Genomic DNA, 121,896 nt, shown 5'->3' on the forward strand with positions numbered 1-121,896 from the left:
CCAGGCACATTTAGATCCAGGACCATATTGTGTCGAACAGATGTGATGGCTCACACCTCAAAGTGAGACTAGGATCATTCTTCCCCTCCTGAGACAATGTCATTTCTCTACCAGACACTTTAGCTGCGGGGTCCCGCTGTCTGAGTCGTGCTGTATCACTACCGAATGTCAGAGGAGTATTAGACGTCCGTGTATGTCTCTCTCCTGGACGCGGCCAATGGAAATCCATGTGTCATTGCTCAAGGACATGCACTATTATGCATGGAAATGCAGCAGGGAATCGCTGGTGAGAAACGCTTGGAGCTTGGTCAGTCGTTGTGTGTCAAAGCAGAACCACAGGAAAGTTTTTGAGAAGGGAAATAATACTATAATGAAAAGTTGAAGACACAAGCTGATCTGGGTCACTTTATTTATTAAGGATTTTTGAAGCTCTAGCTTTTCTTGGTTTGATGCGGCCACAATTTATATAGATAGATTCAATAGATGGATATGATACATTAGAACAATACAATATGATATGATAGATCCAATAGCTAGATAAATATGTATATATAGGCCTATATATGCTGATAAACGTACATATACACAATGCAAAAATAACTTTCTGTAATTGTACTGCTGCTACACTACAGTACATGTCCACATTTACCATTATAGCTCAGTTGGTAGCTGTGGCCATACTGTCTGATCTGGAACTGAATGTTGCAGTGGAGGGCTGTAGTTTAACCGGGAAGCTCGAGTGTGAGGAGGAAAACGAACCTGGATTTCGATTACATCTGATGTGTGATACCCAAGCAATTGACAAAGATAGGAAGCAACTTTCTCACCCAGCCCCCAGCGACCCCTGGCACCCAATTGTAGCTGACAGTTGGTAACGGAAGGCAACAAGTAAACACAGCAACACGCACACGTTCACACACCGACACACACACACACACACACACACACACAGGGTTTCTCAGCCAGAACAGCACAGTCAGCAGATGCCAAGCGGTGACTCTCATGCCGGTACAGCGAGCCCCGGGAGCTCCTCTGACCTTCTCTCTTTTATTCCCCCCTCTGAATGACAGAGGAGCGCAGAGGAGACACGGAGCCCGGCTCGTGCACGCTTCACTATTTTAACAGCTTTTAATTAGTGAGGCCTGACGTCTGCTCGCACGTTGCTACATTCCACAGGCCCGTGTGCATTTGTTCAGGCTCAGGCGTCGACACTGCATGTGGACTCGCTCTATAACTCCTGAACCGATGTGATATTTACTGACCGTGTGGCGTTTTGTGCATTTTGTGGTGTGCAGGTTTCAGCCGGAGGGCATGTGCACGGACCTGAGGAAGTTTATCAACGGCCCCAGTAGCTACCTTTCATTACCAGATGAGCTGAAGTCAGCCATAGAAGCCATCACATATATCGCGGAGACTCTACAGGCTGCGAAAGACGACGAGGCTGTAAGTGTCTTTTTTTATTTAAATAATCTTTGATTTTAGTATAACTTTGTTTTCTCACTCTGTCCATATTTTCTTTTGTCCCCTTTCTCATGCTTGTGTCCGTCCATCCTATCGCCATCTCTACCACCTGATGGCCTTGTCCAGCTGAAGGAGGACTGGCAGTACGTGGCCATGGTGGTGGACCGCATGTTCCTCTGGCTCTTTGTCATCATCACCACCGTGGGAACCTTGGCCATCTTCTCCGACGCCAAATTCAACCACACGCCCAGTGACCCTTTTCCAGTCCACCTGAATCACTGAAACCTTTGAGTTTCTTCAGCCATCTTCTCCTTGATGTACCTCCTTTTAAAACAAGGGAAATGAGACATTGTTGTGTTGCCAGTGATTCTCTCTGTGTAGTTCATTATTGGGCCCTTTGCACTTCACATTGCCTATTTAGCAAGGTATCTGCAAAATGACCACACAATGTTTCTCTTATTCATTTGAATGTAGCATAGACAAAACAGATGAAGTACATATTGACTATATACAGTACAACAAAACGAATAGAGGGTAAAAACTTGCCGTGTCTCAAATTGCAAACTTCACTCAGTACATATATGTGTAGTACACGTGTCCACAGTAAACTCACAGTAAACTCACTAACATTGTGCGTACATGTTGTAAGGATGTACGACATGACAGCTCCCTGAGTATAGGTCAAAAATCTTGCCTCCTCCATGTTACTGGATGGGACATGGGTCAAACTATACATATATATAAAAATGAAGTACCTGATAATATTTTTATGAATTACTCCTAAGCAAAAGGCATGTTGTCAATGTGCGAGTAGGTGCAAATGAATGGACCTCTTGAGGTTTCTCGGCTGAATAAGCAACTGTGCAAAAAAACATGAAAATGTGCGTGTTCAACATTGATCATTTAAACCAGCAAAAACTGGCGTGCACGTCCAATAACATCGATTAGCCTGTTGCATGAGATATAACTAGACGGAGCCAACGCTACAAATGCCCGTGATGTAGAAATATTTATCGGATTTACTGGTGACTTTTACAGTGTGTTACTTTCAGTAGGTCTGAAGAGTGTGGATCCTGCGTTGGCCACTCATAAATAGTGTTAACACATAAACACCGAGACCAACCAGATGCTATAATGAGCGAGCTGTGTGCCTTTCATTTCCCCGTGTCAGAATGTGCCGGAGCGTGGCACATGCTCCGTGGATATTTTGGCCACTGAAGTAATCCTCTTTGTATTTTCGGCAGCGGTGTGCATGTGTGTGAGTGCGGAGCGGCACGCTAACTCAATTCACCGGTCGCACCGATGGCCTCTGGAATTCCCATCATGCTCGAGACCTGTGCCACACGTCCCTGTGCTGATTCTCTCACATGACACAAACACACACCTGCCCTTTTAATCTTCTGCTTTCATTTTTGTTTGTGTGTGTTTCTTTTTTTTTAAATAAAGATCTGAGGGGAGGATATTAAAAGCCCCATCTGTTGTCCGAATTTTTGCTGTGAGAGTTGCGACCCTCGCTCCATCACCTGCCCGCTCTTCTATTAATAACCGTCCACACACACAGCACCACTTACTGGACATTGCCGCATGGGCTTCCCTGACATTTCCCTGTGTGTAAGTACACTCATGCATACGTGAGGCGTGAGCTCTGTCAGCCGAGGCATCCGAAGACTGTCTGGAGCTCATTGGGGCAACGGCCCTGCAATGTCACAGACCCGACTGCAGCAGCAGCGCCACAGTGCCGTGGAGAACTACTTTCATTTCTATCCCAGGCTTATTATCTCACTCGCTGACCTTGCTTGAAACTGTAGCATCGAGAAGACGGGCCCGCTCGACAGATGCACGGAAACACCAAGGGGGCCGTTCCGCCTGGTGTATTTATACCAGGAGCGGCGGCATGCAGGAGGGCAAGTCGGAGACATTCTCCTTCTCTCAACCCTCAACGTGGCTCTGATTTATGCTGTGTTTGCGTTTGTGCACCCGGAGACCCTCGCCGGGGTGAGCGAGATCAGATAGTGTGACCTCAGATACAAAAGAACCCAGGTAATTGAAAGTTGATACAGAGATGAAGTGTATATATATAGTTCCTTATTCCGTGTAACAGATAAAACAAAAACTTTCATGACCCCCGGAATACATACCTCGTAAAAAGCGACTTGAAGTTCATTCACAGTCCTTCGCTCCATCGATAAGTCTTTCCAGGAGGTCTCGCCTCACCATTTCTGTGGCGACAACATCCATCTCTTTTTTATATATTTGACATTATTTTTCCTCACTCAAGCTCACTTCAAGTTCAATATCAGCAAGACTGAGATGCTCTTTCTCTGCGTGCACTCTGGATGAGTTAGAGTTCTCCATTGCACTCACGACGTCTCCTCCTGCTGAGCAGCTCGGTCCCACATTTCATTTTAATTCCAACTCATGCATTAGCTTTAATGGTTTGGAGACATATCAAGTCAAACCAGGTTAGCGTTGCTCTGCTGAATGATGCAGTTTCAGTTCTTCCAACTGCTCCTCCCTCTTAGTCTTTATTTTACTTGTCATGACCACGCCAATATCAATGCAATAACACCAGAGCTGCTTAAAGAATGCATCAGTTCGTTGGTGGACTATAAAAAGGTAGTTCCTTACTATTCATATTACCTAAAGCGACACAATGCAAAACTTTGGGCGCCCTCTACAGATGGGATGTGTAATTACCTGTCGTAATTACCTGCTGCTAACACAGCTAGCAGGTAGCCAGAAAGTTTGGCTCAACTTGCTATACCTCTATGGAAATGGGTTTATCTTGCTTCTGTTGATTCATGAGCAAGTCGACAACTTCACTTTCAAAGCCCGACATCAAGCAAGCAGAGGAGACGAGGCAAACAAGCAAAAGTTATGACTTCTGCGTCTCTCCAATGAGTGAAAACTGCTCTGATATTCACTCTAATTCGATTTCTTACTCTTGTCCCCACAGAGAATGGTGCGCTCTGGGTGTGAGTGTGTGATGTTTGACGTAATGTTCCAGCACGGTACACCACTTAGATTAGGGTAGTTCCAGGCATCCAGGGGGCGTTGTTTGTTGCTTTAAAGCCACTATGTTGTTTTTGAGCAGCTTATTTATCAATGACTGAGTGAAAAGTTAAAGAATCCAAGTCAAATCTGGCCTGAACAACATAGACAACCACATCCATGGGATACTGTTTTCATCATTCCCTCACCCCTTCCCACCCCCTCTGTGCATGTGCACTGTAACTTCTCTTACAGCTCTTTAAAGGACCCCCATTCAGATCTGACAGTAAGAGACGATAGAATCAGATATACATGATACAGGAGATATACATGCAAAGCTTGAATTCCAGCATTGCTTTGAACAGGCTGAGGAACCAGTTCAGGGAGTATGACTGAGGTAAAGTGAAATGATTGAGGAGATTTCATCTAACAGAGGAATAAGAACGAGAGGAGAGGGCAATTACAGGATGAGCGAGGCGGTAAAAGCATTAACCACTCCAGCTCCAAGCCCCTTCCATCACCCTCCGTGCACAGAAAATAACAACCTCCGCTCTCGACCCGCCCACTGGTCCCCCTCCCTCCCAAAAATATCTCCATTGTCACAATCCGTAACCCACTGCCACTCCTTTACCCCCGTCCCATCCCCCTCCACTTCCTCTTCTTCAACCTCACATTGGTGAGCACCAACAGGTGCCTGGCCCACAGGCCTCCCAGTACAAAAACATTCCGCCCTCTCGTCACTCCCAGTGCTGCGCGCCCAATCAGGCCGTGGTTTTGCCCATGGAGCCGTGGGCACAAAGCGGAGAAGAGACAGGAGAGAGAGAGAGGGAGAGAGAGAGAGAGAGAGAGAGAGAGAGAGAGAGAGAGAGAGAGAGAGAGAGAGAGAGAGAGAGAGACGTCAGCTGAACAGTGTGTGCATTTGTTTGCCTGAGCCGCATTCGAGTATCTACAATAGGTTCCAGGTGAAGGTGCCGGGGCGGTGGTGTGAAACCTGGAGAGGGGCCTTCGACTGGCACATTAAAGCGGAAGAAGATGTCACAACTGTCATGATGGAAGGATTAAAGATGGAGCTCAACATTAACCTGAGATTTAACACACTTCTCCTCGTATGCAGCAGCCTTTGTCTCACTTTCACTGGTAAGGAAATGTAATTTGCTGTGTTTTTGTGGATGGTTTTGAATTGTCAGGGATGGAAGGACATTGGAAGAAAGAAAAACTAAAGTGTCTGACTGCCTTTGACTTTGACCTTTGACCCCTCCCCACCCCTTCGAGTCAGGGTTTGGAAAACAAACCGTTGCCCTGTGCCCGCTGGCGACCTGTTCTGCATGGTTCCCATTCCTCTGTGTGTCCTAACACTGCTACCTTCGAGCACAACCCTCTCCACCTCCATTTAGCATATACACTTAGGGATTGAGGCTCTCGGGACAGTGACATTATAATCAGATAAGAGACAAGCGTCCCTCTGCATTCTGTCATTTCAGCTAAACTGCTATTGATTCCGCTCCCTCTGTGGTTTTCTTTTTGGATAAAATCATAATTAGAATCGATTTGCGATGACTAGTTCTTATCTGTGCTCGGCTGAAGGGCTTTGACTTTGACCCTAAGTGGGAGCGGAAAGCAAAAAACGGGCTTCCCTGAATTTCCTGCGACCTCCAGAGAGGTTGTGATGGATTGTTCCCGTTCGGGTTGACTCTACATCTGTTTTCCCCAAAGAGAAGGGCACGGCACGCAGAGGACATGGCGACGGAGCAGGAGCCACACAGAAGGGAAATCCCACAGAAAGCAGTCCTGTATTGAATGTCCTGTAGTGGACGTTCAAAAGAAAAGCAAAAGGAGGCTGCTGCGAGAACATATAATGAATCATATTAACAGATCATTGTTTGTTAATCAGAGGCTATTTCCGTCCCCGATGGAGCTGGTATCCCAGACATCCCTTTGATCCCGTTCCCCCTGCTGCATATCAATTTACATTAGCTCAGTCACCTTTGCTTCCCATCGTACACCACCAGCACCTGCCCGGCTTCTTTTGTCCTTCTCTGTCTTTTCCACGTGTTTGTTCAGTCACATATTCGGAAGGGGAGTCAGTCAGTCCACCACCGCAGCTACTGAGGGACACTTTTTGGAAATAAGAGCTTAATTCGGCTAAATGATAATTCGTCAGTTTGTCCACTTCTCCCAATACTGAGTTTTTAGGCACTAAAGAGAAACCAATTTTTTCCCAATAACGGTTTCTCTTGCTCTGCCTCAGCGCAGTTTTTTATATTTATCATGGATTTATTCTCAGATTAAATAATATTGATATCTCCAATATTTGCTCTACACTGTTTGAATATGAATCACAAAACACAAGTATCACTCAGTCCATAACGTGAACAGAGTGTATTTTTAGCATTGGTCATTCCGGAGGGAATTGAACCCCTAACCACTGCAGGCCAGACGCATTGATGCCCTGGCAACAAATATGCTGTGGTTTGTGTGTGTATCTATGTGATGATGATGTGTGCTCATCTAATTTTAACTATGATGGATGGATGGATGGAGATCAGCATGATAAAGGTATTGCCACTGTTCATAGCATTTAACATGTGAAAATGTGGATTTCATCTGTACGTTTATTTTGAATTTGTAAATCTTAATTGGTTTTGAGATTCTGAAAGTTTTGTTGTGAAGTCAGTACTCATATGTTTGGAGCATCATCATAAAGCAGATATACAGCAGCCTATGACTTCTTCCATCCAGGAGCCTCAGAGATCGAGCGGGGGCTCCATCAGAAGATCTTCCAGAACTACAACATGAAAGTCAGGCCTGCTCGGTACTGGGAGGACAAGGTGACAGTCCGCATCGGGATGACCCTCTCTCAACTGGTCAGCTTGGTAAGAACGACTTTGAACCATCTTGATATCAAGTTAGCCTTTATCACGAAAATGCTATCCTCCAGTACACACACGCACACACACACATGCACACTACTGCTGCTGACTGCTGCAGGGTCATCAGCTCTCCCATGCATCACAAGATATGGTGGCATCCCTAATATTTATGTCCCTCTCTCTCTTTCTCTGTGTCTCTCTATCCCGCCACAGAATGAGAAGAACGGTGAGATGACAACCAACGTGTTCATGAATCTGGTAAACATTCGTCTTCATCACCGAGCCTCGCTCCGCCACTCCGACTCCTCTCTCCTGTGGGCTCTGTCGCTCGGCCCTCAAATGGACTTGTCACTTTCTATAACCGCAAATGATTTCTCGCCTCATCCGGACTCCCTCTTTCAATTCTGTCCCTCGCCCCGGCTAATCAGAATACAGAGTGTCCTGAGTGTTTGTGACAGAGTCGGTGTCAGGATGAGTGGGGTTTGAGTGACTTATCAAAGGCAGGGGCCACAAGGATGTAAACGACAGAGACAGCAATGATTTCACTTCTTGTCTGCTGGGCTATTCATGTTCTTGTCCCCCCCGTCTCCCATTACACCGTCCTCTTTCCTTCCTTCCTTCCTTCATTCCTTCCTCTCTCCATCCATTCCAGGCCTGGACAGACTACAGGTTGTCATGGAACCCGGAGGAATATGACAACATTGATGTCCTGAGGATTCCTGCCAACAAGGTGTGGCGCCCCGACATCTACCTCATAAACAAGTGAGTGTCCAGGCAAGACACCAACAGAACTATACAGGGACAGGGACAAGAGCAGTGGACACAGGCCAGTTAATGAAATGGAATGACAAAGCAGAGAGGGAGAGAGAGTTTGTATTTCTATTCTACATAAGAATTATAACATTTATAAAAAAAACATTAATAATAATGATGATTCTCATAATGTGAATGTAGATATATTAAAAAAAGATTATTATAATCATACTATGCGCGGGGCGGCTGTGGTTGAGGGGTAGAGTGGTCATCCTCCAACCTGAAGGTCGGCAGTTCGATCCCCAGTCTGAGCCATCTGCATGCCGAAGTGTCCTTGGGCAAGATGCTGAGCCCCGAATGGCCCCCCCATAGAATAACGAAGGGCTGCGAATAGATGCACTGTATGAATGTGTGTGTGAATGTAAAACTGTACTGTAAAGCACTTTGAGTGGTCATCAAGACTAGAAAAGCGCAATATAAATACAAAACCATTTACCATTTACTATCATAGGCTTTCTAATATTAATAATTACAATAAGTTTACAATGATTATGGCCTTTTCTGTTTCCCCCCCACAGTAATGACGGTCAGTTCGACGTGGCCTTGTACGTCAACGTCCTGGTGTACAGCGACGGGACGGTCAACTGGCTTCCTCCAGCCATCTACCGCAGCTCCTGCTCCATCGAGGTACAGTCAACCTCGTTCTTCTGGTGGGGTCATAGAGGGGACGCGTCATGGCGAATGTTACAGTAAATACGCACAGCCTGCTTACATCCAACAACCCGCAGGTGGCGTACTTCCCGTTTGACTGGCAGAACTGCAGCATGGTTTTCAGCTCTTACACGTATGACGCCTCTGAGGTGGAGCTGCAGTACTTCCTGGACGATGAGGGCAAAGAGATCCACGAGATTGTTATAGATGAGAATGCTTTCACTGGTAAGTAACTTCAGTTCACTTTTATCACATTTTTATCACACTTTTCTCTTATCAAAACGCAATAACTTTTTATCCTTATTAGCTATTATAATTCGAGTGTCCTCAGTAGCTGCCATTGCTAACCGATTCCAAATGGTGCACAGTTTTATCGAGGTTGATAACAATTTATGGAATATAGACGGCCTCTTAACTGGGGGTTTATGGGGTGGCATATCATCCACAAATGTCGGGTGTTTTATTTCCACCGCCTTTGTCTCCTCCCCAAAGAGAGCGGCGAATGGGCCATCTGTCACAAGCCCGCGAGGAAGAACGTGAAGGAGGACCTGTATGAGGACATCACCTTCTATCTCATCATAGAGAGGAAGCCTCTTTTCTACATCATCAACATCATCATGCCCTGCATCCTCACCAGCGTGCTGGCCATATTTGTCTTCTACCTGCCTCCCGGAGCAGGTCTGCACATCTGATATGCTCCGACATTGTGACTACACATCACTGTCAAGGAGAGGGGGGGGGGGGGGTTCTAGGGAGTGAGACTACCCTTTGATTCAGTGTCTAAAGTCATGGCAATAGTCATGTGTCTTATACAGGACTGGAGCAGCCTTTGAGGGATTAGATGTTTTTTTGATTTATTATGGATTGAAGGAAAGTGACCTTGACCAGGAATCCACTTTGTCAATCTTTGGCCTTGTGCGGTCAGATTACAGACTGATGAGTCTCTGACAGGGGGGGCCGGTCGAAAAACGTAGATTGCCTGGAAAGCAAAGAAAGTGCAGAATGTTCGGTGCATGGAGACGTGATTTTTACAACAGCGATCAATGCTTTTGTTCTGCAGTATCTGTCTACTACTGCCACCTATGTCTGTCTGTCTGTATGTGGAACGCATCTCCTGGGAACCATTGATCTTATTAGATTTTATTTTCAATATGCAAAACACAGATATCTACCAACCTGACTCCACCCCCTGTCCAGGGTCACGCACATAAAAAAAAATCATAATATCAAACTGTAATAGAAATAAATATACAAATACACATACATGTAAAAAATGTGTAAGTAATATTAAGAGAAATTAGATATAATAAAATGTAAAAAATCATGTTGGCCCTGATTCACTGTCAACCTATGAACGATGTAACCCCGCCTCTCACCAAACGCCAGCTGTGGTTGGCTGCAGCTCCCCTTACCAACCTCAAAGGATAAGTGATATCGATAATGGATGGATGCAAAAACAAAATTGGTACTGCTACTAATAATAATAATCCAAGTTGTGGCATCATAATAGGACTGTTATCAGTCTCAGTCAGCCGATATATATGCATCGCAGTGACAGATTATTAATTCACAGGAAATCAAAGACCTTTAACATATCTAATTAAATGGCGGCCGTGTTTCATCGAATTTCTGATCAATCCATTCAAAGCAGATTTGGAGCAACGGCTCCACTGAATGAAGCACGGGGGGGTCTGGTCTCTTTCCAATCACACAAAATGAGGGGCTGGGCCAGCAGGGGGGGAAACACGGTTGCAGCGAATTGGACAAGCAATACATTCGATGTTAATAAACTTGGAATAAACAGCCAAGCAGCGCTATGTAGGAGAAGCTAGCAGAGCAATACTTGCTGCTGCGTTGTCAAGATTAATCCTCCGTCTCTGCTCCCTGCAGGAGAGAAGATGACGCTGTCCATCTCCGTCCTCATCGCTCTGACTGTCTTCATGCTGCTGCTGGCGGACAGGGTCCCCGAGACCTCCCTCGCCATCCCGATCATCGTCAACTACGTGATGTTCACCATGATCCTGGTCACCTTCTCTGTCATCCTGAGCGTGGTCGTCCTCAATCTGCACCACCGCACGCCCAGCACGCACATCATGCCAAACTGGGTTCGAAGGGTGAGGTGTGGGCGGAACAGTCCAGATACACTCACCGGTCATGTTTTCAGTGCTTTTTGAGAATCCTGAATTGAATGATTGTGAAATTTCCAGGTTTTCATCCACTTCCTGCCCAAGTACATCGGCATGATGAGGCCAAACCCAGAGGAACCAATGTCAAAGGAGCCTGACGAAGACACGCCGATACAGAGCTTCAACGGACGGCAGACCGGAGGAGAGTACTTCTTTCGCAAGATCAACCCTGATCTCGTCATGCCCTGGAGAGACAGGTAAAGAGACATTAACCAGCAAGGAGTCTACTCGAGGCGTGTTTCATTTTGTCTCATATTATTTAAACTGAGAAGATAAAGAGTGAAACCTCATCTTGCTCTGGGTACCGAGAGCAACACCTGGTTAGCTGAATGAAGATTATGGGTAGGGGTGCAAGGTCATTCAGTGATTTCATTGAAGTAATCAAATTTTAAAATCACTTAAAAAAAAACAGGTAACCAGTGATAAATGGGTGCGACGTGATCAAGTTTTCGATTTCTCTGCAGTGTTCTGACCAATTTGGAGGTGGTGGATTAAATCACAGTTTTTTGGTCCTTAGTCCACTTTTAGAGTGGATTTAAAATCCAGGAGTCAAAGCCTGTGTATGGAGCAGTTATTGCGAGTGCCTCCCATTTTTGTTTGTAGACTGCACAATCTTTCACCTGAAGCGCAGTGAAACACCAGTTCGAAGCTCTTCTGCAGATGAACAGTTGGTGGCAGTAATGTCCAAACAAACATAGAAATTCTCTAATATGGGTAAAGAGGAAGAAGGATGCTCGCAACCAACCTGAGACACAGGCTAATGTGTTTTGATAAGAAACACTAAATCAGTAATACTACTACTGCTACAACTACCACTAAAAGCACTAAAAACAATAAATAATAGGAGGCCAGAAGTGATGAGCACGAGGCCTCGTCCATCCTGATTCAGCCCAATTCCAGGCTAAGATGTGCTGATCCCAATGCTGCACCGGGGGGAAGCTCCTTCTATTAATGTTAATAAAAAGCCAGCGCAGTTATGAATCGTCTTTGTACACTCGGGCCAAAGTGTGAACGTTGGATCTGTTGCCAGAGCAGCTATTCCAGTAAAGGACACAGTGTGCTATCGACTTGGCAGAATTGCAGCCATCGCCACAGCAGCTCAGAGAATGTGTCAGGACAGCAACATGAAGTCATGATACTGGTTTGTTCATTGCATTAACAGTCTTCAAAGAACGACCAAACTCAGTGTACTTCAATGCACGTTCCACACATTTATTATTATTGTTCTCATTATTATCGTGTTTTGTCGTAATCTGATTCTCTCATTTGTAATTGCACGCATAGCATGGCCTCAGGTATATGACTGTTAATACAACTATTTATTGGATCGCCATAAAATTTGCACAGATGTGCATGATCCCCAAAGGGAGAATGTGATGGACTCAAGTTTACTTCTTGTGGTTTTGGGGCGAAATACCTAAACAATCAAATCGTCAAACATTTGTTTCATTTCATTATCTGTACTTGGTGTAATGTTACCAAACATTAGCGGCCTAACAACTGTGTCTTATAAATTATAGACCTTTTATTTAGTCGAGGCTCTCCGTTCGGCCATGATAGTTGTCGCTGCTTAAACTGATCCTCCATCATAAGATGTACCTGATGTGTTCTCTGCTGTTCGCGTCCGTCCGACCACACAGGGCCTCACTCTGGTTAATGTGCCGGTAGGCCTATGCCTCGCCACCCAGCCCTGGCACTATAACCAGTCCTAGGGCTGGGCATCTCACATCCCCTTCCAAAGGCATCACATTCAGCCCCAGCTAAGCCCTGCGCCCCCCTGTCCACAGTCGCCACTCACTAAGCCTCTGTTTAGGTTGGGCATTAGGGGGTAATCCCACAGAGTGGAGGCGGAGGCAGGCGGTGAACAATAGATAGAGAGGAGTTGAGTGAAAGGGAAGACCAGCGCTGAATGATTGGGGGGGATTTTGTCGTTTTCTGATATGGAAGAAATGGCGGTCAGGGCTAACGGGCGCCATCTTCCAACCTATGTACAAGTCTTTCTTTCATCCACCTCTCTTCATCTTGTTATTCTGAGGGTTAGTCAGAGCAGGTGTTGTCTTTGTCGACACATTTGTGTATTTAACTGCTATCACAAGTATTAACTGGTGTGTGAAAATCAGCTTGAATACCCAAGGGTGTGTGTTTGAGTGAGTACAGTGTTATGAAAAGGATATCAGTCAGTATATGTATATTAATATGTGTATGTGCTCTGTTTGTGTGTTAGCGCGCGTGTGTGTGTGTGTGTGTGTGTGTGTGTGTGTGTGTGTGTCACAGTGAGAAGGTGCCCCTTGTCTGTGGTAATGAATACAAGCTCTGGAATGCAGATGGCATGCATGATACGTATTGAACACCACATAGCACACACACACACACACGCACACACAAACAAACACACACACACAAACACACACACACACACACACACACACACAGAGACATGCACACGTTCAAGCACTCTCTCTCACACACACACAGAAGCTTGTGGTCACTCATTTTTATTACCCTGCAACCCATCTGTTGTCACGCCATCTTTCTGTGACACTGGTAACTTCTCCTGCTCCGTCTCTGACACCTCCTGCAGGCTCTGCACATAATAAACAACCACACACACACACGCAATACACACCGCACAACAGTGTACACTACACGTGTGGACTGTATGTAGATATGTAGTGAAGGGGTCAATGTGACAGGTGGACGTGGTGCCGAGCCAGACTTCTTCACAAGGTGACACATACGTATCCTTGAAATCTAAATGTTTCAGAGATGGATATATAGATACAGTATAGGACTAATGATATAATATTGATAAAGGATGAAACCAAAGCTGCTGAAGCTATTCAGGTAGAAGCTTGTGATGCAGTAGAACACATGAGCAAATGATGGGGAGATTATCTCGGTTCACACTAGTATCTCATAACGATATTGATACCTTACATATGACATGCTTATACCTTACTATACCTACTTATCTATATCTATCTATCTATCTATCTATCTATCTATCTATCTATCTGTCAATCTGTCAATCTGACAATCTATCTATCTACCTATCTACCTGGCTGTCAGTCTATCTATCTATCAATCTATCTAACTATCTGTCAATCTATCTATCTGTCTGTCTGTCTGTCTGTCTGTCTGTCTGTCTGTCTGTCTGTCTGTCTGTCTGTCTGTCCATCTATCTAACTATCTGTCAATCTGTCAATCTGTCAATCTGACAATCTATCTATCTATCTGTCTGTCAGTCTATCTATCCATCTATCTAACTATCTGTCAATCTGTCTATCTGTCTATCTGTCTATCTGTCTGTCTGTCTGACTATCTATCTATCTATCTATCTATCTATCTATCTATCTATCTGTCAATAGGCCTCTTGGCTTGGCACTACAAAAATATCGTCATTAAGAGCCTCTAACTCGCTGCTCATCTGCCTCAGGGAACAACTGTGCGGGGGTAAGAGTGACGGGGTCGCAGGTCACGGCGTCGCGCGAGTGTTGACCCATGTGTTGTGTCAATGTCCCCCCTTTGTGGAGGGAGTGTGCCGCTGTCAGTCAGATCTCAGAGCCTTCAAACTGCCCGTCGGTGGCCAGAGGGCACCCAACACGTTATGTATGTGACTAAGAGGCAACACTGACACCTGCATCCATACCGAACGTCCTCCATGGGACAGATAATGTCAGCGCTGGTGTGTGAACGATGCCGTGCTGGTTGCACAACAACAGGCTTAGCATTTGTGGATCATTCGTTTCTTTTAGCGGACAATCTTGACTCGCGGGACTTCCTACAACTAACAATGTGTCCAGTGTAATGTTAGTTTGGATTTCTGCGAAACACAAACTGCATAATTTAGAAATGAGACCGTAGTAAATTCATAATTTCTCCACTGCACCCATGATTAAACTGAAAAGCACTGCAATCTGAGAGAACAAAGTTTTTACACTTTAGAGTGCTTTTATGAAAACATTTTCTGTGCATTGCATCTCCTGCAGAACTGGATAGAAGTTAACCGCCCCCTGCTGGTCTGGATACGTATTAAAATGTTTTCTTAAAACGACTTTTTGTCTCAATATATTGGATTTATTTCCTTCATAATTTTACAATAATTTCAATAAGTTTATCTTATTTTGGTCTAATTTATTGACCCATTTATATATTTCTAATCTTGACTTTTTTACCTTTGAAAAAAAAAGTATTCAATGTTATATTTTGTCATGTGTTATTCCATTTCCATCTTAAAGTAACTGTCACCCCTCACATCCAAGGTTCCAATCAGAATTCACTTGCCCCCACCTCTGGTCCCAACTCTCACTTGAGGTTAAGTTTATCCTTGTTTCTTGAGAATTGAGAGAAAAATCTTCCCAAAAGGTCCTAAATCAATCTTGAGTTATTGCTACTTAGTTATATTGATGTAGTATGTTATGTTAACATAGAGTTTATGGACTAAATAATGTCTCCAGGCTCTTTCTACTCCTTTGCCTGCCGCTCTCCAAGTTCTCTCTTTTATTCTGTCTTTTAGGTGTGAGAGCACGGTGCAGCTCCAGCGGCTCCCGAACACTGACAGCTACTGTCTCATCCTCCCTCCAAACCTGAAGTCGGCCATCTCCGCAGTGACATACATGGCCGAGCAGCTGAAGAGGCAGGACACGGATGACACGGTGAGAAATGTGCACGACATGGCATGAACCGACCCAGGCTGTCAGGCAGCTTGTTATCTATGCCTGTCTTTCTGCAGCCCCTGAGCAGAGTGGTTCAAACAGATCGCAGTGATGTTCACGTGTCATTACTTACATACTGTACAGTGCAATGCTGACTCTGCTTACAGTAAGAGAGAGTGTGTGTGTGTGTGTGTGTGTGTGTGTGTGTGTGTGTGTGTGCTCTCCTGCAGATGACAGGAGACTGGCAGTTCATTGCTCTGGTGGTGGACCGTCTCTTCCTGTGGTTGTTTGTCATCATCACCACCCTGGGAACTCTGGCCATGTTCTTAGATGCCAGCTTCAACTACACTCCTGATGACCCCTTCCCATAGAAGACACTCTCTCTCTCTCTCACACACACACACACACACACACATACACACTCACTCACTCACTCACTCTCTCTCTCTCTCTTACTCTGTCTCCCAGCGGGCCATGGCGCCACAGATCTTTGTGTGTGCCCACTGAGGCTAATATAAACTCTCACACACACACACGTGCTGTAGATCTAGTCTTCATTGTGAGACCCTGGAACCTGTTTCTTGTGCCCGAAATGACCAGTTATTTGAATTTGATGAGACGTAATCAGCAACTTTATTTGACTATGAGTTTTCTGAACAATTTGCTGGCTCTTAAAGGTGAAGATTTATGTTTTTTATGTCCTTGTAAAGTGAGTACATTTGAGATCTGGAGTCTGGGGTTTTTCCGGACAAAACTACACATTTGTATTTGACATGAAAATTAAAAAAATTCTCCGCTTATTCATATTTGCAGTCTTATTGTTGACAGGGGAAAAAATATCAAAACAAAGCAAATCAGAAATATCTGAATAGAAATATGATGAAAAGCTTTTTATAGTAAATTGGGAGCAGAGCTGTAACTCACCCTGTCCATGCTACAGGCTCTAGTTTTCTCTCTGCTGTGCAGTCCCACCACTGATTGCACAATCTACCCATCAGCACCACAATCACAGCAGCCCGGATTCCGTGCCAGTGTGTAACCACTGCCAGTCCGTGCGCACATACTGTCACACGCACGCACACATCTCATGCACACGTGTTCAGGAGGAGAAACACTTTTGTGTGGACCACGTGTGGGAACACATTTGCTTTGCTCTAACTGCATTACACAAACACTATAAGCTACATAACACACACATAAGGAGTGTGAAGTGTCTAAGTGCAGAGAGGGGGAGGGAAACAAATAGAGAGTGAAGGGCTACTTACACCATACAATGAGTGTTAGCTACTGTATGTGCAGAGGCCTCATTTATGTGAATGTACAAGTTGTGTTTGCATCAGTACAGTGCTTGACTTTGTCTCTCTCTGTCAGTGTTGTCTCCCAGTTGGGGGTGCTCTAAGTCCGTGTATGACTCTGTTACGGTGTGAGTAATAAATCAAACTGCAGTCAGAGAGTGTGTAACTCTTCCACAATCATTTACATGATGGGTTAGTTGTTATAGTAGAAATATGAGGGGAAACAATCAGCCAGACCATTTTCTGCATCTGCACCATCCCTTTGCCAAGTTTATTTTTTCAAACCTGTCATTAAAAATAAACCAATATACACAGGTGAAAACATAACTTCTATAATAATAATATAAAATGTTTTAAATAAAGTTTAGTGAGACAGAGACAGAGCAACTTGGGACTTTTTAAGATACACACACACACACACACACACACACACACACTCTCTTTAAAAATGAAGGACCAGTGAACCTTCCACCGATCACAGAGCCACCGGGCCGCTAACAACCACAGAACCGGGTTACTAGACACGCCATTCCCGGCGGACTTTACAACAGAGCCACCGGCAGCAATGACACCGGCCAACGGCTACCAGGCTTGACAGAATACAATTGAAGCCTGTATCTGCGTCAGCCCTTTATTATAATAATTCATAATTTTGAGGAAGTCAGTTTAGTCGTTCATGTAATCCTGTTATTACAAATAAACCAACATACGCAGGATAAAAAAATAACTTGATTTTAAAATCATAACAATAATAGTTGCCACGGTTACCAGGCTTGACAGAATATCAAAGGTTACAGTTGAGACCTTTATCTGCCTCATTGCCTATGATGTTTGAGATTGAAGAAGGCGGTTGAGTTGTCTGTGTTATCCTGTTATAATAAATAGACCAACATACTCAGGATAAAACATTACCGTTATAACATTAACAATAGTGTTTATGGTTACAAGGATTGACAGAATTTGAAAGCGTCACAAACTATATATTTGTCCCGGGATTTCATCTTTTGCTCTCGAACCTACAACACACTTTGTGCATTTTTCTTCATTTTAACGGCATTGATTGAGGCAACATGGCTTCCACACCTTCCCAGGAGAACCAGGTGGATCCAGGAATGCCTCTTACCTCCGGCTCCTCTAACTACGAGGTGCAGTCTCTTCTCGGACAGGGATCATTCGGAAAAGTTGTTAAGTGCATAAGACTGGAGGACAACAAGACTGTGGCCATCAAAATGATAAAACTGCAGCCCTCTAATATAAACTCAGCGAATAAAGAGGTAAGAAACAAATCTGTGCGCTGATCCCAGTTTGAATAATACCATCTGCAATCCATATGTTCACATACTTCCTTGTTTAAGTTTACATCAAGCTGATATACAATGTTCCTGTGGCCTGCCATTTATCTCCAGGTGGCTGCTCTGAAGAAATTGAGATTGTTGGACAAATTCTACTTTGTCCAGTGGTACCAGTCCTTCCTTGACAGAGGACACATTTGCCTGGAGTTTGAGCACCTGGACAAAAGTCTCCTTGATTTCACGAGGGAACGAGGTTCCAGACCTGTCCTCCTGAAAGAGATTAGATCAATTGTGCAGCAGGTGTGTGTCCACCTGTTTTCCTTTGTGCACTGACAAACAGTATGGAAATATATGCAGGTGGAACATTGTTGACATTTTTATGAAATGAACTTTCAGCTTGCCCATGCGCTCAAACACCTGAAGTTTGCAGGGATTGTCCACTCAGACCTCAAGTTGGACAACGTCATGTTGGTCGATCACCTACGGGAGCCCCTCAGGGTGAAATTGATCGACTTCGGACTGGCGTTTGAGGTGTCAGCTGCCAAGTTGGGTTCCCACCTTCAGGCCCTTTCATACCGGTGAGCATCTGGAACCATGACGGATCTTAGTGGCGTATTATTAACTAAAAAAACATTTTAACTGAGAAGAAAACATCCAGTCTTTATCCATTCACACAAATGTAGCAGTAAGAGTTATTAAGGTGTCCTTCAAAACAACCCACATATTTTGCATGGTTTATGTGATCGTGGTTGTTGCTCCTCTGTCAGATCCCCAGAGATCCTGCTGGGGCATCCCTTCACAGAGGCCATAGACATGTGGTCACTGGGCTGCATGGCTGCTAGGATGTACCTCAGGTCCCACCTCTACCCTGGATTGGGTGAATATGAAATGGTACAGATACTACTTCAAAAAGCACTGTCTCTTTATTATTATCTTAATGGGTAAGTTAACTCAGAAATGAAAATTAACCCTAACCCTAACCCAGTCATTATCTACTACCAAAACACTTTAGTAGTCACAGGGGTGAACAGTTCAGAGCAGAATCCAACCCTAACCCCAACCCTTTTAGGGCATGACATGTACATAATATTAGGATAAATAAGTAGTACCTCACCTGGACTGTGAAGGAATTTTAAGTTGTGTTGTATTTTCAGATCACACAAATCATGGAGACTCAGGGTCAGCTACCCAACACCATGCTCAACCATGGATGTAAAACTCCACATTTCTTCACGAGACACGTCGACTCCACCACCTCCGTCTGGAAACTGAAGGTGCCGACCTAAATCCGCTTGTTATATTCAAATATCTCTCTCTCGATCTCATGTCTGCCTTGCTATAACATATTTGGTTCCCTCTTAACGCTTGTGTGAGTCTGATGCACTCTGCTAACCACACCACTTTCTGAACAGACACCAGAGGAGTACTGCAAAGAGACGGGGATAAGGCCAATAGAGAACAGGCGTTGGTGGTTCACCTCCCTGGACGACCTCTTGGAAGTATGTCTTCTTTAAGATCATTCTTAAGAGAGGTGTTTTTTTATTCAGTACTGGAACTAACCGAACGACATGTTTGTGTTTTAGACCCGACCCATCACTAGTCTCAACGCTGCAGATGAAGTTGCAGAGAAAGCCGACGGCCAAATGTTTGTGGACATGCTGAAGGCGATGCTTCAGCTTGATCCCGACAAAAGGATCACACCTAGTCAGGTGCTGGAGCACAGCTTCATCAGCATGCGCCACATCACCAGCATGGAACATAAAAGTCACGAGTAAGTCAACAATATGATTATTCCACTCATACCTTTGTTACTGCGGATACAGTTCATGTACAGGTCCTTACAATACGTCTTGGACATGAAATGATGATCTAATGAAAAGATTCATTTTCTTGCAGTGTCAAGTACTGTCTTCAATTGAGGAAAATATGTCAGAAGAAAATCCCGACTTCTGGCAAGGGCACAGCTAAGTGTGGGCCCCTGAAGCCGCCCCAGCCGCCCCTGAAGCCGCCCCAGCGGCCACCGAAGCAGCCCCAGCCGCCCCTGACGCCGCCCCAGTCGCCACTGAAGCCACCCCAGCCGCCACTGAAGCCGCCCCAGCCGACCCTTAAGCCGCCCCAGTCGACCCTGAAGCCGCCCCAACCGCCCCTGAAGCCGCCCCAGCCGCCCCTGAAGCTGCCAGCTTCACCAACCGAGCATGAGCCGGCCCTGAAGCCGCCCCAGCCGCTACTGAAACCGCCCCAGCCGCCACTGAAGCCGCCCCAGCCGCCCCTGAAGCCGCCACTGAAGCCGCCCCAGCGGCTTCAGTGGCCCTTCAACCCCGTCCAGCAGAATCCTCTATCTCTTGCTGAGGGGAGAAAAAACAACCAAACCCATCGCACCGACCTACATCTCTGCACCACCACCACCTCCACCCAGACCAGAGGAACTGAGGGGTTAAGTAAGATGAAGATTGAGCATGACGATTTGTCGGGACAGAAAAGAAAAGGAGGAGATCATGATGATGTGCCGCCTCACAAGAGAAAACGTCTTCCCTCATGAAACTGCACACATGATCCTTGTCACACTGGACATCATCAGTCGGATCAGAGGACCAGGCCTGCTGATCACCGCCAAAACCACAACCAGGCTCCTTCAGGCAGCAGCCGGAACTGAGGCTAAGGCTCTGTTGGGACTAAAGGGAAAGGCAGGAAGTGATGCGGACTACAATGCCTTTGCTTGTAAGATAGTGACACCTGCCATTTGATCTTGTACATGACGTTTATATAAACAGGAATGATGTTTGACATTCAGAATGAAAGGTGGCTCTTGTAAATAAATGGCACTTGTAAATAAAACGGTTTATTCACTTGAGATGGATTCATTATCTTTTTCCCCAAGAAAGGAAAACCAAACTGCATATTTAACACAGATTGATGCTTCATAATTCATCAATAAACAGTGCTCCAATGTAAACAATTATGATACAACAATCCTAGTTTTAAGTTGGGTTTCAACCATAACTTTTGTCCAAAGTGTGTGTCTCTGGAAATTCAAAAAATGCCTTTAGAACGCATCAAATACGCATTCTCTGATATAGTTACGTTAGTTAAAGAATGGACCTCTGCAACAGTCTCTTGAAAGCATTTTTCAATTTTTCCACTGTTTCTAAAATGTAACAAGCAGCATTACATTACATGTCCCTTGGTGGATGCTTTTGTCTAAAGCCACTTACAATTAGTGTATTCATCGTTATGAGATGATATTCTTCGGAGTGCAGATGGGGAAGACTGAGGATCGACCAGTCGACCGTCTGGTTGGAGGACGACCAAGTTTGGAAAGTTGCAATCACCGTCATTCTTCCAATCAGCTATTTTGAAATCGTACCCTTCATGCATGTCTATAAATTAGATTCAATATTATTTATAATGCACTAATCCACAGCGTACATTATCTCAATGTATATACGTAATCGACATATATCGGATTTCTGTGATGGTTGTTCATGTATCTGATTTTAGGTGATTTCGACCGAATCGTAATTTGTTAAAAAAATTATAACAGTAAACAAGAGAAACTACTTTAGACTACTTAGATTTTGTTTTTCATTTCTATTTACTATAATTTAATATATTTATAATATTAATCATCTTTTTATTTGATTTCTTATCCTCAGGAAGGTAAATAAGTGCGATAAAACACAACATAGGGCACTTGCATAGATGCATGCCTTATTAGTACCACTTTGATCCACTGGGTGGTAGGCTTTTGCAGCATTTGTGCAGCGCTCCTCTCTTCCAAGAAGCAGAAACAACAATTCACAAAAGAGGATTTTAGACAATGTGCAGAAGGAAACTCAGGACATTTTTATTTATTTTAAAGCACCATACAACTGTTTTTGAAAAATAAATCTAAATGTAAAGTTTGAATAAAAGTTTAAAAGTCTGCATCAAACATAGACGAGTTAAACAAATGCATTATTTCTTTTATTTTAGTATATTATGTTTAAAACAAAATATTAGACATAATACGTTGATAGAGCATTCAATGAAAATGAACACCTTTATACTTTACAGCATAGATAAGATGATATAATATGCTTATCAGTTGACTCATCGGGCAGCTTTTGAGGCAATCACTGCAATCAAGCCATTTCTGTAACTCTCAATAAGACTTCTGCACCTGTCAACAGGTATTGTGGCCCACTCCTCGTGAGCAAACTGCTCCAGCTGTCTCAGGTTTGAAGGGTGTCTTCTCCAGACTGTATGTTTCAGCTCCCTCCACATATTTTTAATAGGATTGGGATCAGGGCTCATAGAAGGCCACATCAGAATAGTCCAATGTTTTGCTCTTAGCCATTCTTGGGTGTTTTTAGCTGTGTGTTTTGGGTCATTATCCTGTTGGAGGACCCATTTTTGTCTCATCTGTCCAAAGGACATTCTCCCCGAAGCCTTGTGGCTTAGTTGTCAATATGCATTTTGGCAAATTCCAGTCTCATTTTTTATAATTTGCTTTCAAGAGAGGTGTCCTCCACGGTCGTCTTTTATGAAGTCCACTTTGGCTCAAACAGCGACGGATGGTGCGATCTGACACTGATGGACCTTGACCTTGGAGTTCACCTCTAATCTCTTTGGAAGTTGTTCTGGACTCTTTGGTTACCATTTGTATTATCCGTCTTTTAATTTTGTCATAAATTTTCCTGATGCGCCCACGTCCAGGGAGGTTGGCTACAGTCCCGTGGGCCTTAAACTTCTGAATAATATGTGCAACTGTGGTCACATGGACTTCAAGCTGCTTGAAGATGGCCTTATAGATTTTACCTAAACATGCTTGTCTATAATTTTCTTTCTAATCTCCTGAGACAACTCTCTCCTTAGCTTTCTGTGGTCCATGTTCAGTGTGGTACACACCATGATACCTAACAGCACAGTGACTAATCTTCACCCTTTAAATAGGCAGACTGATTACAAGTTTGAAGACAGCTAATTAGAGGACACACCTTAGTTTAACTTAAAGGAATTGACGGAAGGGCACCACCAGGAGTGGAGCCTGCGGCTTAATTTGACTCAACACGGGAAACCTCACCCGGCCCGGACACGGAAAGGATTGACAGATTGATAGCTCTTTTCTAGGGGTCCTATCATTTTTGTCCAGGCCATTTTCATTAGTTTGTTTTTTTAAATGATACTGTTGAACAACAATTCAAAAGCAATGTCGGATTTGCATTAGTTAATGGTTAATTAGTTTCTGTAAATATTAGTACTTTTTGTTAGTTTCAAGTTATTTCAGTGACCATTGTGGGTTTTTCTTTCTTTAATGGAAGGGTACCAACAATTTTGTCCATGTGTATATAAGAAAAATATACTATATATCAGTCTTCTGGTTTAAAATGGGTTTGAGATGTAAAAGCAATTTAAAACCATTAAAAAGAGTTGAAACTAAACTGAGCCGAAACAACCACAAAATGATATCATGTCAATACAGAGAGGTAAAAGAAACAATAGAAGCAAAAGCGGGTTTTTGAATTTAAATCATTTTAATCCAAACACGTTTTTTCTTATTGGACACACGAGGACCTCTCTCTCAATCTACTCCCCAGTGGATTAGCTTGTTTTACTGTCGAGTACATTCCACAGTTACACTGTTGCTACTTTCCTGCTCGCTGGTGTGCAGCGTGGAGCCACAGGGACACAATCTATCGGTCCCGTCCCACTGCTGCTGCACAAAAGCAAAGTCTTGTTGTATAAGACGGCTGGAGATGGAAAAGACAGGGGACGTGAAGAGAAGGGCGCCATCCCCCTCATTTGTGCACTCAGAGCTTTTCAGGGAAAAGCCGTGGGCCCAGCATGTTTTATTGCTAATGCCTCGGTGACTTCCAAGGGCACTTAAAGGACTTCAATCATCAGATTTGCACTCCACTCGCTTCAGACCCAGAGGAGGCCTCAGGAACGGGAGGGAGAGCACCCCCTGAGAGGAGGTTGTTACAGTGCCCCTCTTTTCGGCTGATTTAGCTGTTTTCCTTTCCACCTCCTATTGAACGTTAAGCAACGGCTTAACCGGCAAGACGAATGTGTGTTTACGCTTTTGAAAAAGGAAAGTAGTTATAAGAGAAAAGAGGAGGGGGGGCGAGGCAATGTTCTTTTTGTATTCTTTGCAACCCAGGACCTGGGTGGAAAAGGCGGCCAAGAGGACATCATACCTATAAATCAGGTTTCCGGTAGCAACAGCACTGGTAGGCCAAAAGACCGGGCCCGATCTTCTTCCTGCTCATCCTCCCACCTTCACATCTTGCTCAATGTTTTCTTACCCACATATTTATACTTCTTCATTGTCTCTTCATCTTTCCCTTCCAACCTTGACCCCCGGCACGGATTCAACCCCCCAAGTAAAATCACAATCAAATAGAAGGAATATGCTGTTTTAACCAGTCATACATCAGTGCTCTGTCCCCTCGCTGTCAGGCCAAGTTAGTACATTCAGCCGGGTGTCACATTTCCATCACTGCCAATCGGAGCCAGAGCTGATAAAAACCTGAAAAAAACTGATAGTATCCATTCTCACTGCAGACAAAACCCAGATGTTTGTTGGTGTCTGTGTTTTTTTTTTAACCAGTGGGGCTCAAGTCGACCTGATTCCTCGAACCATCAGCCCATTCCTCCCCGGCAACAACCCGGCATTTCTGGGCCTCTATACGCAGCCAAAACTCGAGGCCCCTTACTCCAGCTTGGATACAGTAGGAGGGGGTTGGGGGGGGCGGGGTGGGGGGGAGAGTTATAGAGGGGGAACATTGTGGGTGAAGGTGCGGGGAAAGGGCAACAACATGAGAAAATGAAAGAGCAGGAGAGCTGTGGAGGAGGAAAAGAAAGGGGGGGGGGGGGGGACCGACCTGTGAGAGGAATCTGGCAAGGCCTCATTAAGTTCAAATAGGTAACCCAGCCAGTAGGTGAGCACATTCCCATTAACTTGGCAGTGGGGATAATTTCCTCCAGGCTTATGGGTTATTACTTCCTCTCCCATTGCTGTAGCAGTATTGTTTTGCCCCAGTGTGAAGTCATGCACACTGCAGGGATAAGCCTGTTCTCTGATATGGACAATGATGGCTATTGTCTCTTGTCCCCCCCCCCCCCCCCCCTTCCACTTGCTACAGGAACAGAGCACAACAACATGTTTTCAGGGGCACTGATGCCATCCATTCTCTGAATAGAGATTTTGATGATCAGCCATAATATTTTAGGGGTGGACTCGCCACAAGGAACAAGACTGTCAAATGATGTGACTTGCTCATGCAGAAGCCACAAGTCTGTATGATACCAACTTTTATTTGCAGTGTAACATACCACATCACCCATGTCCCCATGTGAAGTCCCCGATTGGTAGAGCTCACTGTTACCATGGAAATGTTTACACCAATCACAAATATCATGTCGGCTATGGCGATTGGATGGTTGGTGTTAGATAATGTGTACCACAATGATTTCTCACAATGGGGAGGGGTGAGCACAAGAGTCCAACAGAGGGAAAATCACTACAATAAAGTTGGAAAGGGAGGATTTCCATTGGTTTAATGAATGCCTACTTCCTTTACCCTTAAAATAATGATGTTCCTTTAACTTTTCTCCAATATACTGTCTGTAAATCTAATTTGTTTTGGTCACAATTCCTATCACAGCTGGTCGAACTGGTTCCAGGTTAATATTCTTTTTATAGTTATTTCTGAAACCTCAAGACAGTAAGTTACTTTCGGAACCAGAGCTGCTCTTGAAGGACGCTCACAGTTCCGCTCCATATCCAAGCTACTGGACCTAATGGAGGAGATATATCGTCAAACGTCATTGAATAAACACCAAGTACGCAATAGTCACATCCGATTCATTCAAGTAACGTTGAAAGTCAATGATGACAATCAGTGCTTAATTTGTAAATCCCAAGGTGCCGGAACGCAAAGTACATATGACAGCGCAGGGATGACGAGACGGGCACAGGTCCCGGAACGCATAAAGAAAACGGTGCTGAAAAAAACATGCAAATGCCCACTGACAATGCTGTGGGACTTACAAGCCTTAATTTCAAATAATATCCATGGTATAAATTTTATGACAATAATTTACAATTATTTTAGGCTATACTGCACAGCACAGGCAAATGCCCACATCAACACAGGTGGGACTTACAGTCAGCAATTCATTTCTCAACATAGATCTAACTTGTAAAACATAAAAAATAAAAGTTCAAAGCTTACAATAAATCACATAAATCTTCCATTATTATTATTTAAAGATTGGCACGGAGGCCTATTAATAGACAGTAAGCTCACCATATTTAGTTGTCCAAAACACCCCACATCACGACCATGTCCGGATTCTCCTCCTCCTCCCTGTTTCGGGTTTTACTGCGTGTCTGTGACTGCTGGCGCTGTAGCTAGCTCCCGCTCCGGCTGGCGGGCAACCTGACCTGCTGCTGCCGCGGTACCGGCCTCCTGCCCTGGCTTGGCTAGCTGTCGGTGAAGCTAGCTAGCGGTTGCGGCGCTAGTCTCCTGCTACAGCTGGTTTTGCTCGTCAACATGACCGCTGCAACTGCCCTTGTCGCCGCTTGTCGAGGCTTTTCTGACTCGTTTCGAAGCGTCATGCAACTGACATGTTTGCATTGAACAAGTAACTCTTTGTTCCTCTCTGCTGCTTGCTCCCCAGAGATGCGGCAAATTTCAAAAGTTTTTGTCTGCGAAGCGGGGTGCATCAACAACAGATCTCCGAGTCTTTCAAATGACGTCGTTTTATCTTAATGAACAACATGAAATTCATGGGATTTGTTCTGTAAATTATTATATGAATATTATTGTTTTATTTTATACATTTTTTTAAATTTTTATTAATATTAACAGAGCTGCCAACTTTTCAAAAAACCTTGGAGTGAGATTTTGTCGGGGGTGACCAAAATATAGCCGCGCAAGCAGAAACACAAGTTGCAAACACAAAAATCAAATGAGATATTTATTACAAAACGTCACATCAGCGGCGGTGTGTCTTTAGCCGCCGCCGCCACCCCCGCCCTGGAGGATGTAGCGAACTTCGTCAGCGACGGACCTCTTGTCGGGGGGGGCGTGGCGGCGCCTGCCCACACTGCCTTCGCGATCGACGTATTGGCCACTTGTAAGAAATCACTTTTTTTTATGGCGTGAGAAATTGGATGTGTGTCACACGCCGAAAGCGTGAGAGTTGGCAGCTCTGTATTAATATTTTTTTCTATACGAGAGGTACCGGATCAGCCCAAATAAGTCCCGGAACACGGGCAGGCCAAAACCAAGAGGTGCCGGATCCTGTTCCGGCAGGATCCGGCACAAATTAACCCCTGATGACAATGCATCTAGCGAGGGGCATGCATCTACGGCGGCTCAAAGGCTTGTGTTCGGTGTGTTTTGACGACTTTAATGATGCACTGGTCGAGACTTTTACAAATAAAACTGAAATGTTAAAGGCAGCAAGGAATTTGCTGGGTTTACGTTTCCTTTAAATATCCTATGTTTCCTTTATTCAAGAGTAGCAGTAAGCTGAGCAATTTCAAGTTTTCTCGTTTTTACAGATATCTTACTTCAATGTAATTTCCTATTTATAGGCGACATTCCCGTGACTAGATGCGTTTTCTACATTAAAATCTCCGTGTTCTCCTCCGGCAGTTTACAGCACCTCATTATCACCTCACTGGAAACAGAGGTCGTGAATCTGCTCAGAGTTTGTCAGCAGCGTGTGATTGATGATCAGTTATAGGAGTTCAGGACTTTGTGCAGAGACGTGGAGCTGAGTTACAGCTCAGGCCTGGCTCAGGGATGACTGTATACTGTGTGTGTCTACTGTATTCTCACGCACAAACAGACACACACACAGACACACACACACACACACACACACACAAACACACACACTCACTTGTATTTTCACTTTCTTGAACATCGCAAGTGCTGTTTTTGGACAATTTCTCCAATTTCCCCTGAAATAATTCATGGGTCTTAATCAAAACTACCAGAAACATTAAGGAGACTGTTATTTATATGAGTGAGTACAAAGTGGTGCAGTTCTATTCTAGTCACCAAGGAGGTTATGTTTGTATCTGCATTTGTTTGTATGTTACCAGAATAACGCAAAAACTACTCCACCAATTTCCATGGAATTTTGCAGAGGGGTGGGGCATGACCCAAGGAAGATCTTCTTAAATTTAGGTGCAGGTCAACATCAGCAGGCGAATCCAGGGACTTTTTCGTGTTGAGATATGAATTTTTTTTAACATGTGGATTGATTTCTTCGAGAATAATTCACGAATCATTATTCCTTTTTAGGGGACTGCAAACAATAATCCATTTCAATGTATTTTAACAAGGGGTTCTGGGGCTTTGAGGAGGTATGTGCTCCTGTGCTATATAGTAAGATGGTTATGTTTACGTCTGCATGAATTTGTGTGGGGGTGGGGGGCATGACGTGAGGTAGAAGCCATTGAATTTGGATGCAGATCTGCATCCTGAAGTTTTTAACTGTTGTTAATTTCTCAACAAGAGAACCAAATAATATCAGGCATGTTTAGGGGTTGCTATTTTTGAGTGTGCGCACTTTGGTGCAAATAAAAATCTGGACCAGGTGAAGTTAAATGTGTATTTCACAAGGGGACTGTCATATAGCCTTTGTCAATGTGAATATTCAACATAGCAAACGCAAAAATAACTTGTTATATATTTAACAAATTACCCCCAAAATGCATCTTGGCACAAGAAAAGTCTTGTTTAAAAATAAAGAATTTCAAAATAAAGTCTTCTGCATGCGTTTAGAACGGCCATGAACGGTGACTACAACAACAACAACAACCTGTTGCTGTTGCTAGAAACACGTGTGGGGACATTTCCCAGCAGCAACTCCAGGGGCTCGCAGCTCCATGCATCAGCAGGCATGACAATTACACACCCACTTCACACCATCAGCCACATCTTGGAAGCCCATCCCCGACTCAAGACCCCCGGCACACACCTCGGGAGCCACACGGACACCGCATCAGCAGCATCCTTTAACGACCGTTATCAGAACTTGGGAGCGTTGCATCCGTGGAGGTCTCTAACTTGCGGAGGCTGATTCGTGCGCAGCCGCATAATTTAATTTTTTAGAGGGGGGGAAAGTTGATTTTTTTTTTTTACGATGGCCAACTCCGGTATCCAGCTGCTGGGATTCTTCCTGTCTCTCATTGGCGTCGTGGGGCTGATCATCGGGACCGTTCTGCCGCAGTGGAAGATGTCCGCCTACATCGGGGACAACATAATCACGGCTGTGGCCATGTACCAGGGACTGTGGATGTCCTGCGCCTTCCAGAGCACCGGGCAGCTCCAGTGCAAGATCTACGACTCCATCCTGCAGCTGGACAGTGAGTAGGACTCAATCTGACTTCATCTGTGCCTCCATGTGCTTACTTCTTCTTTTGTTTTATTATTTGATTCCATTAAAGTGGCGTCAAAGCGCAGAGTCTCGTCCTCCTCCTCCACCCGTCCTTCATTTAAAAGCCCCCTGTGAACCACACGGTTTTTACTGATCAGCTTCACAGCCTCAGGGTGCAATCTGCTCATCACATCCCATAATTGCCATCAACTGCTATCACCAGCAGATACAGTGTGCACATTGTCTTCTCCTCTATTAGGCGTCCTTTCATAGAGGCAGCTAAACAGGGGGGAGGTGGGAAAAAGAAGTGATGAGGGTTAAAAAGTTGAGGAAAACTCAAGGAAACCTTCCTCCCACCTGTTAAAACACAAACAAGGTGACACATGAACCAAGCAGCATTCTTCTGGATGGGCGCCGAAGAAAAAAAACTATTTTAATTTATTGCCTGTTCTTATTTCTATTTTGTGTTAAACACTCTCCGCTGCTTAAACCAGTGAATTTCCCCAGCGTGGGATCAATTATGCGGATTTTATCTTATCTTCCCAAACAACAAGCTGCAGCTCTGCTTCACCAGAATCTCTGTATTAAATAAAACACCGCGGCAATTGTTGCAAAAGATGTTGCCAAAAATAATCTGTGTCAACACGGTGGCCATGGTAACCAAACCACAGAGCGCGCAGGCATCACAACTATCTGCTGGACACAAACCATCACTATGATTTATTTTTGATTAATGACGGTTATTCAAGGAGACGTGCCCACCGGCCGGGCGGCGATAACTACGTTACACCTAATTTGCTGACTGACAATGATGGAGGTCATCAAAGTCTCTGGAGTAAATTAGAGTTCCATCTATGGACAAATACTATACTTTCTTTGCAAACATCATTTAAAACAAAAACTTTGTCGGCTGATGTATACGATCCGGCTGATGGAATCACAGCATATCTGGTGGATTCTGATTCACTGATTGCCTTATGTTGACTGAATACAGTAGGCTTATTAATGAGCTGGATAACAAACAGGAAATATGATCAAACAGCCTTTGGTGTCTGACCCTTTGTCTGTGTGAGATAATCTGATTCATACAAGGTGAAGGTACAGGGGCCTCATACATGTTCTTATGGTGCAGATTGCTGAATTCAAACAAAGTGGGGGCCCACAGCTCAGTTTTGAAGGGGTTCATTACCCATGATTGGATAAACTCAAGTCATTCAGTTGTCTGCGACTGTGCCCATCCTGCTCAGAATCTGCGTTTGCCATTTAATCCACCCTTTTGTTTCCCGTTCCCTCGGCTTTATAGAGTTCTCCCTCTTCCCTCTCTCGCTCTCTCTTCTACATCCTCTTCCCCTCAGTGTCTCTCTACCCATCCCTCAATCCCTCCCTCGCTGCTGGAGGGTTTTGTTTGTTTGGACAGGGCAGGGATGGCCTAGACTGGCACAGACTGGTTCTAGGTGGACGGAGGGTGGTGGTGGTGGTGGGGGTAGTGGGGCACCCTCGCGGTAGGTTTACAGTGTGAAGCGGGGGAGGGGGAAGGGGGGGGTGCTGACGGATGATGATCCTGGGATCCTCACAGTCATGGCAGAGCCGGCCTCCACCTCTCAAACAGCCACAGATGGGGGGGGGGGGAGACAGTGGAACACAGAGTGTTTGTGTGTGCCAATGTGTGACAGTGTGTATCCCATGGTTTCTCTTCCAGGAAAAGCTCACATTAAAGTGTCCTGAAAGGCTTCTATGAATGTAATTCACAGCCTCGGCACACACTCATAAAGCTTCTTTGATAGGACAGTTTATTAGTCATTCCTCATTGTTTTTCTACATCTCACGTTTGCACTTTGCAAACAGGATTCAATATTGGACTTGATGAGCTCCTTCCCACATTCCACTTCGCGACAGAGCACACATTTACTGTACTCCTCTTATAAAAATGATAACCATTCCCCCCCTCTTTCTCCGTCTCCCCCAGGTTCGCTTCAGGCCACTCGTGCCCTGATGATAGTTGGCATCATCGTGTCAATCGCAGGGTTGGGCGTGGCCTGCATGGGAATGAAGTGCACCACCTGTGGAGGGGCCAACAAACTGCGCAAGTCCCGCATCGCCATGACAGGGGGCATCATCCTCCTCGTGGGCGGTGAGGAGGGGCATGCTCCTTTTATTACATTTTTTACCGATAAGTTTCCACATGTAACACGGCCACTGCAGTGATCTACAGTACGTGTAAGGTTCATTTACTAACCCCTCTCAGCAAAGGGTTAAAGACAACTGGATAAGTTTAAGAGCTCATTTTATTTAATAAATAATAAAACCATGGGACACCACACTAAAATGAGGGCTAAGCATCTGAGCTTGTGGCATATTAAGCAGCAGGAGATTTTTCACAACAACACAGAAATCTCAGGGGCAGTCAGGTGAGGGGTGGAGCAACAGATTCCCACGTTATCCAGAGTTACTCCCAAGGGGCCGGTCGGAGAAACCCCTCAGAAAAGTCTGCAGCCTCTCAATTGGACGGTTGCATTCTGACACCCAGCCCCTTTCTCCAGTTCAGTGCATGTCTGAGAGCGGCTTACTTGGAGAAAAAAAGACTCTCCTTGAAATCCTGTGAACGCCAAGGGTCAGCTGCACCACAGGTCGGTTGCTTCCTCACAGTCCTCACGGTAGATATTCAACATGGCTCTTCAAGGAGCCATGTTGAACTCTGTCTTAAAACTGCGGCACATTCACCCTGGCCTGCAGAAAACATGAGGGGAACGAGGGACCTCTTTACAGATATTCACTTGAATCCTACAAGCATCCTACAGGCACACTGCATAGTTGAGGTGAGAGCCCCTTTAAATATTAATTTAGTCTCACAGTCACAGGCTGTGTCTCATGTTAACAAAATTATTTACACTTTGTATTATACCTTTTAGGAATCAAACTATGCTTGAATTCACATTTGCTCCTCGTCTCTGCTGCGAGCGCAGTGCATGATGGTACATATTGCTTGGTAGTGACCAGAAGTTGTAGAAAATTGTTCATGAGGCATCATGGGAAACAATGAGTGCACCATATAGACAATACAAAATTTCACTTAACATTCAGACACCACTAAAAAATGGTCAGCCCATGGTATAGTGGACTGTATAGTGATAAGTGAGTGATTTCGGACATAGCTAAACACACACACACACACACACACACACACACACAAAACCCCTCCCAAGCAGTGAGCCAACAACTAGTGTGAAAGTGAGCTAGATATCCACCCTGTTGCACACACTTTTTCATGTCAGGTGTGAATGTGAATTCCCCCTAAAGTTAGCAATCAAAGAAAATCATTTTGACTTATTCTCAACTCGGGCTAAGCCTCTTGTTCATACTCATCGGACCTTTCAGTGAAGCCTGTGAAGTAAAGCCTCAGACCTCGTGAACAGCTGAAATACTTGACAGTTTCATGTCTGGTTCCAGTGATGACACGGCCCCAGTTGTAAGATATTTCATCCTGACTCACCTCGCCATCACAGAGTGGCTTTGATCTCCTGGACATCACACAACATGTGGGAGGAAGTTTGATCCCGAGTCCAGACAGCTTTCCTCCCACTCCTCTGCCCCGGCCCCCCAGAGGTCACAAGACTGAATGAGACCACTTCTCTCCGGATTCAAACCAAAGGGTCAAACTGGCTCTGAAGAGACCAGGAACACTGAAAGCTAACTGTGCTGTAGTCCATAGCTACCTGGTGACTACAAAGGGGAATTAAAAGTATGTCTGATCTTTCAGGATTGGACGACGGACTGATTGACGGTTGACTTTCTCTCCTCTCAGGGCTTTGTGCCATCGTAGCGTGCTCCTGGTTTGCTCATAATGTGATCCGGGCTTTCTACAACCCATACACTCCTGTCAACACCAAGTGAGTAACCAGTAACTGTATATACAGAAGATAATTACCACGATCACATCCGTCTGTGAAATATGAAGCTACACACAACTGACGGGTATCTTAGCTTAGTTTAAAGATTACAATAACAATGCGTGTTAAAACTAATTGCTTGACTCATAAAGAAAGTTCCATATATACATATCTATATACTTTACAGATATAGACGTGAGATCCAACATTTTGCAGATAGAAAACAAGTATTATCCAAAATGCTGAACTATTCCTTTAAGTTTGAATGTATTGTACAGACACTATAATGTTGTATGTACTTTACTGCATTTGTTACTATACTTCACATATTGTCATATGATGATAAATTGTTTTTTAACAGATTAATCAGAACAGTCGTTACAATAATAGTTTATAGATAAATTAATCAGGGATCAACACAATATATAATTGATATAATGTAGATAATGATAATGTAAAACACTTGAGGGACCAGATTGAATAAATAGGTTACTCTTCATACTCTTCCTGTATAAGTATAATTTTTTCAACGTAGCATCGCTCTTTCTTTTCTCGCCTCATCTCCGACAGGTTCGAGTTCGGCGCAGCCATCTTCATCGCGTGGGGGGGCTCCCTCCTGGACGTCCTCGGCGGGGCCATGATGGCCGCCTCCTGTCCGAGAAAGAAGCAGGTCTCCAAATATCCGTCCATGGCCAGCTCCCGCTCCGGTGCGCAGAGCGGCACGAAGGAATACGTCTGAGAGCGCCCCCTGTCCTCTTCTCTGCGGTGGGACTCAGACAAAGAAGCCCCCCCACCCCCATCAACACCCCCACCTTGATGCAGCATCGGCGAGGAGTCAAACTGAAGTTGTGAATCACAGATGCAAAGCGTTACAAAAATGGGACATTTATTTTCCTTTCCTTTCAGGCCTTTGATAACAACCCCCCCCCCCCCCCCAATTATCACTCAGCAGTCCAACTTATTCCAACGAACAATGTCTCACACCCCGTGCACACATTCCACAATTGTTTACAAGTGGGCCTCGCAAACACATTATAATTGGATCCCCTGACTTAATAGACAACCCTCAGGGTGGAAACTCCTGTAGCCTAAAGCGTGGATTGCGGCCAACCATTGCACGTCCGTGTCAGACCCAGCGTGTATTAGCGGTTGCCATGTAATTGAAAGTAATCAATTCCAGTTTGGTGTTTGGGCTGTGAATCAGGAGAGGGGGGTGGGGGGGTCTGTACAACAGAGGTGCAGGCTGACAATGCAGTGTTTTATATTAACCGGTGGTGGTTCTAAAATAGCTTTTTGCGCTGAGCAGGGTGCGACTTCACACACGGGGCTCACTCTGTTGGGTGAGCGTAGCACACAGGCCTTTTTTTACGACAACACTCACTACACTACACTACACTACACTACAGGCCCCACACCTCTTCATACCGGTATGTTACAAACCCGGCTCAGCGACAAAATATTTCATCGCGCAGTCACAGAATCCATATTTGCCACCATGGGAATAAATTGCCTCTATTTATTTTGTAGGTTTTTTTGGCTCATGTGTAGATTTACATAATCGGTAGTTCACTGTGGCCCTTTTTTGTAGCTGTCATGTGTTTGTTAAGACGTGTTGTGCTCTGAACAGTGTCTGCTGTTTTTTTAATGTCATAGTTTTATACTCTTGGCTCATCCATTAGGTAATGGTGTCATGCAAAAAAAGGAATGAAAGAACATTTTTAACATGTACAACAGAACTTATATAATAAAGACATTGCAACATTGGTACTCGAGTTGTGGTCAAACTGTGATTCACTAGAATGACACTCAGTAGAGAAATACCTCTGCTAAAACCCGAAAATCCCCTTGTGAAAAGATAAATTAATTTCTCTATATCTGGATTTGTGTTTTGGACTTCACCAAATTGCACACCCTATTAATAAAGTTCTTTTAAGCTTTTTTAAATAAAGATCCATGAATTATTCTCAGAGATATTGCCCTGTTTCGCAATGTTAAAGAAAGTTATTCAGATCCAAACAAATGGCATCTTCCTTGGGTCATAACCCACATCTCCCCTAATTTCATAATATTCAGCAAAGTAGTCTTTGTGTAAACCTGATCATAAACAGACACATGCAGACAAAAGATTATCTCCTTGGGGGAAGTATCACAAATTTCCTTCTGGTAGAATTAAGAGAATGATTTCAAAATCACCTTGCATTAAATTATTTGGCTTGCTGCAAATTGCCTTGGCTGAAGGCGGTAAGTTCTTTTTTTCATTTACTTTCATTTCACAGAAATTCACCCTATTATTTTTGTTTTTAATTCAGTGTCAATGCTACAGAATGCAGTAAATTAAAAATTTTTAAAGTATGAATCAAAAAATTAAAGTTGGAATATGTAAATTAATATAAAGGGAAATGGTAGATTTTTACTGGATAATTAAATTGGTTAATGGTCTTGAAAACATTTGATTCTATGATAAGGTAGCAGATGTGATAGTTGTGTGATAGTAAAAAGAATCATAACACAAAAATTACAAGTCAGGTAGATGCATTTTTAAGTATCAATCACTGCATTTCGCTGTTTCAGAACACAACGGACAAAAGTGCATCAGAACAACAGAGAGAAAAAAAACTTGCAAATCAGCCATGTTTAAGTACATTCACTTAACATAACACAAAATTGCAAAGATACCACGAAGATTTGTCTTTATATATTTCGCGAGATCGCTTCACGAGACGTCGGCCGGTTCCATGCAAACGGCGGCCGCGAAAAAATCCTGAACGACGACCTCCGAGTCGGAGAAGAAGCTGAGTGAGTAGAACGCAGCGCTTCCGCCACGCAAAGTGAACTAGTAACAATTCCACAGTCAACCAAGTAACGCGACATCAGCCTGATCCTTTACAGACATTATGTCACTCCGAGGTCCACTGCAATCACCATTTAAAAATATAAATCAAGGTTGAGATTGTCTCAGCAACACGAGCTAATCCTAGGCTGCTTGCTGTCAGGATCCCATACAGCAATTGTAAAGCGACGGTTGACCTAATCTTCAAACAGTCAACCTGAACCTGCAATTCCCTATGACGCCCAGTAGGAGCAGCTCAACAATCATCTGTTGTAAATATATTACATATAATTTGGCATCCGGCTATTTTTTTTCTTCCAAACATTGAGGAATTTCCATGACCTGTTATCACATAGGTGCAGCCGACTACTGGGAAACCCCGGCGTCGGAAACAAAAACACAACCTTGTGTTGTTGTTTGTGATATTTAACCGCTGAGTCTGCAGATCCAGCTCCAGCGACTCAGCGCCATCTAAAAAGAGCCAAAACTGTGGCGTGGTCTGAAACCCTGCCCACACACAGCTAGCCCTTGGCAGCAGGAGAACCGGTCACTGATGCTTTGCACAGACTCCATGCATAGAATTCTGCAACATGTCACTGCACATAACAGGCATTCCCACAAAGTGCACCATTTGGAAAACATAGTAAAATCTCAAGTCGCACGGGAACGGATAAGCAGTATCCGTCCAGAAGCGAGAACGAAGAAGCCATAACAACACGAGAAAGTGTCTCAGTTGGTTTAAATAATTAGCAGTAGTCGTTTTCTTCTTCTTCTTCTTCATCTTTTATAAATAGCGAGCTTTCATCCACTGGAAAAATAGTACAGCGCTTGCATCAGTGTGAGAGTAGAGAAGGATAGTCATTGCACAACCAAAGCTTAATGTTTTACCTGCGTGATACACATTAACAGGCGTGTGTTACCCCCCCCCCCCCCCCCGCCGTACAAATCAGTAACCCCGGCCGGTGAACATTCAGGCGAGACGCCGCTCGTCCTCTCACCGGCCTGCTCAGTGCAACTTTAGAAATGTAGCCCTTTTTCTGAGAAGCTCTGAAAAAAATATACACGCTCTCCTCCACATCCCACTCATAATCCTGATAGTCTATATGTGTGTGTGTTTGTGTGTGTGCGGATGCAATACAATTACTTCACAGTATGACCAAAGTTAAATAAACACTATATACAATCAGAGGCTTCGGCCGGCGCTAAACGAGCCGCTCTTTGTGCCGCGCTGAGCCATCAGACACTTCCAGTAGGACACTTGACGCGATCGAGGCCAAGATCGGCCGACGTGGAGGTTTGGAGTCTCTCCCGCTGAGGTGGGTGGGGGGGGGCTGCTTCACTCTTTTTTTCTTTTTTTTGGCACTTCGCGGTGAAGTTTAGGAGATGGGAGAGAGGGAGACGGGACACTGCCCGTTGTTGTTCATGATGTCGTCCACGTCTTCGTCGTCCAAATCCACTGAGGAGGGAAAAAGGTCGAAAGGTCAGCGAGGGGCGACTCTGCGGGACCAAGAGTCAAACAGGAGCGTAGATACAGTGAATCTATTTGATCCACATTAAGACATCAAGCCTGCTTTAGTTTCACATTAATCAACATATACCTGATATACATTTTCTACTTTAACTCTCAGAGAGAAGAGAAAATGGAGAATGACGCTTCCAAAGAACTATTGCTTGGAAGATTTTACAATTTTCAAATTACAATAAGGGTTTAGAGATGACATTTATGTGATACCTGCACACCCTTGGCTGTATTATTAACATTGCAATATTCTTCTTCATCTTCAAAAAAAGAAGAAATCCAACTTCTATCTTCAATCTTAATCCCTGGGAATAGGCAGCTCGTGGAAGTACGTTTCAAATGTGTTCTCCTCTAAATGGTCTGTTCGTTTCTGCAGCAAACGTTGCATATGCAAAAAATAACTGAATAAAACTGTGTGTATTTGATGTTCTGTGGTTTGATTATAATCTGCGGAGAGCATTAGGAGGGAGGTTCAAGAAAATGGAATAGAATAACAATGCTTATAATACAGATCCTATAACTATATTAATAATCTAACGACTGTGACAATAAATGTATTAGTAAAGTAATGCTCTAATCTTTACAACAATAATCTTACAAATTAAGGGGGGGATTCTGAGAAAAAAACAATGAATAATCAAGAAAATTAAAAATTAAAAAAGAGAAAAGAACGAATGAAAAACAGGTCTATTGATACTTATCGTTGTTATTTATAATAACATTCTATATGTGTGCAGCTGCTGAACTCATCTTGTGTATCTTATATAAAGCTGCAGTCTCCGGCACCTGTCCAACCCAAAGGGACCTCACTCACCTTTCTTGGACCGACCGATCTGGCCCAGTTTGGGCGCCCTCTGTCCGAGTCTCTGCGGGTTGGACCCGCCGCCATGCCCGTTGACCTGGGGGTGTCCCGGGTTGTACTGGCCTGCCGCGCCGGGCTGCCGGGGCGGCCCAGCGGGCGGGATGAGCTCGGGGATACCTGAAGCTCCGTACATCTCCGCCGCACGGCTCCTCTCCTGATCGGCCGCTAGATGTCCTCCCACTCCAGGCGTCGCTGCGTCGTGTCTGTGGAGCCGCTCACTTCCGCAATGGCATCGAACAACGAATGTATGGACAGCACGACAACCCGCTGGGGAGCGAGAGGGAGAAAGTCCTCCGTGCCTGTGAATGGAAGCAAACACGTCCGTCACAAATGGCGCTCCTGCGTCAGGGGGCTCGGTGGCCGCTGCGCACCAACACTTGTTTACATTGAAATAAACGATGTGTGCTTTCCTCGAACAGGTGAAGCCAATGTTTCCCTGACATTCACAGCAGCGCGGCGCCACAGTAACGTGTCCACGGTTAAAAACCCCTTTTCTTCCCCCGCTGACAAAAACAGCTGCACCCGATCGCTTCCTGTCGGGTCCTTAACAAAACGCAGTTAAACGTGATAAACACGACCTCACCTCTTTCTCGCTGAGGCCGCAGTTCAGAGCTGGATCCGCCAAACGCTGCTCGGAGAACTGTGTTGTTGTTTATCGGAGCTCTCTCGCTCTCTCTCTCTCTCTCTCTCTCTCGCTCTGTCTCGCTCGCTCTCTCTCTCTCTCCTGGCACCACACCGAGGAAGCGTCGATTTAAAGGGACCTCTCGTCGTGTTCTCGGCCTCGGGGATTTCCTCGCATTGTGTCCTGACTCACGGCGGCATGTGCACGTCACCGCCGGGGCTGATGATAGCGACAGTGCTGACACCTCGGGTTATTGCAGCGGAGGTGTGCCAAAGTTTTTGGAAGGCGCGCCGCGTAATTACGCACCGGCGGTCATGCGCGAGAGTGACTTCGGCGTCAGCCAATGAGAAGCGTGACTGGATTATCCCCTCCCACCCCCCAAGCATACATAATCCATGTGCGTCTTCATGTAAAATGCCGCTCAAGTTCCCACACTTTAAATAATAACCAGAAACTTATTTTATAAAGCTTTCTTTTTTTTAACAAAGCTAAAGCAGAACCATGACTAGCGACAATCAACGATAATCAGGTCGTAAAACAGAGGGGAATCAAATGAAGTTGTACGTAATATATGTCAAGCATAAATAAAAACATAACTACTTTGAAAGGAGATTTAAAAGACGAAAACGATCTTGCTTCTCTTATCTCAGTAGGAGACACAGAATATAAACCGAAGCATCATCGAACTCAAGGTCATACTGTCAATTTTCCAAACCCACATATTACTGATGATTTAACAAAATATTTAGGTTTCAAAAAGCTGTTTATAGGAGGGCGATGAATTTGGAAAAACTAAATGCAACAATAATTCAGAGAAAGTTACTATATGAATCATCAATCATAAATCATCGTAAACAGTGCATTCATATTGGTATTTGGGATTGTTTTTGTTATTCTTTATAGTCAAAAGTTGTAACATATATAAGGCATTAACTTGGTATTTATACCCCTGACAGTCTGACAAGCATGGATTCCTTTATATTGGGCGCCAAATAGGGGCCACGTTTTGCACAAAGGGGCCAAGTATATGTCCGACGTCCATTCACAATTCCTGGTTTAATAAGGTACATATTTGAGTCACTCCTTGTTTACTGTTAGCTCTATAGCTTTGATTCATAGGCACTCATCATTGAACCCTTTTAAAAAATTGTGACAAACTGTCATATTTATTATAAGTTTTGTCAGTAAGTGACTATTCTTTTTTTCAAGCCTTCTGACAGGACACAGGAAATTTAGGGGCCAAACTTATTTTTAAGTTGGGGCCAGTGCCCCCCTGGTCCCACCCCTGGAATTTAGCCCAGGAGACATTCAAATTTCTTGTAGTTCAGATCACTAACTAGAACATTTTTTAACTATTGCATAAAAATAAATGCAAATGCTTTATATACAAATCAAATTGAGAATGATTTTAGTCTCAGTTTTAAAACATTGATCGATAAAAAGTTAAACCCGCTGAAAGAGCTCCAAATATAAAACATATTATGACTGAAACCCATGCAGAGTTGAGACATTATCAAAACAAAATCCCACTGATCAGCCTGCAGATCAGGCTCTTTCCATATTTTACAACATTTATTTAAGCAGCAGTGTCTGATTTGTAAAATATAAACTTTGACACACCGCTCTGTTAATAATAAGTCAATCTCTGCGGGGGGGTCAGACTGTAAATGGTTGACGGGTAAGTCGTTATTTTTCCACATAGAGGACATCTTGTTATTTTCCGCTGTGTGCAGCTTTATCGGACAGATTTCGTGTAACCAAAAAGCAAAGGTACAGGGGTGAGTCAGATATTTGGGTTAAACATTTTCCACAGTGATGCTATAACCCATGAGAGAGATTGATGACAGGGGCAGACGAGTACAATGCCCATTCTAAACCTGCCTGTTCTGTTCCAAACCGATCCTGGACCTCTCAGGACCAGTGCTTATATAGTGTCATTCATTGAGGACGTTGGAAACAATGGCTGATGCTGATGCAGACGCCTGTGCTGGTGATTCAAATGGCTCAGGACGACCTAGGCAATGAAACTCTGGAGACAAGAAGCCTCTACTGAATATTGCATTTCTGTGATTAGTGTGTGTGCTGCTCCTAGTATCACCTCTCATAGCTACACCACCTAACTTAGCTTTTTATAGCAAGCAAGAAACACATCCGGAAAAGTTGTGAGTTCTTTGTGAATTAGTCGTGGGAACAGGAATATGTGGTGAATACATACACTGATACTTTGTTGTCAAAAAATTTAAGTGAAGACAATGTTGCATCTTTTGAATCTTTGTATTTTCTCCCTTTGTCTTATATCCCTGTATATACATGATGATTATTATTTTACATTGTTAATAACCAGGTCCTGCTGTCACTGATATCGACTTTCTACATACAAAGAATGTCACCTGTGTTGATCTCCTGTGTGATCCCTGGTGTCAGCTTCAGCCCCTATGGAAGGGGCTTTTCTTGATATAGGTCGGATTCCCTCCACCAGGCCGTTCTCTTGTTTTGTTCACACACAAACATTCATCAGATATCCAAGTGGAGGTTATTATTTTATGGTGCTTCAGTGATGAAAACCCTTGCTCAAGGTGCAATTTCTGTTTCTTATACAACGCTTATAAATGTATAAAAGAAAAGGAAGGTAAATAACACTTAAAGAGACACCCATCCATAATATAATATAATATGATATCTGAAGGATCATCAATGTCTCAACCGCTTACAATGGATTAACTTTTTTTGCTGCTGCAGTTAACATTTTCAGGAGGTATCCGACATTTCCTTCTCTTATTTCTGGTATAGTTGACTTTCATGTCAAAGGGGTTTGATTCCCATTAAGCTGTTGCATGATTCTCCAAAATACCCAGGATATACTAAATGAGGTGCATGTCTTATATTTGTATTTCTCATACATCACTATGAACATTATAATAGGATTTATCCTGGTAATAAGCCGAAAGTCCTAATGAACCTAACACAGCTCTTCCATTTGAAATTCAATGATTTTTGGAAGAAAAGGACATTCTGTGATGACTAAGTGGTTTTTTTTTTTGTAGCTTGACAGTTTTGGGTCTCCAGCTGAATAACTCTCAAATCAAAACACTCTTCTTTTCCACTGACCTCTGTAGGTAAGCAAATAGCTTGACTGAAACTCCTGGTGTCAGGGATTCCTTGTTAGTCATCAGCTAATCTCTCACTCTGAGGATCCAAAACATTGTAGGTCAGCAGTCAGGGGAACAGAGCACCTTGTTTTTGCCATCTTATCTAACGGCTCCATATTTACACCCAAAACACTGCAGTCAAGCAAAGAGTGCACATACACACACACACACATGAAAGTCAAACTGAGAAGGCAGTTGGACAGGAAAAAGTGAAACACAGTTGATAACAAAACCGTCCTGTACTTGCTCCTCCAAGGATCTTTGGAAACTAAACTCTTAGACGGGTAAGTCATCTATTCTTTATCTAAACAACCCTGGTTGACTTTTATCCTTATTGAGATTTCACTCTATCTTCAGAGGTGGTGTAAATCATTCTGCTGACTGCAGCAGGTTGGATCAGAGCCATACTGAGAGAGTAAAAGGTCAGTTATCCTTTACTCTGAGTTTGAGCTGACGGGGGGGCGTGGAAGCTTGTTCTTACTAAACAGCTCACTGGAGGGACGCTCTTCTCTTTTCCCAGTTTCCTGTAGATCAGGGGTTTTCAACTGGTTTTGTCCCAGGGACCACAATTCTGACTAGAAAGTAATCCGCAGCCCACTGATGTGCCTACGTGTGAGTGTGTGTGTGCTTGCAAGTGGAGAGAAGGAAGTTTTAACATTTGGCTTTCCATGTTGGTTGTGTGTGTGTGTAGAGCTCTCTTAAGAAATTGTTTCTCAACCAGCGAACGTGGTAAAGTTCACTGTTATTGCAATTAATGGTTTTGGCTATTATGCCAATTTATTTTTCTTATTACAAAGTATTTGTTTTTCGCTCTTTTGTTTTATTTAATATTTTCATTATTAATTCTGCCCTTTTGGGCCTTCTTTTTGGGAAAATAAAAATTTCAATCATACAAACTACATCTCCAAGACCTCCTGAGAGTTTTTCTACCTAGCTCAACCACTCTTTTACATCTACCTTTAACACACATGCACAGGGGGAAACTACTGACAGTTTCTAGCCCCGAGCCGGTTTCAAGGTTCCCCTCATCACCTTTATATTATTTTAGACATATTTTTCTTATTTTAAATATTATTCACGATATTCAAGATTAATCTGGAAATGTGTTGAAATATCAAAGCAAATTTCACGGACCCCATGCAATGCCGTCGCGGACCACCAGGGGGCCGCGTACCCCTGGTTGAAAACCCCTGCAGATGATCAGTCACAGTCATTTTGAGTTCTCTCTAACTGTGGTTGACTGAGGAGCTGTAGCTGTAGATATAGAGACTTCATATCATAGACCTCTCATATAAGGACTATTTACTAGAAGGGCACTGAGTAGAGCACATATCAATATCAATAATAATTATTAACATGATTATTTTATCTTTATTATTAATAATAATAATATTTACTAGCTATATCATTGCTTTATAAATGCAATGCAATATGCCAATGAATGAACTTGCACTTTCTTTTTAGATTTTAGAACTTTAACTTAAAATAATATGTTTTTAATGGTGTAGCTGTTGGATACATCACTCATCACCGCATCACCGTCACTCACCCTAAACCTGTTCTTTAGGTTGTTGAAAGCCAACCACAGAAAACATGATTCATGCTTTAGTCAGCAGGAACAGACGCTGCAGGAAAACAAATTAACGGTGTTGGCAGTAAAGAGTAACCATTACTGATGTGTTGTTGACTGTGTTGGGGCATGTTTGCATGATAAAAAAAAGGTACATAGCAAGCCTCCATTATTCTTTTATCTATTTATTTGTGGCAGTGGATGGACAGTTCAGGTATGTCTCGACGGGCAGTCCAGGTCCAGCCGGAGAGCAGGGTTCATGAGGCAGGTCAGTGGAGCACCGGCCTGTGTGAGTGCCATAAAGACATAGGGGACTGTAAGTACTCAGCATCACACATGTTTGTGGATTCACTCTATATCTGACCATCAGCGCCGAGTAACAGGTGTCAAATTTTTGTGTGTACTTTCAGGCTGCTTTGCCCTGTGCTGCCTCCCAGTATTCACTTGCAAGGTGACCAGTGCGGTGGGGGCGTGTCCCTGCCTGCCTCTGCTGGACTGTATTGGCTGTGTGCCGCCGGCCTCTCTCGCAATGAGGGCTTCTGTCAGGGAACGATATGGTATACAGGTAATGAATAATAATAATAATAACATGATGAGGTACAAGTTAAAAAAAATGCATAATTTTTTGCCTCATGAACTGGATTGTTGGACACTGTTTTTCAGAAGCAATTGGGAAACTAAAATTCCACTTGTCCCCAAGGCCCACCAGTCCCCTTCAATTTAGTCCAGCAGCACCAAACTTCACAGACTCACAGAGAGTCCCCTAATTATTCTGGATTTGTTTTCCATCAAAATCCACTGATCTGGATCTTGAATAGGGGCAAAACTTACAGGGAATAGAAAATGGTCTGGCTGGGCTACTCAAGGAAAAGAGAGCATATTCTCTGATGTAGTGTTTACCAGTAGGCCTACTGGAGAGCCTTTTTCCTGATTTTATCCCCTGAATTGGTTGCTCCGGACTATTTCAGTTTCAATACATTGGTAATTTAATGTTCTATACGCATGGTGATGTAAAACTCCAGGTTGGTTTATACAGCCTGCAGCACTCTATTGATCTGTTTATTGTGAGCATAGAAGACCCATGTTCTCGCCCTGTGGAAAATGTGATCAAAACATGTACTATGCCGTGTGTGCAGTTGTTTTCTGCTGCAGTTATTAATTCGGTTTTCCTTCAACATGTGGTACATCTCAAACATGTGTTTCCCTGGGATGTTTTCCTGTTTCTCGCAGTTCCGTGAGAAACAGGAAAATCCGGGCACCAACTTGAACCACATTGTGTCTGGACCTCAATAACAAAGAGCTGCTGGGGCTTTGAAAAATTGCCACTGTCGCTTTGATAATAACACGTTTCAGTGATGCAAGTGATGACTGGGCATTGCTTTAGTGATGCAAACAGTGATTTGAATCTGTGTGGTGACAACAGATGAAACTAAGACTGAGGATGCAGTGAAACCAGGACATTAAATTAAAATATCTGCCCAAGAACTATAAATAACTTAATGAATATACAGCAAGGTGTTGTGGTAACCTTTAAGAAGCTGCCCAGGCTTCCCGGCCCATGCTTCTGTGTGCATGTGCCACAGACATCAGCTCTCCACCACCAATCACTGCACATCCACATGCAAACAGCACTTATCGAGGCCAAGATGCTAGTTTGACGTCGGACTAACCAGCTTTCGGGGCAGTGGAGATAAGGCAGGAGGTGGGGGCGATCGGAGGCCAGGCAGGCGGCGGCTGGAGCGCTGCCATGTTAGAAGGAGGTGGTTGGTAATGTTGGCTCCTCTGGAGGCGGAGTGGGCCGTGGGCCGCTGTCAATACTGCCAGAGAATGAGCTACAGGAAGATGCCAGATTAGTTCTTATTGAAACAAGTCCCAGCATGTAGGTTGTTTATAAGCCAAGGCAACAATTCTCCAGTATAGCGTGTGTGTATCAGGACACGTGTTAAACGGACCGCAGCTCTTTGGATCTGCGATGAAAGTCCTGGATCTTCTTACTCTGAAAATTCTGTTATCCTTCTGTGTCACCTGAACTCTATAGTGACCTCATGCTGCACTCTGCTTGATCTCTGTTCATCCTTTGTTCTAGGAACTCAGCTGACTGATAAGAAGCCTTATCATACATGACCCTATTTCCTCTCCAACACATTTAGCAGGCAGCCTATAAGTCACACATTTACTGACTATATGTTCCAACCACAGAACAATACATTCACACACTCACACCCCTGCTTTTTTTTTTTGGTCAGGGCGTAACCCACACAGACATCTCACTCACAGCATCCACCTCGCCTGTGTGATCCTTTCTGCAGAAAGCTTTCGCAAATAAACTTACATATGTTAGTTTTGGACTCAGCAGAGATATAAGTAATAATAGGCGAATATCAGCTGATAGTGCTGACTCATGCCTTCTTGCTGAGGCGCTACGACTTCATGGATTCTTCAACCCCTCACCCACCAGCGTTTCCATCTTGACGTCTCTCGCATGATCTGCATCGCGGCTCCTGTTGCCAAGAGCAAAGACTTGGGTGCAAGACACTCTTTACTGTGTCACTGACAAACACACATTCCATAAAATACCTCACTTCTTCATGCACTTTGTTTGTAGCGTATTTACTTAATTCGTCGATCTTTTTATTGTAAAGGAATGTAGTAAATTGATGACACATTTTTAAGAGTAATTGAAACTTAAATGAATACTGTTTAATACTAAGGATGCTCATGAGTGCCGCAGGGAAATGAAACACTCCACTGCATTGTACATCAGCGAAAAAACTGTCTTTCTATGCACCTAAATGCAAATGTTCACCTTTTGTTCGAGCCTCCCACCTGTGTTCAGGCCTCTCTGTGCGTGTCTTACAGGGGAGTGTGTGGAGCGACTGCCTGTACGGATGCTGCTGCTATCCACTATCCTGGCTCCAGATCTCAAGAGAGCTGAAAAGGAGAGCAGCTTCCCACGCCTCCTCCTCCTCCTCCTCATCGGCCAGATACACGGCTCTGACCCCCCTGCAGGGGGCGCACTTGGTCTAGACACATCCACCACTTTTCTGCAGCAGTCCTCTAGAGCCCAGGAGTTGATTTAATCACACTTCCTTCAGTCTGCAGCCGCTCCCTGTTACCTCGGAGAATTCAGCAGGGACACAATGTGTCCCAGAGAGAGGAAAGCTCCGTTTGTCCAAAGATGAAGTAAAAGAACTGTGATGAAAGTCAAGCAGGGGTCATTATGCAAGTTGGCTTGTTTTTTTTCCGATCAGATTATTTTGGTGGTGGAAAGTATTCAAGTACATTTACTAAAGTAGTTAAATACTTTAGTCTTGAATCGTATTTAATGCAATATTTTCACTTTGTTCATATCAATTGTAGGCTAATGTTAGTATCATGACATTTACCACACTGAGCAATAGTTAACTACATTTACAATCAGGATTTTACACACCCATGTGACATTTATATATAAACATACAATTTATTGTTTCAGCTCAATCTTTTGACTTCTTAAAAAATAATCTCAATAATTTTTTGAACATGTTGAAATATGCCTTGCAACATAAAATACAAATTCCTGGATCTGCCCCCTGCTCCAGATCTGCACCACAAATGTAAGGGGGTCCTCTCTGACACTCACCACATCCCTTCACCAAGTTTCATGGAAATCCTTTCTTTTGTTTTTCAGTATTAACAAACAAACTGACAGGGGTGAAAACTGAGGTAAAAACTTTGATGGATTTCAGAGGCCAACCAATTTTTTCCACTCACCAATGACCTTACTTACTCATCTCTTTATGCAACTGGTTTGTGTTTTATGCATACATTCAGTTGTGTGGCTTATATATTATATAATAATATATTTCCTTCGCATTCGCGTATTTGTGACCGAACCCTTAGAATCAACTAAGGGAGATTGGTTGGTTTTTAAATGTGCTACCAATCGCTCCCATCTAACCTCAATGAGGTTTTAAGATGAGGATCTGTGAATTGTCTATGTACAGTAATAAAAACTCAGATCTGGAAACATTTTATTAAGGTTAAACAGACAAGGGTGAAAACAACTTGTAAATAGCAGCAGCAACAACAAGAGAAGGATGGAGAACATTCAAACAAAAGCTCAGAGCCACGTGTCGCATGTGCCAGGGAGGATGAACGGTTTAGGACATTCTCTTTTCTTCTTATCTTTCCTCCATCTGAGAACTGACTTGCACTTTAAATAATGAGGTCATTTTGTGGTACAATGACGTCTGAGCTTTTACCAGATGCGTGACGGACAGATAGGCCCGATGTCTGACTATGAAAAGGCTCTGACGCCCGCCGGACAGGACGGACCAGTCGCTGACTTGCACGCAGCGTTGTCCCTGTCACGATCATCACATCTCGGAGGGTTTATAAGATGCAACAGTCCCCTGCAAATTCGTAAACATTTGGGATTTGTGCCCAAAGTCCCTGCTCGCTCCAATTGGACAGACGGTAAGGTAGGACAATCCGATAACAGAATAATTTTATATTTTATTATTTTATTTTTAGAGTTGGCATTCAAGAAACCCTCAGTGTCAAAATGGTTTGTCAATGGTTTTGCATCAGACTAAGTATGCTGTAACTTGAGGTGAAGAATTGCCATACACAGCTGTCAAGGAAATTCTGCAACCTGTGCATTTATGAAACCCTTTCAAAGAAAACAGAAGTAGACCAAATCTTTACTCATGACGGTTCCCAGGAACCACCAAGTCAGCATTTCTTAGAGACGATGTTCTGCATTTTATTCTATTTCAGAAAAAAAAATTTCATTGGACATTACGATCTGAATCTCACTTTATTTTACCACTAGCTGTTTCTGTTTTAGTTGATTCATCTGTTTTAATAGATTTTTTTTGCTTCAAGTAAAATTGCATATGCTTTTATTTATTCCAACTGCTTTCATATTTTGCATTTGCTTTTTTGCTATTTTGCAAATTGGACTATTTACTCTTTGTGTTTTCTTGGTGTCTTGGAATGTTTAATTTATTTTCTGTATCGGCCATATCATAAATGAGGTCTGTACCTCCATATATTTCTGAGGCAAATAAAAGTTGAGTGAATGAATTAAACAATGGAAGTGAGTCCAGTCTGGTGCCTTTTCTACCTCAAATAACTGGTTTCTGCAGCTAAACCAAGTCTGCTTTTCGGAAACAAAAGACACATTAGTGACCGTACACATTTGAAATAAACCAGTGGGATTGAAGCTCTGGACAAAAAATTCTCAAACTCACAAAAAAACATTTAGAGTACGTCATACTTTTTGCCTTTTTTTAATGGATGTCTTCATGTACAGCTAGTTTTCCATAGACAGTGATCAAACTGCTTTTATAAATTCCACCAACATTAGTATTTAGCCAAAAAAAGCCCTTGTTGGGGCTTCAATCAGATTGTACAGTTATATTCAATGTGACTGTTTTCTTCAGAAGCTAAAACCATGTCTGGGAAGATGGTGGTGACCCAACCCCGGCCCTTCATCACGACCTCTTCATCCAGCCAATGGACCTCCAGCATCTGCGACTGCTTCGAAGACCTGCCCCAGTGTGAGTGCTCTTGTGCAGATGTAATCTGGCGTGGCGGCGCACATCTAGAGAGTGATAAGGAGAGATAGGTGGTGACATTTTTTTGACCTGGTGTGGAGACAAGCACTCGCTTTCTAAGTTATTTGTGCATGAGATTGAAAGCATGCTGATCCTGCAAGCTGATCTGGGTTTGAGAATGCCAACAGATTAGACATCAGTGGGTGTTGCCACGTACAATTCTGTGTTGTATCCTTTTCCTGATGTGACTTGCTTGTTTGTTTTTTCCAGGTTGCTTGGCCTTTTGGTGCTTTCCCTGCTTCACCTGTAAGGTATCGTACGAGGCCGGGGAGTGTGTGTGCTTGCCCCTGCTGGACGCTTTCGGAATCATCCCGCCTATAACCACAGCCATCAGGGTGTCAGTGCGTCAGAGATATGGCATCGAGGTAACCAGATTCACAACCGCTTTGATACTTAGGTTCAAAACCTCACTCTTTATCTGATCTCTGATGACTCTTAACAGATCGTAACAGTCTGTTCCTCAAAACAGTATCCAAATGTCTCGTTAAGACTAGTGCATTGTTTGTAATGGGCTGTTCTCTTGTCCTGTGTTGATGCTCTGGAGTTACATCAGAATTATTCCTTATCATAAGTGAGTCCTCCTCAAACAATTCTACAATATGCAGTAATTATTTATTGTTTGGGTGCTGGACGTTGTGTGCAGAGCTTTTTAAGAACAGTCTATAGTGCATAGAGCTTTGTGTTCATCCTACCTGGTTTATCTGCAAAGGAGATTTTATAGTAATCATTGTTCATAAAATGAAAATGATTTAGATTTATTTGTGTTCACATTGGTGGTTCATATATAAGTACAAACGATTTACTGAACTGCTTCTATTTTTTCATACACCACATGTTTTTCAGAGGTCTGAAAAGCTATTGACACAATTTCCCGACCCCTGTCAAAACTTCTCAAAGTAAAAGTTCTATAATTCAGCCCAATATAAAGATTTACTGCAACAAAACAAACATAATACTTTAACTTCGAAGGCATAACACCCTAAAGGTTCTCTGTATGTTGCTGCCATGACTTAGATCAGCACCTAATGCAGTCGTGAATGTGTGTGTCGGTCCGTTAAGGTTGAATAAAAATAATCCGGCAGCAATTTATAATTGCAGTTTGACCTAATTACCCACCACTTCTGTAGTTTATCCAAAGACATGGTCCACAGACTGAAGTCACAGTGCTACATAGTGCTGGTGGCCTCGTGATTCAGATTTTATTAATCTTTAATGTATTGCAAACTCTACACTGCACCTCCCTGGGTCCTTAACAATATAAATGCCTTGTGCGAAGTACATATACGATGAGCGGTTCTCGAGATCTCCAGATACAGACAGACAGACGTTTGTGGAATTAGTAGGAAGATAGATCAACAATTATTAATGCATGATGGTAACTGTTAGCCTTATAAATATTTGTTGACATTTAACTATCTTGTAGGCATCAGTTTAATGCCACAGCTGCTGTACTTGTGCATGTTTTACACTTCATATCCCATCGCTCCTCTTATCGTGTCTCCATCTTCACAGGGCACGATCTGCAGGGACTGCCTGTTCGCCTGCTGCTGCGGGCCCTGCAGCTGGTGTCAGATAGCGAGAGAAATCAAGATGAGGACAAACCCCATTACATTCGTCAGCATGTCAACCTGAATTTTCTTTTTTTTGATCACTGGTAAAGCAAACATCATCGCCATCATCGGGGACTTCTCTTCATCATCAGGGCCCGTGATGTGATAATGAGAGCGGGCCCTTTGAATCAACTGCGTTCTCATCTGTTTCTTCGTCTGATTCTGTGGAATGTCATTGAGCAGCTGAGTCAGGATCAGCAAGCGATGGTCATAGAGGATTCATCACTTACTGGAATGACAAAGAGAGATAAGCAGGTTTTTGGCCTGTGCGACAATCCACTGACAGATATTGGGGACGAGCCAGGGACAGTGGGATGTGTAGATTTCTTATTATTATCACTGATAGATATGTTTCTTCACCATGTGCATACATTCCTGTATCACTGGTTACACTATACTACAATTACAAATTTTAACGGACTGTTTTTCCCTTCTGTTTTACTCGCTTTGCGTCTTTCTCCATTCATATATTTAGTTTCTTCTATTTAAAACATGGCTGCTGTTATTTTTGTGTGACGTTGCTAACAGCTGAGCCCCCATTTGAGGCCGTTGCATGGTACAAAGGCAATAAACTAGGATTTTTACCCAAAGTACATCCACACGCTGCTTCTAAGCAATCTGGTGTGGTGATTGTCCGCTCAGGGAGATTTTGATTGCTAACGCCCTCCATTTTCATAGCAAAACAACATAACATTAATCACCGTCTCTCCTGAGAGGTCAAGCAGGTCAAGCTGAGAGTTATTGCCCTCTACTGAATCAGGAGGGAAACTACTTTAGACGGTCTGATGTGCTTCTCGACTGTAGATTTTGAATTAAAACAGGTAATAACAAGTTGAAGGAGAACTTTTCCTCCTACGTTTGAATGAATGTTGGAATTTCAAATAAAAGGTGACAGCCCTAATAAGGACCTCATTCTAAAGCAATAAAAACAAAAGGATTCTTAGTTCCAGGGGATTATAAGCTAATAAAATCATTATCATGGATATCATATTCCATTTATCCCTATCGATCCTCCTACATCCTAAACACACCAGCATTAAGCATTAAATACCACATTCGCCTCCATGTGATAAAACCAGTTAGGACAAAAAAGTTTCAACACCAGGTGACTATTAATCTAATTCAACTCTAAACTCTGAACCAGAAAACACTGAAGCATATTTGAACACTGCTGGACTTGATTTTCTAGTGCGCATGTGAAGCTCCCAGACTCAGTTTATATTCCCACAAACTTCAGGTTCGTGTGAGATTACTAGAGGGACGTGTTTTGATGGATAGTAAACAACTGTCACCAAGTGACAGGACAAGGCAGGTATGTGAGTAAATGGTGTGAACGCTGTGATGCGGATTCAAAGGAGCCATATCACGGCAAGGAACAATAGTAGGAAGGAAAAGTTTGGAACCGGCGAGCGTCTCGGGAGCTTTGCTCAGATATTTGGGCTTCGGGTCAACTTTGAAAAAAGGTGCAATGAATGTCGAGCGTGTCCCACGAGAAAAATTATGAAAGGTGTTTACTTTTTCACGACTTCCTTATTGGAGTGATCGCCACGGCAACACATGTGTTCATCAACAACCGGCAGCCTGGTAGTTGTGTTTATATAATTTCATTATATCTCCTGCTTGTTTGCCGTGTTGCCAGAGCATAATAAATGTGATATATTGATACATCACTGACTTCTCCAGTGTTATATCAATATTCACTGGAAAAGTCAGGCTGCCTTAAGTCAACATCTATATTCTTAACATTGATGTAATAAAGGCCAACAACCTTGTTTAGATGCAGCATCAAGTTTTCAGATGCACTTCACCTGAATCCACTGCTGTTGTTTTCCTTCACAACTGGACAAACTTCTTAATTTTTAATGTTTCAAGCACTAATCTGAAATGTTTTAAAAATTGTTCAAGGATATTTTAGACCATCCCCTGATAAATTATTGCAAACCCATCAGAGCCTTTTTCGAGGGGCTGTGGGTTTATAGCTGATTTGTCTGTTTCACCTCCTCTGAGTATTTCTGTCTCCCTCTGGTGGATATACTGGGGATCACCCTCCAGAGATTATGTGTCCCATCAGGCCTTTCACCTGTGTCAATGTGTTGTTTCCATGTGCACAACTGCTACATGATCCAGGCGAGTTAGGATCAGTTTACCTGTTCGGGTCATGGCCCTTAACCTTATGATTTAGTTTGTGCTAAATTATGTTTTCTTGTTTAAAGAGCCAATAAATCAACAGCAGATCTTGTCACTGGTATGGATACTTTAACGTAAAAACAATTCCAAGTCTCAAATATGTCTTTCTTTTTTAATATATTTGATTTCACTCATATTCTTTGTTTCTTCACAACCATTTGACAAACCCCGAAAACTGATTTTGTGACCCCAGTGGGAGCCTGGACCCTTTAGGATCAGTATCATTACATTATTTGGTTAACTTTCTTTGCATTTCATGTGCATCTACGATGGGGAGATAAAAGCGAACTGTTGGCGACTGTTTTCTATGCCCAGCCAGCGAACATCAATACGTTATGAGTTATCAGCTCTCAGCAAATGATCTCAGCTCTTCGTCAGGGGGTCGTGACCTGGAAGGTCATGTGCAGAGCAGCTAACCCGTCAGCACAGAAGTCCAGTTTATAATTAACATGATTGAAAGGTACTGACTGATAGCAGGGTTAATCAGTTCCCTGTCCCCTTGTGTAAGAGTTTAAAGAAAATGTGCATGAATTTTAAGAGAACAATCTGTCTATGTGTGATTGGTGTTTCGTTTGAGACAGGTGAGGACAAACAAAGTCTATTAACTGCATAAGATAGAGAGTCCAAAACTAAACCTCCACCAGCAAACACACATAACACAGGAACTGAACCAGGAGCAAGGGAATTGTGAGCAGGAGCAACACTGGACCCAACGCGACTGAAGTTAACAGACAAAGTGACAAAGACGAGAGAGAAAGACTTAGTCTAAATACTGCAGGGCTGAGGGACACATCCGGCTGCAGGAGCAGGTGATGAGTGGTGGGAATCAACAAAGTACTTTTACCTCATCTTCATTTCTTTTTAGCAGAAAAAGACAATGTGAAATGTGAGAAAAAGACATGGCCAGCTCTGGACCTGACTCAGTATAAAATAAAACTGTGTTACAGGAGGTTTCCTGTTGGTCCCAAGAATGATAAAAACAAATGTAGTTTCACATTTATTTGCAGGCTACATATAAGTTGAATCCCATTATAAGAAGAATGGAAAAAAAATAGAAACAGTGTCAAAACTAAATACGTTTGCCTTTCCAATATGTTTAAGGAATGTTTGAAGGAAGCAAATGAGGTAAATGCTCAATGTGACAGGACATCTCAAGTGCGCTTGATCTTATAATGCATCTTGGGAAACAGATACTTTATAATACACTTTTGCTTCACATATATAGGCAAATATCTTTACTTTTTTTTAAGTGCATAGTGTTAAACACTCACATTGTACAGAAACACAATTTAAATTTTCGTAGCAGGTTTACTAAAAAAAAATTGCGGTTACCTGCTAATTTTGATGCAAAAGTTAAAGTGTGGTGAACAGGCTCGTGTCCTGGTTGAACTCAACAGTCAGGTTTATGTGAGTCCACAGAGGCACGAGGGGAGAGGGGAAGGGTGCAGTCCACTGATATGACTCTACCCCGTGCTGTTATTGTAATCACCACTGCTCACTTCTTTTCCCTCCGCTGCGTGACCTCGCCGCTTCCTCCTTCCCTCGTTCCCCCGCCACTCCCGTCTCACACTCCATGAATGTGACTCAGTTTTGATTTGCACACCCCCACTGGCTCAGGAAGCCCTGTGCACGGGGGGTTGAGGGTGGTGCATGAGAGCACCCCCCCAGGGGAACATGCAAGAAAAATGAAAAACAAAACAAAAAAAGTGAGGGGGTGAACTGAGGGGTAACTTTTCACCATCACACGCACAACAGCAACGTACTGGCTTCCTCCATTGATAAAACCTTTTTCAATATCCGGTACGCACACTAAAGATTATAACCTTTACCAGTGGTACTCTCTGGACCTGTGTGAACTACAGGTAATCCACATACTGGACTTTGGCCTTGCTGCAGGTATATGTGTCAAAGTTAAGCTATGGGCAAACAGACCACAGAATAACCTGGCACCCTCTGGACCTGTTGTCTGAGACAAACTTCTGGATTCGGACACAAAAAGAACCAGGTGAGGCATCTGATCCTTAACATATCATCTAAAGTAGCTTTGAAATACACTTACACCGTGGGATGATACAGGTGTCAAAACATAACTAGTAAATTTCTTTCTTTCTGATTTGCCGTGATCGTGAACTGAATGAGCAGGCATGTTGAGTTACGTGAGTAAAACAGGAGAGAGGTTGGAGAACTCACAGTGACGACCCAGACAAAATCAGACTGTGACGCCGACGCCTGTCATCTCATGCTCATTGCAGTAGGGATGGCACGATGAGACATTTTTAGTGTGTGTGTGTGTCAGCATGTCAGCTGGTCGGAAAACGACAGTAAACAAGGATTTCTCCTCTCGCCGTGAACTCCTCTGATGGAGGATTTTGTCCAGCAGTTTGGTGGAAGTAAACTGTTACGTCAGTTCCCTTTTCTCAACTAACTTTTCATTTAAGTGGCTCACACACACACACAAGTGCACCACACACACACACAATACGAGAGATTTCCCCCACGATCTCCTCTGCTGATGACAGCTTGTAAAGACTCGGTGAATCAGTAAGGAACCTTTTCATACTCAAAGCCCTCCCTTTTTTTGAACATTTCCATATCCCAATTAAGCACTTTGCTTGCATCCCCTCTGTTCTCTGCTCCCATCAAATATGACCTAACCTAAAACTATTGTTGATAGTGTTACACTAAAGTACAGCAGCTTATAAGGTTATTGAGAATAAAATCGAAATTTTACCCCAAAAAAGGTGTAGTATTGCAGAAATAAACTTTACATATATTTTGTGGTAAAAATTCGGATTTCATTCTAGTAATAATATGACCTTATTCTTGTACTTTTGCAGCTTTACTCTCGTAATATTACAACATTATGAACAAAGTGTTTTTTTCCTTCAGTATGCCCATCGTACACAGCAAAGCTTCATAGAGACTACAAAACATTCTAACACTGTGTTTTATCTGTTGTTTCTCAGAGGACATGTCCGGCACGATCCCAATATTCCTGTCATGGCTCTGCCTCCTGCTGCTAAATCCCATCAGCGGCAGCAGGATTCTGGTTTTACCCGTCGATGGCAGCCACTGGATCAACATGGAGGTGATCCTCCAAGAGCTGCACTCCAGAGGCCACGAGCTCACCGTGCTGCGCTCCGCCAAGAGCTGGTTCATTCCCAGTAACTCTTCTATTTATACATCTATTGACGTGATAATGCTAGAGGACGAGTCAGACAAGGACTTCGCAAATAAAATGCTACAAGATGTCATGGAATGCCGCAGGTCGCATGGTTTTATACGGACCTTATACCAGCAGAACATGCTCACTTCTATGTTGGCAAAAGGCCATGAGATCCTTGCCAGAGCAGCTGCTTTAATGTTGGATGACCCTGTTTTCATTAAGAAGCTGCGGGATGCAGAGTTTGACTTGATGTTGACGGACCCTGCTCTGCCTTTAGGAGTTCTTCTGGGGAGTTACCTCAAGCTACCGATGGTTTTGAATGTGCGCTGGATCAATAGCGGGGAGGGTCACCTCACCCTGGCTCCCTCTCCTGTCTCCTACGTGCCCGTGTCAGGAAGTGAACTCCATGATAAGATGGACTTTCAGGAAAGGACCAAGAATATGTTACATTACCTCTATAGTGTTTATGAACAGCACGTCATTATTAACCCTCACTACTCCGATCTGTTCCAACGACACTTCCCTCCTGGGACTGACTTGCTGTCAGTGCAGCGTGCCGCTGATATCTGGCTGTTGAGGGCGGATTTTGTCTTCGAGTTCCCTCGACCCACGATGCCCAATGTGGTCTACATAGGGGGGTTCCAGTGTAAGAAGGCCAAACCCCTCACCGCAGAGCTGGAGACCTTCATGCAGAGTTCTGGAGAGCACGGGGTGGTGGTTATGTCACTAGGCTCCTATGTGTCAGCCCTGCCTCGCGAAGTCACTGAGGCCATAGCTGCGGCTTTTGCTCAACTGCCGCAGAAGGTGGTGTGGAAGTTCGCGGGAGAAAAGCCGTCATCGCTGGGCAGCAACACCCTGCTAATGAAGTGGCTGCCTCAGAAAGATCTCCTGGGACACCCCAAGACTCGGGCCTTTGTGGCCCACGGAGGCACCAACGGTATGTATGAGGCCATCTGCCACGGTGTCCCTGTCGTGGGCCTGCCGCTCCTCTTTGACCAGTTCGACAACCTACTCCGGCTGAGGGTGCGCGGGGCAGCGCGGGTGGTGGAGGTCCATTCACTCACCAAAGAGAACTTCCACGAGGCTCTAAAGGACGTCCTGGAGACCCCCTCGTACCGAGACAGAATCCAGCATCTCTCCGTGCTACACCACGACCGACCACTGTCTCCAATGGACACCGCCATCTTTTGGATTGAGTACGTCATTAGGAACCAAGGAGCGGCCCATCTGCAGCCGGCAGCTTTTAGTCTGCCCTGGTACTCCTACTTCTGCCTGGATGTGGCTGTTTTCATCATGGCCGTCCTCGGAGCCCTCGTCTGGGCTGTAGTCCTGGTCATTAAGGTTCTCTGCTGCAGGAGGTTCAGGAGGAAGATAAAAGCAGAGTGACATGATTCAAATTATTTAACAGCAGCTGACACATTTTAGCTGCTTATTTTAGACTAACATATTTCAGAAAATCAGGATTCTAAATTTTAGATGGTTGTTAAGCGTCAGATTTAAATGCTGAATTCCCCCCTTATAATCGTTTTTTTTCCCAGACATATGACAAGTGTTTTGTGGAGTACGTTCACTTATACCTCATGTAGTCCTTCATACTTTACAAGACACCGTCCTCAAACAGTAAGCAAGCAAAAAAAAGTGCTATGTAAACCATATCATAGATGTTGTATTTCTGATGAAGAAAAACCGAGAACAGAGACAACCTGATCACGGTGTGATTTAGTTTAGTTTCATTGACTTTCTGTTAGATCCAAAGGCAACGTGAGCGGAATGTGTGTAGTCGTAGATGAAACCTAAGTCCTCAAGAAAACAGCACCATCTTTTTTTCTACCATGTTTTATTTCACTCTTTTGGGGGATTTTATTTAAAAAATGCTGATAAATGTATTTATCTTATGTAATTATTAATAAACCAACTCCTGTACATTATTATACAAATGTTCAGCTTTCCTTCTTTATATAATATCAACATAAAATGGACATGTTAAGAGCCTGTATGATACTTCAGGCTAAATGTACCTTAAACATACAGCTGAAACACACAGAAACACACAGTCTTATCGATGAGATCAGAGTTCAGGGCTGTAAACCACAAACAGATGTACGATCATAGCGTGCACAGTAGTCTGCATAGCTGCCAAATTTGGAAAAGGACCTCAGGCCAATCTCTGGGGAGAAAGTAGACGTAGTTTGCAGAAATTTAAACTGGTAGCAGAACTGAAACTAGTTACAAACATTTTCAAGGCATATATTCCACCTTCATATTGGTTTCTCACTTGGCTTCCCAGAGAAGTGAGTCAATGTTAGATGAAAGAGCATTCATTAAAATAATAGTGTGCTGTTGTTGCTTACAGGGACACTTTTAAATTAAACATATTGTATATTATACATATTAGAGTGTTTCCTGCCTTCTTCTGTGTCATCAATGCGACAAACCACCCGGCTGTTGTGTTGTCCTTTTAGGTGGGGTGTGTGATTTGAGACAGTGCTGTTTTTTTCACACTGCAGCTTCCTGTGTGATCTGTCATGTTAGATAACTCTGCAGTAACACACTATAGACTGTGTGGAGGATAGAAGCAGAGTGACATGATTCAAATTATTTAACAGCAGCTGACACATTTTAGCTGCTTATTTTAGACTAACATATTTCAGAAAATCAGGATTCTAAATTTTAAATGGTTGTTAAGCGTCAGATTTAAATGCTGAATTCCCCCCTTATAATCGTTTTTTTTTTCAGACATATGACAAGTGTTTTGTGGAGTACGTTCACTTATACCTCATGTAGTCCTTCATACTATGTTCTATAGATACATTACTGATCTACTTTTCCCTACTCAGCTTTTAAAAGCAGAGTATCTTCGGCTGCTGCTGGTAAAATGTAGTGAAGCTCACATGGCAGTGACTCCATCCCCATCTTTTCTAGGTGTACATAGTACAGTATGTAGAGCTTTTTTATGGTAGTTTGAGACCAGCACCATGGTGGCCCTGAAGTGCAAATAACAACAGCAAATAAGAGATCCCAACAGCAAATAAAAAACATAATAGCAGTTCAGAAAACACAACGATAAATACAGAGCACAACGATAAATCAGAAAACACATCGGGCACAATGATAGATCACAAAAGAACGTGGACAGTGCATCCATCCACTGAGTGACGACCCTTGTAATAGCAGGTACCCAAGTTTTCCTTTTTGTGTTTTGTGATTGGCTGTACCTCCTGCAGTATACATCCAGCCTGCTGCAGGAGCAGTTTATCAGGCTGCCTCTCTGCCCGGGGCCTTATCCTGGGACACTTTCCCCTGCTGCTGATTTGCTGTCTGTGCACACTGCACAGGGGGCGTGCACGGGGTCATGGCGACCTACATGCAGGGCCCTGGAGCAAACAGGGGGGCAGTATAATGTCTCGGGGGACTGATCAGTTTACGAGTGGCTTATTCAGTAACTCAGAGATCGGTGACATTTAAAAGAAACAAAGTGACTGAGTAGACCCTCCTCTCCTGTAAACCATGTGATAAAAATACTTGTACCAACTGCCATTGTCTCAACATACCCATTCTTCAAGAACACAATTTCAATTGTGTTACTGTTTTTCACTCAGTGGTGCCTGAGAAAAATGTATCCTGGTCAATTTAACAAATTCACTGGCATGTTTTGGACAAGAACATTTTTTTTATAAAAATTATTTACATTTACTTTTTTATAGGGTTGTGTATCTGCTCGCTATTTCTGTGCAGGGTTTTCATCTCATCTGACAATCAACTTCTTGAAAAGCACATATGTGCACACACACACACAAACACTCACATACGCATGCACACACAGACACGCACACACACACACACAAACACACACACACATTTAGTAAGACGCACAAAACAGGAAGGAAGACACAAAATTACTTTTTGAGTCCCCATGTGTCTCCATATTTGTCTCCTTGACACAAACACATATTTCACACAGGTTTACACACACAGACACATACACAATCATGCCACACTCTCTGCTGTGTTGTAAAACACATCTAAAGCTGCCAAATGAAACCTCTGCATATTTCCACCGTGTAAACAATATGGTTGAACAGCACGTTTGAAGAAATCACATAGCAGAGAGGCTAATGTGTTTAATGGCACAGAGCCAGCAACAATCTAAAGGGCATTAGTGGACACCCCACATTCGTTCCTCCCCTCGCAGCCCTCAACCACCTCAATCATCGTGTCAATTGCCGGAGGGAGAGAGCATGAGACACGGAGAGAAAGAGAGAGTGTGTGTTTTTGTTCTGGGCCAGAAAGGCGTTCTCCTGCCTCAGGATGTTGCCTTTAAAGCTGAAGAAGTGGGTTTCCTGAGGAGGAAACGATCACAGAATGGACGAGGCTCAGGCGAGACACCGTGTTCCCAACATTTCTTGAGCACAGGTCACCAGGCTGCAGAACGGACGGCGAGCCTCAGTTGAACAGAGCGGGTCTTACAGCTGGGAAAGGTGAGTAAGAACTCTTGGTTGTATTGTGAGGTTTATATCCCTCAGGTAGCTGCTGAAAGTAAACCATTTGGAAACGGGCATTCTATCTGTTGTGCAGGTGTTTCCCCTGATGGATCCTGGATGCTTTGAGGCCTGGATGACCTTCAAAGGAGAATGCATTTATGAATTTTGAACAATGGACAAATAACAAGTAGAGTCAGACTTGTGCTCTGGGTGAATGAATGGGTGTTTCTATCCCAACTCATCCTCTGGCAAGCATCCATCCACATTTGAGGAAGGTGTCCACGCGTTTCCCATGTCAGGTATTTGACCGTCAGAGAAATGAACAACGACAGCTGCAACCTCCCGTTGGACACGGACACATTCGGCCTGACCTGTATCTACGGCCTCATCTTCTCTTTGGGTCTACCCAGCAACCTGCTGTCTCTCTGGGGACTGTACCAACTGGGTCGCTCGGGCGGAGGAGGCTGCCAGCTGGTCTACATCCTCAACCTGCTGCTGTCAGACCTCCTCCAGCTGCTCACCCTGCCACTGTGGATCCTCTACCTCCAGGGCGGGCACAGCTGGCCCTACGGCCAGCTGACCTGCGAGCTGGTCGGCTACGTGTTCTACGTGAACGTCTACGCCAGCGTCATGTTCCTGTGCCTGATAGCGCTGGACCGCTGCCTGGCAATTGTGTACCCGCTGAGCAGCCGCAGGGTGAGGAGTGTTAAGGTGGCGGCAATGTCCGGTGTGGCGGTCTGGACCCTCACCTTCCTGTTCTGCCTGAGCGGGCTGCTGCCGTCTGTGTTTGACTCTGACAGACTGCTGTGTCTGGAGCAGTACCCCGTCAGTCCTAGATATGCCCAGTTCAAGATCACCACTGTGGTCCTCGGTTTTCTACTGCCATGTGCCATACTAGGGTGAGTGGACTCCCAGCCTGAGGATATTCCTGCTTTATCCTAGATGTTATACTGTGTCTTCAAATAAGTTCATGTAAAGTTCCTATTCTGGATATTCTGATGAACAGGCTGAGTTTCTTATCTTTATCTCTGCTCCTTCCCTCAGCTACACCTCAGCCCACATCGGGGTCACACTCAGGCGATCTCCCTCCCTCTCCGACCACGAGCGCCACAAAATCGTGGGCATCCTGGTCGTCATCACAATCAACTTCATCGTCGTCTTTGGACCCTACCACCTCGTGGGCGGATACAGGTTTGTGTCCTTGCTAATGACGGATGAACCGTGTGGTTTCGAGAGTTCCATTTTCCTCATCTATCGCCTGTGCTACGGCCTGACCAGCCTTAACACCCTTCTGGACCCCCTGTTCTACATCTTCCTGTGCGCCGACGCCCGGCTGGAGCTGCAGAGGTCCCTGCCTTGCTTGGGGCGGGGCCAAAACACCCGCGGGAAGGAGGCCCTCAGTGCCAGAGCTCAGCCAGACAACCTTGGGGGGAGTGAAACTGGACACAATAACCTTCTTGCAATTTAGCCTGGGTTTGGCTACTGACATGACTATGGCAACTTGAGTCTATGCAACTACACCACCCAGTGGAAATATGTCTACTTGCTTCATGCAATTGTGTGGCACAAATATTTCAAAGTGAAGAACTGTTGAGCTGTTGCTTACAATACTGTGTTATTACCTACAAATAATGAAATTCACAGTTTGCTTTGTTGTTACAAATAAAATCATCAAAGCAGAAATATATAACCGTGTGAAATATGAAGTGTGAAATGTGGACCTTTCCAACTGTTTGTTTATTGTCATGACTATAGTTCCATAATTAAATGGGAAGTATGATATTGCAACAAATGAGAGCTTTTCTTTTTCTTTATTACCGTTAAGAACAGCTACGTTACATAATAAGAATTACAAAGGGTAGATATAAAATGCAAGGTGGGAAATATTGGGAACTGAAGCAGATACGCAATGCAAAACCTAAGACGTTCACTGTCGCTAGCAGTAACCCACACACAAAGATATGTTGTGTCAGCTCCTGCAGCTACTGATAAAATCTGGTGTGAGACCACAAGCATATTATAACAGCTTCCTTCACAATAGAGAGAGAGAAAAACAGAAGCATGATACATATATACATCTATCAGATATACCCACGTAAAAACATTGTATTTGTTAGAGAAGGTCTAATACATTTGAGAGGGACAAGATCTGTAAAACAGGCACACACTTATATATAACATACTTGATTGTGATTCTGTTCCGTAAGTTCTAAATTAAATGTGGGCAACACATTATCCAACAAATACAAAAACAATATTATTGTGGTGGGGAAACCTTCAAGTCATCTCATTGATTCTTGCCCTGGAACTTGCAGTGAAGCGATGATGATGCACAAGTGTGTCATTCAAACATTTACTCTTAAAGATAAAGAGAAGACAGGAATGATTAACAAAGCTTAGAACATTTTAATTTCCAACAGAAAAGCCAGCGGTCTACTAATGGTCATGATAGCTGATGGTGCACAATAATAATAACCAGTAATAATCCGTGCTAGAAGCTGGCTAAAGAGTAAATATGGTGAGCTTTGGTTAAAATAAACAAGGGAAAGGGAAATAAATGCCTTTCTCATATATTTCCTATAAGCACTTTTCTGTTGACTGCTGGTTCTCAGTGCAGTTGGTTCATCATTAGTTCAGTTGGTTCAGCAACACTTTCATCCTGCTCCTGCTCCTGCTCCTGCTCCTCTGTTTTCAGACCGAGGGCTGCGACGGAAGACGGCTTCTTTATATACTCTGTGGTGGTGCTTAACGAGCTGCGGGCGGTGCTGCGGCGCCGGGCCAGTTCGGCCAGGTCCTCCGCCAGTACGCTCTCCATCACCGCACCCAGGGAATGTCTGATCTTGATGCACAGGTCGGGGCAGCTGAACACGTACAGAAACGGGTTCAGGACGCTGTTCAGGAAGCCAAGGGTCGCCGCGACCTGGAGGGCCCCGCCTGCCAATTTTTGCATACGGTGCCCGCTGGGAGATAACACCTCCATGATGATAAAGAAATGGTACGGTGCCCAGCAGAGGACGAAGCTCACCACCACGGCTATCACGAGACGAACGAAACGATAAGAGCGTCGGTAGCCTCTGCGTGCCAAGTGGGAATACACGGTGATGTAGCTGAGGATGATGATTAGCAGAGGGATGAGGAAGGCTAGGAAGAGCTTCATGAAGGCCAAGGCCTCCTTCCGCTGCTTGCATAATGCTTCATGGTTAAATGGCTCACTGGGGAGGAATACATTATAATTGTAGTAACAGAGGATCTTCCCATTTGGAAGGGGAATGGTGTCACGGAACATGTAGAAAGGGATGGTGCAGACCACAGCTAAGGCCCAAATCCCCCCACATATCTTCTTCACGAGTTTGATGCTCCTGTGGTTCTGGGCCCAGACTGGTCTCACCACCACCAGGCAGCGGTCCATAGATATGGCCGCCAGCAGGAAGCCACTGACGAACATGTTGAGGAAGAAGGTGGAGGAGTGGATGCGGCAGAAGGTACGGCCCAGCGTCCAGGTGTTGCCGCGTGCCATGTAGAGGGTGAAGAAGGGAAGGGAAGAAGTGGCGAGCAGGTCGGAGGCCGCGAGGTTCAGGATCCACACGCTGATGACGGAGCGGCGGACGTGGAAGCCCACCACCCCGAGGATGAGGAGGTTCTCTATGATGCCGATGGAAGAGAACAAGCCGTGGAGGGAAATGGCGAAAATGTTTACAGAACTCACATTGCCTGATTGGTTTGATGGGTCGACGGTGACGTTTGACTTAAAACAGTGTGCCATGCTGAAGGGAACACGTCCGGATCCTTTCACTCAGGCCTTTGCTTTACACTGCAACAGAGATTAGATCATGTTTAACTAAACAGGTGACAATTTCAAGTTATAAAGCAGGAAGAGCTTTTAAAAATATAATAATGACATGGAAACTGATGGAAAATGTATTCTAAAATATCTTATATCTGTTGTTTTGGTCCTTGGAGCACACTAATATTTTTCTCTTTCAACAGCAGTATAAAGCCAATCAGGGATTTAGTTACAGTTTAGTGCAAATGTGCTCCAGCAGTCACAATCAGTGGTTATTTATGTAAAACGCTGTATTTTAGGTTCAAATACATTCTGCACATTTATGTATATGCACAAAAATGTATAGCAACACAATATTTATTGTGTTTCTTCCAGCTACAGCAGAACAAGAGGTGAGAGGAGAATGACTGTTGTTTTTCTAGCTGACGCAAGCAGCTGTAGGTAGTTTAAAGCTGTTTATTATAAGCTCTAAATACATTTATTAAGGGCGTTCGAAGTAAGGGGAATTTCTAAAAGTGTTTTTGCTCTGTCTGCACTGCAGCTCCTTATATTCACAATCTTGTTTTTCACATTTGCCGCATCCTCCATGTTCAATCTGTAAATGTTAACCCGACTGATTTGATCTTCTAACCAACCAGGTTTATCTCACCATGTTTACGAGTTTCAAGTTTAGTTGTAAAGCCTCACCTAATGCAAAATTTAATTTTTTAAGATTTCTTGGGGTCTCCTGTCAAAGGCGGATATTAAATCAAATTACATGGCAGATATATGTAAATTCACAAATTAAAAGTAACTGCGAACATGACTTTTTTCAGTCGTGTGTTTGGATATCTGTGGTTGTTACACAGATGAGGATGCAAACTTTGCAGAAAGAAAAAACTTCTACTGCAGTGTCTCAAAAGAGACATTGCATTTCAAAATAACCATTTCTTATTTAGAAAAATGAATGAGTGAAAGAAGGCACTGCATAACATTGACTTCACTTTCCCTATGTACACACATATAGAGCCTCTTGTCACTAGAAAAGAAAAAACACTTACCTGTATGTCAGAATTTGATGAGTTCTGTGTCATGTTATGTTGCCGTATGACACAGTGCCCTGTACCAGCCTCAGTATTGTACAAGTAGGCCTACAGTAATAGGAAGTCAAAACCTCTGAAAGGAAGTACAGCTTAGAAGAGCCACGCCTGAATAGATAGTCTTTTCAACACTTGAACATCTTTTCCAAGAAGGAAACTGTGTATGAGGAAGTGGTGGTTAGTAATTTATTTGTTGACCTTTCTGTTTTATCGCTTGAACAGATAACATTTTTGTCTTTCTTCTTGTGTTTATGTGAGAAAGGTAGAACATTTTTTCACTGTGTGCGGCTAAATGGAAAGTACTCAGGTTCATTATTTTCAGACCTTTTCCCAGACTGAGTAATTCCCTTAATGACATCCCCATTTGTGCGTTGCTCCTTTAAATTTAATACAAGGTCTTCGCTGTTTCGATTCAGTGCTTGTGTGCAGTTCAGCTCTTGAACAACAGGTGGCAGCAGACAACATTAAACAATTTTATCACCCCTTCCTAATGATGCTGCAGAGGCGCTCTACGGACTACGGAGTGTCAATCATCCGAGACTGCAGGGGGCAATCAAAGAGCAAACTACAGATCTTTGAGCCTTCCTGGTGTTTTTTGAATTGCAGTCTTTGGAGCCAGCGCTTGCCAGGTCTCTGTAGTATTACAGTTTTAAGCACTTCCGCATGAGTTTCACCTTTCACAGCCGGAAACTGAAAAAAGATCTTATGACACACAGTTCTTCTTCATGCAACACAAGCATTTGCTCTTTTGTCAAGACAAGTATATTCACCGCAACTGACCTAAATCTGTTTCTAAATGCCAAAAGCACGGCGGGGCCACAAAATGCATCTGCAGACCAGTATGGGGAACAAGAAGAAGAAAATAAAGCTTGGGGTCAGCTGACCTGAGTTTTCTCGGCCCTCATGTTTGCAAAATGACAATTTTAGCTTATGACATTAAAACAACCTTATGACAGTGCAGAGCAGTGCATCACAACTTACTGTACAAGTCTTGATAGTGTTTCCACCTTGTTTGCTTTCTATCACACCACATCCTCTTTTAAATCTTGACCACACGGCCTGACTTACATTCACTCAAAATAAGTCAGGGAGGTTCTATTTTCCATTTGAGCTTTGACTCGGCAGAGAACAGCGAACATTGGACCCGCCCTACTGTCACAACTTTCGAAGTGTAGCTTCAAGTAAGACGAGTGTTGGCCAGTCATGTCTCGCCTCGACTGAGTAAACAACTCAACAGCTTTCAACAGTTGTGTTTAGTTTTTTTCAAAGCACAGACCACAAACATCAGAGGACACATATGAGTCACACGGTAGCTGCATTTGCAAACTGGGCTTTTACATCTGCAACCATAAGAGTGAAGACCTGAGACAAACATACTAAATGGTATTCAAAGCATCGGGGACTGATGCAGATACTTCACCACATCAGATCGTCAAAGTACTTTCACGTGTATGCACACAAATAAATGTGCAGTGAAATATTTTATCCACACGTTACAATCAGTGAGCGTTTCATATGTTCGAGTCGGGATCTATAAGTTATGTTTACTTTAAATTGCAGCCACAATCAGGCTCAAGGATGTAATAAAGTGCAAAACATGATGTTGCTCTCCAGGCGATCTCAGACCGTGGGTACATTTGAATGAGTCTGTCTTTATTTTTTGAAGCAGTGATGCAACAATTACAAATAATTACATGCTCTGTGTAATACTTTAGACTTTTGATGTGATTACTTCCAAATACAAGACGATGATGATGGGGATGAGGATGAGGATGATGATAAAGATAAAGATAAAGATAAAGATGTCCTGTTAACTGTCGGAACTACTGCCATTTCTGACCTGAGAGGCATATGACGACAGCACTGCCATTAAACTGTTGACATGAATTATCGTAAAAATGTGTATTTGTTTGCACGGTTGCTATGTAAAGTTTGTTCTGAGAGCATCAGCATCTCCGCACACAACAGTTTAACACCAGATATGTGAAAGTCCCCTCGGATCTATTAATATCTCCAGTTAGCAGAAATCGCAGGTTGCAGCTTCCGATGTGCAGCCGGCGCTCACGCTCACCTTTCATTCCTGTGGTGAAGGTGGCGATTTCTGCAAAGCACAAGTTTCCATTGGTGGAAACAACAGTCGTAGCAGCGCCTAAACACAGGAAGACCAGGCTTTGGCCCACAGCATCTGACAACAAACCCCATGTCTTGAATGCAGATAACAAACCATGCATGTGCTAAAGTCTTTTTGATGAATAACCACAATGAGCTTGGGTGATCCATTGCGGTCTCACAGTTACCCTACTCGTATGCTCATGTCAGGAAACTGATCGTAATGACATTTCCAGTTTGTGCTACTTAAGCTTTTTTTGACAAAAAAGACATTCAGTATCATGTAGATTCACAACTGCTCTGGTAGAAGAAGTGGAACTAATCCACATCAGACAGAACCTTCATGAACATGCATCTATTCTCACAACATGCCAGTCCTGTAGCTTTCCTCGGAAATGTAGCCTCATTGTAACGTGGCAATTTTCATGCTGTTTTCATTTTTCAAAGAGATGTTTAAGGTTCGCAAAACAGGGGAAGGAGTAAAAAACATTGCCCACTCCACATCCAGTTGGTCAACTGTTTCCTCATAACAACATCGGGAGGAGTCGGGGTGTAGCTCATCCTCGTCACTTGCTGAATCTGTAAATCGGGTCTGTCGGCATCAAGCTCCTTTATCCTTTTTATTTTTTTGTCATGGTGTATGTGTAAGGAGAGAATTCACTGGATTTACTGCAGTTCAATTTGAAGGCGGCGTATGTTTACCGGTCAGCTCGCAACGGACGTTACTCAGTGGAGCCGGACTTACCTGATACCGCGTCAAGGGTCGGCCAATCAAAAAAAAACATATCAATACCTATTGGTTGTAAATAAAAGTGGGAGTGTCTGTTACTGGTGAAAATTAGGGTTTTCTAATCCTTCCATTCAAATGAGACACATCTTGTTTGTGATTTTGTCTACGTGAGCACTAAAAATGAAGAAGCCCAAATCATGAGTGTGTCTTGAGAAAAACATCAGATACACAACTTTCGACATCAACCTGTTGAGCCACAGCCTGTTTTTTGAAGTCTCATCTCGTGAGACGTCTCAGACTTTTTATTTAGGCCACCTCTCCCCACCTCTCCCCTTTATTGACACGACTCACGAACTTCAGAAGCCATATAAGTGTCACACACACTGAAATGTATTGAGATAAATAACGTCTCCATATTCCTCAATAAGTCTCAATAAATCAAAGTCCCTCCTGAAAGCATATACAGTAGTATTTTCCAATTCTGCATCACTTACTGTATCTCTGTAAAGATATTATCGTGGACATGAAATGTGGGGCAGGGTAGGAAACTGGTGACGTGATCATGCAGGCTCCTCTCTGATTGGCCGACACAGCATTCTTGTGTCTGAAAAGCAGACAAGGTGTAGAGATCTTCTCCATTAAGAACAGTAACTCCAACAAAATGAACGATCTGACCTTTGCTCTGTGCGTGGCATGTCTGCTCTTGGGGAGAATGGGTAAGTTGTTTCATTAAGGGCACTAGTGAGTTAAACTTTTATTCTCTGCCATGCGTTACAATATACTCACTGTCCATTTTCTCCACAGCTGATGTGACACCATCTTCACGCTTTAAATCAGCTAAAGTTGGTGAAGACGTGACTTTGGACTGTTTCTATGACGATGATTCTACAGTGATGCTATACTGGTTCAAACAGATTCTGGGACAGAAACCAAAGATCATGTCTAAGTTCTATAAGCACGACAGCGATGATGAAAAGGACAAACTGACTGGTGAATTTAGGAATGATACGCGCTTTAAACTGGAAATTACCACACGTAAAAATCATTTGAAGATCTCAGACGTGCAAATTTCAGACTCAGCAACTTACTTCTGCATAACAGGCTTTTTATACACGTATGAGTTCAAGGAGAGCATCTCTCTCAGTGTGAAAGGTTCAGGGTCTAACATCCAGGCTGTGGTGCATCAGTCTGAGAGCATCCAGCCAGTAGGCTCTGTGACTCTCAGCTGTACAGTAAGCACTGGGACCTGTGATGGAGAACACAGTGTTTACTGGTTCAAGAACTCTGAAGAACCTCAGCCAGGACTCATTTACACCCACGGAGACAGGAATGATCAGTGTGAGAGGAAACCAGACACGCAGACACACACCTGTGTCTACAACTTGTCAATGGAGAGACTGAACCGTTCTCATGCTGGGACCTACTACTGTGCTGTCGCTGCATGTGGACACATTGTGTTTGGAGACGGGACCAAAGTGGACTTTGAAGGTAGGAATTTTAGCAAAGAATGTGACATTTGTAAAATAGTGGTGTAGAGCTCAGTAATGTCTCCTGATGTCTGGCTCTCTGCAGAGAAGGTGGACTATCTTCCCTTGGTGTATTTCCTGAGCGGAGCTTTGGCGTTCACCACAATCCTGGTAGTTTCTCTGGCTTACACAGCACAAAGAGCGTTCAAGACAAACTGCTGCCAGGGCTCAGGTGGGATGTTCCTCATTATTTATATTTTTTAATGTGAATTCAGTTTGCGTGATGCTGAAGAACAACAAAGATCTTCATGAGTTAGTGTTCCAACACGTTACTTGGACATCTAGATTCATTGAAAGACATTAAGGAAAATCTCTTATGGTGCATTCACAAGTTACAATATTTGTGCTTATTAACGTTCGCTCTAACAAACACAACCGAGCGCTACCTGAGGCCGATCAGAGGCCAGATTGATTGAATCTAGTGCGCTGTTGGGCCTTAGTGCCAGTGTGCGCGTTCTTTCAAGTGCCTTTCTAGTTGTTCTCTAAAACAGATTGTAATGGCAGAATCATACCTTCAGATTTGAAAATACTTAATCGTACATTGCTGAAAATGACATTCAGGAAAACGTTGTCCATGCCACGGATTGAGAGTTGTAATAAAGTGCTGTGGTTTGTTTCCTCAGTACTGCACAATGACTCAATCTCAATGAAGTGATGTACACATATACTTCATTACTTCTGATCCAACTATGTAAACAGAGTCACCCCACCTCCAGTTCACTGCCTCTTGAATAAGATTTTTGTTGTTGTCTTTTGTCACAAACTAGAATCTCAAGCAGCTGCAGCAGCTCTGAATGTGGAGGTAAGTGTTAGTGTTGCAATACTTAAGAAGCTGGTCTCAATATCACATGTATGACATTAGTTAGTGTGTTTTTTAAATCTAGAGGATTGATCATGGCTCATAACACAAACTAACGATGTTTCAAACATCTTGGAACCTGCAGGACCATTTCTCAAGTAGAGTAAACCACTTGGGACGTCCTGAACTTTCATCTATATTCACACTGCAAAATTTCTGTTGCAAAAGTGTGTGTGTTACTATGGGAGTTGTTGCCCATAGACAATATAGATAACTTTCCTTTGTGTCTTAGCCCCACCTCCCAGCACCACATTCTAATGACAAATTACTCTTTTATGTTTTATCAGCAGGGTCATCAAGATGAAGACAACCCACATTATGCTGCTTTAATGGAGCACAGCTTCAGCAGAGCAAGAAGACAAACAGACAGGGACGGGACTGAATGCGTTTACACCAGTGTAAAGCAGTAGAACTGAACATCTTACACTTCCATACATGATGTATGTAAAGCTTCTCTATGCAAAACAAATTAAAGATTTTAAATCAGCCGAATTGATTTGATGTTGTCAGTTACCATATTTTCCACTCCCTCTAAATATAAAAGATACTTCTTGAACTTAACCCCAAGTTGTTTAACAATTTCCTACCTGACATGTGAGGATCTGTATTTAGCCTCCGTGTGGTCAAAAGACCGTCTGCTCTCTTTGATTGAGCACTTTCATACAGGAAGTCTCTGCAGTGTCTTCACTACACCCCAGTAGACTACTTCAAGTGAATAGCAAGGAAATTACCAGAAGTCGACAAAAAACTACATCACCAATGCTCTCATCAAGCAGTGTTGATGTTACTCTTATGTTAGAATTGTTACCTCCACTAAGGAGGTTATGTTTTCACCCCTGTCTTGGCTGCTTGGCTGCTTGGGAGGAGGACAGGACGTGGGCCAAAAAACAACCCATTCAATTGAGGTGCAGATCTGGACAAAAGGGGCTGATCCAGGATTCGTTCATCACTTCTCTTCATTGCCTAAATTGTAGAGTAGTAGAAAAGTTTAGAATTTAGTCCATGATTTTATTGTTGACATCAGACTTTTTTATACCATGTGGTCCCTGTTGTAACCTCAGGTCCACGGCAAAGGCCCTAATAACCATTCCACATTCCCAGCTGGAGCAGCAGAGGGGACCAGGTCTTTTCTGTTAGAGCCCCCCCTCTTTGACAGATGGATCTCCATCGGAAGATTGTTCCAAACTCCTTATCCACTTTAAAGATACATTTTAAAGTTGACCTGTCTTAGTCCTTCGGGTCTGACTTCACCTCTAACTTTTAGTAATATAATTTAATCTATCTCCGATCTTACCAACTGATTGTTATTCAATCATGTTAGAATATATATATTTCCCCAAAAATGTTATAATCTGTAACATTCACCTCCTTATATTTATGCTCTCATGTTTTCTTTTAAATATTTTCTATTGTTTGCCCTCAATTCTTCACTTTTAAGTGGTACAGCACCTTGTAACTGTGCTTTGATAGGTGCTGTATGAATAATTGAATACAATTGTAGTAGTAGTAGTATTATGTACTCTAACTGCTTCAGATGTCTCTCACCATTTGATTCTTTGTAAAGAAAAAAGATTCACATCAAAGGTAGCAGTGATCATGTGATCAGTGTTGCCTTGCTGGCCAATCAACACAAGTCTTTACTCTGAAGAGAGGAGAAAGTGTCGGGCTGTTTGTCATTCAACACGACGATTTCAACATGAAGACATCTCCGAAGTTCGTTCTCTACCTGACATGTTTCTTCTTGGGGAAAATGGGTGAGTTGTGTGTTTTATAAATATTCAATCAACCTGATGCTGATTACCATTTCATGCTGTCAAATAACATTAACATTAACTGGCTTTTCTCCTTTTTCTCTTCAGTTCAGATGCATCATTATACCTTGTCTCATCAAGACAGTGGATTTATATCGGCTGATGTTGGAGACAACTTGACTTTTCAGTGTTTCTATGAGGGGAATGACGAAAATATCTGCTGGTACAAACACACACCAGGACAGAAACCTCGAATTATCTCAAAGACGTACAAATTCTCTAAAGATTTTCCTTTATTGAATGAATTCAAGGACAATCAACGCTTCACTGTGGAAACTAATGATCTTGTGAGTCGCCTCAATATCTCAGATCTGAAGCTTTCAGACTCAGCTACTTACTACTGTTTAAAGGATAAAAGATATGTGTATGACTTTATGGAGGGCGTCACTGTCAGTGTGAAAGGTTCAGGGTTTAACATCCAGGCTGTGGTGCATCAGTCTGAGAGCATCCAGCCAGGAGGCTCTGTGACTCTCAGCTGTACAGTTCACACTGGGACCTGTGATGGAGAACACAGTGTTTACTGGTTCAAGAACTCTGAAGAACCTCAGCCAGGACTCATTTACACCCAGGGAGACAGGAACCATCAGTGTGAGAGGAAACCCGACAATCAGACACACACCTGTGTCTACAACTTGTCAATGGAGAGACTGAACCATTCTAATGCTGGGACCTACTACTGTGCTGTCGCTGCATGTGGACACATTGTGTTTGGAGACGGGACCAAAATGGACTTTGAAGGTAACTCGAATTTAAGCAAAGATAGTAACATTTGTAAAATAGTGGTGTAAAGCTCACTAATGTCTCCTGATGTCTGGCTCTCTGCAGAGGTGGTGGACTATCTTCCCTTGGTGTATTTCCTGAGCGGAGCTTTGGTGTTCACCACAATCCTGGTTGTTTCTCTGGCTTACACAGCACAAAGAGCGCTCAAGACAAACTTCTGCCAGGGCTCAGGTGGGATGTTCCTCATTATTTATATTTGTTGGTGTGAATTCAGTTTGCATGATATTGGAGAACAGCAAATATCTTCATAAGTTAGTGTTCCAACATGTTACTTGGACATCTAGATTCATTGAAAGAAAGTAAGGGAAATCTCAAATGGTTTATTCACATGTTAAAATATTTGTGCTTATTCAAGTTCGCTGTAACAAACACAACCCAGCGCTACCTGAGGCTGATCAGAGGCCAGATTGATTGAATCTAGTGCGCTGTTGGGACTTAGTGCCAGTGTAGGCTCTTTCAAGTGCCTTTCTAGTTGTTCTCTAAAACAGATTGTAATGGCAGCATCATACATTCAGGTTTTAATATACTTAATCGTACATTGCTGAAGATGACGTTCAGGAAAACGTTGTCCATTCCACAGATTGAGAGCTGTGATAAAGTGCTGTGGTTTGTTTCCTCAGTACTGCACAATGACTCAATCTCAATGAAGTGATGGACACATTTACTTCATTACTTCTGATCCAACTAAGTAAACAGAGTCACCCCACCTCCAGTTTACTGCATCTTGAATAAGATTTGTGTTGTTGTCTTTTGTCACAAACTAGAATCTCAAGCAGCTGCAGCAGCTCTGAATGTGGAGGTAAGTGTTAGTGTTGCAATACTTAAGAAGCTGGTCTCAATATCACATGTATGACATTAGTTATTATGTTTTTGAAATCTACATTAGAGGATCGATCATGGCTCAAAACATCAACTAACAGTGTTTCAAACATCTTGGAACCTGTAGGACCATTTCTTACGTAGAGTAAACCACTTGGGACGTCCTGACCTTTTCATATTAATTTACACCGTAACATTTCTGTTGCAAAAGTGTATGTGCTGCTATGGGAGTTGTCGGGCATAGACAAAATAAATAACTTTCCTTTGTGTCTTAGACCCACCTCCCAACACCACATTCTATGGGTGTTTTTTGAATTTCCAGGTACTTTGGGGTGAAGACAGACTTTAACTATTCTGTTCTCAACTCTTGTCTACATCAGTTATGCTTAGACACACGTCTTCCTAATATGACAAATTCGTTTATATGTTTTATTGGCAGGGTCATCAAGATGAAGACAACCCACATTATGCTGCTTTAATGGAGCACAGCTTCAGCAGAGCAAGAAGACAAACAGACAGGGATGGGAGTGAATGTGTGTACACCAGTGTAAAGCAGTAGAGCTGAACATCTTACACTTCCATACATGATGAATGTAAAGCTCCTCTATGCAAAACTAATAAAAGATTTAAAAATTGTTTAATTGATTTGATGTTTTCAGTTGCCATATTTTCCACTCCCACTAAATATAAAAGATACTTCTTGAACTTAAGCCTAAGTTGTTTAACATTTTCCTACCAGACATGTGAGGATCTGTACTTAGCCTCCGTGTGGTCAAAAGACCGTCTGCTCTCTTTGATTGAGCGCTTTCAAACAGGAAGTCTCTGCAGTGTCTTCACTACACCCCAGCAGACTACGTCACGTGAACAGCAAGGAAATGAACAGAAGTTGACAACAAAAAAGAAAAGAATCACTAATGCTCTCATCAAGCAGTGTTGATGTTACTCTTATGTTAGAATTGTTTCCTCCACTAAAGAGGTTATGTTTTCACCCCTGTCTTGGCTGCTTGGCTGCTTGGGAGAAGGACAGGACATGGGCCAAGAAACAACCCATTAAATTGAGGTGCAGATCTGGACAAAAGGGGCTGATCCAGGATGTTTTCATCACTTCTCTTCATTGCCTAAATTGTAGGGTAGTAGAAAATTGTAGAATTTATTCCATTATTTTATTGTTGACTTCAGACTTTTTTATACCATGTGGTCCCTGTTGTAACCTCAGGTCCACGACAAAGGCCCTAATAACCATTCCACATTCCCAGCTGGAGCACCAAAAGGGACCAGGTCTTTTCTCTTAGAGCCCCCCCTCTTTGTCAGACGGATCTCCATCAGAAGATTGTTCTAAACTCCTTATCAACTTTAAAGATACATTTTATAGATGTGCTGTCTTAGTCCTTCGGGTCTGACTTCACCTCTAACTTTCATTAATATATTTTAATCTAGCTCTGATCTTACCTACTGTTTGTTATATATACATGTTAGACCATATATTATTTTACTATTTTTGACGTCTGTAACATTCGTTTCCTTATATTTGTGCTCCTGGGTTTTATGTTCATTGTTTTCTATTGTTTGCCCTTAATACTTAACTTATAACTAGTTAAGCTCCTTGTCACTGTGCTTTGAAAGGTGCTTTAAGAATAACTGAACACAATTGTAGTAGTAGTAGTAGTAGTAGTATTATGTACTCTAACTGCTTCAGATGTGTGTCCCCCTGTGATTCTTTTTAAAGAACAAAGATTCACATCAAAGGTAGCAGTGATCATGTGATCAGTGTTGCCCTGCTGGCCAATCAACACAAGTCTTTACTCTGAAGAGAGGAGAAAGTGTTGGGTTGTTTGTCATTCAACACGACGATTTCAACATGAAGACATCTCCGAAGTTCGTTCTCTATCTGACATGTTTCTACTTGGTGAAAATGGGTGAGTTGTGTGTTTTTTAAATATTCAGTTAGTCCTAATGCTGATTACCATTTCATTTCTGTCACATAACATTAACAGTTACTTTGCTTTTCTCCTTTTTCTCTTCAGTTCAGATGCATCATTTTATCTTGTCTCATCAAGACAATGGATTTATATCAGCTGATGTTGGAGACAACTTGACTTTGCAGTGTTTCTATAAGGGGGATGACAATAAAATGTATTTGTACAAACAAACACCAGGACAGAAACCTCGAATTATCTCAAAGACGTACAAATTCTCGAAAGATTTTCCGTTATTGAATGAATTCAAGAACAATTCACGCTTCACTGTGGAAACTAATGATGTTGTGAGTCGCCTAAATATCTCAGATCTGCAGCTTTCAGACTCAGCTACTTACTACTGTTTACAGAGTATTTCATATGTGTTTGAGTTTACTGAGGGCGTCACTCTCAGTGTGAAAGGTTCAGGGTCTAACATCCAGGCTGTGGTGCATCAGTCTGAGAGCATCCAGCCAGGAGGCTCTGTGACTCTCAGCTGTACAGTTCACACTGGGACCTGTGATGGAGAACACAGTGTTTACTGGGTCAAGAACCCTGAAGATCCTCAGCCAGGACTCATTTACACCCACGGAGACAGGAACGATCAGTGTGAGAGGAAACCTGACACACAGACCCACACCTGTGTCTACAACTTGTCAATGGAGAGACGGAACCATTCTCATGCTGGGACCTACTACTGTGCTGTCGCTGCATGTGGACACATTGTGTTTGGAGACGGGACCAAAGTGGACTTTGAAGGTAACTAGAACTTTAGCAAGATTGTGACAACTGTTAAATTGTGGTGGAAAGCTCAATAATGGCTCTGATGTCTGGCTCTCTGCAGAGGTGGTGGACTATCTTCCCTTGGTGTATTTCCTGAGCGGAGCTCTGGCGTTCACCACAATCCTGGTTGTTTCTCTGGCTTACACAGCACGAAGAGCGCTCAAGACAAACTGCTGCCAGGGCTCAGGTGGGGTGATCCTCATTATTTATATTTGTTAGTGTGAATTCAGTTTGCGTGATACTGAAGAACAGCAAAGATCTTCATGAGTTAGTGTTCCAACACGTTACTTGGACATCTAGATTCATTGAAAGATAGTAAGGTAAACCTATATGTGCATTCACAGGTTACAATATTTGTGCTTATTCACGTTCGTTTCCAACAAACACAACCCAGCGCTACCTGAGGCTGATCAGAGGCCAGTTTGATTGAATCTAGTGGACTGTTGGGCCTTGGTGCCAGTGTGCACGTTCTTTCAAGTGCAATTCTAGTTGTTCTCTAAAACAGATTGTAATGGCAGCATCTTACCTTCAGATTTGAATATACTTAATCGCAGAATGCAGAAAATGACATTCAGGAAATCATTGTCCATGCCACAGATTGAGAGTGGTAATAAAGTGCTGTGGTTTGGTTACTCAGTACTACACCATGCTTTAATCTCAATGAAGGGATGGACACATTTACTTCATTACTTATGATCCAACTAAGTAAACAGAGTCACCCCACTTCAAGTTCACTGCCTCTTGAATAAGACTTTTGTTGTTGTCTTTTGTCACAAACTAGAATCTCAAGCAGCTGCAGCAGCTCTGAATGTGGAGGTAAGTGTTAGTGTTGCAATACTTAAGAAGCTGGTCTCAATATCACATGTATGACATTAGTTAGTGTGTTTTTGAAATCTCCATTAGAGGATTGATCGTGGCTCATAACACCAACTAACGATGTTTCAAACATCTTTGAACCTGTAGGACCATTTCTTACCTAGAGTAAATCACTTGGGACGTCCTGACCTTTTCATTTTAATTTACACCGTAACTTTTCTGTTTCAAAAGTGTATGTGCTGCTATGGGAGTTGTCGAGCATAGAAAAATAGATAACTTTCATTTGTGTCTTAGCCCCACCTCCCAACACCACATTCTATGGGTGTTTTTCGAATTTCAAGGGACGTTGGGGTGAAGACAGACTTTAAAAATTCTGTTGTCAACACTTGTCTACATCAAATATGTTTAGACACATGTCCTCCTAATATGACAAATTACTCATAATTTTTATTGGCAGGGTCATCAAGATGAAGACAACCCACATTATGCTGCTTTAATGGAGCACAGCTTCAGCAGAGCAAGAAGACAAACAGACAGGGACGGGAGTGAATGTGTGTACACCAGTGTAAAGCAGTAGAGCTGAACATCTTACACTTCCATACATGATGAATGTAAAGCTTCTCTATGCAACACAAATTAAAGATTTTAAATCAGCCGAATTGATTTGATGTTGTCAGTTACCATATTTTCAACTCGTACTAAATATAAAAGATACTTCTTGAACTTAACCCCAAGTTGTTTAACAATTTCCTACGTGACATGTGAGGATCTGTACTTAGCCTCCGTGTGGTCAAAAGACCGTCTGCTCTCTTTGATTGAGCGCTTTCATACAGGAAGCCTCTGCAGTGTCTTCACTAGACCCCAGCAGACTAAGTCACGTGAACAGCAATGAAAAAAAAATCACCAATGCTCTCATCAAGCAGTGTTACTGTTACTCTTATGTTAAATTGTTAGCTCCACTAAGGAGGATATGTTTTCACCCCTGTCTTGGCTGGTTGGTTGCTTGGGAGAAGGACAGGACATGGGCCAAAAAACAACCCATTCAATTGAGGTGCAGATCTGGACAAAAGGGGCTGATCCAGGATGTTTTCATCACTTCTCTTCATTGTCTAAATTGTAGAGTAGAAGTACATTTTTGAATTTAGTCCGTGATCATATTGGCGACTTCAGTCTTTTTGATACCATGTGGTCACTGTTGTAACCTTAGGTCCACGTCAAAGGCCCTAATAACCATTCCACATTCCCGGCTGGAGCACCAAAGGGGACCAGGTCTTTTCTTTTAGAGCCCCCCCCCCCTCTTTGTCAGACAGATCTCCAGCGGAAGATTGTCCCAAACTCCTTATCCTCTTTAAAGATACAATTTATAGATGTGCTGTCTCAGTCCTTGGGGTCTGACTTCAACTCTAACTTTAATTAATATATTTTAATCTCTCTCTTATCGTACCTACTGTTTGTTATTTCTTTATGTTTGACTATATATTATTTTACAATTGTTTTAATCTGTAACATTCATATACTTATTTTTGTGCTCTTATGTTTTATTTTAAATATTTTCTATTGGTTGCCCTTAATTATTCACTTTTAACTTGTAACCTTGAAACTGTACTTTGAAAGGAGCTAAATGAATAACTGAATACAATTGTAGTAGTAGTAGTATTAGGTACTCTCACTGCTTCAGATGTCTGCCACACTCTAAATCTTTTTAAAGAACAAAGATTCACATCAGAGGTAGCAGTGATCATGTGATCAGTGTTGACCTTCTGGCCAATCAACACAAGTCTTTACTCTGAAGAGAGGAGAAAGTGTAGGGCTGTTTGTCATTCAACACGACGATTTCAATATGAAGACATCTCCGAAGTTCGTTCTCTACCTGACATGTTTCTTCTTGGTGAAAATGGGTGAGTTGTGTGTTTTTTAAATATTCAGTCAGTTCTGAGGCTGATTACGATTTCAGTTCTGTCACATAACATTAACAGTTACTTTGCTTTTCTCCTTTTCTCTTCAGTTCAGATGCATCATTATATCTTGTCTCATCAAGACAGTGGATTTATATCAGCTGATGTTGGAGACAATTTGACTTTGCATTGTTTCTATGAGAGTGATGACAATAACCTTTATTGGTACAAACAGACATTAGGACAGAAACCTCGAATTATCTCAATGACGTACAAATTCTCAAAAGATTTTCCGTTATTGAATGAATTCAAGGACAATCACCGCTTCACTGTGGAAACTAATGATGTTGTGAGTCGCCTAAATATCTCAGATCTGCAGCTTTCAGACTCAGCTACTTACTACTGTTCAAAGAGTCGTTCATATGTGTTTGAGTTTTTGGAAGGCGTCACTGTCAGTGTGAAAGGTTCAGGGTCTAACATCCAGGCTGTGGTGCATCAGTCTGAGAGCATCCAGCCAGGAGGCTCTGTGACTCTCAGCTGTACAGTTCACACTGGGACCTGTAATGGAGAACACAGTGTTTACTGGGTCAAGAACTCTGAAGAACCTCAGCCAGGACTCATTTACACCCACGGAGACAGGAACCATCAGTGTGAGAGGAAACCCGACACACAGACCCACACCTGTGTCTACAACTTGTCAATGGAGAGACGGAACCGTTCTCATGCTGGGACCTACTACTGTGCTGTCGCTGCATGTGGACACATTGTGTTTGGAGACGGGACCAAAGTGGATATTGAAGGTAGGAATTTCAGCAAAGAATGTGACATTTGTTACATTGTGGTGGAAAGCTCAGTAATGTCTCCTGATGTCTGGCTCTCTGCAGAGGTGGTGGACTATCTTCCCTTGGTGTATTTCCTGAGCGGAGCTCTGGCGTTCACCACAATCCTGGTTGTTTCTCTGGCTTACACAGCACGAAGAGCGCTCAAGACAAACTGCTGCCAGGGCTCAGGTGGGGTGATCCTCATTATTTATATTTGTTAGTGTGAATTCAGTTTGCCTGATACTGAAGAACAGCAAAAATCTTCATGAGTTAGTGTTCCAACACGTTACTTGGACATCTAGATTCATTGAAAGATAGTAAGGTAAACCTATATGTGCATTCACACGTTACAATATTTGTGCTTATTCACGTTCGTTTCCAACAAACACAACCGAGCGCTACCTGAGGCTGATCAGTGGCCAGTTTGATTGAATCTAGTGCGCTGTTGGGACTTAGTGCCAGTGTGCGTTCTTTCAAGTGCAATTCTAGTTGTTCTCTAAAACAGATTGTAATGGCAGCATCATACATTCAGATTTGAATATACTTAATCGTACATTGCAGAAAATGATGTTCAGGAAAACGTTGTCCATGCCACAGATTGAGAGTGGTAATAAAGTGCTGTGGTTTGGTTACTCAGTACTACACCATGCCTTAATCTCAATGAAGGGATCGACACATTTACTTCATTACTTATGATCCAACTAAGTAAACAGACTCACCCCACTTCCAGTTCACTGCCTCTTGAATAAGACTTTTGTTGTTGTCTTTTGTCACAAACTAGAATCTCAAGCAGCTGCAGCAGCTCTGAATGTGGAGGTAAGTGTTAGTGTTGCAATACTTAAGAAGCTGGTCTCAATATCACATGTATGACATTAGTTAGTGTGTTTTTGAAATCTCCATTAGAGGATTGATCATGGCTCATAACACCAACTAACGATGTTTCAAACATCTTGGAACCTTTAGGACCATTTCTTACCTAGAGTAAATCACTTGGGACGTCCTGACCTTTTCATATTAATTTACACCGTGACTTTTCTGTTTCAAAAGTGTATGTGCTGCTATGGGAGTTGTCGGGCATAGAAAAATAGATAACTTTCCTTTGTGTCTTAGCCCCACCTCCCAACACAACATTCTATGGGTGTATTTCGAATTTCAAGGGACGTTGGGGTGAAGACAGACTTTAAAAATTCTGTTGTCAACACTTGTCTACATCAGTTATGTTTAGACACACGTCCTCCTAATATGACAAATTCGTTTATATGTTTTATTAGCAGGGTCATCAAGATGAAGACAACCCACATTATGCTGCTTTAATGGAGCACAGCTTCAGCAGAGCAAGAAGACAAACAGACAGGGACGGGAGTGAATGTGTGTACACCAGTGTAAAGCAGTAGAGCTGAACATCTTACACTTCCATACATGATGAATGTAAAGCTTCTCTATGCAACACAAATTAAAGATTTTAAATCAGCCGAATTGATTTGATGTTGTCAGTTGCCATATTTTCAACTCGGACTAAATATAAAAGATACTTCTTGAGCTTAACCCCAAGTTGTTTAACAATTTCCTACCTGACATGTGAGGATCTGTACTTAGCCTCCGTGTGGTCAAAAGACCGTCTGCTCTCTTTGATTGAGCGCTTTCAAACAGGAAGTCTCTGCAGTGTCTTCACTATAACCCAGCAGACTACCTCACGTGAACAGCAAGGAAATGAACAGAAGTTGACAACAAAAAACTAAATCAGCAATGCTCTCATCAGGCAGTGTTGATGTTACTCTTATGTTAGAATTGTTTCCTCCACTAAGGAGGTTATGTTTTCACCCCTGTCTTGGCTGCTTGGCTGCTTGGGAGAAGGACAGGACATGGGCCAAGAAACAACCCATTCAATTGAGGTGCAGATCTGCAAAAAAGGGGCTAATCCAGGATGTTTTCATCGCTTCTCTTCATTGTCTAAATTGTAGAGTAGTAGAAAAGTTTAGAATTTAGTCCATGATTTTATTGTTGACATCAGACTTTTTTATACCATGTGGTCCCTTTGTAACCTCAGGTCCACGGCAAAAGCCCTAATAACCATTCCACATTCCCCGGCTGGAGCAGCAGAGGGGACCAGGTCTTTTCTGTTATAGCCCCCCCTCTTTGTCAGACGGATCTCCATCAGAAGATTGTTCTAAACTCCTTATCCTCTTTAAAGATACATTTTATAGATGTGCTGTCTTAGTCCTTGGGGTTGGACTTCCCCTCTAACTTGTATTAATATATTTTAATCTCTCTTTAATCTTACCTACTGTTTGTTATTTATTTATGTTTGACTATATATTAATTTACAATTGTTTTCATCTGTAACATTTATACTTATTGTTGTGCTCTTATGTTTTCTTTTAAATAGTTTCTATTGTTTGCCCTTAATTCTTCACTCACTTGTAACCTTGTAACTTTGGTTTGAAAGATGCTTTAAGAATAACTGAATACTATTGTAGTAGTAGTATTATGTACTCTAACTGCTTCAGATGTCTGTCACACTGTGACTCTTTGAAAAGAACAAAGATTCACATCAAGGTAGCAGTGATCATGTGATCAGTGTTGACCTTCTGGCCAATCAACACAAGTCTTTACTCTGAAGAGAGGAGAAAGTGTCGGGCTGTTTGTCATTCAACACGACGATTTCAACATGAAGACATCTCCGAAGCTCGTTCTCTACCTGACATGTTTCTTCTTGGTGAAAATGGGTGAGTTGTGTGTTTTTTCAATATTCAGTCAGTCCTGATGCTGATTACGATTTTATTTCTGTCATATAACATTAATAGTTACTTTGCTTTTCTCCTTTTTCTCTACAGTTCAGATGCATCATTTTATCTTGTCTAATCACGACAGCGTATTTAAATCAGTTAATGTTGGAGACAACTTGACTTTGCAGTGTTCATATGAGGAGAGGGACAATAGGATGAATTGGTACAAACAAACACCAGGACAAAAACCTCGAATTATCTCAATCATCTACAGATCCACTAAAATCATCTCATTAGAGAATGAATTCAAGGAAAGTCCACGCTTCACTGTGGGAACTAATGATGTTGTGAGTCACTTAAATATCTCAGATTTGCAGCCTTCAGACTCAGCTACTTACTACTGTTCAAAGAGAGAGATATATGTGTATGAGTTTATGCAGAGCATCACTGTCACGGTGAAAGGTTCAGGGTCTAACATCCAGGCTCTGGTGCATCAATTTGAGAGCATCCAGCCAGGAGGCTCTGTGACTCTCAGCTGTACAGTTCACACTGGGACCTGTGATGGAGAACACAGTGTTTACTGGTTCAAGAGCTCTGAAGAACCTCAGCCAGGACTCATTTACACCCACGGAGACAGGAACGATCAGTGTGAGAGGAATCTCGACACACAGACAAACACCTGTGTCTACAACTTGTCAATGGAGAGACTGAACCGTTCTCATGCTGGGACCTACTACTGTGCTGTCGCTCCATGTGGACACATTGTGTTTGGAGACGGGACCAAGCTGGAGTTTGATGGTGAGTCTCTACCAGAGACTGTCTCAATTAATGAATAGTGAGATTTACGTAGAAAGAGACGGGACTTTGGTTAAATACTGTATAGCAATAAATTGAAACAGTAACCCAGTTGGTCCTGTCTGTTGACCCAATAGATCTTCACAACCAGTGACAAAATATAATTTTTTATTGATGATTGTTATTGTAGCTGTTATTAGTGAAGATAGCGATGATCATAGTAGTGATGTTAATTTACTGTAATTATAAATAATAATTTATTAATTATAAGTACATATTTTTTTCTTAATTTTTTCGCCCAGATTATATTATTTTTACTATAATTATTATTTTTAAAATGGTTGAATTATTATTATTCTAAGATTATTAGTATTGTTATTATAATTAATAATAATATATGTTCTTTTAATATAGAAAATACACACAACACCCACACTGCTTTGTCATTCCGTTCTGTTAACTGTCCTGTATTCACTGTTGTTGTCCTCTTTGTTTTGTTTGTCAATGTCTTGTCTCTTGTGTTGCAAAGTAAAATGAACAATTCCAAAAAGACGAGACACAATTAGTAGAACTTCTTCTGTTGCAGATGAAGGGAACTGGCTGGTGTATTTCCTGAGTGGAGCTTTGGGATTCACCACCTGCCTTTTGCTGGCTGTGTTACTGTACAAGATAAACAAGAGAAGATGCTGGAGATGTTCAGGTAACCACTCATCTCTAGCTTGTGTTCAGTCAATTTTTTTTTTAGCCAAATAATAATATTAGTTTTTTTTTCACGGCACGTTTCTAGATAAGGACACCTTAAAATATATGAGAAATAAATCCATGAATCATGAATTAAAGTTAAACCAAGTGTTAAAAGTGGATTAGGAGATGCAAACACCACAATTCAATACGTACAACACAAGACTAGTTAAGAAGGAAACCCAGGTTAAGAGGTAAAGGCACCTAAAAGGACATATGTGAACACAAGAGTGACTTAGTCTTTATCTTTGTCTGTGTTTCATATCCAGAGTCTTGTACACAACCATCATCTCCCTCCACAACAAATGCAGAGGTAAATACAATCTTTTTAAGTGTGAAAATTACATTCGACAATAAAAAAAGTATTTAATATAATTAAAAAATTATCAGCAGCCATCTTGATGTACTTATATGTTGTTTCTAGGGCAACCACCATGCAGATGACCTCCATTACGCTGCATTAAATGTGAACGTGGCCAGCAGATCAAGACGACAGAGGGACAACACAAACGATGAATGTGTGTACTCAAGTGTTAAACTCTAGAATTGTTTTGTCTGGAACGGTCTATGTTTGAGATGAGGGATTTCTCAGTCTTTCTTTAGAGGTGGAGCATGATTCTTGTCTGTTATGCTTTTTTTTATCCTTTTTCCAAATATAAATGTGGCTTTTTTTGTGATTAATGATAAAAAAAAAAAACTCATGATGTAATTACACTAGGGCTGCTCGATTATGGAAAAAATCATAATCATGATTATTTTGGACTAAATTAAAATCACGATTATTCAAACGATTATTAATATGTGCCCTTATTCTGAAGTCTATGCTTCTTTTTTTTTTAATCACTTCCGGTTCCGGTAACCACCGAGGACGGCTGCGTGTCTTATTCCTCCGTGAAACCAGGCTATCGGTGCCCGGTTATTCAAACCCTTAATGATGGCAACCCTAACACTCTTTGACCGACTGACCGGCGCGGAGAAATGCGGGTCTGGTCTGACCGGTCTGAACAGCCAGGCGGGAGCGCGCTTGAGAATAGCGGTGCGTGGCGCTGTTTTTTTCACTGCCGATCACCACACACACAACTCGCCTCCTTCAGTTTACTGCTGCTTGAGAGTGAAGGCCAATGTATGCTTCTCCGTTTTGACGAACACGGACAGATAGGACCGCCCTCTCCAACGTGGAACACCCTCTCCGTGCCTCTCCGCGGCTCCTCGCAGAGCTTTTCGTGCAGCTCTCATTTTTCTAACTACACGTCGAAATGACGGACAGCCCACGGATAGCCCTTGGCTGTGATTGGTCCGCTAACGCCAGCATTTCGGAATGGAAACTTCCTGTTCCATTCCCTACATCACAATAAACCAAAATCACAACTACGACTCTATGATTAATGTGACAAGTGTGTTAAGCCAGTGGCGTTGTCCGGCTGACGGTGGCTGGTTAGAGCACTTACAGCATGTGTGTACGGACACATACGGTTATAACGAACTTTCACAACGGGGATAGCGGGCTAGCCACCATGCTAACTGTGGTGGGAACAGCGCAAAAACCCACTGACTTTAATCCCACGGCTGTCATGACACTGTTTCTCAAACACCGTCAGGTTAGAAGTAAACACTTGGTAGTAGTTAGTATCGGGTGTCCGTGCTGACTGTGTGTGGAAGCTGGGGGGAAGCTAGCTGCCTCCGTGTAGCTTCAAGCTGTTGCAGCTGTTGAATTAGCAACACAGTTTGGAAACAAGACCGGGGAACCGCTGCGTTAAGACACGATAACATAAGCATTTTGACCCGCTGGGTTTCACTTTATTCAGCAAAAACTGTCGCATCATCAACATCCTTTTTCTATTGTCATCGTTCACTGTGTGTGAGGAGCCGGGGGGGCGTAAATAAACCAGCGTGGACTTCTTCTATATACCTCATGAGGTAGGCTTCTCTAAGCTCGACTTCAGTTGCGCCATCTACTGTTCTGGCGGTGAATTGTTTTCACAACAAAAAGGCTCGTAGAACTATAAATCAAAAAGGGTCCGTCCGATCCGTCCGTCCGTCCTTCCGCAACGGACTCGGAGAAGCATACTGAGGCCTTGACTGCCGGTCAGCTGGGCCGCTGAATGCTTTGGGGGAAGGACTGAATTGCGCATGCGTGGCTCTTTCGAAAAAATGCCAGATAATCGTTTCAGTAGTTTGGAGATCGTTTGACCCCATAATCATAATCACGATTAAATTTCGATTAATCGAGCAGCCCTAAATTACACTTTTATTGTTAAACAATGTGTGTGTGTGTGTGTGTGGGAACGGCTGTGTCTCTGATCTGCTGTGTGTTCACATAGGGAGTGGGTCTACTGAGGAGCTGCTGCGTGAGGTTATGACTTCTGTATTTACTTCAATAAAGAATGTTTATTCTCAACTAACTGCCAGGACTCAACGATATGAAGCTGTGCATCTTCTGGTCCTACAACCAAACAATAAAAACCTGGTGTAAAGAATTGAATGGATTCCGTGGACAGAAACGCTACAGTGCTTTTTAATTTGAAATAGCTACAGGAAGTGTTTGTGACATATTCAACAGACATTGAAACCGCACGCAGCATGTGGAGGAAATAGGCGAAACCCCAAGCGCTGCTCTACTGGGTCCCGTGGCCGCCCTGACCTGAGCGACATAATGAAAAGAAACAACGTTCGGTCACATTTCCTCCAAGAGAGACGAGAGGAGGGCTAACATGTGGACACAAACCCCTGCAGAGTTGAGGCCCCATTTAAAACTTGCCTGTCAATACTTACAATTTAGTTTGTTGCCTCCAATCATTAAAGGGGACATATTATGAAAATTCCACTTTTGTAGTGCTTCTACATGTTAATGTGAGTATGGCGTGTCTACCGTCCCAAAAACTCTTGAAAAAAAACCCTCGTACGTCGAATGGGAATATGACCAGAATTGACGTCACAGTCAGTCTACATGGCATAGCCACCCCCCCCCCCCCCCCCCCCCCGGAGGCGGAGATCTGGCGGAGGAGGAGACCAGGGTAAATTTACGAGCCACAGCACCCTCCTCAACTCGAGGCGGCGGTTGTTAGCTTGGGAGCTAGCCAAAGGGGGACGCTAACCAGCCGGGGAGCAGGGTGAGGCGGAGGAAACAGAGCCTGCGGTCGGGGTAAGCCACAGCCCCCTCCTCAGCTCGGGCTCGCTGGGTGATGTCCGCGGGCTGCTGGCTCCATGTCAGCGGCTGCTTCTGGTGGACGAGTTGGTGCTTTTTCCGGGGACCTTTCGGTGTTTGTTTTCGGGTAGCAGCAGCGAGCTAATGCTAACTTCTGTGTGTGTGTTTCGCCCCGGTAGAAGCAGCATGTATGTGTTTAAAGTTGCAGCACTTTCATATTTACAGCAGTATTGCAGAGATATGTGGCACCCCACCTGTGGAGATGCCGGTGTTAGCTCCAGGGACGGGCCGGTGTTAGCTCCGGGGACGTGCCTGTGTTAGCTCCAGGGACGGGCCGGTGTTAGCTCCGGGGACGTGCCTGTGTTAGCTCCGCGGACGTGCCGGTGTTATCTCCGTGGAGGTGCCGGTGTTAGCTCCGGGGACGTGCCGGTGTTAGCTCCGGGGACGGGCCGGTGTTAGCTTCGGGGACGTCCCGGTGTTAGCTCCAGGAACGAGCCGGTGTTAGCTCTGTGGAGGTGCCGGTGTTAGCTCCGGGGACGTGCCGGTGTTAGCTCCAGGGACGTGCGGTGTTAGCTCCAGGGACGTGCGGTGTTAGCTCCAGGGACTTGCCGGTGTTAGCTCCAGGGACTTGCCGGTGTTAGCTCCAGTGACGTGCCGGTGTTAGCTCTGTGGAGGTGCCGGTGTTAGCTCCAGGGACGTGCCGGTGTTAGCTCCAGGGACTTGCCGGTGTTAGCTCCAGGGACTTGCCGGTGTTAGCTCCAGGGACGTGCCGGTGTTGGGGACCTTGGCTCTGCCGCATTGGCCACTTAGATGCTTTAGATTTGCTCCACGCAACCCGAGCTGCACTAACCGGTGCCGGTCACCAGCAGCTCCTTGCCGCCTCCGTCGCTCGCTTTAAAATAGACTCATACCCGGGGTTTTAAGTGCAAAAGTTGCAGCAGTGTTAGCCTCCAAAGCTGTAGCCCCCCACGATCCCTTTGTCTGTCTGTTTGTGTGCGCGCGCTCAGAATATATGCCCTGTATTAATAAATATACACATACAATTATATACTGTATACACAAATATCTAATGCATGTATTTAAATAATGTTCATCTTTACCAGAAGGTTTAGTAGTTTGAAAATTGTAGCTTCAATGAAGAAACACAACAAACGGATACAGGAATATATGTGTAGGACAGTGACTTAAAATGATTTTAACAACCTTAAATATGCTAAGGAGGGATTTAAGACGTGAAACTGGATGTGTGTGTGTGAGTGATGGGGGGGCGGGGCGGTGAGGGGGGGGGGGGGGGGGGCGGGGCACTCAAAACAGGTCAATGTGAGGAGGGCTGTTTTAGACAGGGTAAAACGGGTGATGTTTTAAATGATCCTTGTGGTATTTTGACCAAAAAATGTTACAGACATTTCAGTAAGACCCCAAGGAACCATATCAACTGTGATGAAATGGGCATAATATGTCCCCTTTAAGTATCGAGAGCAACTTTTCCCAATGAAGGGTATTACTCATACAGCAGGGACCTATAGATGTTTACAACCTCACCTTATGGGAACAAAACATGAGTCCAGATGATGTAAGTCACTTAATTCCGTATGTTTTAAGCTTCGGTTTAGGTCAGGGTAAAGGTTGGAGTTATAGACAAGTCACTGTAACGTCCTCTGAAGTCATGGAAACATGTTGCAGAACACATCCAACACTTCAACATTGCATTTTACATTTTTAGTAGTAGTTGTGTTCCTCTTTTTTATTAATCTTTTATTTCGATACTGATCTATAAAGAGGACGGGAAGTGTTTGAATTTAACGGCCCTTTCCATGGTTGGTCGAGATCTTCCCATGTTTTCTGTTTTGTTTTTTTGTCGGGCCTCAACACTCTCATATTCATTTAACACTTGTTTTGTGAATAAATTCTTTGTTTAATCGTGACTCTGGCATTTTGTCTTCATTAATATGTTTCCAAAAGGGATGACATCGAAGCATACATCACTGACTCTCTTGCTGCTGGTCTTATTCGTCCCTCCTCTTCGTCGATGGGGGCGGTGTTCTTTTTTGTTGAGAAGAAAGACAAGTCTCTCAGCCCCTGATTGAATACAGAGGCTTGAATGACATAAATGTGAAAAACAAATATCACCTTCCACTCATCGACTCTGCTTTTGGCCCCTTCATCAAGCTACCGTCTTCTCTCAGATGGACCTTCGCAATGCCAACCACCTGGTGAGAATAAAGGAGGGGGATGAGTGGAATCCTGCTTTTAATACTCCACCGGGGACATTTTGAATACCTTGTAATGCCTTTTGGTTTAACTAATGAACCTGCTGTTTGTCAGGTCCTGATTAATGATGCTCTGCAAGATATGTTGAACAGATTTGTGATTGTTTACCTTGATGACATTTGAATGTCCAGCATGTAAAATTTGTGTTACAAAGACTGTTAGAGAACAGACTCTACGCTAAAGCAGAAAAGTGTGAATATCATGTCTCCTCTGTAATTTTTTGCGGCTTTATAGTATTTGTGGTATGGTCTGATCATAATAACCTTACCTCAGGACCGCTCACAGGCTCAACTCACACCAGACTCGGTGGGCTCTGTTCCTAGGTCGGTTCCATTTCACCCTCACCTACCGGCCAGGCTCCAGGAAAATCAGACCAGACGCCCTTTCACATCAGTTTACACCTCCAGTTGAGGATTCTTCGGAGGAAACCATCCTGCCATCTTCCTGTGTGGTGGGATGAGCTTTTTCCATGTGCTCAGCACTCCTGTCACCTTTGGGGTTCCACCAGCCAGCCTGCTCTCTGCCTCCACTGCCTGCACTTTGTTGCTACCTTTTTAGGAGCAATAAACACCTTTATTTATCTTCACCTGTATTTCAGTCTCTGCTTTGGGGTCCAAGGTAAATCAGGACATAGCAAATGTCCCCTCCTTTGTTTCCTTTTTGTTTCACTGCTTGTCTCCTTTTAACTGTGTATTATACTACACGTGCATATATTGCATATAATTGAGTTATTTAATGGGAATAAGTTGCATTGTTTTGCTATATTTTCAAAAACTTGAAATAAAAACTAAAACTGTTTAATATTTCGTGTCAGGGTTTCATGTGTAAGGTTTTGTGGTAGAACTGGGACCCAATAGTACAGCTGCAGACAGAATTTAGTTTTCAAAAAGAAGTGGTCTTCATTACCAGGCAGGGCTCGGTACACTGGGAGTCAAAATCATAAGACAAAGGTATCTGAAACGTGAGGCAAAAACCAGGTCAAACAATCCAGGCAAATGTGGTCGAGAAAACATGAGACAAGACAAGTCTTGGTGAGATCGCTGGAACGCTGCGTGCAATACGAGACGAACTGGTCCTGGACAAGGGGAAGACACAGACCTTATATACAGACAGACATCAGCTAAACTACAGACAGGTGGAAAGCAGGGGAAGCCAATATATGAGACACAGGGCGGGGGTATTGAACATTCAACAGGAAATGGTGTGTGTGTTTGTGTTAGTGTGAGTGTAACCATGACACCATGTTTGCAGGATGCAGAAAAAAGAGCAATTGGGCAAAGCAAGTATATGTGTGAATTAAAAAAATAGAAGAAGACTGACTGTGTAAACACATGGAGCCAAATGTAGGCCAAAAGGATTAATCATTTGAAAAAAAACAAATTGAAACTGAAAGTTCAAGTTTTGATCTTGAATTTTGAAAAACAGAAAGGTTTCTTTCAAAGGTTTTCTGGGTTAAAATATAATATTTATTGACTTTTAACTTGTAACCTTGTAACTGTGCTTTGAATGGTATTATATGAATACATTAATAAAATTGTAGTAGTATTATGTACTCTAACTGCTTCAGATGTCTGTCCCCCTCTGACTCTTTTTAAAGAAAAAAGATTTACATCAAAGGTAGCAGATATCATGTGATCAGTGTTTCCTTGCTGGCCAATCAAGACAAGTCTTTACTCTGAAGAGAGGAGAAAGTGTCGGGCTGTTTGTCATTCAACACGACGATTTCAACATGAAGACATCTCCAAAGTTCGTTCTCTACCTGACATGTTTCTTCTTGGGGAAAATGGGTGAGTTGTGTGTTTTTTAAATATTCAGTCAGTCCTGAGGATGATTAAGATTTCATTTCTGTCACGTAACATTAACAGTTATTTTGCTTTTCTCCTTTTTCTCTTCAGTTCAAATGCATTATTTTATCTTGTCTCATAAAGACAGTGGATTTATATCAGCTGATGTTGGAGACAACTTGACTTTGCAGTGTTTCTATGAGGGGGATGACATTAACATTTATTGGTCCAAACAAACAACAGGACGGAAACCTCAAATTATCTCAAAGACGTACAAATTCTCTAAAGTTTTTACGTTATCGAATGAATTCAAGGACAATCAACGCTTCTCTGGGGAAACTAATGATGTTGTGAATCAACTAAATATTTCAGATTTGCAGCTTTCAGACTCAGCTACTTACTACTGTTTAAAGGATAATAGATATGTGTCTCAGTTTACTGAGGGCGTCACTGTCAGTGTGAAAGGTTCAGGGTCTAACATCCAGGCTGTGGTGCATCAGTCTGAGAGCATCCAGCCAGGAGGCTCTGTGACTCTCAGCTGTACAGTTCACACTGGGACCTGTGATGGAGAACACAGTGTTTACTGGGTCAAGAACTCTGAAGAACCTCAGCCAGGACTCATTTACACCCACGGAGACAGGAACCATCAGTGTGAGAGGAAACGAGACACACAGACACACACCTGTGTCTACAACTTGTCAATGGAGAGACAGAACCGTTCTCAAGCCGGGACCTACTACTGTGCTGTCGCTGCATGTGGACACATTGTGTTTGGAGACGGGACCAAGCTGGAGTTTGATGGTGAGTCACTACCTGAGAATCATTTAATGAATAGTGACAGCTACGTAGAAAAAGACGGGACCAAACAATTGGTAAAATCTTTAAAAAAACAAAATGAAACAGTAACCCAGTTGGTCCTGTCTGAATGTCCCCACTGACGGTAACCCAATAAGGCTTCACCACCAGTGGACGTTGGAGTTGTGCACCACGACTAAATATATAACTTTTTTCACCCAAAAAAATTCTCCCAGAATATTATTGTTACTTTAATAATTATTATTATAATTTTATATTGTAATGGTGACATTATTTTTAATAAATCGATTATTAGTAATATACAATTATTAGTATGTTATTATAATTATTTATAACAACTTGTTTATACTGTTCTAGTAACTGTCCTGTATTCACTGTTCTTGGCCTCTTCGTTTTGTTCTGTCAATGTCTTGTCTCTTGTCTTGCGAAGTTAAATGAAAATTTCATAAAAGACGAGACACAATTAGTAGAACTTCTCCTGTTGCAGATGAAGTGAACTGGCTGGGGTATTTCCTGAGTGGAGCTTTGGGATTCACCATCAGCCTTTTGCTGGCTGTGTTACTGTACAAGATAAACAAGAGAAGATGCTGGAGATGTTCAGGTAACCACTCATCTCTAGCTTGTCTTCACCATATTTTGGCTTTTTAGCTTAGTAATAATAATAATACGTTTTATTTCAAAGAACCTTTCTAAATAAGGACATTAAAGAAATTTAAATATACGATAAATAAATCAATGATTCATGAATTAAAGTTAAACCAAGTGTTAAAAGTGGATCAGGAGACGCAAACTCCTCAATTGAACACGTACAACACAAGACTAGTTAAGACGTAAACCCAGGTTAAGAGGTAAAGGCACCTCACAGGACATATGTGAACACAAGAGTGACTAAGTCTTTGTCTTTGTCTGTGTTTCATAACCAGAGTCTCGTACACAACCATCATCTCCCTCCACAACAAATGCAGATGTAAATACAATCTTTTTAAGTATGAAATTTACATTTGACAATAAAAAAAAAATGTATCAGGAGCTATCTTGATGTACTTATATGTTGTTTCTAGGGCAACCACCAAACAGATGACCTCCATTACGCTGCAGTTAATGTGAACGTGGCCAGCAGATCAAGACGACAGAGGGACAACACAAACAAAGAATGTGTGTATTCAAGTGTTAAACTGTAGAGTTGTGTTTTGAAGAACGGTCTATGTTTGAGATGAGCGAGTCAGTCTGTCTTTAGAGGTGGAGCATGTTTCTTATCTGTAATACTTTTTTATAATTATAAATGTGGCTTTTTTTGTGATTAATGATGAAAAACCACTCATGATATAATTACACTTTTATGGTTTGGCAATGTGTGTGAGGGGGCAATGTTTGGACAGTAGCTGTTGGTCTTTAATGGAATGACACTTTGACGATGACATGGGGAAAACAATGATTAAACTTCGTATTACTCATACAGCAGAGACCTAAATATGTTTACACCCTCACATTATGGAAACAAAACATGAGTCCAGATGATGTAAATCATTAAATGTCGTATGTTTTAAGCCTCTGTTGAGGTCAGGGTAAAGGTTGGAGGTATAGACGAGTCACTAACATCCTCTAAAGTCATGGAGATTTGATTCAGAACACATCCAACACTTCAACATTGCATTTAACATTTTTTGTCTTTTTTTTTTTTCTATTTTATTTAGATACTGATTCTATAGGAACAAGGGTAAGAATTTATATTTAACGGCCCTGTTCTGCAATAGTAGTAGTAGACTTGACGTTGGCTAATTATTAATAATCATGAAATATGATTATTAAAATAATTACAATTATTTATAAAAAATAATAAAAAATGATAAAGCTATCAATTAAGAATAGTAAAATAATTAATTAGAAATTATATGGTTATCAATTAAGAATAGTTAAATAATTAATGAAAACAATAAAATTATCAATTAAGAATTCTACAATCTGTAATTATTATTTATTGATGGGGCACCACCCTGGTTGCAGAGACCAAAACTCAATCTGTAAGGATCAGTCTCAGTTTATAAAGGTTCAATTACTGATCTCAATATTTAATATTAATGATTGTAAAATGAACAATGAAGGGTTTTAAGTTTGAGCACAGGCTATATTAATCCAGCTGTATTCACATACATATGCACAAATAATCACAAGATACAGATACTTTAATTACAAAAGGATTTATTAAAAAGGGAAATAAAGTTAATGTTATTCAATGATTCTTCATTTAACAAAACTCCAATATATCAAAGACAACAACATAAGCAGCACTTCTCACAATTTAGAACACACATGTAATACTGAGGGTATATCTATGAGTGTGTGTGTGTGTCTGCCTGTCTGTCTGTCTGTGTCTCTATGTGTGTGTGTGTGTGAGAGAGAGAGAGAGAGAGAGAGAGAGAGAGGGGGAGTGGCAATGGCGTAAGGACGCGGTCACGTGGTGACGTAGTCTGGCCGAATTTACGATGGTGGTACACTCATGTGATTCAAATGGAGGATTATGTTGATGACACCATGAGGCCGAAGTCAAGATGGCGGTCAGTCACGTAAGTTAAACATAGGAAATTTAAGACAAACAGATTCTTATACCCTTGTGGTTTTGGCGCCGAATGGCGTCGAGATGCGTTCAGGCTCTATAGTTCTCGGAGTGTATATATGTAACGTGAAATGTGTGAAATGTAGGTCGGGACGTGTGTGAAAGCAGGTTTAGGAGGGAAGAGAGAGAGAGATAGAACATGCAAGGGAAGATCAGAGAAGCTCTCAAAAACACGGCATTGACAGGTTTATAGTGACTTTACCTTTCGGTACCCACGCGGGGTGTTGTGTACGGATCATTTGACCGGTAAAGTTTCCGTAAAACTTGGTAGGTTGATAACAGTGTGGCTTGAGACGCTTCGTCACGGCGCGAGGCACTTTAATACAGTAGACACGCTAAACAAAGGAACCGGAATTTCCGACACGGAGGTCTTAATCAAACATACACTCAAAATGACACGCTAAGTATGAAAACTAGTCTCTGCCCAGACAATAAAGCCTCTTACTCTGCCGTTGGTTCGCGGTGTTCATGCGTGGTTGCACGGATTTTCCGGAAGGCCAGTGAATGTCGTGGTCTTTCAAGCTCTGCTGCCGCTGGTTCGTTTGGTTGCAACGGGAGTCGCACTGGACCGGAAAAGAGCAAATTCGTCTCGTGCTCCTTGACGGAATGAACTTCGTCCTTCTGCAGGTATAAACAACTGTGGCAGAGTTGTTCGTAGTCTCGGCTTGCGAGTGAACTTCCTGTCCCGATCTTTTCAAGTTAAAGTAACAAAATTAGTCTTTAGCTAAATAAAACGTCAACTTAAGATAAAAACAGAAAAGAAAAATGCAATAAAACAAACGTCTGTGGTTGCCCTTTTAGCAACTAAATCATCTGGATAGACCTGGAGAGGTCATCAGTGCAGGGTAAAAGCAGTGAGGTCTGTGGGCTCTCCTGTATTTATGTCACATTAGAAGTGCCTGCCCCCTTGAGGAGGGGGTCATGGGTTAGTTGGCTATCAGCCAATGGAATGTCAGGGTTCAAATCTCAGGGAGCGGCCAGAAAGGTGGGGGTCCTCCCGGGGGACACTGGAGATGTCTGCTCCCCCATTGAGAGGAAACTTTTTGCTGGACTGGAATGGCCCACAAGGCCTCAAGTTTTATTGGGCTTTGCATGATGGTCAGCACTCTGGACTCTTCCCCAACAGCCCTTTGCATTGTTGGTCCAGATCTTCCCATGTTTTCTGTTCTAATCAGGCCTTCACACTCTCTCATATTAATATAACATTTGTTTAAACTCTGGTTTTGTGAATAAATTCTTTATTAAATCTGGCGTGTCGTCCTCTTTAATATGTTGTGGCAACATTTCGATACTTAGGTCTCCTGCTTCAAGCTCTTAAGTCACACACACACAACCCTTCTCACTCCCTCTCCGTTACACATGTTCACAGACACACACACACACACACGTATATAGTCGTTTGTTGTCTTGTGTTTGTCATAGTCAAATATTGCCTACATTGGTAGATGGTTTGAACAGATGATACATATTTCTCTACTTTCATGAATCGTCCCTATAATAACTGCTGGGACAGCAAAGTATGAAATTAATTCATTGATATCGGTTTCACTGTTTCCTAAAAGCATCGTTTGTGATCCCATATGGTTTACCAGTTAGCGTTCCAGGTTTTAGCCTCCACCACATAACCATAACCTACATCAGACGGATGCTAACCCTATATCCTTTAAGAGCATTAAGTTTTTAAGGATCTGATTGGCCGTGTGGATTCACTGCTACATGTGAACTGGCTCCAGTGGAGGCCATGCAGGTACAACAGTGGTCAGAAGTGTCAGTAGGTGATGATATTAAAAATGCCTTCTCCTTTGTTTCCTTTTTGTTTCACTGCTTGTCTCCTTTTGCCTGTGTATTATATTTACAAATGTGCTTATATTATGTATAATTTAGTTTTTTAATGAGAATAAGTTACATTGTTTTGCTATATTTGCAAAAACTTGAAATACAAACTTAAACAGTTTGATGTTTCTCTCATATTGTCATACAAACTTTTCCATATGCTGATTAATTCGTGTCAGGGTTCCATGTTTGCAGGATGCAGAAAGGAGAAGGAGACTTACTGTGTTAACATATGGATCCAAATACTGGCCAAAATTAATTTCATTTCTATCACATAACATTAACAATTATTTTGCTTTTCTCCTTTTTTTTCTTTCAGCTAGATGCATCATTTTATTTTTTCTCATCAAGACAGTGGATGTATATCAGCTGATGTTGGAGACAACTTGACTTTGCAGTGTTCATATGAGGAGAGGGAAGATGGGATGTATTGGACACTAAGGGCGTCACTGTCAGTGTGAAAGGTTCAGAGTCTAACATCCAGGTTGTGGAAGGAAGGACCAGCGCCGTGGAAGGCTGCTGAGTCTCACACTCTCCCACAGCTCTGCTCTTTTTTCTCTTTTTTTCTATCTTGTAGTTATTTATTCTACTTTATTTTGTATCATGCACTCCGGTAAAGCGAGCCCTATCATCATATATGATAGAAAACAACTTCTGTCCATCGGTTTGACGGTAAAAAACACTTTTTCACCCCCACCGACAACAAACAAAGGAGACTACCCATGGCGCTGTTTACCTGCCGTACCTGGAACACGGAGGCGACGACGAAGGAAAAGAGGGTCGCGAGCCGGCGTCCTGGTCCGGCAGAGGAAACGTGAAAACCGGCCTCCTCTACCAAGCATTCTTCTGGCTAATGTCCAGTCCCTGGACAACAAGCTGGATGAACTTCGTAGCAGGATGGCGTTTCAACGGGACATCAAGTTTTGTAACGTGATGGTTTTCACGGAGACTTGGCTTGACCCCTCGATCCCGGACTCCGCCTTGTTCCCAAGGGGGTCTCCATTCACCGCCAGGACCGGACAACAAACTCAGGTAAGAGCAAGGGAGGGGATGTCTGCTTCATGGTGAATAATCTGTGGTGCTCTGATGTGAGGATTATTTCTTCAGGCTGTACTCCGGACCTGGAGCACCTCATGATCAGATGCCGACCTTATTACATACCGAGGGAGTTTACATCGGTCGTTATAACAGCTGTGTACATTCCGCCCAGTGCTGACACTAACCAGGCACTGGACGAGCTGCATGCGGTGATCGACAGAACAGAGACATCACGGCCCGAGGCTGCGTTTATCGTGGCCGGGGATTTGAACAACGCCAAGATGAGGAATGTCCTGCCGAGATACTACCAGCACATAAGCTGTCCGACGCGCTGCGCGAACACGCTGGATCATGTTTACACTCCCGGGGGTGCATATAAGGCCCTCCCCCGCCCCCCATTCGGAAAATCAGACCACGTTTCAGTCCTGCTGCTGTCTTCCTATAGGCAGAAACTCAAGCGTGACAGACCGGTGACTCGGACCATTCAGCGGTGGACCGATCAGTCAGACTCTGCTCTTCAGGACTGTTTCAGAATGACAGAGTGGTGCGTGTTCCAGGATGATGACATCAACACGTACACGGACGAGGTCATCTGCTACTTCAGCAAATGCATCGATGACGTCGTACCCAGGATTACTGTGCGAACATTTCCAAACCAGAAGCCCTGGATTAATGGTGATGTCCATGCTAAACTCAAAGCACGGACTGCTGCCTACATCTCAGGGGATCTGGAGGAATACAAGAAATCCAGGTACGCGCTTCGGAGTGCCATTAGCAGTGCTAAGAGACTCTACAGGGACAAAGTGGAGTCCCATTACAAGGGCTCCAATACTAGGAACATGGACTGAGAACCATCCTAGACTACAAAGCTAAAACGAGCAGTGCTGATGTAGTGTCTGCATCTCTCCCAGAGGATCTGAACACTTTTTATGCACGCTTTGAGAGTAACTCCCCGGCTGCGGAGATCGAGGAGGCCCAGGAGGACCGCTGCCCCCCAGTCATATCTAGAGCAGACGTGTGGAGATCTCTCAACTGGATCAACACGCGAAAGGCACCTTGACCTAATGGGATCCCCAGCCGAGCTCTCAAGGTGTGTGCAGATCAGCTGGCAGATGTGCTCCAGTCTGTAGTCCCCGCATGTTTTAAGAAGACCATCATTGTCCCTGTTCCCAAGAAAACTAAAATCCTCTGCCTGAACAACTACCGCCCAGTAGCACTCACTTCTATCATCATGAAGTGCTTTGAGCGGCTGATCCAACCATTCCTCACCTCCTCCCTCCCTGACTCTCTGGACCCTCTTCAGTTCGCCTACAGGCCAAATAGGTCGACTGCAGATGCCATCTCCCTCACCCTCCACACTGCCCTCTCCCACCTGGACCAGAGGGACACATATGTGAGAATGCTGTTCATCGACTACAGTTCAGCATTCAACACCATCGTGCCCCAGCAGAGACCTTGGGGTCAACATCGCCCCCCGTGAATGGATACTAAACTTCCTGACGGGCAGACCACAGGCGATGCGGATCGGCAGCACCACATCCTCCACCCTGACTCTCAGCACCGGTGCCCCCCAGGGCTGCGTGCTCAGTTCTCTCCTGTACTCCTTGTTCACGCATGACTGCGTGGCCACCCACAGCTCCAACACCATCGTCAAGTTTGCTGATGACACCACTGTCATAGGCCTGATCACCGGCGACGATGAGAAGGCCTACAGAGAGGAGGTCAGAGCCCTGACATCTTGGTGCCAGGACAACAACCTCCATCTCAACGTCAGCAAAACGAAGGAGCTGATCGTGGACTACAGGAAGAGACGAGGAGAAGAACACGCCCCCCTCTCCATCAACGGGACCACGGTGGAGCGAGTCAGCAGCTTCAAGTTCCTCGGGGTCCACATCAATGATGACCTGACCTGGACCCATCAGACAAACTCCATCAGGAAGATGGCCAGACAGCGGCTCTTCTTCCTCCGAAGGCTGCGGAAGCTCCACATGGACTCCAGGATTCTCTGCAATTTCTACAGATGCACAATAGAGAGCATCCTGACTGGCTGCATCACCGCCTGGTATGGCAGCTGCACCGCGCTGAGCCATAAGGCTCTACAAAGGGTGATGAAGTCTGCCCAGCACATCACCAGGACGGCGCTACCATCCATAGAGGACCTCTACACCCAGCGGTGCAGGAAGAAGAGCAGCCGCATTATTAAAGACCCCTTTCACCCCAGCCATAAACATTTTTGCCTGCTGCCGTCTGGCCAACGGTACCGCAGCATCTGGGCTTATAGGTTGTAATTACTTGAGCATTGCTAGAAGAGAGCCTGTGACTCAAGTATTTCACTGCCAGCGACTGCTTAATGTTATTGTTGTGCATTTTAAGACTTTTAAACTCCTCTCCGTGACATATTTGCATATTTGCACTATTGTTGTTTGATTTTCTCCTCAGCTGTTTATATATATATTAAGATATATATACTTTATTTTCTATTTTAAATTTTGATATTCTATTTTATTCTATTTTATACTATTTCTATTTTATTTTATTGTGTAGGTTGTAATTACTTGAGCATTGTTAGAAGAGAGCCTGAGACTCAAGAATTTCACTGCCAGCGCTTAATGTTATTGTTGTGTATTTGACAATAAAAATCTTGAATCTTGAATCTTGAATCTTGGTGCATCAGTCTGAGAGCATCCAGCCAGGAGGCTCTGTGACTCTCAGCTGTACAGTTCACACTGGGACTTGTGATGGAGAACACAGTGTTTACTGGGTCAAGAACTCTAAAGAACCTCAGCCAGGACTCATTTACACCCACGGAGACAGGAACCATCAGTATGAGAGGAAACCCGACACACAGACACACACCTGTGTCTACAACTTGTCAATGGAGAGACTGAATCGTTCTCATGCTGGGACCTACTACTGTGCTGTCGCTGCATGTGGACACATTGTGTTTGGAGACGGGACCAAAGTGGACCTTGAAGGTAACTCGAATTTTAGCAAAGATAGTGACATTGGTTAAATGGTGTTGGAAAGCTCAGTAATGTCTCCTGATGTCTGGCTCTCTGCAGAGATGGTGGACTATCTTCCCTTGGTGTATTTCCTGAGCAGAGCGCTGGCGTTCACCACAATCCTGGTTGTTTCTCTGGCTTACACAGCACGAAGAGCGCTCAAGATAAACTGCTGTCAGGGCTCAGGTGGGGTAATCCTCACTATTTATATTTGTTAGTGTAAATTCAGTTTGCGTGATACTGAAGAATAGCGAAGACCTTCTTGAATAAGTATTCCAGCATGTTACTTGGACATCTAGATTCTTTGAAAGACAGTAAGGGACATCTCTTAAGGTGCATTCACATGTTGCAGGATTTGTGCAGATCCATGTCCATCAAACAGAAAAACAAATGAGAATCGCAAAAAGTCCAAAACTGAAAAACAAAAGACAATGAGAAGCACAGGGAAGGCAGGGGAAATCGAACACAGGTGGAACACATGAGGACTGGTGCAGGCAATCACAGAGACATGAAAGTGAAGAAAGAAAACACACTAGGAGCAGGGCCTACAAAATAAAACAGGAAACATAACACAGGGAGTGGGAAAACCAGAGATAGAGAATCAATAACGCATACAAACATAAACACAAGGATATTCATGAAACACAAGGAGGTACTAATGAACTGAAAACACTGCTCAAAACGGGGTGGAAACTAATCACACAAAGGACGAAACATGACAACCCACATTATGCTGCTTTAATGGAGCACAGCTCCAGCAGAGCAAGAAGACCAACAGTGGGTGACGGGAGTGAATGTGTGTACACCAGTGTAAAGCAGTAGAGCTGAACATCTTACACTTCCATACATGATGAATGTAAAGCTTCTCTATGCGAAACAAATTAAAGATATTAAAACATTCTAAATGATTTGATGTTGTCAGTTGCCATACTTTCCACTCCCACGAAATATGGAATATCCTTCTTAAACTTAACCCCAAGTTGTTTAACATTTCCTACCTGACATGTGAGGATCTGTACTTAGCCTCCGTGTGGTCAAAAGACCGTCCGCTCTCTTTGATTGAGCGCTTTCAAACAGGAAGTCTCTGCAGTGTCTTCACTACACCCCAGCAGACTACTTCAAGTGAACAGCAATGAAATTAACAGAAGTTGACAGAAAACTAAATCACCAATGCTCTCATCAGGCAGTGTTCCTGTTACTCTTATGTTAGAATTGTTGCCTCCACAAAGCAGGTTATGTTTTCACCCCTGTCTTGGCTGGTTGGCTGCTTGGGAGAAGGACAGGACATGGGCCAAGAAACAACCCATTCAATTGAGGTGCAGATCTGGACAAAAGGGGCTGAACCAGGATGTCATCATCACTTCTCTTCATTACCTAAATTGCAAAGTCTTACTCTGAAGAGAGGAGAAAGTGTCGGGCGACGATTTCAACATGAAGACATCTCCGAAGTTCGTTCTCTACCTGACATGTTTCTTCTTGGGGAAAATGGGTGAGTTGTGTTTTTTTTAAATATTCAGTCAGTCCTGATGATGATTACAACTTTATTTCCGTCACATGACCTTAACAGTTATTTAGCTTTTCTCCTGTTTCTCTTCAGTTCAGATGCATCATTTTATCTTGTCTCATGAAGACAGTGGATTCATATCAGCTGATGTTGGAGACAACTTGACTTTGCAGTGTTCATATGAGGAGAGGGAAGATGGGATGTATTGGTACAAACAAACACCAGGACAGAAACCTCAAATTATCTCAGTGACGTACAGAGCCACCAAAAGTCTTTCGTTATTGAATGAATTCAAGGACAATCGACGCTTCACTGTGGAAACTAATGATGTTGTGAGTCACCTAAATATCTCAGATCTGCAGCTTTCCGACTCAGCTACTTACTACTGTATAAAGAGTAATTTCTACGTGTTTGAGTTTACGGAGGGCGTCACTGTCAGTGTGAAAGGTTCAGGGTCTAACATCCAAGCTGTGGTGCATCAGTCTGAGAGCATCCAGCCAGGAGGCTCTGTGACTCTCAGCTGTACAGTTCACACTGGGACCTGTGATGGAGAACACAGTGTTTACTGGTTCAAGAACTCTGAAGAACCTCAGCCAGGACTCATTTACACCCACGGAGACAGGAACCATCAGTGTGAGAGGAAGCCAGACAATCAGACACACACCTGTGTCTACAACTTGTCAATGGAGAGACTGAACCGTTCTCATGCTGGGACCTACTACTGTGCTGTCGCTGCATGTGGACACATTGTGTTTGGAGACGGGACCAAGCTGGAGTTTGATGGTGAGTCTCTTCCAGAGAGTGTCTCAATTAATGAATAGGGACAGTTACATAGAAAGAGACGGGACTTTGGTAAAATACCGTATAACAACAAAATGAAACAGTAACCCAGCCGGTCCTGTCTGAATGATCATATTATTATTGTAGGATTATATCATTATTACTATAATTATTATTGTATTGGTGTGATTATATTTAATAATACACAATTATTTTAGTAGTGGTCAGATTATTTGTAATGTTATTATAATTTTTAATAATATCTTTCTTTTCATATAGAAAACTAACACAAACACACACACACACACAAACACACTGCTTTGTCATTCCGTTCTGTTAACTGTCCTGTATTCACTGTTCTTGTCCTCTTTGTTTTGTTTGTCAATGTCTTGTCTCTTGTCTTGCAAAGTAAAATTAACATTTCAAAAAAGACGAGACACAATTAGTAGAACTTCTCCTGTTGCAGATGAAGTGAACTGGCTGGGGTATTTCCTGAGTGGAGCTTTGGGATTAACCATCAGCCTTTTGCTGGCTGTGTTACTGTACAAGATAAACAAGAGGAGATGCTGGAGATGTTCAGGTAACCACTCATCTCTAGCTTGTTAAAAGTGGATTAGGAGACGCAAACTACACAATTCAACACGTACAACACAAGACAAGTTAAGAAGTAAACCCAGGTTAAGAGGTAAAGGCACCTAACAGGACATATGTGAACACAAGAGTGACTAAGTCTTTGTCTTTGTCTTTTTTTCTCAACCAGAGTCTCATACACAACCATCATCTCCCTCCACAACAAATGCAGAGGTAAATACAATCTTTTTAAGTATGAAATTTACATTTGACAATAAATACTTTTTTTTTATCAGGAGCCATCTTGATGTACTTATATGTTGTTTCTAGGGCAACCAACATGCAGATGACCTCCATTACGCTGCAGTAAATGTGAACGTGGCCAGCAGATCAAGACGACAGAGGGACAACACAAACGATGAATGTGTGTACTCAAGTGTTAAACTTTAGAATTGTGTTTTTCTAGAACGGTCTATGTTTGAGATGATGGATTTCTCCGTCTTTCTTTAGAGGTGGAGCATGATTCTTGTCTGTAATGCTTTTTTATCCTTTTTCCAAATATAAATGTGGCTTTTTTTGTGATTAATGATAAAAAGCAACTCATGATGTAATTAGACTTTTATGGTTTGGACAGTTGCTGTTGGTCTTTGATGGAATGACACTTTGACATTGACATATGGAAAACGATGATTAAAGTTTGTGGCCCAGTCTGGGTGTGTGTGCAGTGGGCGACGGCTGCGTCTTTGATCTGCTGTGTGTTCACATAGGGAGTGGGTCTCCTGAGGAGCTGCTGCGTGAGGTTATGACTTCTGTATTTCCTTGAATAAAAGAAAGTTCATTCTCAACTAACTGCCAGGACTCTACGATATGAAGCTGTGCATCTACTGGTCCTACAACAATAACAATAAAAACCTGTTTTAAACAATTGACTGGATTCAGTGGACAGAAATGCTACAGTGCTCTTTACTTTGAAACAGGTACAGGAAGTGTTGCAAATATTTATATTTGTGACATGTTCAACAGACATTGAAACCGCACGCAGCATGTGGAGGAAATAGACGAAACCCCAAGCGCTGCTCATCTTGGCCGCGTGGCCGCCCTGACCTGAGGGACAAAATGAAAAGACACAACGTTCTGTCGCTTTTCCTCCAAGACAGGCGAGAGGAGGTTTAACATGTTAACACAGGGGTGTCCAAACTTTTTATTCCGAGGGCCACATATAGAAAAAAATACGAAGGTCCGGGCCACTCACGGCGCCATGCCCACCTGCCCTGGAGTGGACTGCTGACAGTTGGGGGGGGGGGAAGCTGCGTTCCGAGGGACAGCTGCAATACAGTGGGCCATAGTCCATCACATTACCTTTCATTTAGCTGACGCTTTTATCCAAAGCAACTTACAATAAGTGCATTCAAGGGTACAAACCCAGGACAACAAGAATCAAGAAAGTACGGTATCTTCAAAAATAGACCTAAACTACAAAGTGCTATAATTAAGTGCTTTAAAGTGCTACTAAATTGTTAGTTTAAAAATAATTGGAGGCGGGCCAATTTAAAATGGATGGTGGGCCGCAGATGGCCCGCGGGCCGTAGTTTGGACACCCCTGTGTTAACACAAACCCCTGCAGAGTTGAGACCCAATTTAAAACTTGTCTGTCAATAATTACAATTTAGTTTCTTGCCTCCATTAATTCATTAATTATTGAGAAAAAAACAATCAAAATGAAGGGTATTAGTCATGTAGCAGGGACCTAAATATGTTTACACCCTAAAACGGGTGATGTTTTATTCATCACTCTTATCTTTTAATGAGCACAAATTGAATCAGATTTATGAAACAATCTCTGATTTAACTAAACTTTATTTAACAGAGACATATTAGGCCCATTTTACCGCAAGTTGAAATGGTTCCTTGGGATCTTAATGAAATGTCTGTAGCATATTTTGGTCAAAATACCACAAGGATAATTTAAAACAGCACCTTTTACCCTGTCTAAAACAGCCCTGTTAAAGTATCATTATAGAGAACGCTCTTCTCATTGATTTACGGTAGCAGTATTGCCCGTTTATTAGATGTGTTACGGCTTCTGTGTGTATAACGTATGTTGTCAATTCCCTTGTTACCTGTGCATGAGACGGATGAATAGAGCCAGTGCACATGAGAATAAAGTACTTAAACAGACGCTACGCTCATACTTTTTACGCCAAGTTACACTGCGTGAGTCAAGATAACTTAACAAGCCCTCCTCAGTTTTACCTGTTTTTAGTGTCGGGCAGAAATCACATCGCGTCATCACCCACCGTGGCCCTTCGCGATGCTTGTTTTAATTAAACAGATTCCCCTGGTCCGCACCAGTTCTCAGTCAGCTGCTAGGCGCCAGCCGAGGCGCACCGCAGGGTGCCCCCCCCCCCGCGCGAACAGAGGGTTCCCCCAGCGGTCGCCGTAGCTGAGGTGATCCGCGAGAAGGGCCCGACACACGTCCAGAGTGGCCGCCGCTGACCGCGTACCCAGTCCCCTCCCCGCCTTCCGCGCCGGCGCCGTGAGGTGCCACCGGATGAGGACCTCCCGGTGCCGCACACTGAGCCTCCGGCGGCGCGGAAAGGAGGGCGACGGAGCGACTGCTCCCCCAGCCGCGGCACGTGCCCAGCGGTTTTACCACAAATATAAACATCGGCCAATGATATCGGTGAAAGTCAAGTTTATTACCGATAAGCCGATATCAGTAAACGAGGCGAATATCGGCCACTACCGATGTTCGGCCGATATATCGGTGCATCCCTAGTTACAGACATTTCAGTAAGACCCCAAAGAACCATATCAACTGTTATGAAATGGGCATAATATGTCCCCTTTAAGTATCGAGAGCAACTTTTCCCAATGAAGGGTATTACTCATACAGCAGGGACCTATATATGTTTACAACCTCACCTTATGGGAACAAAACATGAGTCCAGATGATGCTAATCATTAAATTTCGTGCGTTTTAAGCTTCGGTTTAGGTCATGGTCAAGGTTGGAGTTATAGACAAGTCAATGTAACGTCCTCTGAAGTCATGGAGACATGTTGCAGAACACATCCAACACTTCAACATTGCATTTAACATTTTTGGTAGTAGTAGTAGTAGTCCTCTCTTTTTTGTTCGATATTGATTCAATAGACAGGAGGGGTAGTATTCTGATTTGATAGCCCATTGCATGGTTGGTCCAGATCTTCCCATGTTATTTCATTTTTGTCGGGCCTCCACTCTCTCATGTTAATTTAACACTTGTTTATACTTTGTTTTCGTGAATAAGTTCTTGTTTAATCTTGACTTTGGTGTGTCGTCTTCATTAATATGTTCCCAAAAGGGATGACATCGAAACATACATCACTGACTCTCTTGCTGCTGGTCTTATTCGTCCCTCTTCCTCGTCGATGGGGGCGGGGTTCTTTTTTGTTGAGAAGAAAGACAAGTCTCTCAGCCCCTGATTGAATACCGTCTTCTCTCAGATGGACCTTCGCAATGCCAACCACCTGGTGAGAATAAAGGAGGGGGATGAGTGGAAGACTGCTTTTAATTCTCCACCGGGGACCTTTTGAATACCTTGTAATGCCTTTTGGTTCAACTAAGGCACCTGCTGTTTGTCAGGTCCTGATTAATGATGTTCTGCAAGACATGCTGAACAGATTTGTGATTGTTTACCTTGATGACATTTTAATGTCCAGCATGTCAAATTAGTGTTACAAAGACTGTTAGAGAACAGACTCTACGCTAAAGCAGAAAAGTGTGAATATCATGTCTCCTCTGTAATATCTTGGGGGTTTTATAGTGGAGGGCTGGAGGGCTCCACTCAACCATTTGTGGTATGATCTGACCATAAAAACTTGTCTTACCTACGTTCCACTCACAGGCTCAACTCACGCCAGACAAGGTGGGCTCTGTTCCTGGGTCGGTTCCATTTCACCCTCACCTACCGGCCAGGCTCCAGGAACATCAAGCCAGACGCCCTTTCACATCAGTTTGCCCCTCCAGTTGAGGATTCTTCGGAGGAAACCATCCTGCCATCTTCCTGTGTGGTGGGAGGAGCTAGGTGGGAGATTGAGGGAGTGGCCAGGAGGCCTTGCTGCTCGCCTACGTTGAGTCTTCTGAGCAATGAGCTTTTTCAATGTGCTCAGAACTCCTGTCACCTTTGGGGCTCCACCAGCCAGCCTGCTTTCTGCCTCCACTGCCTGCACTTTGTTGCTACCTTTTTAGGAGCAATAAACACCTTTATTTATCTTCACCTGTATTTCAGTCTCTGCTTTGGGGTCCAAGGTAAATCAGGACATAGCAAATGTCCCCTCCTTTGTTTCCTATTTGTTTCACTGCTTGTCTCCGTTTGCCTGTGTATTATATTTACATATGTGCATATATTGTGTATAATTGAGTTTTTTAATGGGAATAAGTTGCATTGTTAAGCTTTATTTTCAAATTCTTGAAATAAAAACTAAAACTGTAATATTTCCCTCATATTGATCATATCAACTTTTCCATATGCTGATTAGGTCGTGTCAGGGTTTCATGTGTAAGGTTTCGTGGTAGAACTGGGACCCAATAGTACAGCTGCAGACAGAGTTCAGTTTTCAAAAAGAAGTGGTCTTTATTACCAGGCAGGGCTCGGTACACTGGGAGTCAAAATCATCAGACAAAGGTATCTGAAACGTGAGGCAAAAACCAGGTCAAACAATCCAGGCAAACGTGGTCGAGAAAACACGTGACGGGACAAGTCTTGGTGAGATCGCTGGAACGCTGCGTGCAATACGAGACGAACTGGTCCTGGACAAGGGGAAGACACAAACCTTATATACAGACAGACATCAGCTAAACTACAGACGGATGAAACACATTAGGCAGGGGAAGCCAATATATGAGACACACAGGGGGGTAGGAGTGAAGCTGCCTAGAGGAAACAGAGACAAGCGTGAGTATTAAAATAAAACAGGAGGTGACAGAGGACGTGCAACAGGAAATGGTGTATGTGTTTGTGTGTGTCTGTGTGTAACCATGACTCAATATTGGCAGGATGTAGAAAAAAAGAGCAAATGGCCAAAGCAGGTATATGTGTGAATTAACAAAATAGAAGTAGACTTACTGTGTAAACATATGGAGCCAAATCCAGGCCAAAAGGATTGAAACTGAAAGTTCAAGTTGTGATCTTGAATTGTGAAAAATATAACGTTGCTTTTAAATGTTTTTCTGGGTTAAATATAATTTTGATTGACTTTCAACTTGTTACCTTGTAACTGTGCTTTGAAAGATGCTGTATGAATAATTGAATACAATTGTAGTAGTAGTAGTATTATGTACTCTAACTGCTTCAGATGTCTGTCACCCTGTGACGGTTTTTAAAGAAAAAAGATTCACATCAAAGGTAGCAGTGATCATGTGATCAGTGTTTCCTTGCTGGCCAATCAACACAAGTCTTTACTCTGAAGAGAGGAGAAAGTGTCGGGCTGTTTGTCATTCAACACGACGATTTCAACATGAAGACATCTCAGAAATTCGTTCTCTACCTGACATGTTTCTTCTTGGGGAAAATGGGTGAGTTGTGTGGTTTTTAAATATTCAGTCAGTCCTGATGCTGATTACGATTTCATTTCTGTCACATAACATTAACTGTTATTTTGCTTTCCTCTTCAGTTCAGATGCATCATTTTATCTTGACTGATCAAGACAGTGGATTTATATCAGCTGATGTTGGAGACAACTTGACTTTGCAGTGTTTCTATGAGGGGGATGACAAAAGAATTTATTGGTACAAACAAACACCAGGACAGAAACCTCAAATTATCTCAATGACGTACAAGTTCTCAAAAGAATGTACGTTATTGAATGAATTCAAGGACAATCGACGCTTCACTGTGGAATCTAATGATGTTGTGAGTCACCTGAATATCTCAGCTCTGCAGCCTTCAGACTCAGCTACTTACTACTGCTCAAAGGGAAATACTATATATAAGTTTGAGTGTATGCAGAGTGTCACTGTCAGTGTGAAAGGTTCAGGGTCTAACATCCAGGCTGTGGTGCATCAGTCTGAGAGCATCCAGCCAGGAGGCTCTGTGACTCTCAGCTGTACAGTTCACACTGGGACCTGTGATGGAGAACACAGTGTTTACTGGTTCAAGAGCTCTGAAGAACCTCAGCCAGGACTCATTTACATCCGCGGAGACAGGAACCATCAGTGTGAGATGAAACCCGACAATCAGACACACACCTGTGTCTACAACTTGTCAATGGAGAGACTGAACCGTTCTCATGCTGGGACCTACTACTGTGCTGTCGCTGCATGTGGACACATTGTGTTTGGAAACGGGACCAAGCTGGAGTTTGATGGTGAGTCTCTTCCGGAGACTGTCTCATTTAATGAATAGTGACAGTTACGTAGAAAGAGACGGGACCAAACATTTGGTAAAATACCCTGGAACAACAAAATAAAACAGTAACCCAGTTGGTCCTGTCTGAATGTCCCCACTGACGGTGACCCAAATAGAGCTTCACCACCAGTGGACACTGGAGGTGTGCACCACGAATTAATCGATATTTTTTATTGATGATTATTATTGTAATTGTTATAGGCGATGATAGTGATGATCATAGTAATGACTATAACTTACTGTTATTATAAATAATTATATTAAGTATTTGTACAACTTTTCTTCTTTATTTTTTCTCCAAGATTATTTTATTATTACTATAATAATTATTTTATCGGAAATATAATTTTTTATAATAACATCATTTAAAAAGTGGTCTGATTTTAATTATTATGAGATTATTTTTATTTTTATTATAATTATTCATAGTATTTGTTCTTATCATATAGAAAACACACACTCACACACACACACACTGCTTTGTCATTCCGTTCTGTTAACTGTCCTGTATTCACTGTTCTTGTCCTCTTTGTTTTGTTTGTCAATGTCTTGTCTCTTGTCTTGCAAAGTTAAATGAACATTTCAAAAAAGAAGAGACAGAATTAGTAGAACTTCTCCTGTTGCAGATGAAGTGAACTGGCTGGTGTATTTCCTGAGTGGAGCTTTGGGATTAACCATCAGCCTTTTGCTGGCTGTGTTACTGTACCAGATAAACAAGAGAAGATGCTGGAGAATTTCAGGTAACCACTCATCTCTAGCTTGTGTTCACTCAATTTGGCTTTTTAGCTAAATTATAATAATAAGTTTAATTTCACAGAACCTTTCTAGATGAGGACGCTAAAGAAATTGATTAAAATATATGACAAATAAATACATGAATCAAGAATTAAAGTTAAACCAAGTGTTAAAAGTGGATTAGGAGACGCAAACACCTCAATTCAATACGTACAACACAAGACTAGTTAAGAAGTAAAACCAGGTTAAGAGGTAAACGCACCAAACAGGACATATGTGAACACAAGAGTGACTAAGTCTTTGTCTTTGTCTTTGTTTCACAACCAGAGTATTGTACACAACCATCATCTCCCTCCACAACAAATGCAGAGGTAAATACAATCTTTTTAAGTGTGAAATTTACATTTGATAATAAATTTTTTTTTTTTTTTATCAGGAGCCATCTTGATGTACTAATATGTTTTTTCCAGGGCAACCACCATGCAGATGAGCTCCATTACGCTGCAGTAAATGTGAACGTGGCCAGCAGATCAAGACGACAGAGGGACAACACAAATGATGAATGTGTGTACTCAAGTGTTAAACTGTAGAATTGTATTTTTTAGAACGGTCTATGTTTGAGATGATGGATTTCTCAGTCTGTCTTTGGAAGTGGAGCATGATTCTTGTCTGTAATGCTTGTTTATCCTTTTTCTAATTATAAATGTGGCTTTTTTTGTGATAAATGATAAAAAAACAAAAAAACTAATGATGTAATTACACTTTTATGTTTAGACAATGTGTAGGGGGGGGCAATGTTTGGATAGTTGCTGTTGGTCTTTCATGGAATGACACTTTGATGACGACATATGGAAAACAATGATTAAACTTCATGTCATGAAAGTCGATTGAAGGGTATTACTTATATAGCAGGGACCTAAATATCAGAATCAGAATCAGAATTCTTTTTATTGCCATGTATATTTGCACATAAAGGAAATTGCCTTGGTGTGTTTACACCCTCACATTATGGAAACAAAACATGAGTCCAGATGATGTAAATTATTAAATTCTGTATGTTATAAGCTTCGGTTAAGGTCAGGGTAAAGGTTGTGTCGTTGCGAGTTAGTTTATCCCAAATATGAGAAGAGCCAAACTCGGTTTGGTTCAATCAAGTATTTATTTAGAAAGCAATGAAAAGGTATGAAAAGTTTACAGTAAAGCAATGGGCATCCAACGTACTACCCCGGAATTCTAGCAGCCCTGGGGAAGTCTCGAGTTGCATCAAAAAGCATCAAACAGACGGCGTCTGTAATATTTTATAATAGTAGATAGAACCGGATTGGTCAATGTCGAGGGAAGATCTTCCTTGGCTCTTCCTCGATAGTACGCAGGCGTAGTCCCACGCCTCTTGGCACTGGATTCCAGGAAGTGACAAGGATCAACTCCCAATCTCACGCCTCCTCTGATAGTTGCCAGGCAAAATGTTCACTTCTTGAAAGGCCTTGACACAGCTGATGCCATGTGGGCCAGTGGTGTTGTTGGAGTAAAGAATATTGTTTTCCTGCTTCATCGGCTGTATGTTCTGTTGGTATAAACATTAGGATCCTCGAAACCAAAACAATGTCACTCCCAACCTGGGACATCTGCTTGAACTCTATGTGATGTCAAATTATTCCAAGGGAATTATGCTTTTAATATAAAAAGTTAGAAATGAGAACAAGTAAAAGATTCATTATTAACACTACGCAACAAATGTTATTTATAAATCATTTGTGTGAAGGCCATCATCTGACTCCAACTGTTCATGCCCCCCCCCCCCCTCCATCTTTATTGCTCAGAGTTTCAGTTCTAATGCATCTTCACAGACACATTCACAGAGAAGCTGATATTAAAATCCCAACAGTTGGAGTTATAGAATAGTCACTGTAACGTCCTCTGAAGTCCTGGAGACATGTTGCAGAACACATCCAACACTTCAACAGTGCATTTTATATTTTTAATAGTAGAAGTAGTCCTCTCTTCTATTTATTTTTTATTTCGATACAGATCTATGAACAGGACGGGAAGTATTTGGATTTGACGGCCCTTTGCTTTGTTGGTCGAGATTTTCCCATGTTTTCAGTTTTTGATTTTTTTCGGGCCTCCACACTCTCTCATATTGATTTAACACTTGTTTATACTTTGGTTTTGTGAAAAAAAATTGTTTAATCGTGACTCTGGCGTGTCGTCTTCTTTAATATGTTCCCAAAAGGGACGACATCGAATTATACATCACTGACTCTCTTGATGCTGGTCTTATTCGTCCCTGTTCTTCACCGATGGGGGCGGGGATATTTTTTGTTGAGAAGAAAGACAAGTCTCTCGGCCCCTGATTGACTACAGAGGCTTGAAAGACATAACTGTGAAAAACAAATGTCCCCTTCCACTCATTGACTCTGCTTTTGGCCCTTTCATCAAGCTACGGTCATCTCAAAGTTGGACCTCCGCAATGTCAACCACCTGGTGAGAATAAAGGAAGGGGATTAGTGGAAGACCGCTTTTAATACTTCTCTTGGACATTTTGAATACCTTGTCATGCCTTTTCACTTAACAAATGCACCTGCTGTTTGTCAGTCCCTGATTAATGATGTTCTGCACGACATGCTGCAAAGATTTGTGTTTGTATATCTCGATGACATTTGAATGTCCAGCATGTACAATTTGTGTTATAAAGACTTTCAGAGAACAGACTCTACGCTAAAGCAGAAAAGTGTGAATATCATGTCTCCTCTGTAATTTCTTCGGGGTTTTATAGTGGAGGGCTGGAGGGCTCCACTCAACCATTTGTGGTATGGTCTGACCATAACAACTTGTCTTACCTCCGTTTCGCTCACAGGCTCAACTCACACCAGACTCGGTGGGCTCTGTTCCTGGGTCGGTTCCATTTCACCCTCACCTAGTGGCCAGGCTCCAGGAACATCAAGCCAGACACCCTTTCACTTCAGTTTGCCCCTCCAGTTGAGGATTCTTCGGAGGAAACCATCCTGCCATCTTCCTGTGTGGTGGGAGGAGCTAGGTGGGAGATTGAGGGAGTGGCCAGGAGGCCTTGCTGCTCGCCTACGTTGAGTCTTCTGAGCAATGAGCTTTTTCCATGTGCTCAGCACTCCTGTCACCTTTGGGGTTCCAACAGCCAGCCTGTTCTGTAGCTCCACTGCCTGCACTTTGTTGCTACCTTTTTAGGAGCAATAAACACGTCGTATGACAACCCTTGAGCTGCGCATAAAGCTGGCACATCTCCTGTCACCCGTTGTCAGAATCTTGATACCTGCAGTGGTGTTGGAGATTCTGTCCCGCTTGGCCAAGTGTTTGCTCAGTAACTCTGTCTGTGTTCCAATCTATTCTCTGTAAATTGTTTGTTGACCATTAATTAAATACTTCGAGATCATTGAATTGATCACTGAGTCTGATGGTTTATTTCCTCACCAGGTAATTACATACAAAATTCCCACAACAAAATGGCGCCCAACGTGGGGCTGGACGTGTAGTATGGACTCCAGCGGACGGACGGAAGGCCACAATTTAAAAGAGATTCCTCCCCGAGGGTGAGAAGCTGTCGTCCAGCGGAGCCCAGATTACCGATCCGGCCCCAAGAACTGCATTGCGAAAAACAAACGGTGAGGAAACTTGAGTTGATTTTGGCACAGACAGATTTATGGTAAAGATCTAATTTGTAAGAAATACCTCACAAACAGGAACATTTTTTGTCGTGTTGTCTGGGACTGTTGCATGCAGCACTATTTGAGTAGTGTCGCACGAGGACAGATAACACAGAGGACAATCCTGGGTTGATTGACAGACGTGTCATAGTTATGCTGTAGTATTATCAGAGTCTGTGCGCATCGGATGATTGTGGCAGTCATTGTGCGTGCTATTGTACTCTTTGGTTAATACAAGTAAACAGATAGCTAGAGATTGGCAACGGTCACAGTAAAGGAGCGACAAATGCAGCCGCGGGGGACTTGTCACCACTGTGTAAACTCATGTCAGAACAATATCCTGGCAGTTTAGATCAGATACAGGTATGGACCAAATTGGGGTTTCCTGCTAAAGGAAGCCTGAGTGAGAACAAGCTGAAGCAACTAAAGACACAGCTGAAAAGGTTGGAGGTGAGTAGTTCATTCCAGCACGCAGCTCTCCCCAAATGGAGACAGAAAAAGAATGTGATTTTTAAAGCAGACTGGCAGGCATTTAACATGTGGAAACGTGAGGCAGAGAAAAGGGAAAGTCAGAGATCAAGAGCATTTAATGCACTGAAAATTACAGAACCTGTTAAAACAGAAAAACGTACGCAACCTACTAATTCTCAAACACTTTATCCCTGTCTTTCTGAGTCTTTGCGGAATCCTGATCTGGACTCCACCCCCCCTGCTCCTCCACCATACGTCACTCAGCAGAAAGGTCCCTACACGCCTGTTGTGACCCGCCAGCAAGCCCAGCAGAGGTTATCTGAAATCCGAGACGAGAGGAAAAGTCCTGCAGCTATACCAACCATGCCCATGGTGGAAGTGGCAGGAGCCGAAGGGCCAATTCTGGTGTTCCGACCCTGGTCAGAGGCCGACGTGGCAGAAGCAATGAATTACATCTGCAACCCCAAAGACAATCTCAATAAGTGGGAAAATGATCTGCTGCAGTTTGTCAGAGAATTTCGACCAACAATGTTTGACATACGACGCCTAATGAACAAAACGCTCACAAATGACTATCACAGCATCTAGAATGTGTTTAACGCTGGGAGAATGACTGCTCGTTTGGAGAACCCAGACTTTGGACACAGAGATAACGCTGATTTTAGAAATGCTATTGAGGCCCTTGTTGTTATAGTGAGGGAGAAATTCCCCCTGAGAATGAACCTGTCAAACATTACCAGCATGACACAGAAGCCATCAGAGTCATGCAGTTCATTCCTGGCACGCCTGACGTCAACTTTCGACACACACAGTGGCCTCATCAGACTCGACCCAATGGGAAGACAACCTTTGGAGCCTTATGAAGTTCATCTTAAAGAACATTTCCTGAGCAGAATGAAGCCTGAACTAGCACAGACGATAAAGAAATTCTGTGTAACTTGGAAAACATGCCCGCTCGCTGAAATCCTGAAGCGTGCTGAACACGCTGAGGATGAGCTGCTCAGCACAGATGAGCAAAGAAAACAAGGCAGACAAAGAAAGTTGGAAGACGCACAACTGTCCATGATCAACGTATGTGCAAACATGTCCCCACGACCCTTCCAAGGCCAACCCAGAAGAGGCAGAGGTCGCGGTAGAAATCGTGGTGGGGGCAGATTCAACTCGACCCACGCCAGCCATGATCCAGATGTGTGTTTCCACTGCGGAAGGCGGGGGCACTGGCAAGCAGAATGTCCGAGGCAACAGGGACAGGGACCAATCTTCTCAAAGTCTGACTGAGGGGAGAGCGGGGAGGGCCGGATCCCAGAGATGGACAACCCCTCCTCAGAGACACGGGTAATGCACTCTACACCCACTCAAACACAATCTCTAGCTACAATACCCATTAAAACACCTATTTTACAATTCACGATGTATACTAACACTGAAGGATATAAAAAATTTCCACAATTAACTCATCCTGTGACTTTCTTGATAGACTCTGGTGCTACGAGCTCAGTTTTAAGAAAAGATGCTTTGTCCCAACCTCCAAAAGAAAGTGGTAAAACAGTTTTCACAATGGGATCAAGCGGTGTCCCTGTTTCAGAGAGCTGCTCAGTTCCACTGAAATGTGAATTGGATGATCAGATGATAAAACACTCCTTCCCAGTTTCACAAAACTGTCCTGTGAAATTGCTGGGGAGAGATTTGATGTGTCACTTTGGCATTACGCTGAGCTCAACACCAGAGGGTATCAAGGTATTGAAAAGAACTGAAGTCCCAGGGTTTCAAATGTTTAAATACAGTCCCAGTGCACTGTTATATGCATATGAATGGATTTTCATCAACAGTGATGTCACTTCCACAGCCCAACATCTCACTGATTTCACACGAGCTCATGTCTTACACACTACAGATTTCATGTCAACTGATTTATTACATTGCACATCTCATGTAAGTGTAGGGCCAGATAGAAGGTACGAGGAAGTGTGGTATGATAAGCAGAAAGAATCAGAAAAATTGATTCTAAAGCATGTGTATTGGTCGGAGGAGGCTGCTGCTGTGTCTGTACTTCTCTCCTCCTCTCAGAAAAATCTGTTTCTTGGCTCCACCCCTCACGTATCATTGGCTAAGCCATTACACCGGCAGTGGCAGGACCTGGGCCCGTGGCTGCAGCATTGCCTCGGCCTTCTGGATTTCGAACCGGTTGCGGGGGATCCCACAAAAGAATATAGCGCTGGGGGTAATGTACATAGGACCGCAGTAACAAGCAACGTGTTGGTTCAAAGGTCAATGGAGCTCGTAGCGGAACATGTACAGCACACAGATTTGTTCCCACTCACAGGAGCGGACCAGATCTCTGTGCTGTCTCAGGTGCCGCCTTCATTGTGGGCCGCTCATAAATATGATGTCGGGCTTATAACGGGGGCGACACCCTTGGTAGTGCATCCTAAATCTGAATATAGGCCGTGCCTCAAACAATATCCGCTTAAGCAAGAAGCCATCGATGGAATAACACCAGTATTTGAAGCGCTGTTAAAAGCAGGCATAATTGTACCCTGCAATGATTCACCTGTACGCACGCCCATTTTTCCAGTTAAAAAAATCAGAGAAGAAGGCCAACCCACTGAGTGGAGGTTCGTACAGGATTTAAAAGCTGTGAATGCTGCTGTTTATCAGCGAGCACCAGAAGTCTCTAACCCACATACGATCTTGTCACTCATTCCACCAGACACCACCCATTTTTCGGTTGCTGATCTGGCTAATGCATTTTTCTCTGTTCCAGTACATCCTGACAGTAAGTACTGGTTTGCCTTCTCCTTCAAAGGGCGTGGGTACACGTGGACAAGATGCCCTATGGGATACCATGAAAGCCCAGGTGTATTTCACAGAGCGCTCAGTGACAACTTGAAAAGCTTACATCTCCCCAGGGGATCTGCACTTGTGCAGTATGTCGACGATCTATTGGTCTGCAGCCCCTCAGAAGAGGCGTGCGAAATTGATACAGTAGTACTACTCAAACACCTAGCAGATAATGGCCACAAGGTCAGCCAACAAAAACTTCAATTTGTAAAAAAACAAGTTACTTATTTAGGACATGTGATCACAGGAGGGAGTAAGTCTCTCTCTCCAAAGCGCGTTGCAGCAATCCAATCAGTACCAAAGCCTATTACAAAGAGGCAGATGATGAGTTTCCTAGGAATGACATCATACTGCCCAATAGTACAGCTGCAGACACAGTTCAGTTTTAAAAAATGAGTGGTCTTTATTACCAGGCAGGGCTCGGTACACAGGGAGTCAAAATCACCAGACAAAGGTATCTGAAACGTGAGGCAAAAACCAGGTCAAACAATCCAGGCAAACGTGGTGGAGAAAACATGGGACGAGACAAGTCTTGGTGAGATCGCTGGAACACTACGTACAATACGAATCGAACTGGCCCTGGACAAGGGGAAGACACAGACCTTATATACAGACAGACATCAGCTAAACTACAGACAGGTGAAACACATTAGGGAGGAGAAACCAATATGTGAGACATGGGGGGGGATATTGAAAATGCAACAGGAAATGGTGTGAGTGTAACCATGACACCATGTTTGCAGGATGCAGAAAAAAGAGCAAATGGGCAAAGCAGGTATATGTGTGAATTAAAAAACAGAAGTAGACTTACTGTGTAAACGTATGGAGCTAAATCCAGGCCAATAGGATTGATCATTTGAAAAACAAATTGAAACTGAAAGTTCAAGTTTTAATCTTGAATTTTGAAAAATACAACATTGCTTTCAAAAAAAATCTTGGTCAAATATAGTTTGGACTGACTGTAAATTTGTAACTGTGCTTTGAAAGATGTTATATGAATAATTGAATACGAATGTAGTAGTAGTAGTATTTTGTACTCTAACTGTTTCAGATGTCTGTCACCCGGTGACTCTTTTTAAAGAAAAAAGATTCAGATCAAAGGTGGCAGTGATCATGTGATCATGTTGCCCTGCTGGCCAATCAACACAAGTCTTTACTCTGAAGAGAGGAGAAAGTGTCGGGCTGTTTGTCATTCAACACGACGATTTCAACATGAAGAAATCTCCGAAGTTCGTTCTCTACCTGACATGTTTCTTCTTGGGGAAAATGGGTGAGTTGTGTGTTTTTAAATATTCAGTCAGTCCTGATGCTGATTTAATTTATTTCACATAACATTAACAGTTATTTTGCTTTTTTCCTTTTTCTCTACAGTTCAGATGCATCAATTTATCTTGTCTCATCAAGACAGCGTATTTAAATCAGTTGATGTTGGAGACAACTTGAATTTGCAGTGTTTCTATGAGGGGGAGGTCAATAACCTTTATTGGTACAAACAAACACCAGGACAGAAACCTCGAATTATCTCAATGACGTACAAATTCTCTAAAGATTTTACGTTATTGAATGAATTCAAGGACAATCGACGTTTCACTGTGGAAACTAATGATGTTGTGAGTCACCTTAATATCTCAGATCTGCAGCTTTCAGACTCAGCTACTTACTACTGTTTACAGAGTCGTTCATATGTGTTTGACTTCATGGAGGGCGTCACTGTCAGTGTGAAAGGTTCAGGGTCTAACATCCAGGCTGTGGTGCATCAGTCTGAGAGCATCCAGCCAGGAGACTCTGTGACTCTCAGCTGTACAGTTCACACTGGGACCTGTGATGGAGAACACAGTGTTTACTGGGTCAAGAACTCTGAAGAACCTCAGCCAGGACTCATTCACACCCACGGAGACAGGAACCATCAGTGTGAGAGGAAACCCGACACAAAGACACACACCTGTGTCTACAACTTGTCAATGGAGAGACTGAACCGTTCTCATGCTGGGACCTACTACTGTGCTGTCGCTGCATGTGGACACATTGTGTTTGGAGACGGGACCAAGCTGGAGTTTGATGGTGAGTCTCACGTGATGAAAAGTGATTATTACTGCTTAGGTTAAAAGTGTGTGACGTCTCCTGTCCTCTGGCTCTCTGCAGGTGAGGTGGACTGACTGGTGGTTTTCTTGAGTGCAACTTCAGCATTCACCACCCTGCTGAGTGTTCTAATGGCTTTCTCAATATGCATGATGAGTGAATGTGTGTACTTGAGTGTGAGGCAGTAGAGCTGGACACCTTCTGTATTTGTCTCTGTGTTTAATCACAACAATATGTCCTTACTGATATCAGGACAGTCCTATGAATTAGATCTTTACCTCCATGTAAAACATGTGAAGCTTCAGCTTGTAATCATCTAAATAAAACAAGTTTAATTTGTATTTGTGTGTGCATGACTCATTTCTACTGTGTCTGTGCATTCAAAGTAGTGCAGGTTACAGTGGATGACGTGCATCCTGCTGAAGCGTGAGCTTTCTCATGAAGCCAAGCTTTCATTATTCACAAACCACAGCTATCTGTTGGAAACATGGTGACCACATGTCACAGTCAAGCACCTTTGTGTGATTTACTTGTGGCCAGAAGTGTTAACACAACCTAGTGTACCAACCAAAAATGTTATCTGTAATGAGGCGGGTCATTTGATGCTATCTTCACCTTTCTGAAGTGAGGACATTGGGGGCCACAGGGATCTCAGAGATGCATATCTGAAAACCTCAATATAGGTGTGCAGTGCTAATGCAACCACGAAAGTACAAAAACAGATCATGCTCAAAAGTCCCCTCTGATCTATAACTTCCTCGAACCGAAAACATAAACGGACGTTGCAGCCTTTAAACTGGCCACTTCTCAGTGTTTGTCTTTTGCTCTGAGTCTCTGTGGTGGATAAGGTGAGAGCACTGTGACTGTGAGCAGGTTTCCGCTGGTGGAAAATGAAGTCCTGTCGCTCTAACACAGGAAGACTGAAGTGTTTAACGAAGAGAAGTCATCTTTACAAGAGGCAGCTCGTATGCTGTGTACAAGGAAGTGAAACACAAAAGCCCTAACAGAGCAAACTGAAAGATTTTGCAGTGAAATGTAATAAACTGAGGTGGGAAGTACAAATACTTTGTGATTTGAGTTAAGATTCTTTAGGTATCTGTACTTTAATTGAGTATTCATTTAGAATTTTGCTTTAACTCAATACATCAATCACTTCCTGCTTTCTTTTTTTTTCTTTTTTTAAGTACAGTGTTTATTTAGGTTTCTGTAATGCTTTATACTGAGCTGTCTGAAGG

General features: G+C 43.0%; 17 protein-coding genes and 1 long non-coding RNA gene across 32 annotated transcripts in view; 15 read left to right on the forward strand and 3 right to left on the reverse strand.

Annotated features, from left to right (window-relative positions):
- chrnb1 (cholinergic receptor, nicotinic, beta 1 (muscle)) overlaps positions 1–1,743 on the forward strand; it is a 17,821-nt gene extending 16,078 nt beyond the window's left edge. The window contains exons 10-11 of the mRNA XM_053416728.1: positions 1,296–1,443; positions 1,588–1,743. Of these exons, the coding sequence (XP_053272703.1) occupies positions 1,296–1,443; positions 1,588–1,743 (304 nt within the window). The remainder of the gene's footprint in view (positions 1–1,295; positions 1,444–1,587) is intronic.
- Positions 1,744–5,404: 3,661 nt separating this feature from the next.
- Positions 5,405–15,998, forward strand: chrnb1l (cholinergic receptor, nicotinic, beta 1 (muscle) like). Its single transcript, XM_053415652.1, has 11 exons — positions 5,405–5,589; positions 7,192–7,325; positions 7,536–7,580; positions 7,975–8,084; positions 8,654–8,762; positions 8,864–9,011; positions 9,279–9,464; positions 10,677–10,900; positions 10,994–11,169; positions 15,489–15,627; positions 15,858–15,998. The coding sequence occupies exons 1-11, from the start codon at positions 5,499–5,501 to the stop codon at positions 15,996–15,998; spliced, it is 1,503 nt and encodes a 500-aa protein (XP_053271627.1). The 5' UTR covers positions 5,405–5,498.
- A 13,364-nt stretch (positions 15,999–29,362) lies between these two features.
- Positions 29,363–34,222, forward strand: cldn7a (claudin 7a). The gene is made up of 4 exons (XM_053415701.1): positions 29,363–29,585; positions 31,563–31,727; positions 33,399–33,483; positions 34,054–34,222. Exons 1-4 carry the CDS (start codon positions 29,363–29,365, stop codon positions 34,220–34,222), a joined length of 642 nt encoding a protein of 213 aa, XP_053271676.1.
- Positions 34,223–36,005: 1,783 nt separating this feature from the next.
- si:dkey-112a7.4 (uncharacterized) lies at positions 36,006–39,599 on the reverse strand. The gene is made up of 3 exons (XM_053415708.1): positions 39,278–39,599; positions 38,647–38,993; positions 36,006–37,769 (listed from the first exon to the last, which is right to left on the reverse strand). The coding sequence occupies exons 2-3, from the start codon at positions 38,825–38,827 to the stop codon at positions 37,690–37,692; spliced, it is 261 nt and encodes an 86-aa protein (XP_053271683.1). The 5' UTR covers positions 38,828–38,993; positions 39,278–39,599; the 3' UTR covers positions 36,006–37,689.
- A 1,425-nt stretch (positions 39,600–41,024) lies between these two features.
- LOC128429858 (cornifelin homolog B) lies at positions 41,025–47,068 on the forward strand. 4 transcript variants are annotated; one of them, XM_053415705.1, is made up of 5 exons: positions 41,890–42,749; positions 42,823–42,887; positions 44,234–44,351; positions 44,446–44,600; positions 46,895–47,068. In XM_053415705.1, exons 3-5 carry the CDS (start codon positions 44,237–44,239, stop codon positions 47,060–47,062), a joined length of 438 nt encoding a protein of 145 aa, XP_053271680.1. In that variant the 5' UTR covers positions 41,890–42,749; positions 42,823–42,887; positions 44,234–44,236; the 3' UTR covers positions 47,063–47,068. The 4 variants fall into 4 exon arrangements, with proteins under 4 accessions (XP_053271682.1, XP_053271681.1, XP_053271680.1 ...); XM_053415707.1 differs by lacking the exons at positions 41,890–42,749; positions 42,823–42,887 and adding an exon at positions 41,025–41,086; XM_053415706.1 differs by lacking the exons at positions 41,890–42,749; positions 42,823–42,887 and adding an exon at positions 41,026–41,094.
- A 1,214-nt stretch (positions 47,069–48,282) lies between these two features.
- Positions 48,283–53,487, forward strand: LOC128429855 (cornifelin homolog A). Of its 4 annotated transcripts, none has more exons than XM_053415697.1 (4): positions 48,283–48,493; positions 49,465–49,581; positions 49,849–50,003; positions 51,151–53,487. In XM_053415697.1, the coding sequence occupies exons 1-4, from the start codon at positions 48,283–48,285 to the stop codon at positions 51,268–51,270; spliced, it is 603 nt and encodes a 200-aa protein (XP_053271672.1). In that variant the 3' UTR covers positions 51,271–53,487. The 4 variants fall into 4 exon arrangements, with proteins under 4 accessions (XP_053271672.1, XP_053271673.1, XP_053271674.1 ...); XM_053415698.1 differs by having other exon boundaries at positions 49,468–49,581; XM_053415699.1 differs by having other exon boundaries at positions 48,357–48,498.
- Positions 49,278–55,086, reverse strand: LOC128429860 (uncharacterized). Its single transcript, XR_008333911.1, has 2 exons — positions 54,768–55,086; positions 49,278–49,625 (listed from the first exon to the last, which is right to left on the reverse strand). It is a non-coding gene; the product is annotated as an uncharacterized LOC128429860 (long non-coding RNA).
- ugt5g1 (UDP glucuronosyltransferase 5 family, polypeptide G1) lies at positions 53,631–58,529 on the forward strand. The gene is made up of 2 exons (XM_053415651.1): positions 53,631–55,440; positions 56,402–58,529. Exon 2 carries the CDS (start codon positions 56,407–56,409, stop codon positions 57,985–57,987), a length of 1,581 nt encoding a protein of 526 aa, XP_053271626.1. The 5' UTR covers positions 53,631–55,440; positions 56,402–56,406; the 3' UTR covers positions 57,988–58,529.
- Positions 58,530–60,583: 2,054 nt separating this feature from the next.
- On the forward strand, positions 60,584–62,874 carry si:dkey-165a24.9 (G-protein coupled receptor 4). Its single transcript, XM_053415682.1, has 3 exons — positions 60,584–61,079; positions 61,177–61,981; positions 62,127–62,874. Exons 2-3 carry the CDS (start codon positions 61,401–61,403, stop codon positions 62,548–62,550), a joined length of 1,005 nt encoding a protein of 334 aa, XP_053271657.1. The 5' UTR covers positions 60,584–61,079; positions 61,177–61,400; the 3' UTR covers positions 62,551–62,874.
- LOC128429828 (prostaglandin D2 receptor 2) lies at positions 62,875–66,222 on the reverse strand. The gene is made up of 2 exons (XM_053415657.1): positions 65,907–66,222; positions 62,875–64,893 (listed from the first exon to the last, which is right to left on the reverse strand). Exon 2 carries the CDS (start codon positions 64,843–64,845, stop codon positions 63,691–63,693), a length of 1,155 nt encoding a protein of 384 aa, XP_053271632.1. The 5' UTR covers positions 64,846–64,893; positions 65,907–66,222; the 3' UTR covers positions 62,875–63,690.
- Positions 66,223–69,396: 3,174 nt separating this feature from the next.
- Positions 69,397–71,656, forward strand: LOC128429840 (uncharacterized). 2 transcript variants are annotated; one of them, XM_053415677.1, is made up of 5 exons: positions 69,397–69,500; positions 69,589–70,272; positions 70,357–70,482; positions 71,078–71,112; positions 71,457–71,656. In XM_053415677.1, exons 1-5 carry the CDS (start codon positions 69,446–69,448, stop codon positions 71,577–71,579), a joined length of 1,023 nt encoding a protein of 340 aa, XP_053271652.1. In that variant the 5' UTR covers positions 69,397–69,445; the 3' UTR covers positions 71,580–71,656. The 2 variants fall into 2 exon arrangements, with proteins under 2 accessions (XP_053271652.1, XP_053271653.1); XM_053415678.1 differs by having other exon boundaries at positions 71,460–71,656.
- A 152-nt stretch (positions 71,657–71,808) lies between these two features.
- LOC128429830 (immunoglobulin kappa light chain) lies at positions 71,809–75,224 on the forward strand. 2 transcript variants are annotated; one of them, XM_053415661.1, is made up of 5 exons: positions 71,809–72,923; positions 73,029–73,718; positions 73,806–73,931; positions 74,525–74,559; positions 75,019–75,224. In XM_053415661.1, exons 1-5 carry the CDS (start codon positions 72,866–72,868, stop codon positions 75,136–75,138), a joined length of 1,029 nt encoding a protein of 342 aa, XP_053271636.1. In that variant the 5' UTR covers positions 71,809–72,865; the 3' UTR covers positions 75,139–75,224. The 2 variants fall into 2 exon arrangements, with proteins under 2 accessions (XP_053271636.1, XP_053271635.1); XM_053415660.1 differs by having other exon boundaries at positions 74,525–74,558; positions 75,015–75,224.
- Positions 75,225–76,077: 853 nt separating this feature from the next.
- LOC128429834 (uncharacterized) lies at positions 76,078–78,792 on the forward strand. The gene is made up of 5 exons (XM_053415665.1): positions 76,078–76,495; positions 76,604–77,293; positions 77,379–77,504; positions 78,099–78,133; positions 78,591–78,792. The coding sequence occupies exons 1-5, from the start codon at positions 76,438–76,440 to the stop codon at positions 78,708–78,710; spliced, it is 1,029 nt and encodes a 342-aa protein (XP_053271640.1). The 5' UTR covers positions 76,078–76,437; the 3' UTR covers positions 78,711–78,792.
- On the forward strand, positions 78,645–82,319 carry LOC128429831 (uncharacterized). Of its 3 annotated transcripts, XM_053415663.1 has the most exons (6): positions 78,645–78,684; positions 79,926–80,031; positions 80,139–80,828; positions 80,913–81,038; positions 81,631–81,665; positions 82,121–82,319. In XM_053415663.1, exons 2-6 carry the CDS (start codon positions 79,974–79,976, stop codon positions 82,241–82,243), a joined length of 1,032 nt encoding a protein of 343 aa, XP_053271638.1. In that variant the 5' UTR covers positions 78,645–78,684; positions 79,926–79,973; the 3' UTR covers positions 82,244–82,319. The 3 variants fall into 3 exon arrangements, with proteins under 3 accessions (XP_053271638.1, XP_053271637.1, XP_053271639.1); XM_053415662.1 differs by lacking the exon at positions 78,645–78,684 and having other exon boundaries at positions 78,947–80,031; XM_053415664.1 differs by lacking the exon at positions 78,645–78,684 and having other exon boundaries at positions 78,947–80,031; positions 82,124–82,319.
- Positions 82,302–88,052, forward strand: LOC128429836 (uncharacterized). The gene is made up of 5 exons (XM_053415670.1): positions 82,302–83,575; positions 83,684–84,373; positions 84,957–85,070; positions 85,381–85,424; positions 85,536–88,052. Exons 1-5 carry the CDS (start codon positions 83,518–83,520, stop codon positions 85,653–85,655), a joined length of 1,026 nt encoding a protein of 341 aa, XP_053271645.1. The 5' UTR covers positions 82,302–83,517; the 3' UTR covers positions 85,656–88,052.
- Positions 88,053–92,190: 4,138 nt separating this feature from the next.
- LOC128429835 (uncharacterized) lies at positions 92,191–100,020 on the forward strand. 3 transcript variants are annotated; one of them, XM_053415666.1, is made up of 5 exons: positions 92,191–92,314; positions 92,423–93,112; positions 93,615–93,728; positions 94,051–94,094; positions 94,189–94,674. In XM_053415666.1, the coding sequence occupies exons 1-5, from the start codon at positions 92,257–92,259 to the stop codon at positions 94,306–94,308; spliced, it is 1,026 nt and encodes a 341-aa protein (XP_053271641.1). In that variant the 5' UTR covers positions 92,191–92,256; the 3' UTR covers positions 94,309–94,674. The 3 variants fall into 3 exon arrangements, with proteins under 3 accessions (XP_053271641.1, XP_053271643.1, XP_053271644.1); XM_053415669.1 differs by having other exon boundaries at positions 92,249–92,314; positions 92,769–93,112; XM_053415668.1 differs by lacking the exons at positions 92,423–93,112; positions 93,615–93,728; positions 94,051–94,094; positions 94,189–94,674 and adding an exon at positions 97,894–100,020 and having other exon boundaries at positions 92,213–92,314.
- Positions 100,021–101,465: 1,445 nt separating this feature from the next.
- On the forward strand, positions 101,466–114,814 carry LOC128429827 (uncharacterized). Of its 3 annotated transcripts, none has more exons than XM_053415655.1 (6): positions 101,546–103,103; positions 110,125–110,817; positions 111,485–111,598; positions 111,921–111,964; positions 112,064–112,157; positions 114,451–114,814. In XM_053415655.1, exons 1-6 carry the CDS (start codon positions 103,046–103,048, stop codon positions 114,678–114,680), a joined length of 1,233 nt encoding a protein of 410 aa, XP_053271630.1. In that variant the 5' UTR covers positions 101,546–103,045; the 3' UTR covers positions 114,681–114,814. The 3 variants fall into 3 exon arrangements, with proteins under 3 accessions (XP_053271631.1, XP_053271630.1, XP_053271628.1); XM_053415653.1 differs by lacking the exon at positions 101,546–103,103 and adding an exon at positions 109,919–110,025; XM_053415656.1 differs by lacking the exons at positions 110,125–110,817; positions 111,485–111,598; positions 111,921–111,964; positions 112,064–112,157; positions 114,451–114,814 and adding exons at positions 103,212–103,901; positions 104,365–104,478; positions 104,659–104,702; positions 104,799–105,353 and having other exon boundaries at positions 101,466–103,103.
- A 4,877-nt stretch (positions 114,815–119,691) lies between these two features.
- On the forward strand, positions 119,692–121,002 carry LOC128429848 (uncharacterized). Its single transcript, XM_053415688.1, has 3 exons — positions 119,692–119,852; positions 119,954–120,643; positions 120,725–121,002. Exons 1-3 carry the CDS (start codon positions 119,795–119,797, stop codon positions 120,736–120,738), a joined length of 762 nt encoding a protein of 253 aa, XP_053271663.1. The 5' UTR covers positions 119,692–119,794; the 3' UTR covers positions 120,739–121,002.
- The last annotated feature ends 894 nt before the right edge of the window (positions 121,003–121,896 follow it).

The sequence above is a fragment of the Pleuronectes platessa genome, chromosome 23 (assembly GCF_947347685.1).
Source record: "Pleuronectes platessa chromosome 23, fPlePla1.1, whole genome shotgun sequence".
NCBI classification, from domain to species: domain Eukaryota; kingdom Metazoa; phylum Chordata; class Actinopteri; order Pleuronectiformes; family Pleuronectidae; genus Pleuronectes; species Pleuronectes platessa.

Excerpts from the sequence above, each read along its gene's own strand:
- LOC128429828 (XM_053415657.1), bottom strand. The coding sequence starts at position 64,845 with ATGGCACACTGTTTTAAGTCAAACGTCACCGTCGACCCATCAAACCAA.
- LOC128429834 (XM_053415665.1), top strand. The coding sequence starts at position 76,438 with ATGAAGACATCTCCGAAGTTCGTTCTCTATCTGACATGTTTCTACTTG. Across the intron at positions 76,496-76,603 it reads TTTCTACTTGGTGAAAATGG|TTCAGATGCATCATTTTATC; the intron begins GTGAGTTGTGTG and ends TTTTCTCTTCAG. Across the intron at positions 77,294-77,378 it reads GACCAAAGTGGACTTTGAAG|AGGTGGTGGACTATCTTCCC; the intron begins GTAACTAGAACT and ends GGCTCTCTGCAG.
- LOC128429827 (XM_053415655.1), top strand. The coding sequence starts at position 103,046 with ATGAAGACATCTCCGAAGTTCGTTCTCTACCTGACATGTTTCTTCTTG. Across the intron at positions 103,104-110,124 it reads TTTCTTCTTGGGGAAAATGG|TTCAGATGCATCATTTTATC; the intron begins GTGAGTTGTGTT and ends TTTCCTCTTCAG. Across the intron at positions 110,818-111,484 it reads GACCAAGCTGGAGTTTGATG|ATGAAGTGAACTGGCTGGTG; the intron begins GTGAGTCTCTTC and ends CTCCTGTTGCAG.
- LOC128429835 (XM_053415666.1), top strand. The coding sequence starts at position 92,257 with ATGAAGACATCTCCAAAGTTCGTTCTCTACCTGACATGTTTCTTCTTG. Across the intron at positions 93,113-93,614 it reads GACCAAGCTGGAGTTTGATG|ATGAAGTGAACTGGCTGGGG; the intron begins GTGAGTCACTAC and ends CTCCTGTTGCAG. Across the intron at positions 93,729-94,050 it reads AAGATGCTGGAGATGTTCAG|AGTCTCGTACACAACCATCA; the intron begins GTAACCACTCAT and ends TTTCATAACCAG.
- LOC128429855 (XM_053415697.1), top strand. The coding sequence starts at position 48,283 with ATGCGTGACGGACAGATAGGCCCGATGTCTGACTATGAAAAGGCTCTG. Across the intron at positions 48,494-49,464 it reads TCGCTCCAATTGGACAGACG|AAGCTAAAACCATGTCTGGG; the intron begins GTAAGGTAGGAC and ends TGTTTTCTTCAG. Across the intron at positions 50,004-51,150 it reads GTCAGAGATATGGCATCGAG|GGCACGATCTGCAGGGACTG; the intron begins GTAACCAGATTC and ends CCATCTTCACAG.
- LOC128429831 (XM_053415663.1), top strand. The coding sequence starts at position 79,974 with ATGAAGACATCTCCGAAGTTCGTTCTCTACCTGACATGTTTCTTCTTG. Across the intron at positions 80,829-80,912 it reads GACCAAAGTGGATATTGAAG|AGGTGGTGGACTATCTTCCC; the intron begins GTAGGAATTTCA and ends GGCTCTCTGCAG. Across the intron at positions 81,039-81,630 it reads AAACTGCTGCCAGGGCTCAG|AATCTCAAGCAGCTGCAGCA; the intron begins GTGGGGTGATCC and ends GTCACAAACTAG.
- LOC128429858 (XM_053415707.1), top strand. The coding sequence starts at position 44,237 with ATGGACAGTTCAGGTATGTCTCGACGGGCAGTCCAGGTCCAGCCGGAG. Across the intron at positions 44,352-44,445 it reads CCATAAAGACATAGGGGACT|GCTGCTTTGCCCTGTGCTGC; the intron begins GTAAGTACTCAG and ends GTGTACTTTCAG. Across the intron at positions 44,601-46,894 it reads GGGAACGATATGGTATACAG|GGGAGTGTGTGGAGCGACTG; the intron begins GTAATGAATAAT and ends CGTGTCTTACAG.
- LOC128429840 (XM_053415677.1), top strand. The coding sequence starts at position 69,446 with ATGAACGATCTGACCTTTGCTCTGTGCGTGGCATGTCTGCTCTTGGGG. Across the intron at positions 70,273-70,356 it reads GACCAAAGTGGACTTTGAAG|AGAAGGTGGACTATCTTCCC; the intron begins GTAGGAATTTTA and ends GGCTCTCTGCAG. Across the intron at positions 70,483-71,077 it reads AAACTGCTGCCAGGGCTCAG|AATCTCAAGCAGCTGCAGCA; the intron begins GTGGGATGTTCC and ends GTCACAAACTAG.
- ugt5g1 (XM_053415651.1), top strand. The coding sequence starts at position 56,407 with ATGTCCGGCACGATCCCAATATTCCTGTCATGGCTCTGCCTCCTGCTG.
- cldn7a (XM_053415701.1), top strand. The coding sequence starts at position 29,363 with ATGGCCAACTCCGGTATCCAGCTGCTGGGATTCTTCCTGTCTCTCATT. Across the intron at positions 29,586-31,562 it reads CTCCATCCTGCAGCTGGACA|GTTCGCTTCAGGCCACTCGT; the intron begins GTGAGTAGGACT and ends CGTCTCCCCCAG. Across the intron at positions 31,728-33,398 it reads CATCATCCTCCTCGTGGGCG|GGCTTTGTGCCATCGTAGCG; the intron begins GTGAGGAGGGGC and ends CTCTCCTCTCAG.
- chrnb1l (XM_053415652.1), top strand. The coding sequence starts at position 5,499 with ATGATGGAAGGATTAAAGATGGAGCTCAACATTAACCTGAGATTTAAC. Across the intron at positions 8,085-8,653 it reads GACATCTACCTCATAAACAA|TAATGACGGTCAGTTCGACG; the intron begins GTGAGTGTCCAG and ends TCCCCCCCACAG. Across the intron at positions 8,763-8,863 it reads GCAGCTCCTGCTCCATCGAG|GTGGCGTACTTCCCGTTTGA; the intron begins GTACAGTCAACC and ends AACAACCCGCAG.
- si:dkey-112a7.4 (XM_053415708.1), bottom strand. The coding sequence starts at position 38,827 with ATGTACGGAGCTTCAGGTATCCCCGAGCTCATCCCGCCCGCTGGGCCG. Across the intron at positions 37,770-38,646 it reads GATCGGTCGGTCCAAGAAAG|TGGATTTGGACGACGAAGAC; the intron begins GTGAGTGAGGTC and ends TTCCCTCCTCAG.
- si:dkey-165a24.9 (XM_053415682.1), top strand. The coding sequence starts at position 61,401 with ATGAACAACGACAGCTGCAACCTCCCGTTGGACACGGACACATTCGGC. Across the intron at positions 61,982-62,126 it reads CTGCCATGTGCCATACTAGG|CTACACCTCAGCCCACATCG; the intron begins GTGAGTGGACTC and ends TCCTTCCCTCAG.
- LOC128429848 (XM_053415688.1), top strand. The coding sequence starts at position 119,795 with ATGAAGAAATCTCCGAAGTTCGTTCTCTACCTGACATGTTTCTTCTTG. Across the intron at positions 119,853-119,953 it reads TTTCTTCTTGGGGAAAATGG|TTCAGATGCATCAATTTATC; the intron begins GTGAGTTGTGTG and ends TTTTCTCTACAG.
- LOC128429830 (XM_053415660.1), top strand. The coding sequence starts at position 72,866 with ATGAAGACATCTCCGAAGTTCGTTCTCTACCTGACATGTTTCTTCTTG. Across the intron at positions 72,924-73,028 it reads TTTCTTCTTGGGGAAAATGG|TTCAGATGCATCATTATACC; the intron begins GTGAGTTGTGTG and ends TTTTCTCTTCAG. Across the intron at positions 73,719-73,805 it reads GACCAAAATGGACTTTGAAG|AGGTGGTGGACTATCTTCCC; the intron begins GTAACTCGAATT and ends GGCTCTCTGCAG.
- LOC128429836 (XM_053415670.1), top strand. The coding sequence starts at position 83,518 with ATGAAGACATCTCCGAAGCTCGTTCTCTACCTGACATGTTTCTTCTTG. Across the intron at positions 85,071-85,380 it reads AAGATGCTGGAGATGTTCAG|AGTCTTGTACACAACCATCA; the intron begins GTAACCACTCAT and ends TTTCATATCCAG. Across the intron at positions 85,425-85,535 it reads CCTCCACAACAAATGCAGAG|GGCAACCACCATGCAGATGA; the intron begins GTAAATACAATC and ends TGTTGTTTCTAG.